Source organism: Mesocricetus auratus, unplaced genomic scaffold (assembly GCF_017639785.1).
Source record: "Mesocricetus auratus isolate SY011 unplaced genomic scaffold, BCM_Maur_2.0 Super-Scaffold_100021, whole genome shotgun sequence".
NCBI lineage: Eukaryota > Metazoa > Chordata > Mammalia > Rodentia > Cricetidae > Mesocricetus > Mesocricetus auratus.
This window is the reverse complement of record NW_024429202.1, coordinates 7,359,541-7,501,299: the sequence shown is the minus strand read 5'-3', so window position 1 is coordinate 7,501,299 and position 141,759 is coordinate 7,359,541. Positions and strand designations below refer to the sequence as shown.

General features: G+C 49.3%; 4 protein-coding genes and 1 non-coding gene across 16 annotated transcripts; 3 read left to right on the top strand and 2 right to left on the bottom strand.

The window, feature by feature from the left end:
• Nucleotides 1–4,380: 4,380 nt before the first annotated feature.
• On the top strand, nt 4,381–4,487 carry LOC121133395. The gene has a single exon (XR_005870223.1). It is a non-coding gene; the product is annotated as a U6 spliceosomal RNA (small nuclear RNA).
• A 23,315-nt stretch (nt 4,488–27,802) lies between these two features.
• Znf318 (zinc finger protein 318) lies at nt 27,803–87,283 on the top strand. 10 transcript variants are annotated; one of them, XM_040729248.1, is made up of 14 exons: nt 27,803–28,349; nt 30,444–30,595; nt 41,450–42,092; nt 43,305–44,729; nt 47,595–47,694; nt 50,108–50,412; nt 52,760–52,960; nt 53,418–53,517; nt 53,993–54,111; nt 54,388–54,484; nt 63,896–64,052; nt 73,727–73,798; nt 73,951–74,020; nt 74,336–74,400. In XM_040729248.1, coding segments are annotated over exons 1-13 (3,861 nt in total). In that variant the 5' UTR covers nt 27,803–27,860; the 3' UTR covers nt 73,952–74,020; nt 74,336–74,400. The 10 variants fall into 10 exon arrangements, with proteins under 10 accessions (XP_040585182.1, XP_040585180.1, XP_040585181.1 ...); XM_040729246.1 differs by having other exon boundaries at nt 73,926–74,020; nt 74,336–74,382; XM_040729247.1 differs by lacking the exon at nt 74,336–74,400 and adding an exon at nt 74,112–74,168.
• Crip3 (cysteine rich protein 3) lies at nt 71,330–73,000 on the top strand. 3 transcript variants are annotated; one of them, XR_005870078.1, is made up of 4 exons: nt 71,335–71,908; nt 72,240–72,334; nt 72,645–72,813; nt 72,909–73,000. XR_005870078.1 is itself a non-coding variant. In XM_040729254.1 (3 exons), exons 1-3 carry the CDS (start codon nt 71,835–71,837, stop codon nt 72,864–72,866), a joined length of 249 nt encoding a protein of 82 aa, XP_040585188.1. In that variant the 5' UTR covers nt 71,330–71,834; the 3' UTR covers nt 72,867–72,902. The 3 variants fall into 3 exon arrangements, 1 of the variants encoding a protein (XP_040585188.1); XM_040729254.1 differs by lacking the exon at nt 72,909–73,000 and having other exon boundaries at nt 71,330–71,877; nt 72,756–72,902; XR_005870079.1 differs by lacking the exon at nt 72,909–73,000 and having other exon boundaries at nt 71,832–71,877; nt 72,645–72,895.
• Nucleotides 75,248–86,589, bottom strand: Slc22a7 (solute carrier family 22 member 7). The gene is given in 16 exon segments (XM_021228575.2): nt 75,248–75,281; nt 75,861–75,887; nt 75,889–76,027; nt 76,030–76,058; nt 76,539–76,653; nt 76,761–76,819; nt 76,821–76,872; nt 76,875–76,965; nt 77,380–77,487; nt 77,774–77,897; nt 79,762–79,930; nt 80,025–80,276; nt 80,693–80,908; nt 80,911–81,057; nt 85,851–85,916; nt 86,499–86,589. Coding segments are annotated over 16 exon segments (1,719 nt in total).
• Nucleotides 87,284–95,384: 8,101 nt separating the features above from the next.
• Nucleotides 95,385–139,430, bottom strand: Ttbk1 (tau tubulin kinase 1). Its single transcript, XM_013115060.3, is given in 17 exon segments — nt 95,385–99,745; nt 99,747–99,999; nt 100,477–102,032; nt 120,411–120,972; nt 123,010–123,125; nt 123,127–123,189; nt 123,330–123,561; nt 126,027–126,181; nt 128,511–128,636; nt 128,716–128,808; nt 129,199–129,264; nt 129,482–129,586; nt 130,245–130,385; nt 130,738–130,811; nt 131,549–131,696; nt 135,814–135,975; nt 139,160–139,430. Coding segments are annotated over 16 exon segments (4,119 nt in total). The 5' UTR covers nt 135,922–135,975; nt 139,160–139,430; the 3' UTR covers nt 95,385–99,424.
• Nucleotides 139,431–141,759: the final 2,329 nt, after the last annotated feature.

The window sequence follows — 141,759 nt, the reverse complement described above, 5'->3', positions numbered from 1 at the left end:
GTCGCTGAGAGCTTGAACGAGAGAGGAAGCAAGAGAATCAACAGTGGAGGAGTATTTGGGAGCAAAAGGTCGAGGAAGATCAGGGAGCTAGGAAGGATCATAGGCAGAAGGTCTCGTGGCCAGAGAGACCTCGCGCCCGAAGGTAGGTGGCAGCCTCTTCCTCTAGCTCCTGGGCGTCCCCAGGATCGAGAGGTTCCTCGGGAGGAGCAGAAGCGACAGCCTGTAGGGAGGGGTAGATACCGGTGGCTAGAGAGCGAACTTTAGGGGCAAAAGAGGTAGGTTGATCAGAAGGAGAAGGAGGAAGCTTATCAAAGTCAGAGTTAGCAGAGGAAGAGGAACAATCTTTAGAAAGATCAGCGACAGAACTTGCCCTGGAGCTGGCACGAGAGCACCCTTGGGAAGCTACCTCTAGGTGTTGTTGGGCATCTTTAAGAATTTGTTCATTTCGGGGGCTTTCCTTTGCGTTAACAATGATACCTTTTAAGAGATCCCAATACTGCTGCATAATCTTTTTATCGCTTTCAGAGCCTTTGGTTTCAAAATAATTAGTTAATTCGGCCCTGACTTGTTCCCAAGTACTGCAAACTATTTTTGGACAAGTAATGACAAACCAGGCACAGACTTCATGGACAAAAAGCAGAAACTTAAGCAAATCTTTTTTCTTAACACCAATGTTTCTATCTCTTAATTCTTTCTGAATTCCTTTAATAAATCTGGCTTCCTTGCTCATATTAGTCCCCATTTTCGCGGGACGAATGGGACGGCGGTGTTAACCTAGGTTATTAGACTGACCCTACTCTGCACCACCCGGATGGGGCTTACCTGATGCCTTATGAGTGGGCTCCGGACTCGTTGCACCTCTGCCGTCCGATCGGTGGTCTGTAACTCGTGCCCCATGTCGGACGCCAGTTGTGACCCCGGAGGGGATCCCCGACCCGCAGGGATGAGGTGATGAGGGTCGCTACTAATTTGGTGGGTCTTCATGAGCAGATCCGATCTTAAAAGTAAACTTCAAGAGGTTAAAGGAAACAGGCTCAAGACAACGTTCGCTGATCAAGAGCGTTTATTTTTGGGGTGAGATGATTCTTATAGGAAAAGAATCTCAGGGGGCAGTACAAGCATGCCAATCAAGTCTCAACTCAAATATACACCAAATAAGGTAAAGACAAAGCTATAATTTTCCATCAGTTGCATTCCACAAATGCTTGTCAGCGTAAGTCAGGTGCAGGAATTAGGGAGGGGTAGGAAGTATTCAAAGGAACACTTTAACCTTTTGTTAACAAAGACAATTGCTCTATAAGGGTTACTTCCCCTTGGCTAGGCGGGTGGGCTGCCCTGTGTAAATTTAACTTTTATGGTTAACCTTTTCCTTTGTCTCAAGGGCATGTGTGCTCGAAGTCATGTAGGCAGAAGGCCAAGAAATGGCTGACAGACTCCATTTTGTTCAAGGTTCTAGCAGTCCCCAACAAGTGCCTGCTCCAAAAGCTTATCTTGTTCAGAAAAATAGTTAAGGCGGGGAACTAATTTAACTATAATGCAAAACATAGAGGTGGAATTTAGGAGGGGCGAGTAGATGCAGGTGGTAAGGCCGTCCTGACAGGCCACCAGGTATCTTGTCAGGGATTAGGTATAGAGAAGGGTTATCAGGAGACAGGGTGAGATTGCAGAGATGGAAGTGTGTTGAAGGAATTTGGAGACTGGGGGTGCTATGCAGAGTCCAGAGCCTATGATTTGGAGATTCGATGACATCAAGGGTCAGGAACACTGGTTAAGCGTGTTTCACTGGAACTGGCTTGGGCAGGCTTCAGGTCAAGTTTTTCTTTGCTCCATGAATCTCACCAAATCATGCATTAACTCTCATTTTCTAGATTTTCTTTTTTTAACCATAAATATTTAGGATGCTCTCTGTATCCTTTCCTCTTCTAAACTCTATAGAATCATCCATACAGATTCTCTTGGCTCCTAGGTCAAACTGTAGGCTTCTGCTATTTTTTCACCAACTGGCTCTAAGGGCTCAAATTGCCAACATTTCCTGTTAAGACACTGACTGACTGGTTGGATGCTCCTTTTGGCTATATCCAAAGCAATTTAGGTAGTTTTTAACTATATCTGAAGTAATTTAAGTATCCTTTTACTCATACCCAAGGCAATTCGAGCAGTTCCTTTTGTCAACATTCACGCATTCACAATCATATTCCATACATACTGGTGTGGCCACAACATCACATAACATGCAGACGTCTCCTTTTAGGTTATGATTAGTTAGTTGAAATGAAACTTCTTTAATTGAAGTCTCTTGTGAACACAGTAGCTGTAGCCAGTCCTTGAATTATGAGCATCCAAAATCTGAACAAATCCAAATGTATCCATGTTATCTTTCTTTCTCTATAAGGTCTTCTTCTTCTTCTTCTTCTTCTTCTTCTTCTTCTTCTTCTTCTTCTTCTTCTTCTTCTTCTTCTTCCTCTTCTTTTTTGTTTTTTTGAGACAGGGTTTCTCTGTATTGTTCTTTCTTTCTCTATAAGGTCTTAAAACAGCTTCTGACTGGCTGTATTAATAGCACTTTCTATCTGCAGCCGTTCTCAAGGCTGTGAGCTTCCTAGGTTTAGGTGCGGAGGTCTCTATCACACTGCTAACTGGTTCAGGGGCAGATAGTTTCTGCTGTCCTTTGCATATGCAAGGTTGAACCTTCATTTCCCCAAGCCCAGGAGCAACTCTGATACAGCTGCAGCGGTGGCTTCTGCAAGAAAGAAAGATCTCTTCAAAACTTATAAACTCTAAAATTTTCTGTACTTAGTTTAGCTTTATTTCAGCTCTCCTGGCTATTAAAATATACACAAGTAAATCATCCGACCAATAATTCTCTGTCTCTTATCTAATCGTATACATTAAGATCCTTGATTTTAACCCTTACTCCTCGAGTCTTGAGAGACTCGAGTCCCTTAATGGACAAATTTTGCTTACTAAATGCTTGTCCCCTGGCGTAAGCTTACCTTGCGCTGCTGAGTTACTCCTCCGATCTGACTCATAGCCTGGTAAAGCTGTGGCAACCTCTGCAGATCCCTCTCACAGTGAGGTGGAGCCATGGTGACCTCTGCGACCTGGTACATTCCCCCCTCAGGCACGGTGGCTCAGTGAAGGTGGGCAGGCCTGCCCCTCTGGGTGCAGCAGCGTTCCTGGAGTCCTTAGGGTCTTTGAGCTAGATCTTGGGTGCCAATTTGCCCTGGCCAGCTGGGCACAATGAAGATCTAGCCCGCGGGAACTGGAATGATGGGACAAGAGACACAAGAAACGGACAGCAAGACAACATGGCTGATCAAGATTCGAGATTTTATTTTTCTCAGGCCTGTTATATAGTGGTTAGGGTAGGAAACTAGGTAGGATGGAGTAGTCAAAGGAGAGGGGTCGTTGCCTAGTAACCAGGCCACAGATGGTGAGCTGATAGCAGGTGCTGGCAAGGAGAAAGGGTCGCAGAAGGAGGGGTTAAGTGATCTAGTTGTGGATGTTTCCTGTGAGCGCAAGTTCTATTCATTAGGAAGCTGGGGAGGGGATGGACTAGTCTTTAAAAAAGGCTGGCAATATTTACAAGAGGGGCCGGGCGTTGGTGGCACACGCCTTTAATCCCAGCACTCGGGAGGCAGAGGCAGGTGGATCTCTGTGAGTTCGAGGCCAGCCTGGTCTACAAAGTGAGTTCCAGGACAGCCTCCAAAGCCACAGAGAAACCCTGTCTCGAAAAACCAAAAAAAAAAAAAAATTACAAGAGGTCCTAAATAATCATTATCACTCCCAATATTAATTTTTATTTTTTATTTTATGTATGTGTATGAGTGTTTTCCCTGCATACATACATCACTTACATCCTGGTACCTGCAGAGGCCAGAAGAGGACATTGGATCCCTTGGAACTGGCTTTACAGAAAGTCTATAGGCTGCCAGTGTGTCCCAGGGTGATGGGAAATAACCCGGATCTTCTGGAAGAGCAGCCAGTGCTCCTAACTCCTGAGCAATCTCTCCAGCCCCATGCGGTAATTTTTGTTTTGCTTTGCATTTTTAAGATAGGGTCTCACTTTGTAGCCTTGGCTAGCCTGGAAGTTACAATCTGTAACTCACAGATTTGTCTGTGGCGTGCCAGAATTGATTAATTACCAGCCATGCAGGTAATTTTTTGAGAGAAAGTTTCTGTGTATTTCAGAACAGGGAAAAAGGAATCAATACTGAGGAGAGGCTTGATCTGGAAAATTCCTCCTATGTATTACATGTCAGATAAATACTGACTTTTTTTCAAATCTAAAGGCCTAAATTCCCTATTAAATATGAACCAATAAAACTTCACATCCTGGCCTTAACAGTCAAGTATCAAAAATTAATTTTAAAAGCATTGTGCGTGCTCGCTTCGGCAGCACAAATACTAAAATTGGAACGATACAGAGAAGATTAACACGGCCCCTGCGCAATGATGACACGCAAATTCGTGAAGCGTTCCATAGTTTTGACGATGACCAGTGGTTAGACCTCTCACTAGACCAGCTGGACCAGAAGCTGCAAGACACTGCAGGCAGAAAAGAGTCACAGCCCGTTTCCCAGAAGAAGGAGGAGAACTATGACGTAGTACAGGTCTCAGACAGCATGAAGGCCTTCATCTCCAAAGTCTCAACCCACAAGGGGGCGGAGCTGCCAAGAGACGCTTCTGAAGCTCCAATCACTTTTTTTTAATTTTACGAGACAGGGTTTCTCTGTATTGTTTTGGAGGCTATCGGTCCAGCCCGGCCTCGAACTCACAGAGATTCGCCTGCCTCTGCCTCCCGAGTGCTGTGATTAAAGGCGTGCGCCACTACCGCCCGGCTCCAATCACTTTTGATGCAGATTCTTTCCTTAATTATTTTCATAAGATTTTAGGCACAAAATCTCAAGAGTCAGACTCTGATGATCTAGATGACGATGACTTCGAATGTTTAGACAGTGATGATGACTTGGACTTTGAAACTCAGGACTCTGAATCTCTGAAGGGAGCTCTTGGCAGTCTCAAGTCCTACATGGCCCAGATGGACCAAGAACTGGCGCACACCGGCATGGGTAAAAGCTTCAGTACCTGGAAGCAGGTGAAGAAAGGCCCTCCATCCCAGACTGCAAATGACAATTCAGATGAGGAAGACTCAGGTGCAGGAGATTGTGCTGTGGAAACAGTGGATGTAGTCCTAAACCTGGTCTCCAATATCCTGGAACCCTACAGCTCCCAAGCTGGGCTGGCAGGGCCTGCTTCCAACCTGTTACACAGCGTGGGTGTGTGACTCCCTGACAATGCTGACCACGTCCCCAAGGAAGCCAGTGATGGGTCAGCCTGCACATCAACCGAGTAAACCCCGAATAAACAATAAAGAAATTCTCACTCGTAGACTAAAAAAAAAAAGCATTGTGGCACGTCTTTAATCCCAGAACTTGAGTTCCAGGCCAGTCAGGTCTACAAAGTAGGATGCTGTCTCAAAACAAACAAACAAAAAAAAATCAACAAATAGATATCTCTAAAAGCAAATGATGCCCCTTTCATTGAAGTCACATAAAGAAAAGTGTCATTCTGCATTATATAGCTAGTTCAGAGCTGATGGCACACCTCTGTTATCAAAGCCCTTACCCTAGAACATTCAGCACTGAATTTGACTCCAGCACGTGTGTGTGTGTGTGTGTGTGCGTGGTATCAAAGAGTCAGATTTGACCGAAGATGTAGCTCTATTGTTACAGTGCTAGCCCAGCTTCCAGGAAGCCCTGAGCTTGCTCCCCAGTGCTGCATAATAACCCAGGTGTGCCAGTGCAATTCTGCCATCCCAGCACTCAGGAGGTGGAACAGAGGGATCAGAAACCCAAGGTTATCCTCAGGTAATATCACAAGGTTTTGGTCATCTAAAATTCACAAGAACCTGCCTTAAAAGAAAAAAATCAAGACTAGAGAGATGTCTCAGCAGTTAGGAACACTGGCTGTTCTTGCAGAGGACCCAGGTTCAGTTACCAACATGGGGGCTCACAGCCACCTGTAATTCCAGTCCTAAGGGATCCAGTGCCCTGTTCTGACCTCTGCAGGCACCAGGCATGCACATGGCACACATGCATACCTGCAGGCAAAACACTCATACACATAAAATAAGATATATAGACCTTCAAAAAAAAAAAAAAAAACTCCAGGGAGTGCAAACAATTATGGAAGCAGCTCCCCCTAGAGGTAAGAAAACATGACAGCTATTTCCACCATGAACTTAACATCTGGAATCACAGTATAATTACAAGTTTTTGCACACACGAGTGCCAAGAATAGCATTTGTCATCTTTAGCTACCTCACTGTCTCCATTTCTTGTTTCAAACAGACTGTTCGGGAGAAAACAACTGCGTGACTACCCTCTGGTCAGTAGACAGCCTTCCCGTCTCCTTGCCTCTCTCTAATTTGTTTCCTGGGAGTTTAACTAGGTTACAGAGGGTTTCGCCGTATAGGCCTGGCCAGACTGGAACTCCATAAGTAGACTAGGCTGCCCTTGAACTCTTCTTTACTCATTTATTTTTAAAAATAGCTTTACTCAGCCGGGCGTTGGTGGCGCATGCCTTTAATCCCAGCACTCGGGAGGCAGAGGCAGGCGGATCTCTGTGAGTTCGAGACCAGCCTGGTCTACAAAGTGAGTTCCAGGACAGCCTCCAAAGCCACAGAGAAACCCTGTCTCAAAAAACCAAAAAAAAAAAAAAATAGCTTTACTCTTTGGCACTTTCACACAAGGATACACTTACCTTGCTAACTTACCTCACTGTATTCGTGACTCCCCCTCCCCCACTTTGCCTGGATGCCCACTAATGCATCCCCTTCTTACCTTCATGCCTTCTTTTGTGTGTGTTTGTTTTTGTTGCTGTTATTTTTAGAAACCCTCGAGTTGAAGCGGAATCACCTACAGGAAGGTTCGCCAGTCTTGATCGTGTGTGGCGACCACGGCTGCCGCATGAGTGCCGCGCCCGAGGCGTGTGAAGACAGACTTCTTCCAGCCCTCCAGTTCTGACACCCTTTCCGCTCTTCTAGATGTTCCCGAGCCTCTGGCAGTGTGTGTGACGCAGATGCTACACTTAAGGCTGAGCAAGCACTCAGCTGCCACTCCGTCTCAGCAGTTATGAGTCCCTCTGTCTTCACCGCGGCCCACCACAGAAGGACTCAACCCTGACCAAGGGAGAGAGCAGCACTGACCTATGTGCAGAAACAGATGCTCAGCGGGCCCTTGGACAACACGCCCGTTGACTGGGCAAAGTAACAGGTTTCTCCCTAGAGCTTTGGACAGGCCTACAGTTTATCAAGGAACGAGGGGAAAGCATGGGCCACAGCCTTTATTGTGGTTTCTGCAGAAAATGCAATGCAGGACAGAAAGTACTTTGAATAATGTGGACTTCTCTGGAACACAGGAATAGTTTGTAGCGTTGGGTGCCTGGTCCTGAGGGATTCTGGGCAGAGACATTAGCTTGGAATGTGGGAATTAGATAAGGAAAGAGTTAGTGCTAGGGGCTCAGGATTAATCTGGGAATTTGTCATATATTTGCTGCCTGCAAAAGCTTGGTCCAAGAATGAGTTATACGTCGGTTTGGCTCTGTGATTAAAGAATGCCAGACAGACAAACTCAGAGTGTGAGACGACATAGAATAACACTTCTGGGAAGACTAGATAAGGAGAAAAGTGACTGACAGCATGTGCCTGGGCCATGGAGCAGCTGTGATTCCTGACACTGCAGACAAATGACAGCCAAGAGAAGGAAAAACAAGTAAGGATTTCGGAGCCAAGTGTGGTGGCATAGGCCTGCAATCCCAATGCTTGGAAGTAAGAGGCAGGAGAATCACAACGAGTCCCAGGTCATCTTGGTCTACACAATGAGTTACTGGCCAGCCAGGGCTGCATAATGAGAGCCTGTTTAATTCAAGTTGTCAGATTTGGTGGCTGACATCCTAAGTCATCCCACTTGCCCCTTGTTTAAAACAAAATTCCTTTTGGGGGGTATTAAAAGTTTTCACCGTGGAGGTCTCTCCTGTCCTTGGTTAAGTCTATTCCAAGTTTTTGTTTGCTTTGCATTCTGGAAAGTTAGGCAGTCTTGTCAGCTTGATCTTATGTGGTGGCCAAGCTGCGTGGGTCCAGGAGTGCCGTGTCTGAGGCGTGTGAAGACAGCGCTGCACAGTATGTCTTCCCTGTCTCTCTGTTTTGTCTGCATGTATGTCTGTGTGAGGGTGTCAGATTCCCTGGAACTGGAGTTACAGACAGTTGTGAACTGTATGTGGGTGCTGGGAATTGAACTCGGGTCTTCTGGAAGAGCAGCCAGTGCTCTTAACCCCTGACCCATTTTTCCAGCTCTCTCCAGGCTTTTCTTTCTTTCTTTTTGATTTTTCATACAATATATTCTGATCATGGTTTCCCCTCCCCCAACTCCTCCTAGCTCTTTTCCATCTCCCTGATCCACCCAACTTCACACACTTTCTTTCACTCCTTAAAAAGCAAACAAATGGGCTGGAGAGACAGCTCAGAGGTTAAGAGCACTGTCTGCTCTTCCAGAGGTCCTGAGTTCAATTCCCAGCAACCACATGGTGTCTCACAGCCATCTGTAATGCAGCCTGGTGCCCTCTTCTAGCCTGGGCAGAACACTGTAAAAATAATAAATAAATAATTATTTAAAAAAGCAAACAGATGAAACAAAACAAATTAAAAGTAAAATAAAACAAAACCCAAACTGGAATTAAAAAAAAAAGAAAATAAAAACAGAACAACAAAAAGAAAAAAAGAAATGCAAACACAAGAAACACATACAAAATCCATAAAAACACAAAACCAGAAAACATAATATACAAGCAAAAGACCAGCAAGACGGCCTGGCTGGACCGACAGCCTCCAAAACGATACAGAGAAACCCTGTCCCATAAAACCAAAAAAAAAAAAAAAAAAAAAAAAAGACCAGCAAGACAAAAAAAAAAAAAAGTCCAAGGAAAGCAGTGTGAGAGGGAAAGTCAACAGAAATACCATTGTGTTTGTGTCAACCATCTACTGCTGGGCATGGGCCTGTGTGTGACTGGTTAATATACTCAGTGAGACTCCACTGGAAAAAACTAATATTTCCTTTGCAAGCAGGAGTCAATGGCAGACAGCTTCTTGTTTAGGAGTGAAAGCTGGTGTCCACTTCAGCCTCTCAGTGCTGGGACCCTCTCTGGCTGGACCTGTGCACACTGCCACAGGTCTCTGGGAGTTCATGCTTTCATCAGTCCTTTTGTTTCTGGAAGACACTGATTTCTAGGGCGGGGAGGGTAATTCATCCCCTTTGGCTTTTGTTTGTTTGTTTTGTTTTCTAAGACAGGGTCTTTCTGTGTAGCTCTGGCTGTCCTGGAACTCACTACGTAGACCCGTCTGGCCTTGAATTTAGAGATCTGAGTGTTGGAATGGAAAGCTGCTCTGTAGCTCTTAAAATCTTTCTGCCTAGCTCCCTGGATCCCGCAGGGAGGGTGTGAAGGAGACTTCCCACTGAGGACGGGTGTTCCAAGGCCTCTCACTTCTGCACGTTGTGCAGTTGTGGGTTTCTGTGCTAGCTCCCATCTCCCAGACACTGATCTGAGTCTCCTCCCTTTGCGGCCACTGGGGGTCTCAGGTAGAAAGTGTTTCTAGGCTGACACAAAGGAATGGAGATGGGCAAGAAGGGAAGACGGGGAGGGTCCACCAGAAGAGCTGAGCTGGCTCCCCATGAAGAGGCGGTCTCTAAGGGATGGAGGTGGGGTGGGAGGAGCCAAGAGGCGGTCTCTAGGGGATGGAGGTGGGGTGGGAGGAGCGCCACCTCCAAGCAGGTTGCTACGGGGGTGGGGTGGGGGTGAGGGTGAGCCTGGAGAAATCAGCTTGGGGGACAGAAAAGATAGTGGAAATCACCTGGCAGAGTCCCAGCTCAGTGTGGGCACTGGGCTTCTAGGTAGAAAGTGTTTTTTTGTATTGGAGGCTGACATGAAGGAAGGGAGATGGACTAGAAGGGAAGGCCAGGAGGTGCTGGCTGCAGGACGGAGCAGAGTAGAGTTTGCCAGAGAGCATGTTGAATCTCCAGGGAGTAGAAGTAGGCTGGGAATTATGATGTGTTTTTAAAAAAATTGTTATCATGGGCTGCTACAGCAAACAGAATTAACAAAACAAAATTGTGATGGCTGATCTTGGCTATCAACTTTGACACACCTGGAAAGAGGAAGACTCAGTTGAAGGATTGTCTCCATCAGATTGACTTATGGGGATTTTCTTGGTTGGTCGGTATCTTCCCTAGGCAGGTGAACTGAGCTGCGTGGGAAAGCAAGCTAAGCAGGCCAAGCAGCTCTAAGGAGCAGGCTGGACAGCAGCGTTTACTCCGCAGCTTCTGCTTCCAAGCCCCTGCCCCGGCTCTCATCGATAATGGCCTGTAACCTGTAAGACATAATAAACACTCATTCCTTTCTAAGTTACGGTTGGTCATGGTGTCCATCACAGCAACAGAAGATAAAGCATCTCAAAGATACAGAACATGCTGTGTCCATCTTTATAGGCAAGAACCAGGAATAATCCTTAATAGCTACTGATAGGGAGTTTTGTTTCGTTTTTCAGGGAAGGATTTTCCTCTCTGTAGCCCTGGTTGTCCTGGAACTCATTCTGTAAACCAGGCTAGCCTCAAGAGATCTACCTGCCTCTAACCCTGAATGCTGTAGTAAAGGTGTGTGTCACATGCCTTTAATTCCAACACTTGGGAGGCAGAGGCAGGGGGATCTCTGTGAGTTCCAGGACAGCCAAGGCTATTCAGAGAAACCTTGTCTTGAAAAACAACAGCAAAAGAGTTTTAACCAATTCAGAGATGGGCTGGGGAGATGGAGAAATTGTTCAGTGCTCTTGCAGGGGACCTGGGCTCAGCATCCATATGGCAGCAACCATCAGTAATTCCTGTACCCAAGGATTCAACACCCTCAGGCTTCAGTGCCCAGATACACGTGTAGACAAAGCATCCATGCACATGAGCTAAAAATAAATCTTTTAAAAACAAAATAGAGCTCAGGTTCTTTTGTTAGGGATTGTACTTCTGTACAATGTCAACAGTGATTGTTTTAAATTTTATAAGGGCAAAATAAAACACAAACAAGTGCAGGCATTGAAAGAAAACCCATGAGGGAAATAAATACTTGCTGGAGTCATTTTTCCATAGTTGGTTATCAATTTTTGAGAAATGAGCCAAAACTGTGACTACCAAAGGACATAGAAGAGCTAGGATCACTCTGGGTGGCAGTGGTGCTCACCTTTAATCCCAGCACTCAGGAGGCAGAGGCAGGTGGACCTCTGTGAGTCTGAGGATAGCTTGGACTACAGAGTGAGTTCCAGGACAGACAAAGCTACAAAAAGAATCCCTGTCTTGAAAAACAAAAACAAACAAACAACAAAAAGGAATAGCTGTAATTACAGTTTTGCAGGAAGTTTAGCAATCTATAATGCGGGTTAACCATCTTCAGTTAGAGAGTCATCTTGAGCTGTTTATAAAGTGACCATTTGAAAGATATTGACATAGGCAGAAGAAGCCTTGACTTTGTTAAGGCTAGGTTTCTTTGTTGGTTAAAAATGGAAAACGTACCAGGAAATGCAAAAAATTATCCTGGTTAAATAGAAACTTTTTTTTTCATTTTAAAAATTCATGGAAGCCGGGTGTTGGTGGCACACGCCTTTAATCCCAGCACTCGGGAGGCAGAGGCAGGCGGATCTCTGTGAGTTCGAGACCAGCCTGGACTACCAAGCGAATTCCAGGACAGCCTCCAAAGCCACAGAGAAACCCTGTCTCGAAAAACCAAAAAAAAAAAATCATGGAATTGTGTGCGTGCATATATGTATGTGTGTATTAGTGTGGACCTTCACGTGGCGCAGCATAGAGGTCCTAGGAGAATTTTCTGGGCTTATTCTCACCTTCTACTTTGTTGAGAAAGGGTCTCTGTTGCTGTTTCTGCCACTTTGTCACGTACTGTAGGCTAGCAGGCCCGAGAGCTCTTGGCCAATTCTTCTGTCTCTACCTTCCATATCCTTAGGACTGCTGGGCTCATACATGTATGCCACAGCATGTGTCTTTTCATGTGAGGTCCATGGCTGGAGCACCAGTGCTTAGGCTTGCACACGTGCTTTTAACTGCTGAGCCCCTCTCTAGCCCGCTTTGTTTTAAGTCTGTTTGTTCCAAAAGCATATCACTATTTTAAGAGCACCTCTATTTTAAACAGGGGACTGAATTAGTGTATGCGTGTACACGAGTGTACCCCACAAGTGTGCATGCTGCCCATGGAGGCCAGAAGAGGGTGTTGGCTCCTCTGGAGCTATAGGTGGTTGTGAGCTGTCTCATGAAGGATCAGGAGACCAAACTGAGGTCTTGGGACCCACAGGAGGAGCTCTTAGTGACTGGGTCATCTCTGCATCCCCCAGTGAGTTAAATTTTGACTTTGGGAATTTTTTTCAATACTGGAGATTAGACCCAGAGCCTTCCACACTCCAGACAGATACTCTCCCACTGAGATGCATCCCAGCTCCACCTTAGGAATTTTAACAATCTTCCTCCCTCACCCCTCACCCCCCACCCCCCACCCGCCTCCAGACCGGGTTCCCTGCATAGCTCTGTAGACCAGGCTGGTCTTGAACTCACAGAGATCTGCCTGCCTGCCTCTGCCTCCGGAGTGCTGGGATTAAAGGCGTGCACCACCAACACCTGGCACGGCTTAGGTTTTGTAAAAAAACTCTTTTACGATGGCTCAGAGGTTAAGAGCACCGACTGCTCTTCCAGAGGTCCTGAGTTCAATTCCCAGCAACCACATGGTGGCTCACAACCATCCATAATGAGATCTGATGCCCTCTTCTGGGGTGCAGGCAAACATGGAGGCAGGGTGTTGTATTCATAATAAATAAATAAATAAATCTTAAAAAAAAACTCTTTTACTTGTTTTTTTTTCTCTTGTTCCCACATGAATCTGAGGGTTACAGAGTGATACATTTTGTATCAGTTGGCCACTATTAACAAAGTTTCCAATGGCCTTAGATGGTAAACCCTCTGGTATAAATAAGAAGGCAGAAAGAATAGAATAACAGAGAGCCATGAATCTGTACATATATAACTGTGCAGGTTCGTTTAGTGTAAAGAGGCATCTGTCTCCCCCATGAACCATGGTAAATAATAAATGGCTACTTTCCCCAAAGAGCGAAAGAGAAGAAAGCGCAAGGAGAGGTTATCCCATTATGCAGACTGGGCAGAGACTTGCTGTGGAGTTCAGTGTTATCAGGCTGGATCCATAGAGTTTGTACATTCATTTAAACACATATATAACATTGAGGCCTTAAGTCTAATATAGATGCAGGGTTGGTACTCAGGGATTTTAGGAGCAGATTAAGTTTTCTCCCATTCTATTTTGGACAAAAATGTCATAAAATCTATCACAGTAATTCTGAATGTAGTTTGAAAGAGAAACAAGATTTACCACCTTTTTTTTTCTATTTAGCAGATATATTTATTTAGATGAATGCTCTGTCTGCATACACACCTGAATGCCAGTAGAGGGCATCATTTCCCATTGCAGATGTGAGCCACCATTTGGAACTGAACTCAGGACCTCTGCAAGAGCAGCCAGTGCTCTTGACCGCTGAGCAGTCTCTCCCAGGTTTACCGCTCTTAGACCTTATTTCCTTAAATTAAAACAAAAGCTCAGTGCTTGTCATATAGACTGATGGTGGCCTTTTCTATTTCCATTCCTTGGCAAACAATTTCAACTGTAAAAGTGTCAATTTTATTTACTTATTTTTTGCTTGGTTTGTTGTTGGTTTTCAAGACAGAGTTTCTCTGTGTAGCCCTGGTTGTCCTGGAACTCACTTTTATAGACCAGGCTGGCTTTGAACTCACAGAGCTCCACCTGCCTCTGCCTCCCTAGTGCTGGGATTAAAGTCTTGTGCCACCAAGCCTAGAAAAATTTTTTAATTAAAATATTTATTTTATTTTATGTGTGTGAATATTTTGTTTGCATGTATCTGTGTGCTTGGTGTCCATGGGTGTCAGAAGAGGACATCGGGTCCCCTGAACCTGGAACCGCAGATGATTGTGAGCCACCATGTGGTGCTGGAAACTGAATCCAGGTCCTCCACAAGAGCAGCAAAGACTCTTAACTGATGAGCCATCTCTCTAGCTCATAGTGGAATAGCTTAGCGATCCATTTAATGTCTGCCCCAGCCCCGGCCCCAGAACTCAATGCACAGATAGAGTGGCTGAGCTGGATTACAGTCATATACCATTCCCCCATTTTCAGAGTGTTATAAGCGTAATCAGACCAATCTTTCAGGATGCTCCAACCAAGCCTACAAAATTAATAATTCTAACAGGGTTTTGTCAGATATCAGGCAAAGCATAGAGTATTCTTAAGCCAAGGAGGAAACCAGAAAGCACAATGCTTCAACTTGTCGAGGCAAACTGGTGAGGAGCTGAGGCCCAGGAAAGAAGTCCTCAATGGAATCATTTGGCAACCACCACAAAGTCCCTGTGCAGGCTGATTTTATGTCAGCCTGGAGCAAGGCTTCATTTGGGAAGAGGAACTGCAATGAAAACGTGTGCCCCATCAGACTGGCCTTTGGGAAGCCTGTAGGTGTGGTCTTGACTGCTGATTGGTGGGGTAGGGCCAGCTCACTGTGGGAAGCACCACTCCCTATCCAGGTGGTGGTTCTGGGTGCTATAAGAAAGCAGGCTGCGAGCCGGGCGTTGGTGGTGCACGCCTTTAATCCCAGCACTCCGGAGGCAGAGGCAGGCAGGCAGGCAGACCTCTGAGTTCGAGGCCAGCCTGGTCTATAAGAGCAAGTTCCAGGACAGCCTCCAAAGCTACACAGAGAAACACGCCTCCTGGGTTGACAAGCGTGGACAAAGACAAGAAGCCAGTCTTTAAGTACGCTTTGCTAGGAGACCCAGTGCTCGGAGAAGACAGTGGGTTAGCCCTCCCAGAACCAACTGCTTTCCGCCTCGTTTCCAGAAAACAGGCTCTACAGGAAAGGAGCAATTATTCCGGAGCTCTGACTGGTCCCCTTGGTCAGGAGTCCGTCACATTTCTGAGATGAATCATTTTATAAAGGTTGTTTCTATAGAATCCTGCGGTGCTTTTGGTAGTTTTGTTCTTTGTTTGTTTTGACATGCTCTCATTTTGTATCTCTACGTAACCTGTAACTCACTGTGTGAACTATGCTGACCACAAACTCACAGAAATTCACCTGCCTCTACCTCTTAAGTGCTGGGATTGAAGTCAGGTACCACCACGCTGGGCACTGATGTAGGTGATTTTTTTCTGTGTAGCATTATTGTGAGGGGCTGTCTTCCAAGCCAAGCAACAGCCATCTCGAGAAGTTCAGCTATCTCCCTGGCAAACTGATTGTCTCAACTGGGCTTCTTGACTGCTTACATGCCCACACAAATGGGTAGGGTGGGGGTGGGGTCAAGATGTCCTCAACTGAGTAGTCAGGGACTCCTTACCACCTGTTGTATGCAACTCTGCCTGAAATGCAGTTGACCTGAGGAGGCACTGGAGTATATAGGTATATAAAATATGTAGGTATATAGAGTATGTGTTTATATAGATATATAGAGTATATAGGTATACAGTTATATAGAGTATAGAGAATATATAGTTATATAGAGTATATAGAACATAGTTATATAGAATATATAGATATATAGAGCATATATCTATATATATAGATATATAGAGCATATTTATAGTGTATATAGGTATCTAGAGTATATAGATATATAGAGTATATAGGTATATAGGAGCACAGAGTATGTGGGTATATAGAGTATATAGATATATAGCATATAGGTATATAGGTGTACAGAGGATATAGGTATCTAGAGTATATAGGCATATAAAATATGTATATAGAGTATATGGGTATGTCGGTATATAGAGTATATAGGTATATCAAATATATAGAGTATATAGAATATATAGGTATAGTTATATAGAGTACATGGGTGTATAGAGTATATGGGCGTGTAGAGTATATGGGTGTATAGAGTATATGGGTGTATAGAGTATATGGGTATATAGAGTATATGGTGTATAGAGTATATGGTGTATAGAGTATATGGTGTATAGAGTATATGGTGTGTAGAGTATATGGGTGTGTAGAGTATATGGGTGTATAGAGTATATGGTGTATAGAGTATATGGTGTATAGAGTATATGGTGTGTAGAGTATATGGGTGTGTAGAGTATATGGGTGTATAGAGTATATGGTGTATAGAGTATATGGTGTATAGAGTATATGGTGTGTAGAGTATATGGGCGTGTAGAGTATATGGGCATGTAGAGTATATGGTGTATAGAGTATATGGTGTATAGAGTATATGGGTGTGTAGAGTATATGGGTGTATAGAGAATATGGGTATATAGAGAATATAGGTAGAAAGGTCAGGGGAGGAGGTCCTACCTATAGTGCTATGAGGAAAGCCTCACCCCTGCTTTCCTCATAGCAGGAGTGCTGCCTGTTTCAGGTGGGGAGCACCCACACCCCTCTAAGTAACCCTTACCTATGCTTTGGAAAGGAAGCACCAATAAACTCATTGGTTCCCCAGAGTGAACTTTAACAGAATAGTGCCTTCCTTTGTCACTGGGACCTGGATGGGGGTAGCCATTGCTTCTGTCTTCCCCTGGGAAGCAAGTTTAGCAACAAGCATATACTTTCTTTCTCTACATTTTTTCTATTGTATTTACAGGGTCTCACCCTGTCGGCCACCTGTTCTGAAACTTGAGATCCTTCTGCCTTTGCCTCCTGAGTGTTGGAATTACAAGTATGACCCACCATGCCCTGCTCCATCTCCTTCTCTCTCTCCCCGAATCTCTCTTCCTTTCTTAGTTTTTCCATAACTTTTTCATTAGATCTGGAACTCACAAATTTTTCTAGGCTGGATAGTTAGTCCCAGTGATCTTGTCTCTAACTCCCAAGCACTGGGATTACAGACACACTGCATTGCTCAGTGTGTGTGTGTGTGTGTGTGTGTGTGGTGCTGGAGATTGCAGGTGTACACGTTTTCATAGAATAACTTTACAAACTAAGATATCTTCCCAGTCCCTGCTCAATTTTCTTAATGTTTTCTGATAAGCAGAAGTTAATTTTAATCAAATGAAATATACGAATATTATTAGTAAGCTACCCTAGATTCCCCAGAAACCAGAACCTGGCTCAGGGATGCCAAGGCACAGTTATGAAGGACAAAAAGAATCAGCAAAAGAGTAAGGTTCAACATGACAATGCTTCTTTTTTGTTTTGTTTTGTTTTTTCAAGACAGGGTTTCTCTGACTTTGGAGGCTGTCGTAGAACTCACTCTGTAGACCAAGCTGGTCTCAAAATCACAGAGGTCCGCCTCCCTGGAGCTGGGATAAAGGCATGCGCCACCACTGCCCGGCTATGACAATGGTTCTTTGACATGGGCACAAGTCAAACTACTTGCTTAATTAGAGGATTATGTCCTCACTAAAGAAGTTATATCTTTTTTCTATCTATATGCATTCACATATATAGGTATGTAGATATAAACTTGGGTTGGAGACATTGCTCAGTGGTTATGAGCACTTACTGCTCTTCCAGAGTGTAAGTGTTGCAGCTCAGACGGAAAGGTATCCTGGCAGATGGGAGCTAAAGAGTCCCACAAAGTCACTGTAAGCCTTGCAGCTCTGCCCTAGTGGAAGTGTTACAGCTCTGCTCCCATCCCCCAGGGTAACCACTCTGCTCCCCCAGGGGAGCGTTTCCCCAGGGAAAGTGTTACTGTTCTGCTTCAGTCCATCGAAAAAGTCGTCACAGCTGGGCTCTGCTCCCATGACATTGTCACAGCTGGGCTCTGCTCCCATGACAGTGTCGCAGCTGGGCTCTGCTCCCATGACATTGTCACAGCTGGGCTCTGCTCCCATGACAGTGTCGCAGCTGGGCTCTGCTCAGGTGAGAGTGTCACACTGCACAAATAACCTCACTCAAGAGGTTTATTGGGAAGGGGAAATCCAGGCAGATGGCTGCCTCTGCTGGGGTGAGAAGGTACAGCATCCTGAGCAGTGAACAGGACACAGAGCTTACATAGGGTTTCATGGTGGCTTGAGGTTGGTTTTTGTGGCCTGATTCTGGGACAAGCTCAGGGATTGCTGGGATTCTATGGTCTGTGGGACAAACTCAGGGATTGGTAGGATTTCAAGTCTTTGGCCCCGGTCTGGGGTCAAGTCAGAGTCAAGGTGTTTTTCCCCTGGCCTTTTACCCTACGTTTTCTCCTTGGTTCCTGAGTTCAGTTTCCAGTACCCATGATGTCAGGAAACTCACAACCGACTGTAACTCCAGCCCCAGAAGATCTGACACCATCTTCTTGTCCCCCCCCCAGGCACCACCGAAGACAGGCAGTCAACTGCCAGGGACTGTGGCAGCCACTGCGGCCTTTGGTCCAGGTCCCTCACTCCCCAAGCCCAACAAGGCAGAAAGGAGGCCGGGTTAGTCTTGTTCTGCCATGGTGGCCATGGCAAATGCTTCAGGAGCATCACCTGAAGTCCACACAGAGGAAGTCACCTGAAGACCCAAGGTGACCCGCTCAGGTCCTTCTGAGACCAAAGAGTTGTATTTTCCAGTAAAATGATCTTAAGAACCTCAGAAGTGGTGGTGGCGCCCCCTTCAACAAATTCTATCTTAAGACAATCTTGGGTACATAAGATAGGGGAGGAAATGGAGGGTACCCGTCACTAACGAATGCTCTGTTGTTGATCAAAATTCCATCCTGTGAGTGTTATCACCCTCACACTTTCCAGTCGGTCAGACATACTCATTTATACTTTTTTGTTTTGAGAAAGTTTTCTCTGTGTAGCCCTGATGTCCTGGAACTTGCTCTGTAAAACAGACTGACCTTGAATTCACAGAGCTCCTCCTGCCTCTGCCTCTTGAGAGCAGGGATTAAAGGCGTGCGCCACCTCTGCCAGGCGGCAACTGAGTTCTTAATACTGAGCCTTTTGGGGGCCACTTCTTATCTGAACTGTAACACAGGAGTGTGCCTAGTCTCCATTCTCTAAAGACTGTCAATGTTTTATCTTCCCACTCACTTGGCACATTGCTCTCGGTAAAGACATAGCCCCGAGCAGAAGTTTGGCAACTGCCGTGTTCATCTTGCGTGTAGAGGCGAGGGCGCCCTCGGCGGAAGGCTGGAAATCTGGCTCAAGTTCTCCTAGCCCCAGGAGGCATTTACATCTCTGTTTCCTCACAGGGAGGCACACGCTGACAGCAACCCTTATTTATTGATTCGTTCCAGAGCCCGGGCGGGCAGCAGCTTCAGAATTTTCACTGTGAGGGGAAGAAGGAGTTTCAGAAGGTATCCTGTTCCGGCTCTGTATTCGTTTGGCGTAAACAACTCAAGAGAGTGAAGTATTTAGGCTCACGGTGTCGGTGTCCCCAGCTTCACTGACTGTAGCGGGCTTTCTTTTGGGTCACCGACCAGTTCCCAAATCATGTCACAGAGACTTAATATTAGTTATGAATGTCCGTTCTTATGCTTGTCCCACCGGCTCTCATAACTTAACCTGTTTCTCTTCGTCTACATTTTGCCTCAGGGCTTTTTAACTTTTTCATTCTGTATGTCCTACTTCATGTCTGTCTGTCTGGTGGCTGCCTGGCTGGACCCAGATCTCTCTCTCTCTCTCTCTCTCTCTCTCTCTCTCTCTCTCTCTCTCTCTCTCTCTCTCTCTGGCTGACCCAGATCTCTCTCTCTCTCTCTCTCTCTCTCTCTCTCTCTCTCTCTCTCTCTCTCTCTCTCTCTCTCTCTCTCTCTCTCTCTCTCTCTCCTGCCCTTGTTATCTTCTTTTTTCTGTTCTCTCCCTGAGCCTAGATTCCTTCTCCTTGTTCTCTCTGCCTGGCAGCCCCTCCTGCCCTCTACTGCCTGGCTATTGACCATTCAACTTTTTATGAGACCAATCAGATGGTGCCTTAGGCAGGCAAAGCAATGCATCTTCGCATCATTAAACGAACGCCGCATAAACAAATGTAACACATCTTTGCCTGGTTAAAGTGGTTTTCTACAATTGATTCTGTGCCAGTAGTGATAAGGAACATAATAGCTTTGGGAACACGAGGCTGAGGCTGCTCACCTCATGGCAGGCAGGAAGCAGAGAGGGGAACACTGGAGGCTAGGTGTAATCTTCAAAATCCATTGTTCAACATTATCCAATGGAAACTTCAAGGGCAGATGCTAATGACCTATTTCCCCTAACATTTCCATCATTTCTCAGAATAGCATCACCACCTGGGACCAAGCCTTCACCACATAAGCCTATGGGACATTTCATATTGGAATTGTGACATTCAATCTCTAATCACTGAAGGTTCATGGAGGTTTTTTTTTCTATAATACAAGCCATATTTAGTCCCATTCCCAAAGTCCCTCAAATCTTAACAGTTCCAACATTGTTCAAGATGCTGAGGAGACTGTTCAGTGGTTAAGACCACTGGCTGCTCTTTCAGAATGCCCATGTTTGATTCCCAGCACCCACATGGTTGCTCACACTCATCCGTAACTCCAGCCCCAGGGATCTGATGCACTCTTCTAGCCTCCATGGACACCAGGTACATACTTGGTGCTCAGATACACATGCAGGCAAAACACTCAACATTGTTCAATAGTCCATATTTAAAGTCAATTCTTAGCTGTGAGCCCCTGAAAAATAAAAAATAAAATGTAAACATCCATTAAAATGGAATAGAGTAAATCTTCTCATTCCAGGAGGGAGGACTAGCAAGGAAAGACTGGATCAAACCCAGCAGGCCCTGTAGCTTTGTGTCCAGCGACAGGGCACGTGAGTAGGAGCTCCTCTGGGCTTGGGCAGCCCTGCTTGAATGGCATTGACATTTGTAGCCCACATGGCATGTTTCTTGGGCTGGCTCCGTTTATTGTTGCTGACCACTTTCCTTCCCAAAATACCCATGTTCCCGGAATCTCTAATATCCTGGGGCCACCAATGAAGATGAGACTTTACTCTCACAGCTTTGAGCATTGATTTCTCAGGAGCTTCCTGAAAGGACTTAGACCTTTCAGATATTGCTTGGTTTCTCACATTTCCTCTAAAACTTGAGTGAAAAATCTCTACCACCATGTAAACTATTTTGTCTGCAAATCAGCAATGTGTGGATGGTTCCAAGATCTGCTGTTGACTCAGGCACAAGCCAGGCCCCTTGAACCATGACAACATTATCCCTGAGCATTTGAGCATGGTGAACTATGTTCCAGGAAAACTATGTCTCAGGTGTCTCCGTGTGAGCAAGGTGCCCTGGAGGTACTTTTTCCCCCAAGGAAAAGTCTTTCATATGACTCTTCTCTTTCTTTCTCTTGAGTTGGTAATGGGTGAAGTCTGGACAGTTATTTAGATTCCTTGGGCATGTTTTCTATCTTCTGATGCAAAATACTTTGTTTCCTTTTAAAAAATATTTATTTTTATGTGTGTGAGTATTTTGCCTGCATGTATGTGTGTGTACCATGTGTGTGCCTAATGCCCATGGAGACCAGAAAAAGGACTGGAGCTGTAGGCAGTTTTGAGCTACCATATAGATTCTGGGAATTGAACTTGGATCCTCTACAACAGTAGTTAGTGCTCTTAAACACTAAGTCACTTTTCCTCCTCCCCCTTTTTTTGAGACAATCTTTCTACATAGCCCTGGTTGTCCTTGAACTCAATATGTAGATCATGCTGGTCTTGAACTCACAAAGATTTGCCTGCCTCTGCCTTCCAAGTGCTGGGATTAAAGGCATGAGCCATCACATTCAGTCCTTTTTTAAATGATGGTTTCTTTAGAAACTATGTCTTCCTTCCTTCTTCTGGCTTTGTAACTGAACTACAAGTTTCTCCTGTCTTTTTTTAAAATTTGCTTTCTGATGCTGATTCTCATCATAAGTCTGACTAAAAGCAGAGAGAAACAACCATGTCACATTCTGAATGCATAAACTGCTTTGAAATTTCTTCCACCAGATGAATTTGTCGCATTTAAATTTGGTCTCCTACAAAGTCTCAGGACATGGACAAAATTTAGACATGTTTCTTAGCATGAGTGAATTCTAGTCTGGTCCACAACAGTTCCACATGGAGCTTCATGAACAAAGCATTTCTGTTTACATTTACACTAGCATTCTAAGTAAAACAGTATAGGATTTATCTAGTCTGACTTTCCAAACTCTTCCAAATTCCTCCAGAAAATCAGTTTGGATGGTTTAAGAACAAAATTATCAGATTAACTGATCCCATAATTGACTCCCTTGCTCTGGTAACAGATTTCTGTATTGGCCAGCCTCTTCTAGCCATGTTTTCTGTACCGAGATAATGGGTTTCTCTGCCAGCACAGTAAGCCAGATCAAGCTGAATTGGAAAAGCAAAAAGAACAGGTTTATTTGAGCAAAGCAACTCTTGGGTGAGCCCTCCAGTCTCATAGACTGGGTCCAGAGAAGTCACATGCCCAAACTTAAGCAGGGAGCTTAAATACCTTGCAGGCTAGGGGTGATGATGTGTCTGTCACAAGCTGGGTTTGTGTCCAAGTATGGTCAAAAGCTGAAATGCTTGGCTGAGGACTTGGACTACCAGCAACTTTAGGGGAGGAGCTACCATAGCTGCCAAGAATGAGGAACCAGGCTTTTTGCCTTCCCTTTGCTTAGAGATTCTCTGAGAGGGTGCATTTTGGAGAGAGAGGGAGGGAGAGCAGGAAAGTTCCTGTTGTGAGCTGGAGGTTCCAACTGAACAATGACAAATCCTGAGAGAAGAAAACGTAAGCCAGGAATTATTCATTTTGGCTCAGTTTTTACAAACTTCAGTCTATCATGGCAGAGCAAAGAGACTGATATCATGGTGGCCAGGAGGCAGGAGACTAGAATACAGGAAGGGCCAAGACAAGTGCTAGTCTTCAAGGAAATTCTGTAGGGGCAGTTCATACTAGGTGTGGGATGTGAATATGTTTTATTACCACTGGTTAATAAAGAAGCTGGTTTGGTCAATATCCCGGCAAAATAGAGCCAGGCAGGAGATCCAAGCAGAGACATAGGAGATGAAGTGGGGAGTCAGGAAGATGCCAGCAGTTGCCGAGAAAGCAAGACATATACACAATGAGGTAATGCTATGACCATGTAGTGATACACAGATTAATAGAAATGGGTTACTTTAAATTAGAGCTAGCCACTAATAAGCCTGAGCCATAGGCTAAGCAATTATAATAAACCTCTGAGTGGTTATTCGGCGAATTGGCGGGCAGGAGAGAAACATCCTTTTATACTTATTCACACCATAACAGAATACTATGACAAAGTACCCTAGACTGAGTGGCCTTTGATGAACTTGGGCTATACAATAAGGTCCAGGCATGCCTAGGCTACAGAGTAATATTGTCTCAAAAACAAAAGCAGAGCCTTGTGTGGCTGCACATGCCTATACCCTAAGCACTTGGAAGACTGGAAGATCAGGAGTCCTAGGGCATCTTCAGCAACATGGTAGGTTTGAAACCAAGCAAAGTGATGTGAGACCCTGTCTCAAATAACAACAATGGGGAGCTGGAGAGATGGCTCAGAGATTAAGAGCACTGCTGCTCTTCCAGAAGACCCAGGTTCAATTCCCAGGACACACACGGCAGATAAAAACTGTCTGTAACTCGTTCCAGGGGATCTGATACCCTCACAGGCAAACCAATGTACATGAAATAAAAATAAATCATTTTAAAAATAACAATAATGGACAGTTATTTCTCCAAGTTCTAGATTCTGAGAAGTCTGACATGAAGGTGTCAGCAACTTAACTCCTTAGAAATTTGTAGACGGTCATCTTTTTTCTGTGACCTCACATGGCAGAGGAAAAAAGCTGGAGAGAGCACTGCCCCGCCACCTCCTCTAACCCTAGACCATCTCAAAATCATATTAGGGATAGGAGTTTCAACAGATGAACTGAGGGGTGGCGCACACATTTCAGCCCACAGCATGTGAAGGCTTTTAACCATTTTCATCAAAAGGCCAGTAAGAATTATTGAACTGATGACAAACAACAGTAGGAGAGATTTTTAATTAGATTCTTCTTGTCTTGTCTGTGGCCTTTCAGCAAAGGCCTCAAAGGCAGAAAGCAACCCAGTAGACGCCAGTGTGCTCCGTTCTTCCATCTCAAAGGGGCGTGGTGAGAAATTGTGGATTGGTCCGTCAGCATTCCTAATTCAGTCTTCATAAGACAGTGAGGATCATGTGGGATGATTACCTGTGAACTCCGTGTTCCTCTCCCACCACTCTGCTCAGGGATGGGAGAGGGTTTTTGCCCTTTGCCTAAAGCCAAGTTAGACAGAGGCTTCAGAGGTTCAAGGGGATGTGCAAGGATGGCAAGCCATGGTGTGGTGTAGGGAGACAGTTGCAAGGCTGTTGCCATCAGTGCAGGGACCTGAGGTTTCCGAGACAGGGTTTCTCTTTGGCTTTGGAGGCTGGCCTGGAACTTGCTCTGTAGACCATGCTGGCCTTGAACTCACAGAGATCCACCTGCCTCTGCTTCCTGAGGTTAAAGGTGTGCGCCACCAATGTCCGGCTGGGACCTGAGCTTTAATGCGGGAGCATCCAGAAGGCGAAGAATGGGGGCGGGGGAAGAGTCATAGGTGAACAACCGGGGAAGGACCATTGCCTGTGTTTTTTTTTTTTAAGATAGCATTTCATTATATATTCCTGACTGACCTGGGACTTCAAATGCATGTCAGACTGGCCTCAAACTCAGACATCTGCCTGCCTCTACCTCCGGAGTGCTGGGATTAAAGGTAAGCATTGCTTTCTTAAAAAGCCCACCAAGAAAAAAAAGAAAACAAAAAGCCCACCAAGGTGACAGCCGAGGAAAGAGCCATCATTTGTAAGCTGACCTTGTGCACTTTGGGAAATGATTTTGGAAGACAGAATCATCCTGTACCACCCAGGAAAGACCTTGTTCTTTTGATCTCTCTCTGTACCAAATCTTGTCAGACATGGTTGCCAGTCAGAGAGGATCCTCTCCTGGGAGAAAAGGCATGTCTGTGGAGAAGCCCAGCCCACTCCCTGAACTACCAGGCTTCAAAGGTGGCGCTGAGAGCTGTCACCCGAACGGAAGGTTTGTTTAGTTTAGTTTAGAGTTTTTTGAGACTGGAACTTTGAAAGGCCACGAGGACGGTCTTGCATGTCTGGTCTTCCTGCTGCTGTCTCCCAAGGGTGTGCCTCCTGCCTGCTGAAGGCTTTGTGATCCTGCTGCAGTAGCGCTACTCACGATACTGAAAGGTGTCTGAGAAGTAAAGGATTCTGCAAACAACTTCATTCAGGACACAGAAACAGTTCTGCATGGGCAGGCATAAAGGGCAAGACGGAGAGTTTCTCTGATTCTATACTCTAGAGACTTGCCCCTTTGATGAAAAGTATTGTTGGAGAAAGATGGAGGAGGCAATGTTAATACTAGTATGGCAAACCCCGATTTAGAATGTAGTAATTCTGATTGCAAATAGGAATAGTCCATATGTATGCTCCCAGCACCTGGGAGGCAGATGAGGGGGATCAGGAATTCAAGGCCATCCTCTGATACATAGCAAGTTTAAGACAGGCCTCTAGTAACTGAGACCCCAGTGTAGGCATTGCAGTGGATCAGATCGGATGGGGATTCTGGCACTTGGGAGCTACAGAACACTGCGTGTTACAGCTCGGGTGGAAAGGTATTCTGGCACTCGGGAGCCAAGGAATACCAGAGGTCACAGTAAGCATAGCAGCTTACAGCCCTGCTTCAGGGATAGGCTTCTCCAGTGTAACAGCTCTGCTCCAGTGAAGCTACAGTTCGACTCCAGAGTGTAGTATAACACTTCACTAGGGGAAGGTTTCAGGCAAAAGTGTTACAGCCCTGCTCTGCTCTGCTGGGGCTCCGCCCGGTGAAGGAAGGTCTCACCCAAACCTCATTCGAGAGATTTATTGGGAGGGAGGAATCCAGGAGAGTGGCTGCCTCTGCCAGAGTGGCAGAGGACAGCTGGGTAGCCAGACAGACACAAGCTGGACAGGAACGGGGTTTACATAGGGCTTCTTAAGGGGTGGAGTTTTTTCCAGGGAGATTTCCAGGGTGGGGATTGGTCAGATTTCAGTCCCTGAGCTCAGGCTGACTAGGACTCCTGCTCAGGGATTGGCTAGTTTTCTGCACAGGTTTAGGGTCAGATTTGGCTCTGGTTTCAGGGTCAAAGTGTGTTTCTTTCACTGGTCCTTTTTAGCCTTTTGGCTTTAACTTTAGGGCCAGGGTGCATTTCTTTCACAGGCTCTGATTCCAGGGACAAAGTGTGTTCCTTTGGCACTGGTTTCAGGGTCAGGGTACGTTTTTTTTTTATTCTGGTTGCAGGGCCAAAGTGTGTTTCTTTGGCTCCGCTCAGGGTGTGTTTCTTTGGCTGGCCCCTTTTCCCTACACTTAGTACACACAATAAGCATTGACTTCAAGAAACTATACATTGTGATTTAACTTTTCTTACCGTTAAATTCCATGGGAGTGTAGATAACTAAATACAGAGGTAGTATGATGGAGATGGGGCACACACCTCTGGCAGATTAACTTTTTCATTAAAATACATCTTATATTTAAAAATTAAATCAGTTATACAGGGTAAAATAAGCTGAGTGTAAGGGAATCCAGTTGGTAAAATTTTTATACTGAGGCCAGGTGGGAGGCAGAGGTAGGCAGATCTCTCTGAGCTCAAGGCCAGCCTGGTCTACAGAACAAATTCCAGACCAGCCAAGGCTGCATAGTGAGACCCTATCTCAAAAAAAAAAAAAAGCCAAAAAATAAACAAGCCAAATCTTATATTGAAATATGAAGCATATTCACTGTGTACCGTTTTAAAAGGGCCCTGCCCACCTCCCTCCCTCCCTCTCTGTGTCTCTGTTTCTCTCTGTCTCTGTCTCTGTGTCTCTGTTTCTCTCTGTCTCTCTCTTCTCTCCCCCAGCTCCTGTCCCCAGAGGCCTGTCTCCCCCTCTGTCCCCTTGCCATCCTTTTCCTCTGACAAAAAAACCTCCTCGCTTGAACTCTCTCCAGTCGCTTTTGAAAAACAACGGCGGGCGTCATCTCCGTTTCACCGCAGCGCTTGGTCAAATCGTACTGACTTGTGTTCCTCTTCGGCTTTTCACCTCGCTGCACCTCCTCACGCTCACTTTCAACCCCGGTGACTTGCGGGGCTGGAGTCAAGCTTCCTCTGTGGGCGGGAGGACTTCGGCGGCGGGGGTGCGCTGGCTGGGGCTCACAGCCTCCGGGAGGGCTGAGGCGGGGCTGTCACCTCCAGTCTCACTTCTGTGATCACGTGCCGCACGTGGGCCGGGTGGACGCGGACGGACGAGCTCCCGCAGCCCGAGCACCCACTCGCAGGTGCACAGACCCCGGCGGCCGCCGCGCGCGCCCCTCCCACCCGCCAGGCCTCTCCGCGTCACGTGGTCGCCGGGGGAGGGGCCGGGGGAGGCGAAGAGGGCGGCTCGCAGGCCGCCATCTTGCGGGCCGAGAGGCGGGGCCTGCGGCTCCCAGGGCGCGCGTCCTCGGCGCCCGCGCTCCTCCTCCTCCTCCTCCCCGCTTTCCGCCGCTCGCGCGGCCGCTCTCTGCGTCCAGCCGCGGGCTGCCTGGGAGGGCGGAGGGGGGGGTGTGTCGGCGCGTGCCCGTGCCCTCCAACCGCTGGTCTCCGGGGCGCGCTCGGCCGGGCCTCGGGGGCGGGGCGGGGCCGGGCGGCGGGGAGGGGGCTGCTTCCTCCGCGAGGGCGGCGCGCTGCGGTCCCGGCGGCGGCGGCGGCGGCTGCAGCGGTGGCGGCGCGCTAGGGGCCCGTGTCCGCGGCGCTCCCGGTAGCCATGTACCGCAGTGGCTCCCGCTCCTCTGTCTCTTCGCACCGGCCGAAAGACGGCGGCGTGAGCGGCACGCGACCCGGCCGCCCCGGGGGCGCCTCGTCAGGCTCGGCGCGCCGCCCCTCCTCGCCGCCGCCCTCTAGCTCGTCGTCGCTGCGGCTCCCCGCTCGCCGACACCGCTCGCCCTCAGGCCACCGCGGCCGCCGGGCCTCGCCGTCCCCGCCTCGGGGTCGTCGCGGCTCCCCGTCCCCGCCCCGTGGCCGCCGGGCCTCGCCATCTCCGCCCCGTGGCCGCCGGGCCTCGCCGTCCCCTCCTCGGGGTCGTCGCGGCTCCCCGTCCCCGCCGCGCGCCCGTCGCGGCTCCCCGTCGCCACCGCGGAGCCGGCGACTCTACCCGCCGGGCCTGGCTGGCTTCCGAGGCAGCATTCGAGGCGAGTCCCGCGCCGACTTCGCTCGGGACGGCCGCGGAGACCATCCAGGCGACGGCGGCAGTCGGGTAATCCCACCCTTCGCCTGGGTCGCCCCTCGATCCCAAGCCCCGGGGCCTCCACGCCGATGTCCAAATGTCCAAGTCTATCCCGCTCCCTGACAGCCCTGGGCACCTCGTTTGCACAATACGGACTCGGTCACCGGGTCGGAACTGAACCCCCGGTTTCTTGGGAAGAGGCTTTCGCTCTCGCTATGTGGAAAAGTTAATCAAAGCGAGGGGAATTTCATCCATACTTATTGGCGCCTTCCTGGGGTTTGGGGAGATGCATTCCCCTTAAGGCCTGATGGCTTGAACCAAAGCAGGCTAGGTGCTTTAGCTGTCATGGGGTGTCAATTGGAGCTGTTGCTCCGAAGCGAGGTGTGCACAATCGATGATTGTGATTGCTGCCCACCAGCTAGCGATGTGACAGCAACTGCCAGCGTTCTTTTAGAGCTCACAGCCCCTTGAGGTAAAGCAGCGTTACTCCTTATCGCGCAGCTGAGGAGTCAGCTCAGAAAGGTTTAAGTAACTTGATCACGGTGACACAGCTACAAGTGATGGGGCTGTGGTTCAGTTCACGTGTTTGGCTCTCACAGCCCGCGATTTTAAATGTTAAAATGTGCAGCTCGAAGAACGCAGCGTGAGGTTGATTTATGGCGGTGGTGGGTGGAGGTCAGAAGCAGAGGGCTTTCGAGAGTATGAAACCCGACTTGGATCCTCAGCACCCCATTAAAAAAAGAAAGTGTAGATGTGATCCATTGACATCTCAGGCAGCCCTACAATTCTAGCAGAGTCTGCGCATGGCCTGGTGTTTTGTTGTTGTTTTTAGTTTTCCTTGAATAGCCCTATGTATAATATGTATCCCAGGACTCTGGTCATAGATAAACTGGTTGCTCACTACAGAGGAATCAAGAATACATGCTGTCCCACCGCCTTCCTCCTCTTCCGGATGCTTGTCTGTGGTGTAGGGAATTGTTATCTCTTTCCTCTTCTCATCCAGCCTGCTAGGTGTACCTTCAGGGTAAATCCCCAGGCTATTCTGTCACCATCCAGCACTCTGATGACCCTGTTACCTCTTCCTTGGATTGTTACATTTGCCTTTACAATTTAGCCTTCTTTTTGGTTGTGAGCCTAGCCTTTAACGGCTTGCCTTTACAATTTAGCCTTCTTACTCACCAATTTTTTTTCTGTGCTCAGTAATCAAACTGATTTTTAAAAATATTTTTAATTAATTGTATTCATGTGTACCTGTGTGTGGGTATGTACATAGGAGTGCAGATTCTAGTGGAGACTTTGGATCCCTTGGAGCTAGTAGTTGGCTGCCTGATGTGGGGGTTGTGAACCAAACTCTGGTCCTTTGCAAAAACAATATGCACTCTCAACTGGAGACCCCAAACTGATTTTAAGCCTTCCCTTTATACATTTTGTAAGCATATACTGAGCATCGTGGTCTTGGCAATGGTCTGAGGTGTGTTAAATGTGAAATTAATCAGTGAGTTACAACTTTTGGTAGGATTTCAAGGGAAAGAACTTCCTGAGATGAGAGCTTTAAGACCTCAGAGTAGTCCAAGCACCTGGAGGAAGAGGGTAGTTGGGTCACATAACTTTGATATTTAACACCCTCCTATGACTCTTAACACACAAAGAGTTAAATCCAAATTTCCTAATTAGTTTTGTTTCTCTTGTGTGTGTCACATTGGTGCAGCTGTACTGTTACCCAGAGTATGACATTCATTCCTGAGTTGTTGCTCCTCTTGACCTGAAACATCTGTTTTCTTTGAAAGACCTGTAAGCTTCCCATTAAGTCAAATGCTGCCCTATCTGGAGTGAGTCCTCCTTTTCCTTAGTCTGTTGCAGTTCATTTTTTAGTGATTGAAGGTAGTACTTAAAATTGGTCTTGACTTTCCTCCTAACCTGCCAGAGGGCAGGCATTTGGTTGACTTGGCTGCTCCCATCTTGTACAAGAATAAGAAGTCATGTTTTAAGAGCAATGGAGAATATAAGCTTTTATCTCTAAGGATACTTCTAAAATCCTTTTTTATTATGGGATGAGTAGGGGGCATAGAGGTGTCTTCATGTTGACTATCGTATGGTTATTCTTTTTTTTTTTTAACTTTGTAGAGACATTCTCCTGGTCCGCGTTCTGATTCTTCTTTGGAGCAGAGTTTAAGAATCACTGTTGGCAATGACCACTTCTGTGTTAACACACCAGAACGGCGTCGACTTAGTGACCGCTTGGGATCACCAGTTGATAATCTGGAGGATATGGACAGGTAGGCTTCAACAATGGCAGGGTGCACCATACTAGCTTTGGAAGGCAGAAATATAGCTGTTTTCTGAGTGATGTGTTTGAAGTATGGTGCCAGCACAAGGTTATGTCTATGTCTGCATCCAGTAGAAGATAGAACACTGGGAAAGGCTGAGTAGGAAGAGTGTGTTGACATAGACCTCTGATTCTGAATGAAATATGTGCCAGGAAAAGAACATGGTTGTACAACTAGAAAGAGAAGGCTGGATTAAAATAAAATCTAAGTAGAGTCCTTTATACAATGAAGGTTTTAAACAAAATTCCAAGTCTTTTTTGTTTGTTTGTTTGCTTGCTTGCTTTTGTTTGCTTTCTTTCTTTTTTTCCAAGACAGGGTTTCTCTGGTATGCTTCTGTGTCTTGAAACTCACTTTGTAGAGGAGGCTGGCCTCAAACTCAGAGATCTGCCTGCCTCTCCCTCTTTAGTGCTGGAATTAAAGGCATGCACCACCATACCTGGCATTTGTTTGTTTTATTGATGGAGACTTTATTTATTTGAGATAGAGTTTCACTATGAAGCCCTGGATGGCTTTGAACTCACAGAAATTGACCTGCCTCTGTCTCTTAGTGCTAAAATTAAAGGCCTGTGGTAATACGCTTGGCTTTTTGCAGGACATGGAGCAGTCTGTGTAGTCCTGGCTAGTCTGGAACTCACAGAAATCTTCCCTCTGCTTCCTAAGTGCTGAGATTACAAGCATAAGCCCAAGACCCTGCTTGAAAATTTTTTTTTTTTTTTTGGTTTTTCGAGACAGGGTTTCTCTGTGGCTTTAGAGGCTGTCCTGGAACTAGCTCTTGTAGACCAGGCTGGCCTCGAACTCACAGAGATCCGCCTGCCTCTGCCTCCCAAGTGCTGGGATTAAAGGCGTGCGCCACCACCGCCCGGCTTGAAAATTATTTTTTAATGATTCATTTTTAGGTTGTCCGGGCTAGAATAAAGATACTGAAAGCATTTAATAAACTAGTAGATAATGCATATATGTATATTACATGTATGAAGCAATAATAGAAAGTTAGAGATCTTTAAAAATGTTTAAGTGTGGTTATTGCATAAAATTGTTGAGTGCTGCCAGGCAGTGATGGCACACACTTTTAATTACAGCACTTGGGAGGCAGAGGCAGCGGATCTCTGAGCTCAAGACCAGCCTGGTCTACAGAGAGAGTTCTAGGACAGCCAGAGCTACACAGAGAAACCCTGCCTTGAAAACAAGCAAAATAAATTGTTAAGTACTAAGGAAGGACAAATAAGCTACACAGTGTTGAATATAGACCCCAATTACTAAAAGTTATGTATGGGGCTTAAATAATTTTATTACCTCCCAAAAGTATAAAGGTAAGGATAGGAGTATAGGACATCATTTTCTTCATCTTAGGGCATATCTATTATAGTTTCTAGCACATTGGGGTTTTCATAAATGTTTCATTCGTGATTAATCAAGGAAATATTGTTGAGTACTGTGTAGAGTATAGGCAGGCAGATGGAGACAGCTGGGCAGGAAGTCTGAGGACAGTGTTACTACTGGTGCTCATTACTTCAAGGTCCCAAAGGCTATGGATGCAGTGAAGCAAGGCAGGACAGTCTTATGTAACATTGAGGCTTCTGAAGATAGGGCTTAAAGGTATGTGACTGGATCACTAATTGAGTCAACAGCTCTTGCCCTTCAGTCTGCTTCTATTTTGGGAGGTGGTTGTGTAGGTGGACCAGCGTGGTGGTGGCACAGGGTGTGACTCCCTTCCTTCCTTGCTGGGCTTTAGGTAACTTCAGCGTTTCCTTTTGTGGACCAAGACTGACATTTTCTCTTTGTTATGCACATATGCTCATGATCGCCAGCTATCTTTCTTTCTTTTTTTTTTTTTTTTTTTTTTTTTGGTTTTTTGAGACAGGGTTTCTCTGTAGCTTTGGAGGCTGTCCTGGAACTCACTTTGTAGACCAGGCTGGCCTCGAACTCACAGAGATCTGCCTGCCTCTGCCTCCCGAGTGCTGGGATTAAAGGCCAACTTTCTTTCTAAGTTATAAAAATTTAATTTCCTTCATAAGGTGTCTACAACTGTAGTATTTCCAGAATCATGTGTTGTAAAGAAATCTTTACAGAAGGTGAGAATAAGGGTCTAAATGGGAGCTGTGGGTCTGATTTATATACTGTGTGTGTGTGTGTGTGTGTGTGTGTGTGTGTGTAATTTTCCTTCTTTTTCTTTTTTTTTTTCCCTTTCTTGTTTTTGGAGAGAGTATCTCTCTGTGTAGCCCTGGCTGTCCTGGAATTCACTATGTAGACCAGGCTGGCCTCGAACTCAGAGATCCACCTGCCTCTGTCTCCCTAGTACTATGATTAAGGTATGTACCACCAGCACCTGGCTTTTTTAAGTTACTTATTTTTATTTTGTGTGCATTGGTATTTTGCTGTGGGTGTTATAGATAGTTGTGAGCTGCCATGTAGGTGCTGGAATGGAACCTGTGTCCTCTGGAAGAGCAATCAGTGCTCTTAACCACAGAGTCATCTCTCCAGCCTGTGATTACTTTTATATGGATAATTACCATCCAGTAAAATGAGGTTGTATATTCAGTATGTTTCCTGATGGTGGGTCTGATCTTTTTTTTTTAATTTTTTAAAAGATTTTTATTTATTATGTATACAGTTTCCTGTATGCATGTGTGCCTGCAGGCCAGAAGAGGGCACCAGATCTCATTACAGATGGTTGTCAGCCACCATGTGGTTGCTGGGAACTGAACTCAGGACCTCTGGAAGAGCAGTCAGTGCTCTTAACCTCTGAGCCATCTCTCTAGCCCCGGTGGGTCTGATCTTTAGCTAATTAAATAGACCATTTCCAGGGCTGAGAGATGGCTTAGTGGTTAAGAACACTTGCTGTTCTTGCAGAGGACCTGAGTTCAGTTTCTAAAACCTGTGTCCAACAACACACAACCAACTGGAAACCTGTAACTCTAGTTCCAAGGGATCACAGACAGAGAAACATACGTGTGCGAACGCACACACACACACACACACACACTTACTTTTTTGTTAGTCACTTTATTTAATTTTAATTTTTTTAAAAGATTTTATTTATTTATTACATATACACCAGATTGAATTGTAGATGGTTGTCAGCCACCATGTGGTTGCTGGGAATTGAACTCAAGACCTCTGGAAGAGCAGTCAGTGCTCTTAACCTCTGAGCCATCTCTCCAGCCCCTAATTTTAATTTTTTTATTAATTTATTTTTTACATTCCAATTCCAGTTCCCTCTCCCTCCTCTCCTCCCCCTCCAATCTCTTCCTTGGAGAGGGTAAGGCCTCCCCTAGGAAGTCTACTAAGTCTGTCCCATTATCTCATTGAGGTAAAACCAAGGCAACTCTTTACCCCCCCAAACCCCTGTGTCTAGGCTGAGCAAGGTACTTTTCCATATAGAATGGGCTCCATTAAGTCAGTTTGTATATTAGTGTTAGATCCCGGACCCACTTCCAGTGACCTCATATATTGTCCCAGTCACACCATTGTCACCTATATTAAGGGAGTTTAGTTTGGTCTTATGCAGGTTCCCCATTTGTCAGGCCTTAGTCAGTGATCTCTCACTATCTCAGGTCAGCTGATTCTGTGAGTTTCCCCATCATTGTCTTGACTCCTTTGTTTATATTATCGCTCCTCCCTCACTTCAATTGTACTCTAGGAGCTCGGCCCATTGGTTAGTCGTGGATTTCTGCATCTGCTTCCATCTGTTTCTGGAAGAGGGTTCTAGCTTCTCTGGGGTTGTGAATTATAGACTGGGTATCTTTTGCTTTATGTCTGGTGTCCACTTATGAATGAGTGCATACTATATTTGTCTTTCTGGTTTTGGGTTATCTCAGGATGGTTTTTCTAGTTCTGTCCATTTGCCTGTGAATTTTAGGATATCATTTTTTTTTCTTTTTTGGTTTTTCAAGACAGGGTTTCTCTATGACTTTGGAGGCTATTGTCCTGGAACTAGCTCTTGTAGACCAGGCTGGTCTCGAACTCATAGAGATCTGCCTGCCTCAGCCTCCCGAGTGCTGGGATTAAAGGCTTGCGCCACCACTGCCCAGCAGATGTCATTGTTTCTTACCACTGAGTAGTACTCCATTGTGTAAATATACCACATTTTCTATATCCATTCTTCAGTTGAAGGGCATCTAGGTTGCTTCCAAGAGGTGACTATTAGAAATAATGTTGCTATGAACATAGTTGAGCAAATGTCCTTGTGGTGTGAGTGTGCCTCCTTTGGGTATATGCTCAACAGTGGTATTGCAGGGGCTTGAGGTAGGTTGACCTCTAGCTTTCTGAGAAATCACCACACTGATTTCCAAAGCAGCTATACAAATTTGCACTCCTAACCAGCAATGGAGGAGTGTTCCCTGTTCTCCACATCCTCTCCAGCATAAGTTGTTATTGGTGTAAGATGGAATCTCAGATGTTTTGATTTGCATTTCCCTGATGACTAAGCATGTTGAGCATTTCCTTAAGTGTCTTTCTGCAATTTGAGATTGTTCTATTGAGAATTCTCTGTTTAGCTCTGTACCCCTTTTTTTTTTTTTTTTTTTTTTTTTCGAGACAGGGTTTCTCTGTATTGTTTTGGAGGCTATCCTGGAACTAGCTCTGTAGACCAGGCTGGCCTCGAACTCACAGAGATCCACCTGTCTCTGCCTCCCGAGTGCTGGGATTAAAGGCGTGCACCACCAACACCCGGCTCTGTACCCCATTTTTAAATTGGATTAATTTGGTAGTTTGATGTCTAGTTTCTTGAGTTCTTTGTATATTTTGGAGATCAGCCCTCTGTCAGATGTGGGGTTGGTGAAGATCTTTTCCCATTCTGTAGGGAGCTGTTTTGTCTTGTTGACCATGTTCTTTACTTTACAGAAGCTTCTCAGTTTCTGGAGGTCCCATTTATTAATTGTTGATCTCAGTGTCTGTGCTACTGGTATTATATTTAGGAAGAGGTCTCCTGTGCCTATGTGTTTAAGTGTATTTCCCACTTTCTCTTCTAAGATTTTCAGTGAGACTGGATTTGTGTTGAGGTCTTTGATCCATCTGGATTTGAGTTTTGTGCATGGTGATAGACATGTAACTATCTGCAACCTTCTACATGTCAGCCTCCATTTGTTGAATATGTTTTCTTTTTGTTCATTTTACATTTTTTAGCTTCTTTGTCAAAAATTAGGTGTTCATAGGTGCGTGGGTTGGCATTAGGGTCTTCGATTCGATTCCATTGGTCCACCTGTCTGTTTTTATGCCAATACCAAGCTGTTCTCGTTACTATAGCTCTATAGCTTGAAGTCAGGAATGGTGATGCCCTCAGATGATCCTTTATTGTACAGGATTGTTTTGGCTATCCTGGGTTTTTTGTTTTTCCATATGAAGTTAAGTATTGTTCTTTTAAGGTCTATGAAGAATTATTCTGGGGTTTACACACTTTTTAAAATAAAATCTTTAGGCCATTTCCAAAATGCCATGCTGATGAAGATACCAAACAAGTAACCCAGATGAGCCCAGTAGTTTTCCACTGCCGAACTGGAAGCCGAAAGCCGGAAAAAGAGAGGAAGACGTCCGTTGTTCAGTCTTTTATGCCTTCCCCCGGTAACGCCCACTTTTGGGCATGGCTAGTGACATAGTTCACGGCCTACGTATGTATACGTCTTTAGTCATGCCTAAAGTGGGTGTGGTAAACCACTCTTTTATTACCTCATCTGTATGCGCCTCTAGTAAGTCACATGGTTAATGGCGGCATTGTTTTCCTCCTACACCATGCTAATTCTTTTTTTTTTCTCTTAAGAACACTGCCCCCAGTATTTCCCCTTTTATTGAATCTGTCAAGTCTTGTTATTAGGTTTTTTAATAATAGCTATGTGCCTTAGTGTTTCTGTTGCTATGATGAAACATCATGATCAAAAGTAAGTTGGGGAGGAGTGGGTTTATTTGGCTTACGTTTCCATATCATAGTTCATCACTGAAGGAAGGCAAGGAACACGAAGACAGGAGCTGATGCAGGGGCCATGAAGGGTGCTGCTTATGGCTCGCTCAGGTTGCTCAGCCTAGAGTGGTGGTCAGTCACTAATCACTAATTAAGACAATGCTCCACAGGCTCACCTACAGCCCAGTCATGGAGGCATTTTCTCAACTGAGGCTCCCTCCTCTCAGATGACTCTAGACTGTGTCAAGTTGACATGAAACTATCTAGGACACCAAGTTATCAAGAATACGGTCTTATACTGGACTATAACTTAATTCTGAAAAGGGAGTATGAACAATGAACAAGTTGTGTGAAAAATTCTAAGACACTTGAACAATAAGATATATAATCACAGAGTTGTATATCCACCACTACAATAAATTTTATAACATTTTTATTATGCCTGGAGAAATCTTGATATCATTTACTCTGCTTATCCTTATCTCAGTTCCAGGCAATCTTTGGTTTCTTTCTTTTTTTTTTTAATTTTTTTGAAATAGAGTTTCTTTGTGTAACCCTAGCTGTACTAGAACTCTTTCTATAGACCAGGCTGGCCTTAAACTCACAGAGATCCACCTGCCTCTGCCTTCCCAGTGCTGGGATTAAAGGTGTGTGCCACCACTGCCCAGCTGTACATCCTACTTTTATGAGCTTGCCTATTCATATAATAGCTTTCACATATTTAAGGGTCATCTATGTTTATAGTATTTCTTTTTATCACCAGTTCTATTTCATTATATGAATATACCAAATACTTTTTTTTCATTATTAGTAAATGGATGAATACCATTGGGTTGTATTTTCTTTTAGCTTTATAAATCTGCAATGAATGTTGTTGTGCAAGCTTCTTTATGGATTTATATATCTATAGACTAATGTTTCTCAACCTTCCTGATGCTGTGCTTCCTCATGATGTGGTGACTGATGCCCATCCATAAAATTATTTTCATTGCTACTTCATAACTATAATTTTGCAACTGTTACGAATTGTAATGTAAATATCTAATGTGCAGAATATCTGATATTCAACCCCTGTGGAAGGGTTGTTTAATGGCAACTGAGTCATGACCCATACGTTGAGAACCACTGCTATAGACAGATATTTTATTGTTCATTTTACTTTTCTGGTATCAGGAACTAACCTCAAGGCCTGTGTATGCTAGGCAAATACCCTGTCATTGAGCCATCCTCTTGCCTTATATTTTTAATTTATTTAATGGACATTTGTAAACACATAAACGATAGATGGTGTTGGCCAGTGGTGGTGCACACTTTTAATACTAGCATTCAGGAGGCAGAGGCAGACTGATCTTGCGAGTTTAGGCCAGCCTGGTCTACAGAGTTCTAGAATAGCCAGGACAAAATAGTGAAACCCTGCCTTGAAAAACAAAACAAAACAAACAAAAAAAGGATGGATACTATTTGGTATTAGAAAAGGATCAGCGAGAAGGATGTAAAGGATAAGAAAAGAGCAATCCAAGTAATTATGCATATTGAAAAATGTCATAGTGTGTTATTTTGTACAACTAATGTATGCTAGTAAAAATAATTTTTTATAATTTATTTAAATTCATTTTGTGTGCATTGGTGTGAGGGTGTCAGATCCCCTGGAACTGGAGTTACAGACAGGTGTGAGCTTCCATGTGGGTGCAGAGAAGTGAACCCAGGCCCTCTGGAAGAGCAGCCAGTGCTTTTTAAAAATAGAAAATACATCATAATGAGCCCTGGTCGTTCCCCCTCCCTTTTTTTAGAGATCTAGTTTTAAAAAAACACTTGGTCAGCCAGGTGTTGGTGGCATATGCCTGCAATCCCAGAACTCTCCATCCAGAGCTACACAGAGAAACCATGTTCAAAAAAAAAAAAAAGCAACCAAATAAAAACTAATAATTGCTCTCAGCAAGGCTGTTTTGAAATAGAGTCTGGGATTAAAGGGATGTACTGCCATGTCCAGCTTGACCAAGGCTTTTAGAGTGTCTATCACTGGACTACTGTAGGTTACGGGCAATCCTGGTTCTTTTAGGATTTACTTCTTCTTCTTCTTTTTTTGGTTTTTCCAGACAGGACTGGCTGTCCTGGAAGTTGCTTAGTAGACTAGGCTAGCCTTGAACTCTCAGAGATCCACCTGTCTCTACCTCCCAAGTATTGGGATTAAAGGTGTGTGCTAGCACCACCAGACTAGGACTCACTTTAACTAATTTAAAATTTTGTTTGTCTGAGTGTCTACCTGTATGCATGCATGTACATATATGTGTGTGATACACACACACACACACACACACACACACACACACACACACACACACACAATCAGTTGCATGACTAGTGCCCAGTTTGGACGGATATCCTAGAACTGGAGTTATAGATGGTTGTAAGCTGCTGTATAGGTGCTGGGGACTAAACACAGATCCTCTGGGAAAATAGCAAGTGCTCCTAACCACTAAGCTGTCTTGTTAGCTTCAGGGCTGTCTCTATGACAGCCAGTTTTCTTTTAACCCCTGTGAGTCCTCATGGTGATTATCTGCCTCAGCCTCCTTAGTCCTAAGATTACTGGTTTCATAATTATTATTATTTATTCATTGTTATTATTGTTTTTATTATTATTTTCATTCATTATTATTTATTTAGATGAAATTAGATTTCTAAAATTCTAGAAGATCTACTGGCATAGAGGGTGTCTGGGCCAGCGAGATGGCTCAGCAGGTAAAAGCACTTGCTACTAAGCCTGAAGACTTGAGTTTGGTATCTAGGACACACATAGCAGAAGGAGAGAACCAATTCCCACAAGTTCTCCTCTGACCTCTATAAATGTGCTACAGAACACATGTGCCCACATGCATATAGACATATACACACAAAAATTTTTTTAAAATGCGGTTTTTGAAAAATCCTAGAGGATCTTTATTTCCATCTGTGATTTAAATAAAAACTCTTGTCTTTTGGGTCATAGAAGCTCTGTGGCCATAGTGCCCCAAAGTAGCTAGGTTTATTATCTGTCTCTGAGCTAGAAGGAAAACCATCTCATCCTGATTTTTTACCTTTATGCCACAAAGATCTGAGACTTTTGTATTTCTGAAAAACAAAAACACACAATGAGCCAAAACATTTATTTCTGGATCCTATGGTAGGAAACTGCTTGTGGATATCCAGGCAAGGCCGGAAAGAGCATGACCTAACAATTTTAGGGTCTTAGTTATCCTTATAATCAAACTTTTTCCCCAAAAGAACTATGTCAGACTCGAGTATGTAGATGTGGAGTTGGATTGGTATGTACAACTTACATGCGGTGGGAAGTCCAGAGCTTCCCTGGTTGTTCTGCCAGCATCTTTCTTAGGCAACTCCTAAGTGCTGTGCTTTGTGAAATCTCTGTGGGCTCGAGATGCATATGCTCAGTGATAGGCGTTTGTCTGTTAGAAGTGGAAGCCCAGGATCTATCCCCTGCACAGCTAAGGAAGACAAAAGAGATTAAGAAACAACCCTTGGAAGTCATTGTTCTCAAACTTTAAAGCATATACAAATCACCTGGAAATCTCATTAAAAAGTCAAACTCTAGTCTAATAGGCCTGGGATAGAGCCTAAGAATCTGTATTTCTTTTTGTTTGTTTTTCTGTTTTGTTTTTGAGATAGGGTACTATAGCCAATCTGTCCTTAAAGTTGCTGTAGTCCAGGTTAATTCTGAACTCAGTATCCTCCCTACAGATATGTACCATCATGTCTGCTTAGAATATTTTTTTTCTTCTTCTTTTTCGAGAGAGGGTTTCTCTGTGGCTTTGGAGGCTGTCCTGGAACTAGCTCTTGTAGACCAGGCTGGTCTCGAACTCACAGAGATCCGCCTGCCTCTGCCTCCCGAGTGCTGGGATTAAAGGTGGGTGCCACCAAAGCCTGGCAGAATCATTATTTTTTTTTTAATGAATTCTCAGTTAATGCTAGGGATGCTGGTCCTGATAAAGAGCTTAAATTTAGCTTTGCTGTTGTTTTGTTTTTAAGATTTATTTATTTATTTTTATAAGTCTGGGTGTTTTTCCTGCATGTGTGTCTGCACTGTGTGGTGCACTGTGTTCCTGCATGGTGCCTGAGGAAGAGGCCTAGAGAGGGCATTGGATTTCCTTGGATTGGAGTAACAGATAGATGGCTGTGAAGCCATCATGTGGTGCTGGGATTAAACCTAGGTCCTCTAGAAGAGCATGCAGTCTCTTAACAGGTGAATCATCTCTCCAGCCTGTTGTGTTTTTTGTTTTTCCATGAAAGTGTTTCATTATGTAACCCGGGAACTCAGAGCTACCTGCCTCCCTGGTGCTGGGATTAAAAGCTATATCTGGTCTAGCTAGACCAGTTGTATCAATTAGGACTCTAATTTTTTAAAGATTGTTTTAATTTTTCAATTTTCAATTTGTTTCTGTGTATGTACATGTGAATGCAGGTGCTCTTGTAATCCAGAAGAGGGTGTCTGATTCCATGAAATTGGAGTAAGCCATTGAAAAATGGGTACTGGGAGCTGAACTTGGGTCCTCTAGAAGATGGAGTGCAATCTTAACTGCTGAATCATTTCTCTAGTTCTGTAGCCTCTTTGGGATGTTTTGTGTCTCCTGAGCATCAGTGTGATACACTGCATTTTCAGACTAATTAAAAAATAATTAGCTTACGATTTCTGTTGATATATTACTAACAGCGTCTCTTGATTAGAACCTAAAGCTTCTGGTGACAATGGGAAAAGAAGAAATGTTCCATGTGTAATCTGTCTTTGGATTTCATGATTATTTACTTTTGCTTTAAGCATTTTTTTTGTTTCCTTCCTAAATAATATTATCTTAGCATTGTCTGGCCTTTTTCTCTCCAAGTCCAGTGTATTCAGTGATGTTTGTCTCTTTTCTCAGGGAAGATCTGACGGATGATTCTGTCTTCACTCGAAGCTCCAAGTGCTCTCGGGGTCTTGAACGATACATTTCTCGGGAGGAGGGGCCACTCAGTCCTTTCTTGGGACAACTTGATGAGGACTACCGAGCAAGAGAAACTTTCCTGCATAGAACTGAGTATAGTCCCCATGTCAGTTGTCATGATGAATTGTTGAGGGGAGCAGAACGGAACAGAGAGAAACTCAAAAGCTCTTCCTACTCCATACGATCTGAGGAAAGAAGCCGGGAGACCAAAAGGCCCCGTTACGATGACACAGAAAAGGTGCATGGCACAGGAGGGGATCACTCAAGCTTTACATCTGGGACTCGCAACTATAGACAGCGAAGAAGAAGCCCAAGCCCAAGGTTTCTAGACCCCGAGTTTCGAGAACTGGACCTTGCCAGGCGAAAGCGAGAGGAAGAGGAGGAACAAAATAGGAGCTTGAGTCAGGAGGTTGTGGGAGTTGATGACAGTCAAACCAGCTGTCCCATCCCTGGGTTGTCAAATGTCCTAACAACATCAGAGCCAGGATATTCTTTGCATCGGCCTGAGGAAGTTCCTGTGATGCCCAAGAAGTCCATTCTGAAGAAGCGAATGGAAGTGGACATGAAGCCTTCCTCGCAGGTCTGTGTGGTGTTTCTCTTGAGAGTCCCTTTAATATCCTAAGTCCTGATACCTGCCTGGGACTGTGTTCTCTAAGTGTGTGTATAGCGTGTGCTGTGCTGGTACTCCGTGTAGCTGTGAGTGACCCCTTCTAGGACCCTCCAGATTAAACTGTAGGCTCATAATGCAGCAGCAAGGGTTTCTGTCACTACATTTCTTTTTAAGAGTTAGGAGACTATTTCCCTCTTAAATTGAGTAGCTCTAGAAGAATCTTTGAATGTACATTCTTGGAAATGAATCTTACGGGCAAAAGGAGAAGCTAATCCTGATTTCATCTTTTTAGAAGACAGTGTATGAGTTGTAGGACATTAGACTAGAAATCAAGTGATTCTGATTTAGGAGCCGTCAACTTCCTGTGTAATTACAACTTTTGTGAATTACAACTTTTCTGGTCTTGGCATTGCTTTCTCTTCCTATAAAAAGATGGTCAGGCAAGACTACTAGTGTGACTAGAGGTGTCTGAGCAAGTTACTAAAGTTAGAGAAACAAGGGGAGGCTGATCAGTTAGAGTTCCAGAGTTTCCTGACTCCAGAACAGTCCTATTTCTGTGTTTTTCTGTTGGTCATCAATAGATATGAGATGGTTCACACCTATCTTCCCAGCAGCTGAGAGGCCAGTGCAGGAGGATTCCAATTCAAGTCTATTAGGGCGCATTGATAGTTAAGGCCAGCTTCAACTACATAGTTAGACCCCCAGCAACATGGCTCGGGGCAAGCCTGATGACTGAATTTCATTTCCAGGTCCTAACTCCTGAATATATGTGCCCCCCACACACACTACACTGTGCTCATGTGTACCCATATATTAACATACCTTCCCTCTCCCCACCACACAACACACAGTGCTCATGCATGTCTATATATTCACAACCTCCTACCTCCCTCCTCTCTGTCTCTCTCTCTGTCTCCCTCTCTCCTTCTCTCCCTCTCTCTCTGTCTCTCTCACACACACAGTATTCATGTATGTTCATATATCACATACCTCCCCCATCTCTCACACACAACACACCATGCTCATGTATGTCTTATATATCACATACCTCCCACCCCCCATGCCATGCTCTTGTGTGCCCATATATTCACATACTCACATCTCCCCTCTTCAAGAAGTATCTCAGTTACTAGTGTTCTGTGATTCCTCATAGATGCTAAATCAGTGTGCTTGTGTTTGCAGCTTGAGAGTTTTTCCGGCAGTACCAGCTCCAGTCAGGATCATTCTCTCTATTCTGAACATTCACCTCTCCCATTAAGTGGTGCTATTGCTGCTTTTGCTTCAGAGATTGAAAATAAGGGAACTACAGCGGAGGCTGACCTGAAGGAACCTGAGAGTAACCTGTACCAGTGGGGTTCCCTCTGTGAGATATCTAAAGACAACAATCCTCTCGCTGAAAAATTTGACAGTTTTCTGTGCTATAAGGAAAAATTGAATTTGAAGGCTGAAGGACTTGAGCGGCATACAGACTTCTTACTGCCCCATGAGACAGCTAGCCAGGATGGCAGTGGCTTTTCCCGAATTCTGAGCATATTGGCTGATCCTACCAGTACACAGGAAAAAAGAAGACGTAGTTTCCCTGATATTGAAGATGAGGAGAAGTTTCTCTATGGGGATGAAGAGGAGGATGTAAAAGCAGAGTCTCCACCTAAGTCCTTTGGGGACTCTGAGAGTAAAGGTTCAAGACAGAAAGCAAGCTCTGTGCCCTCAACCCCAGCCACAAAGCTAGAGTCACCAGAAGAGAGCAGTCCCGAATATGCCAAGATTCACGACTTGCTGAAGACCATAGGGCTGGATATTGGAGTAGCAGAGATTAGTAAATTGGCTGCACGCACCCAGGAGCGACTTCATGGCAAGAAGCCACCATCACGCTCCCTAGCTGACCGACGTCCATCTGCTGACCGCCACTTCTCAGCTGACCACAGTTTCATAACTGATAGACGCTCATCAGATTCTCACAGACTGGAGAGCAGGGAGGCACATCACAGCAAAACTCAGTCCCCAGAAGTATCCCATCCCCTCACAGCCTCACCAGTAGATCCTTACCTGCTCACAAAAAGTAGCCCTCCATTCCTAAAGTCTGACCATCCACTGGGTCATGTTCCAGGACCAGAGGTAGTTGGCAGTGGATTTCAGTCACCTGTTGCTGTTAGATGCATGATGCCATCAGCCCCACCTACCCCAATTAGACTTCCACACTCTACTCCTTTACCCCAATTCTATGTACCCAGGGCCTCTCAGTTTACCACACCTCGGATACCTCCAAACTACCAGGGATCTGTCATTCCCTCTGCTCCCTTTGATGCCTATAGGCACTACATGGCATACACAGCCTCAAGGTGGCCCATGTATCCTGCCTCTCAACCATCAAGCCACCCTTTACCGGAGCCACACAGACTAATACCAACAGCCAAACAAACTACTCATAGTAGTCGTCCCAATCTCCGTGTGATCCCCACTGTGACTCCTGAGAAGTCCAAACAAGAGGTATCAGTGCTAGGCTCAGTTTCTGTTAAGCAAGTTCCTATTCAGGTGTCTCCATCACTCATAAGATACAATCCTGAGAAGATCTCTGATGAAAAGAACCGTGCCTCCCAGAAGCAGAAGGTGAGTATTAGCTGTGTGCATCTCATGCCTGAGTTTTCTATTTTCTGTCTCTTTTTAACAAGAAACAGGTGATTTGTACTTGTTTTCTAGAGGTATGTGAAAATTTGTAAGGCCTTTAAGTGTTTTGGAGGTTTATATCATTACCCAAGTAATGTATGTAATAGCCCTTTTGAGCTTCTAATGTTTTGTTATTATAGGTTCCACTGTGATGGCTAGCCTTTTTAAATTTATTTCTCTGTCATATGAATAGTTTGAAGATACTGAAAGTAGAAGCTGGGAACCTTGAAGTATCATATAGTCTCATCTTTTTCTGTTTAAAGGCATTTAATCCTTGGAAGACAAAAATATTTTAATTTTCTATGATATTCAAATACTTTGAACTTTAGCCTTAGGTTTCATTGACAGTCTTAAATTTTCAGTAAAGAAAAAAACAAACTTGAAGAAAGCGTTTGGAGAAAAACTCAGGTGTGGTGGCGCACACCTGGAATCCCAGCACTCAGGAGGCAGAGGCAGGGGGATCTTGGTGAGGTGTCACCATGTCCAATCTGTATCTGTATTTTGAATTTACTTTGACTTGTGTGACCTTGGGGATTTTTGTTGTGTTCTGGGTTTTTGTTTGTTTGATTTGTGTGTGTTTGTGTGTGTGTGTTTGTTTTTTTGAGACAGTTTCTCTGTGTAGCCCTTGCTGTCCTGCAACTCGCTCTGTAGACCAGGCTGGCCTTGAACTCACAGAGATCCATTTGCCTCTGACTTCTGAGTGCTGGGATTAAAGGTGTGTGCTGCCACCACCTGGTGAGTTGTTTTTCTTTCTTAAAATTCTTTTTAATTTAAGAATTTATTTAGTTTATGTGTATGAGTGTTTTGTCTGCATCTGTGTTTGTGCACTGTATACAGGCCTGGTATTCTAGAGACCAGAAGAGAGTTTCAGATCTCCTGAGATTGCCGAATTACAGGCAGTTGTCAGCTACTGTGGAGATGCAGGGACTATAAAGGACCCAGGTTTTCTAGAAGAGCAATCAATGTTCTTAACCACTGAGTTTTTTTTTCTCCAGCTCCAAGATCTACTTTTAATTAATTATATATATATATAAAACACACACACACACACATATATATATATATATATATATATACACATACACATATACATATTTATGTATATGGGCTCGTGCACATGTGAGTGCAGTGCCCAAGAACGTTAGAAGAGGATGTAGGATGACCTGGAACTAGAGTTGTGGGCAGTTGTGAGCCACCTGATGTGCTGATGTGGGTATTGGGAACTGAACTCAGGTCCTCTACAAGATCAATACATGCTCTTAGCTGCTGAGCATTCTAGCCCTGAGATACTATATGAGCTCACTTTTCCTAATTTAAGATAGAGAAAATGTTGTGATGCTTAAATAACATGAAATATATAATGCAGCTAATATAATGAGTCATAAGCACATCTCATTCCTTTTCTTCATGTTTACCCCTGGGTTCAGAGTCACTATGCAGTGGTGGGGTCAGTGGCTTTGAAAACTCTCTTGGTAGTAGATTTAGATGGTATGAAATCCTGGTTTTGAGTTTGGGTCTGAATAAGTGTCACTCTGACGACAAAGCCAGAGCTTCTGTATCCAGGCATTTAAACTCTGGGTGAAGGGTTGCTTTGAGACTGGGTCTTGCTCTGTGGCCCTGGCTTTCCTGGAGCTTACTATGTAGACCAGGCTGACCTTGAATTTACAGCAATCATTTTGCAAAAGCCTCTGAAGTGCTAGGATTTAGAGGCTATTGGGAGCCAAGGGACTCCTGAAAACACAAAAACAGTTACCAAAGGGAATAAATTCATTCTAGCCGGGCAGTGGTGGCTTCGAATGTCTTTAATCCCAGGGTTTAGGAGGCAGAGGCAGGCAGATCTCTGAGTTTCAGGACAGTCTGACTTACAGAGTGAGTTCCAGGACAGCCAGGGCTACACAGGGAAACTCTGCCTTGAAAAACAAAAACAAACAAACAAATGTGAGTGCCCATGGCCTAGGAACACAAATACTGTGTTTCATTGTGGATATAGTTATGTGAGGTTTATTGTTTTTTTGTTTTTCTTGTTAGGTTTTTTGTTTTGTTTTGTTTTTGAAACAGAGTTTCTCTCTCTAGTCCTGGCTGTCCTAAAACTCACTCTGTAGACCAGGCTGGCTTTGAGCTCTCAGAGATGGGCCTTCCTCAGCCTCCCTAGTGCTGGGATTAAAGGTGTGCACCACCACCGACAGGCTAAATTATGTGAGATTTTTATTAGTTACAGAACAAAATAAATTATAAAAATATTTACAGAATACATTGGTAGGAGGCACAAGTAAGACAGGTTATAACAAAGAAGGAAAACTCTGCTGTGCTTTCAGATTGTATTCAATGCTGTTCCTAGCTTTTAAATTGATATAAGCTTGTAGTCTACTAAGAATACATTGTATGGCCCAGTGATGATGGTGCATGACTTTAATCCCAGAACTTGAGAGGTAGAGGCAAGCGCATCTCTGAGAGTTCCAGGACAGCCTGCTCTACAGAGTGGGTTCCAAGACAGGCTCTGAAGCTACACAGAGAAACCCTGTCTCGAAAAATGGAAGGAAGGAAGGAAAATACATTGTATGATTTTGATAGTTACAGGATGTTAGTCAGATAGTCAACAGGTGTGGGTTATGGATGATTTTAAAGAGAGTAAAAATAGCTCAAAATAGTTTGGCTCTGGTCTTCAACATTTTAACTCTTCATAATCTTGAAGTTCAGCCATATCACCATACAGAATCATCAACCCTGGTTCAACTCCCCCACACAACACCCTCTTGATCTTTTCTGGAAACTTCAGATCATACTCTCTTACAATTTTGTACTCTGTAGGTTATTGAAGAGAGGGAAAAACTGAAGACTGACCAGGAAGCCCGACAGAAGAAAATGTTTTATCTCAGAACTGAACTGGAGCGGCTTCATAAACAACAAGGTATCAGTCAACTCCTTGTCTGACTGCCTTGTCGTATAGATAGTAACTGAATAGGAGACTCCAGGGTTGCTGGTACTCAGATGGGGTCATCAAGAACAGGGTGGGCATAAGCCTAGGGAAAAATTGTGGTAGCCATGCAAAGAATCTTCAGGTAGTCTTCATCACTCAAATTATTAACACTTCTGTTCTCCTTTACTCTGTCTTCCTATCTCCTCTCTCTTTCTCTCTTTGTATTTGAGTGTGTAATTTGTTGTTTTTTAAGACAGGGTTTCTCTGTGTAGCTCTGGCTGTCCTGGAACTCACATTGTAGACCAGGCTGGCCTTGAACTCAGAGATTCACCTGCTTCTGCCTTCTGAGTGCTGGGGTTAAAAATGTGGGTCACTATGCCTGGCACTGAGTTTATACTTTTTTCCTGAACTCTTATAGAGTAAATTGTAGATATGATACCCTTGAGAACTTAAGTATGTATTTCCTAACAGGAATTCAAGTACATAATACACTAATTAAAATTAGAGAATTAGGAGTAGGGTGATGGCTTAGGGGTAAAGGACTTGCTATACAAGCATGAGGATCTGAACTTAGATTCTCAGGACCCACAGAAAGTTAGATACAATAGCATACATCTACATCCCCAGCTTTTCTATGGCAAGATGAGAGGCAAAAACAAGAGAATCCCCAGAAGCCTGGTGTATGCAACAAACGATGAAATCCTATCTCAAGCAAGATGGAAGGGGAAGACAGAGACTTGCCCTTGACCTCCAGAAGGATGTGTATGCCTGTACTCATACATATGAACATGTACTCACAAAGAGAGACACACATGCACGTAAAAAGCTTTTCAAAATTAGGAAATTAATTGTAATATCTAGCATACCAATCTTATTTATAGTTTACCAGTTATTTTATAATCATCCTTTATAGAAAAGAAATACAAAGGTTATCACATTCAGTTGTTAGTCTTTCAGTCTTTTAATAATAGTTCCTGAGCTTTTCTATTCATAATTTGGTATTTTAGAAAGGGTCATGTATTTTATAGACTATTTCTTAATTTATCAGATGTTTCCTTATAATTAAGTTGGGGTTATACATTTTGGCAAGACTATGACAGAAGCAATGTCAGGTTTACATCAGGAGTGTCTTTCAGGGGAAATCTTTAAGACCATAGTAAAAATCATTCTTGAAGCTTCTTCCCTCCAGTTTTAATTAATGTTTCTACCCTGAGAAACTTGTTTTGATAGTTGCTAAATAGTGATTTTTCTAATTTTATATGTAGTATGCTTTCTGTTTTACCCTAATTTGTTTAGTCATTTTGTATGAATGCATATTCATTCAGTAATAGTAGGTTATCATCTGTCATTGTCATTATTTCCATGCTCAAATTTTTCCAAATTTAGATAGTGGGAACCACTTTGAGTTGCTTGTAGTGTCCTTTTGCTATCCTCTTATCACTTTAAGATCTTTCATTTTAGCCCAAAAATGTTCCGGTTTTTTTTGTTTGTTTGTTTGTTTTGTTTTGTTTTTTGGTTTTTCGACAGGGTTTCTCTGTGGCTTTGGAGGCTGTCCTGGAACTCGCTCTGTAGACCAGGCTAGTCTCGAACTCACAGAGATCCGCCTGCCTCTGCCTCCCAAGTGCTGGGATTAAAGGCCTGCGCCACCAACGCCCGGCTCCAAAAATGTTCTGTGATGTTCTATTTCTTGTTCTGTTTCCCTCTCCTCCTCTTTTTTTTTTTTTTTTTTTTTTTTTTGTATTTTTTGTAGCCCACACTAGCCTTGAATTCACTGTGTGGCTTAGGAGGATCTTGAACTCCTGATCCTCCTGTGGTGGGATTCCAGATATACACTGCCTTGCCTTCCATTTCTTCATCTGTGCTTTTAAGAATTCATTTGCAAGAGGGAAAAAATAACAATACTTCTAAACCACTGCACTGGATAATATATGAAAGAGAAGAGAACAGAGAATGATATTTGTTTCTGTCTGATTTTGTAATGTTTAAGATGAAAAACTTAAGTTATTTTGTCCTGTATGGATCGACCCATTAAGACCTACAGTTTGGAACAAGAGAAAACATTAGGCATAAACCAATGTAGAAGTTGGAAACTGTTCTTAAATCAGGTAAAACCACATAATCTTTTTAGGAGATAGATACATACAAACTTGCATGTATCACTTGGAGAGTTTATGGAGCTCCTGAAGCCCTATCCATAGGACTTTTAACTCAATATTCTTACAGAAAACAGAATATTATCCTTGCCTTTCAACTCAATATGAAAACAGAATCTTACTTGCTTTATTTTTGTGGAAAATGATTTTGTAATGATGTAGCTCTATAGGTTACTACTTGTAAATTAAAAAAAATGAATTCTCTTAGTTTATCTCCCTTGGATTTCTTTTGGTAAACATTGGCCATTCAGGGGAGATGTTGCGGAAGAAGCGGAGGGAGAAGGATGGTCACAAAGATCCACTTCTGATGGAGGTGAGTCGTCTTCAGGATAGCATTATGAAGGACATTGCAGAGCTACATAAAGAGACAGAAGAAGCAGAAAAGAAGCAATCTGAACTGGACAAAGTGGCACAGATCTTGGGAATTGACATCTTTGATAAATCCCTGAAATCTTCAAATGACAGTAGAGAGTCTACAGAGAAGCCTGGGAAAGGAGAAAAATCTAAGAGTCCAGAAAAAGAATTATCACCCTCAAACACTTCCTCTAACAACCAGGTACTGATATAACTTTTCGGTTAGTTTTTTCCCCTAGGGACTGCTGTAGGAGCTTTCAAATATGTTTCTGAAACGGGGTTTTATTGTGTAGTCTTGACTGGCCTGAAACTCACTATGTAGACCAAGCTGTCCCTGAACTCACAGGTAGCCCCTTGGCTGCAGAGTGCTGGGACTAAAGACATGCACCACTGCACTCAGTGCTACTGCAGTCTTGATCCTCTCGCCTCGTGATGCTCCCTTATCTGTCTCTTGTCTCACTGTAAGTCTCTCATCCCTCTTGTTCACTGTCATTCATCCAACCAAAGTCCTCATTTCCTAATATAATGACTAAGTCATATAAATAAAAGCATTTATTATTGCTACCCATAGTATTGGGTAGTTATATCTTAAAAGAATTCAGACTGGGTAGCTAGCTCAGCAGGCAGAAGCACTTAACTATACAAGCTGGATAACTTGAGTTTAATTCTCAGAACTTGTAAAAAGTGGGATTCAGTGTCATTTTTGTCTATAAATCTAGCAGTTCTAAAATGAGATGACCAGTAGAAACAGCAGAATGAGCCAGAAGCTCAGGGGCCACTGTCTTAGGGTTTCTGTTGCCGTGAAGGGACACCATGACCACAGCAACTCTTATAAAGGAAAACATTTAATTGAGGCTGGCTTACAGTTTCAGAGGTTTAGTCCATTGTAGTCATGGCAGAAAGCATAGTGGCACACAGGCAGTTGTGGTGCTGGAGAGGAGCTGAGAGCTCTACATTCAGATCAGAATGGCAAGCTGCTGGAAATGAATGTCACACTATACCTAGCTTGAGCTTTGCAAACCTCATACTCACCCCCTAGTGACACATTTCCCCCAACAAATGACACTTGCTCCAACAAGGCCTTATTTCCTAATAGTGCCACTCCCTATGGTCATTTGGGGGCCATTTTTATTCAAACCACCACAGCCACCTAGCTTAGAATATGCATCATAGCAACAGAAACAAAAGATACTTCCCTCGATAAGGGAGAAGGCAAGAACTGATTCCACAAGTTGTTCTCTGATCTCCAAACACATGCCGTAGCACACATGAACCTGCACGCACGCACACACACACACACACACACACACACACACACACACACACACACACACAGAAGTATTAATTGTTAACTCAAGTTGATGACTTAAGCAGTTTAGGAATATTTGATCTGATTCCTTTAGGTCATTCCATAGAAATTACTGTCTGCTTTGTGTGCAGCATTGGCTTTCTACACGTACCAAGACACATAAGAACAGTGATTTGACTTGTTACTTATTTACTTTACTATTTGCTAGCTACCTTTTACTATTTGTTTCTCTTTCTAGTTACTTTGATTTTAACTTAACATTTGTTCCCATAGGTAATACATTCAGTATCTATTAAAGGGTTTAGTGAAGTGACTGCTTTCCTGTTATTCTCTAGTTCCTTCATCAGAGGGAGTCAAATCTTCACAATCTTGACTAGTCTCTTAAATATATGTATACATATATATGTATATGCATACATATATACACACACATACATACATACACATTACATTTAATTTAGGGGTGTGTGTTTGCATGTGATAGCACATGTGAGAAGGTAAGAGGACAACTTACTTCTTCCACTTTGTTTTTGAGACTGGGTCTCTCTTGATGTCTTTGCTGTGCTTCAAATTACCGGCTAGCTGACCCATGAGCTTCCAGGCATTTCTCCTGTCTCTACCTCTTATCTCTCCTTAGGAGGGCAAGGATTTCAAATGAATGACACCAAATCTAGTATTTTACATGAATTCTGCAACTCAAACTTGGATCATCTGGCTTTTACCTGCTGAGCCATCACACTTGTCCCATATGATCTTGGTATTCTTTTGAGAAACTTTAGAATATATAAGTATATGGGTTTTTTTTTAAGATTCTATTTTTATGTGTGTGAGTAATTTGCCCAAATGTATGTATGTATACTGCATGCATGCAGTGCCTCAGAGGCCAGAAGAGGGTGTCAGATCCCCCTGGAACTGGAGTTACAGGCTGTTGTGAACCATCATATGTGTACTTGGAACTGATTCCTGGTCCTCTATAAGAGCAACCAGTGCTCTTAAAAGCCATCTCTCCAGGTCCAGTAGTTTTGTTCTTGATATGAAAGAACTGTAGGACCTAATTCATTTTATTAACTTTGAATACAGTTTCTATTAAGATTCTCCCCATCTTACATGACTTTTTATTTTTAGACACTAGACATATGGTCATACTCCTATGGTTATAACCTTCTGCTTCTTTGAGAGTAATATAAATATAAATCTAGTTTACCTTGAATTCTTTATAAGTGTAAGTTTTTCTCTCTAGGAATCAAAAGTAAACGAAAAGTCCTGCATTAAGAGCCCCAATTCTGCTGAAAGCCTCCAGCCAACCTCTAAGCAATCTGACCAGCCTGTTGCTGTGTATGAGTATTATGACGCTGGTAACCACTGGTGCAAAGACTGCAACACCATATGTGGGACCATGTTTGACTTCTTCACCCATATGCACAATAAGAAGCACACACAGGTAGGTGTCCTGACCACTGTTGTTTTCTACTATCACCCTCATCCCCTCCAACTTGTGTGCACCCATCTGCATTACAAAGCTGGAAAAGGAAACATTCTCAAATGGGCAGGAGCCCCAATCTGAAGAGTCAAGAGATAAGAACAAAGGAGATACCATCCCCAGGGCTCAGTTCAGGGGACCTACTATAACTAAACACCGTACAAGTGTAAGTGAGGCTTCACTGTCTTGATTCCTTGAGTACCTGAATTTTTATTTCTCTGTTTCTAGCACTTGAGCTAACATGTTTTTACCTTTTCCACAGGTGATTCCGTTTAAACAGTTGGCAGAGTTGGTGGGTAGGGGTGGGTAGCTAAGGACTGCTGGTTCCATGGTCTGATATTTAGGGGAAGAAAAAGAAAAAAGTGGGTCGTTGAGATTTTAGTGCTGTTGTGTGAGCGCCTCTGCCTCTTGCAAATAGACACTGGATCCCTACCACAGACCTTGGGCTTCAAAGACCCAGAGTGAGGCTAAGCAAGACACTGTAAAGCGAGCTGACAAGATAACTGTCCCTGCGAAAGGTGGGTTCCTCCTTCTGCCTTCTCAACCAAACCCGTAAAATAGCTGACGTGGTTTATTAAGGGGTTCGAGACATCTTTAAAAGTTTGGTTCTTGTCTTTACAAGTAGTCAGTGTGCTTACTGCATCTGTTTAGAGATGATCCCTGGGGATTTAGTGTCTACATAAGAGCCCCTCATATAAATGAATGAATTAACTATTTGGGAACATGGTTTTTAAATCTCTTCTAAGATGCTTAGTCCATGTTAGAGCTTAAGGATTGGATCTGGTATAGGGAGCTACTGATCTGACCAGGCTGGGCAATGTACCCAAGAGGTAGAAAGAATCAATAGAGAGTTCAGACCTTAAGCCAGACAGAGCATGCCCTTGGGATTCATCTAAATGCCACTTCTCACTGGAAACAGAGTGATGAGATTTGCCTTTGGTTGTTGTCATCCTTGATGGAACAGGCCTACTTCCTCTTTTCTACTTCTTTTAGGCTCTGAGTTTCTGATTCCTATCACTGGATTTTACTGCCAACTGTGTGAGGAATTTTTGGGGGATCCAATTTCTGGAGAACAACATGTGAAGGGTCACCAGCACAATGAGAAATACAAGGTTGGTCTTTGTAGTCCTTGTGGAGCTCACCACTTTTCTGTACTAATTCCTTTGACTTTGTCAAGTATCAGAGTTAGAAAGTCGCTGACATTTCACACCCTATCTAACCACTAGGAAGTCCTCAGTCCTGGTGAGAGATGCTAACTTAATTGAATTATCTATAGTTCTTTATCTTTCCAGTGATTTATACTTAAATGAGTTGTAGCAGTGGCAAGGGCCAAGACTTTCTTAAAGCAGCTTGGTAATTGATTGAGCATTTATCTTTTCTCTTTCCAGAAATATGTGGAAGAAAACCCATTGTATGAAGAACGAAGAAATCTGGACCGCCAGGCTGGCTTGGCTGTGGTCCTAGAGACAGAGAGACGACGGCAAAGTGAGCTAAAGCGCAAACTTAGTGAGAAACCTAAGGAGGAGAAGGTAGAAAAAAAGGCAAAAATTGTGAAAGATGCAAAGGAAGATGACAAAACCTCCATAGAATTAGAGGATCAGCTGTGTGAGGGTGGGAGTTCCCCTGAAAAGGGTGAAGTTAAAAGGAATGCTAGCCTCAAACTCTCAGCAAGAGAAGAGGTAAAAAAGGAATCGTTAGTAGCATCTTCTTTCGGAAAGTTCAGTTGGAAGAAGTCAGAGAAAGATGAAGAAAAAAGTTCAGTGGTGCCCCCAAGTACCCCTAAGGAAGACACTACGGAAAACAGTAAGGACAAAGATGATGGAAAAGTCGAAACCGGAAAGACAAAGCCCATCAAAATCAAGCTTTCTGGGAAAACTGTTGTGGCACATACCAGCCCCTGGACACCTGTTGTTACAACTTCAACACAGACTAAGATCCGACCCAACCTGCCTATCCCATCCATGGTACTCCGCAAGTCAGGTTCAGCCACAGTGAGCAAGCCCGCCCCTCTTAACACCTTTCTGTCCATCAAATCCTCTGGGACCTCTGCCAGACCTCTGCCAGTGGTTAAAGAGTCTTCCTCTGATCTACTCTTACCTCCAGACATCATCTCCAAAGCGTTCGGAGGGGAAGAGGTGATTCTAAAAGGATCTCCGGAGGAAAAAGTGGAACTGGCTGAAAACATTGAGCCATCCCAAGTACCTGAGCAAATGCTGGCTCTGCCTCCACCACCACCGCCGCCACCACCTCCACCTCCACCTCCACCACCCCTGGTTATGCCTCATCTGTCTTCCCCATCTCCTGCTCAAGCAAATGTCTTAGCTCCAGTGAAATCCAATCCAGTTGTATCTCAGACTCTCGGTCTTGACTTCCAAGGCCCTAAGATTTTGAACACAGAGTTGCCTGTAGCCTTCACGGCCTCAGAACAACCAGCTGCCATCCCTTCTGATGAGACAGCTCCTGGGGTGAGTGAGAGTGACAGGGACCAGACCCTAATCTCTATGTTAGTGCGGCCTCCACCACCCCTCTCAAGTGTATTCAGTGAGCAGGCCAAAAAATTAGAAAAGCGAAATTTGTGCTTAGCAACAGCCAATGCTAAGGACCTATATGACATATTCTACAGCAGTGGTGGGAAGGGGGCCCATGAGACTAAGCTGAGTGGTAGTCCATTGGCCAATGGGGAAAACAGCAGTGTCTCTAGAACTGAAAATTCAGATACCTCTTCCACTTCTACTTTGAATAGTAGTGTATCCTCAGAGGATCTGCCTCAAGATAGTGGTTTGGTCACTGCTCCTGTAAACAGCAAACTTGAAGATCCCATTCCAAAAGGTCTGGTGTCCACAGGGAAATGGTCAGTTGTAGATCATATAGATCCCAAAAGTAGAGACAGCTGCTATAGCTTCCTACAGCCCCTGACAAGGTTGTACCAAAAGAGGCCTTATGAAATGGTTATCCCAAAGACAGACACTTCGGCCGTGTTGACTGCTTCCTTCCAGAGTGATACTGATAAGGATAGACCTCCAGAAGGGAAAATCAAGTCTGACCTGAGAGAGCCAGGGCCACCTGGTACAGATTCAGCCTCTCATCTATCAGATATACATTGTCATACCAAGGGGTCTCAGAAGTTTGTAGAAATTAACTTCATAGATAACCAAAACAAGAACCAAGAGTTGGGCCACTCTGAGGATTATAGAGAAAGAGAAATGAAGAGAAATACTGAACTAAAAGAAAAGGTAGCAGTTGAAAAAGGAGCAGGTACCAGCATTGGATTCCACAGCATAGAAGATTCGAGTTTGAACCAAGGCAGCAGAAACACATGGGAAGGAGAAATAGGACAACCCACATTATCAACTGACAAAGAGGTGGAACAGTCTAGGAAACTGATGACAGGACATGAAAATCCAAGTAAAGTAGTAATTGAATCGAATCAGTCTCTCTCTTCCAAAAGGACAAAAATAGACTCATTTCCATCATTGCTCCAGAATCCAAAAGATGTGCCTGAATTACTTCTGCTGTCCCCACCTAGATCAGATATGTGTTTAAAGAAACCAGAGACTTGGGAAAGCCCAAAGAAACCAGAAGGGAGCCCAGAGAAACCAGGGGTAGAAACTGTGGAGCTACAAGATACCCACCCAGAACTAACAGTGACAAAAGAAAGCAAAGCCTTAGAAAGCTTTGGAGCTGTGCACTTAAAAGTAGAGGGGCTTGCCACCCTGAGGAATCTGGGGCATGTGCGTTCTGATTTCTGCAATGTTCAGATAGAAAGATCACGTAGATCACCAACTGCCCTGTCACAGAAAGTGTGTGAAGAAAATTCTGTACTATCTGTAGTGTGTAATCCTTCCAGTCCCAGTGACTTTGAACCAATACCATCTTTTTCTGCGTTTCCGTTAGAATCTCCCAAAACTTTGGTGCTTAATTTTGAAACAGAGGGTGAACATAGTTCATCTAATTCCAGAAATGGGAGAATCACTTCTAACTGTCTAGAAACAGGATGCCCTGTAGAAAACGTTGACCATGACTTGGGAGGAGAGAGAACACACCAGGCTCTTGACCTGTTGGCTGGAGGAATGTTGTCCGAGGAAGTAAAAGAAACTTCACAGTTACCGAAAGATTTGCTCAGAATGGGTTCCACAACAGTTGGTCCTTCAGGTCTTGGACCATCTCCTTGCCTTCCAGACCTTGTTGATTTTGTCACACGGACATCTGGAGTTCCAAAAGAGAAACTGTGTTCTCCACTCTGTGAGCCAGATGACTTTCTTAAGTGTAATTCCTTGGACATGGGATCACCACCGCTAGAAATTCTGAATGTATCTGTCTCAGAGGTAGTTTCTCAAGCAAGTGAAGACAATGACAGTGCTTTGAATTTGGTGAAAACTCCAACCTCAGGGTCCCCCTCAAGGGATCAGGTGGTTGGAGGCAATGTGGACCCTCAGGAAATGCCTGAACAAGAAGCTGCAGTTGATGTCATCCCAGACCACATAAGATCCAGTGTTCATGACTACAGCAGCCAGGACTACCTGAATGGATGAATCATATTGGGTTTTAGAAACTGGACCCCAGCTGACCCAGGACTAGTTGGCAATCTCATCTGGAGCCTTCACAGTAAATGTTCATGGGAGCTAAAAATATTTGCCTATCCCCCCTTCCCTCTAAAATATTAGACAAATCGTTCTTAACTTCTCTACATATCTGTTAAAATATTTTCTGTTAATTTTTTAAAAAATTTTTGGCCAAATTATTTTCTCTTTGTCATTAAAGTCAAATGTCTATCTGGCTCACCACAAAGTGTGCTTTGATTTTGGCTTTGAGGCTGACATTTCTGGAATGTGAGGTGGGAGGGAACAGCTGACTTCAGTTACTATGTTGTATTCCTACCTACTCTTCTGGGCAATTGATGGCTCTCTGGGAGAAACACCAGAAAGCTTGCTGAAATGGAAAACTTCTGAAGAAAGAATTGTTCCTCCCCTAGGTTTCCATTTATTCTGATGACTGCCTTAACATTGTTAGAAATGCAACGTGAGTAGCCTTTTTGCTTGCTGTTTAATTTCCCTTATTGGCATGTTAGCTCCATCCTTCCTTTCTTTGTTGCCTTGGCTTCAAATGGTCCTGGTCACTTTCAGACTTATTTGGAAATGGCCTCAGTAAAGGAAAGAAAAACTGGCACACTCAGGTTTGGAAGACGACAAACCGGTAAGACTTATTCCTGGCTCACTACCAGGAATGTTTGTGTTTCTGAGGTCACTTTTAGTTTTGAAATGACCTTTGTTCATTATATTGTGGTCCAGTAACATTTTATGTTAAATTATCAGCCACTTGTGTTGTGAACTCTAGAAGATCTGAAATTGGGATTGGATACATTCTCTGTTCCACAAGCATAGATGTAACCCTCTACCTCTCCCTTACCCAAGTTATTACCACATAGTGTGATGTTTTGGGTTGTACATTTTGTTTAATAAAAGATAAAAGAATTTATGAAGTTGGCTTGGGCAAGTTTAACTATTTTTAATGTGTTAATTTTTTGGAATAAATGTATTCATTTCACACTTCTTTCTGGATGTTTGTCTTGACACCATACACATTGGAGCTTCAAAAGAAACTAGAGTAGTGAACTGCCGCCCTGCTGCTGCTCACCCAGCCTGCAGCTGTCCTCTCCAGCAGAGTAGGAGATGGTACAGTGTGTGCCCTGCGCTGCCTGAGTGTGGAGAAGACAGTGCTAGTCTGGCATTGGAGTCTCCTGTTGTGGAGCTCTTCTGTGCCCTTGTGTTGGCTCTCCCTGGGTGCTTGTGGAAATGGAGCTCCAGCAGGAATTACATGCAGGTGCTTGGTCAGGATTCACTTGGAATCGGGGCTCAGGCCTCGGGTCTTTTACACTCTGTCCCAGTCTCCTTCTGCCATTCCTTTGTCAGCAGTTCATAACCAGGCTCAACAGAGACTTGAGCAGAATCAGCCTTACCAGTTTCTTTCTTTAAGATTCCTTCCCGATCTCCTTATATACAGGCTCCCTAGATTACATTTGGTGAGGATACTTAGTTATTTCCAACTTATAAGCTTGGCCTCTGTTGTGAAAAGGCATGGATGTGAGAGACCTAGATCCTTAAATATGATCTGCCTTTTTGCTTTGCTATGATTTTGGATACGTTGCTTTATATCACTAGAGTTGGCATGTTGTGTTTGTTCCTTTAAGGGTGAGGGTTATTTCCTCATCTCAGAATCAAATGTTGACCTAAATAACCTTTAATCTACCTTTTGAAAGTATGTGAGTGTGAGTGTGTGTGTGAGTGTGTGTGTGTGTGTATGTGTGCGCGATGTGTGAGAAGGGATGTCAGAAGACAACTTTGTGGAGTTGGTTCTGGGGATTGAACTTAGGTCATCAGGCCTATGTGGCAAGCACTTTTACACACCTGCCACACCGGCCCTCCAGTTCTTTCTGAATTGAAGTTTGACTTGAATGTGCTCTTGGCCTAGAAACTGTAGAGTGACTCCCAAAAGTGCTCTTTAGCAAAGCTGAAACTCCAGTGGGTTTCAGAAGAGGTCTTCTTGAGACTATATCCCCTCTCCTGTTGGAAGAGGTCATTTACAGAAGTTTAGGGAAAGACAAAGTAAAATGCCAGTTTTGCTGTCTTTTTAGGCCTCAGTCCTACTTTTCTTTTGGGAGGAGGAATTAATCATACCTAGATTTAACTTGACTCCCTTTCAGAGTGAGAATCTTTCTCTAGAGTTTAGTAGGGGGTAGAGAAGGCTAGAGTGGGAAGAGACAGTATGTAAGGGCAGACCTAGTTTAGGCTGCTGGACCTACCTTAACTTCATAGAGAACTTTGAGCCTTACCTTTAAAAAAATTCAGAATTCTTTTAGGGTGTATTCCAAAGTTGCCTATAAATCTAGGGTTTCTTGTAGAATATTTCCTTCTAAGAGTAGAAGGAATGCCATTCTTCTTATCTTCCCTAAGCCAGCAGAGGGAAACAGAGCTTTTAGGATAATATAGTTTGCAGGAAGTGCTGCTGCCTTCACCCTTTGATCAATGACATCTAGCTTTGGAGCCCATCCAGGGAAGCCATCCAGGGAAGCCATGTGAAAGTTAGTGCATAACATTAACCCAGTGGCTGGTACTTAGAGTTAGACATTTTAGTTTGTTATCATGGAACTGAAAGTTTGATCTTGGAGATTAGGGATGGGCTCAGACCTTTTACATGAGCTTGTGTTGTAATAGAATTATGTTTAAGTCAGGAACAATTATTTTTTTAATTTATTTTTACTTTATGTTCATTGGTGTTTTGCCTGCATGTATGTATGTCTGTGAGGGCATCAGAAGCCCTGAGACAGGAGTTACAGACAGACGTGAGCTGCCATGGGGGTGCTGGTGATTGAACTGGGGTCCTCTGGAAGAGTGTCTTAACTGCTGAGCTATGTCTCCAGCCTGGCAAGAACAATTCTTACTAGGTGACTTAAGCAGTGAGAAATTACAGGTTATATTTAGGCATACATACATATACAATATATGCATGTAATAACAAACAGTGAAAAAGAGGCTATGTTTTTGAGAGAGACCAAGGAGGGTATATGGGAGTAAAGTTGGCAGTAATGATTAAATATGGACAAATGCCTACTTGGACTCCGTTTGCTTACATTACTCCCTAACAGTCCCTTCTACTTTGTGGATGCTTTTTCCACCTTCTATGCCATCTTTCTCCTCATAATGTCTCATAGAGCATGGAACCCTTGAGTGATCTTTGTGCTAACACTGCTGAGCAATGCAGTAAACTTCTCATACCTCTTCACCTCTAAAAAATGAAAATGTGACATAAAACATGCAAAAAATATATGTCTTACCAGATCTGCAGTTTCTGGGACTGAAGAAAATGGAGAGTGGACATAGGCCATATAAGAACAGTGTGTGTGGCAAGGAGGGGGCACTAAGTGGAGGTGGCCTCAGAGAGGAGAGAGCCTGCAGCAGAATTAAGTGAGGTGGTTTCTTTCATATACTTCAAACAATTGCATCTCCTTACTAAAGTTTACCTAAGACTTCATTCATTGATAATTTACTTGAAAACAATAGAAATGTGGAGTTTGGGGTACAAGCACATTTACCTCTATTTAGAGTTTAAGTTTTTATGTATTTGTATTCATTAACAGTATAATTAATATCTGTCTAGTCCTTTCACAGAATTTTTTTCAAGATTATAATCACAACAATTCTCCCTTTCCTTTTTCCCTCCAAACAATCCCATATACCCTCCTTGTTCTCTTTCAAATTCATGGCCTCCATTTTCATTATTTGTTATTACAAACACATATATGCCTAAATATAGCCTGTTCAGTCTGTGTAATGTTGTGACTTGTATGTATGTTTTCAGGGCTGGCAATTTGTATTAGATAATCGACTGTTGTGTTCCTCCCTGGAGAAGACTGTTAGCTTTCCTCAGTGTCCTGTAGGTGTAGGTTGAGGTCTTGTGGGCATGTCTATTGTGCCATCCTTAGTCAGGTCCTGTGTAGGCAGTCATTTTGGTGAGACTTCATGGGTATAACTTCTCGTGTTGCTAGGAGACAGACTCACAGCAGACTCCCTGCCCCTCTTTCACAGTGTTCCTAGATGTATCTATTGGGACTGGTTAGAGGTTAATTTTGCAGTTATGTTTATTTAATTCATTTTGGTTTTGTGGGGTATTTTCTTTAAGACAGCTTCTCACACTAGCCCAGACTGGCCTAAAATTAACTGTAGGATAGACCTAAATTTGCAAGTCTTCCTGCCTCAGCCTCCCAAGGGCCAGGATTACAGGCATGCACCAACATGTCTGCCTTGCTTATATAATTTTAATTATGTATATAAGTAATACTTTCAGTGATAGTGCATTTTTTTGTTTATAATCTTAAAAAATCTCCAGTGTCTAAATATGCTGACCCGTATACATTTGGAAGAAAACATCCATAAAAGTGTATGTTATGTAGAAGCATTCAACATGGTTATAATTTTATTCCTATGTGTCTGTTTGACTAATATATGCCCACTAACTGCACTCTTAAGAGAAGTAATTTCTGCTGACTGTGCTTTCCCCTCATTGTATTTATAGTGAACAATTGCCTAGTACATAGAGAATACTCAATAAAATATTGTTGGGAAAAAATCATTGTGGTAATAGCTGTTTTCCTTAACCATTTGTTACTACTTAACAATTTGTACATGGATTAAAAATTCTCAATTGCTGCCTGTGTTTGCTGAGTGCTTAGCACTCTAGAAGCCAACTGTCTTTTTATTCTTCTGTTCTGGTTCTTTGCATACAAAGCTCAGTGGCAGTTAACACATACCAAGGCTGCTGGTGGTCCCCTCTTCAATAGCAATCTGGAGTAGTGGTACCCAGTTAGGAGGGGAGCACTTCCCTAACAGTTCCTAGAAAAGAAGCTGAGATGGGAAGGAGATAAACAGCGAAGCCAAGAGTTAGCAAGAAAAGGCTGGAGCATTTTGAGAACTCTGATTTTCAGTTGGCCTCTTTTTTCCTTCCAACCAAATAAGTATGTTGATGTCATCCTTTCAAACTCCAAAAATTCTATGGTTTGGCTAAAGGAAAGGAATAATTCAGTGTTTCGTGTCCTTATATTTTCTTGATATTTCATCACAATTAAAACTATTTCATTTCTGGATAAAACAAACATAAAATGTACAAGGTTATCTTGTAGGAGGATCATTTTTAATTTTTATTTCTATTGTCTGTTGTATTGCAACCTTCTGACAATGAAAATGCATTTCTATATTTTATATAATATATACAATGTATGTATTCACACACACAAGACAACATTATGTTGGAGTTTTCTAATATTAAAAAATTATAGGTCAGGTTTTTTTCTGTATATGTCTATGTATTAAAAAACAATTTTTTCCAGGCTGTGTCTTCCTGTTGAGTACACCCTGACTTCAGCTTCTGTCATTTGTTTTTCTTTCCATCAGTACAAATAGGTCCTGATATTTTCCTCCTCAAGACTTAGTAAATTACTGCCACTGCTACCAGGGCAACATGCCTTCTTCAAGAATCTCCATTTTTTTATTCTACTTGGTTACTAAAGGTTATCAAGACATTGGTCTCCACAAAGCTAACTTTAATGCAAGTCAATGGCTGTCAAAGTTGTTACTACAGACAATAGATTAGAAGACAATACTTATGTCGATATAGTGACTTAAAGCTTTACAGACTTGTGTCACTTCCATTCATGAATGGTCCAGGTCAACAAATAAATAAGTAAACAAGCAAATAAATGTTTCTGTTAGTGGAATGGCTCAGCAGGTAAAGATACTGGCTGCTAAGCCTAATGACCTGAGTTCAATCCCACCCATTGAGTAGAAGAAAAGAACTGACTCCTGTAAGTTGTCCTCTGACTTCCACACGCATGTGCCTACACACACACACATACACACACACACACACACACACACACACACACACACACAAATGTAAACAAAATTAAGGAATTTTGCAGAAAATAAGTATGCTTAAAATAAGTGAATAAGTGGGAAGAAATAGAAACAACTATATGATGAAAGAACAAAAGATAGAGCTCTGAGGATAAGAGCAAGTACTATTAGAAAGAATTGTTCGGTTCCCAGATCTCACATCAGATAGCTCACAACTACTAGCATCCTCTTCTGGCTTCTGTGAGCGCCTTCACAAATGTGCACACACGCCCACCACCACTGCAAGCACAAAATAAATAAGAATGTTTAAAAGACGTTAAACACGAATGTGGAGAAAGCAAAGACTTAAAAAGCAACCTATTGAAGCATTATTGCATCTTTCCTCTGATACTCTTAGGATTGCATTCCGCTTTCCCATGCCCTCATGCATTACAGTGGTTATGATCACACTGTCATTGACTCTTACCCTTCTGTCTTGTTTTCTCTCCAGGGGGAGTCCCAGAAGACTCCAGATTTTCAAAAGAAAGGAAGGACCAACGTGGGCATTTCTGCTCCAGGAATGCAGGGATGGAAAAGACAGAGATCATGGAGCTCATGAGCGTCCTTTTGGCCAGTAGACACTCACCCTTGGGCCTAACTTACAGAAGGTGAGTATGGCTATTTGCAGCTATATGGAGAAAGCACTTTTGATTTTAGCTACCAGGAAACAGTTGGTGAGTAAATATGTATATTTGTGTCATTATATCTAGAGAAAGAACAAGCTAAGAACAGACATAATGGGTGTATATTTTAGACTTATCATTGTACATCTTATCTAGCATTGAATAATTTACTAAACTCCACCTATCATGTTTAAATTGTGGGAATTGGTAAGATGTTTCAGTCAGTACAAGTACTTGTTGCCAAGCCCGTTGACCTGACTTTAGTCCCTGTGACCCACAGTAGAAGGACAGACCCAACTCCTACAAGTTGTCTTCTGATTTCCACACACATGCATGGCATGAGAATAAATAAATAAATAGATAGATAAAATAAATAAATTCAGTTTTGAGAAAACTGGACTTCAAGCTTTCTTATTCTTTCTGGCTGTGTGTCCCGGTTTCTTCAGGAGGTGGGCTCCATCTTGGTTATAGCCTCACTTTCTAGTTCATGTAAGAATAAAGATAAACTTGGATATGGTCTTAGAGAGTGGGATATACAAATGTGCAGAGAAGATCAGGAAAGAGGGCCCATCACTAGAAGATGCTGAAGAAGCACGCGGCTGAGTGCGATATTGCATGCCTTTAGTCCCAGCATGGAGGCAAAGAGAAAGGCAGGACTCTGTGATGTCAGTGCCAGACAGGTCTACATATTGAGTTGCAGGCCAGCAGGGGACACATGGTGAGACAGACATACAGACCGTCAGACTGGCTGGCTGACCTTATGCACGAAGGCCTATGGAGACCAGAAGAAGGTGTGAGATCCCCTGGAAGTAGAGTTAGAGACAACTGTGAGGTACTATGTAGGCGCTGGGTATTGAACCCAGGCCCAATGGAAGAGCAGCCAATGCAGCCTGTTCAGTCTTACTGCCTCTGTACACACTGAAACATGTGGCTGGCATCCTTACCAATTACCACAGAAACTCTTTATTCTGCTTATCTAAAATACTTGTCAGGTGGTACTTTTATGAGCCTCTGTGACTTAGATATTGCGGACTTAGTACTGTAGTGGAAAGGAGAATCAGCACCCAAAAAAATTTAGCCTTAACTTAGCCTTTTAAATGCCTGTGATCATTTAAATACCATCTACCACAGTTTCAGAGCTATCCAGAAAACTGTTAGCCCAACTTTTCTCCTGATTTGTAAATTTAGGCACTTTAGAGTAATGGACATGTAGTTTACTATCCAAAACTATGGTTTTGGTGACTTTCAAGAATACTCATTCCCACCGGGCGTTGGTGGCGCACGCCTTTAATCCCAGCACTCGGGAGGCAGAGGTAGGAGGATCTTTGTGAGTTCGAGGCCAGCCTGGTCTACAGAGCGAGTTCCAGGACAGCCTCCAAAGCCACAGAGAAACCCTGTCTCGAAAAACCAAAAAAAAAAAAAAAGAATACTCATTCCCGCCGGGCGTTGGTGGCGCACGCCTTTAATCCCAGTACTCGGGAGGCAGAGGCAGGTGGATCTCTGTGAGTTCGAGGCCAGCCTGGTCTACAGAGCGAGTTCCAGGACAGCCTCCAAAGCCATAGAGAAACCCTGTCTCGAAAAACAAAAAAAAAAAAAAAAAAAAAAAAAGAATTCCCAGCACTCGGGAGGCAGAGGCAGGCGGATCTCTGTGAGTTCAAGGCCCGGCTGGACTGACAACCTCCAAAACAATACAGAGAAACCCTGTCTCGTAAAACCAAAAAAAAAAAAAAAAAAGGATTCTCATAACACTATGAATACTAATCTAAAAAATGTACTACTGAAGCTGCTGAGAAGTGTTTCTGGGCCTCTTGCTACCAAGAGGCTTCTAGAGTAGGATCCTGCAGATGAGCCTGTCTGTGTTCTGTATTGCCGTGGGGTGTCAGTTGAAGAAAGAGGGCCACTCCCAGGCTTATTAGCAACAGCAGCAGGGGATTTGACTTCTCATGTACTGACTGTGGCAAAAGCCTCCTTTATTGTTACACAAATTACACCTCTTAGTAAGTCAGTTTTCAAATACCAAAACCAAAGCCTTATCTGGTGTGGTTTGAAGGAACCCTTTGCCTAAGCAATGCTCAGCCATGAGACCTGGTTTGCCAGGCACTCTCTAGACTAAGTTATGCAAAGACTCTAATTCCTTCAAAAGAGCAACTCAAATAGTAATCACTGAGTTCAAACAAAACCTCAGAGCTTAGGTGCTGTCACTTGGGCACTCAAGCCAGGTGCAGTGGCTCCGTGGAATCTCTTATGAACCAGTAGACAACCACCTGGAGCCAAGACAGCCAAGTCACCACGAGCTCCAAGTCTGCTTCATTGCCTGTCACTTTTCCTCTTTCCAGGGACAGTCAGGTTTTAGTCATGAGCTGGGATCGCAGAAAGTGTGACTGCTGTCATGTGCCAGCTCATTGGTGTCTGGAGCCTGTGGCTGAAGTGTACTGCAGTAGTCCGAGAGGAAGAGAACATTGCTAAATAATGTCTTCCATCGGGTTTTACCTCTTTTTCTGGAACCCACATATATTAAAATGATAAACTGCTGGCTGAGCAGTGGTGTGCACGCCTTTAATCCCAGCACTCAGGAGACAGGCAGGCAGAAGCCAACCTGGCCACAGGTGAGCTCTAGAACTGCAAGGGCTACACAGAGAAACCCTGTCTCAAAAAAGAAAGAAACCCTAAACTTTTTAATTAAAATATAAGTAATATAGCATTTAATTTTTATTGTAAAACTTATAATTTACAGTGTACAGTTTTCTAGGTTTTGATATCTTCAAAGTTGTACAACTACCACCACTAATTCCAGAGCCTTTCTATGCCTCTCCCCTCTAAACACATGCATCATCCTGTTCTCTTTTTTCTTCTTTTTTAAATTAATTTATATTTTACATTCCAATCCCAGTTCCCCCTCCCTCCTCTCCTCCCGCTCTCCCCATTCTCCCCTCCTACTTCCTGCTCCATGGAGAGGGTAAGGCCTCCCCTAGAAAGTCTAGTCTGTCCCATCATCTAGCTGAGGCAGGACCAAGGCACCTCTCCACCCCCATACCCTTGTCTAGGCTCTCCATATAGATGGACTCCACTAAGTCAGTTTGTACATCAGTGTTAGATCTTGGACCCACTGCCAGTGGCCTCATATATTGTCCCAGTCACACCATTGTCTTCTATATAAAGGGAGGCTAGTTGTATCTTAATCACCCTATTCTTTTTAGGGGGAGTGGGGGTTTGAGACAGGGTTTCTCTGTGGCTTTGGAGGCTGCCCTGGAACTAACTCTTGTAGACCAGGCTGGTCTCGAACTCACAGAGATCCGCCTGCCTCTGCCTCCCGTAGTGCTGGGATTAAAGGTGTGCGCCACCACCGCCCGGCAAGTCAACCTATTTTAATCATCCTATTCTCAGACCATTCCTACCATTGGCAATCAACAATGTTTTCTGTCTTTATGCATTTACCTCTCTGAACATTTCATGCAATGTGTGGTCCTCTGTGTCTGGTTTCTCCCACTTAGCATAATGTTCAGGTATCACATATCATTACATCTCTATGGAAGACTATTCCATAGAGACATACAATATTTTTATACTATTAGTTGATAGATACTTGAATTATTTTCACTTTAGGACTACAATAATACTATATCCACATACAAGTTTTTTGTGTAGGTGTGTTTTCAGTTCTTTTGGTTGTTCACCCAGGAATAGGCAACACAGTGACTTTAAAAAAAATAAGCTTATATTAAAGTGTAGTACGCATATTTTTAAAAGCAAACAAATCATGATTGTTAAACTCAATAATTTCCATAAGGTGAACATAACTCATTAGTCAACACCAAGTTTAACTGGCTGTGGTGGCACACACCTTTAATCCCAGCACCCAGGAGGCAGAGGTTGGCAAGTCTCTGTGAGTTCCGGGTTAGCCTGGGCTACGTTGTGAGACCTCTTATGTTCTCCTCCAGCCACTGCTTTCCCAAAATGGGACTACCATTCTAACTTTCTCAAGTGTTTCTTTTAATTGAGGGGAAAAGATCACATAGGTGACAGTTTCTCCTCGTGTCATTGTTCATGTTTGTAATCCCTACACTAAGAATATTTTTGAGACAGTATTACTATGTAGCACAGGTTAGCATGGAAGCTCACCGTTTAACCAGGTAGGATGGTTCTCTTGCCTTAGTTAGCCTCCAAGTGCTGGAGGGGAGTGAGGTTAGGTGGCGATCGATAAGGTGGCACAGAAATAGAGCCATGCTTCTTTGTTCATGGCTTTACGGCTCACCTGTGCTGCAGCATGCATCAGCACCGCGCTCCTTCTCTCCAGAGTAGTTCTGTAATCTGATGCCGTTCTGCTTGTCTCCTTCTCTCCAGAGTAGTTCTGTAATCTGATGCCGTTCTGCTTGTCTCCTTCTCTCCAGAGTAGTTCTGTAATCTGATGCCGTTCCGTTTCTCTCCTCCTCTCCAGAGTAGTTCTGTAATCTGATGCCGTTCCGTTTCTCTCCTCCTCTCCAGAGTAGTTCTGTAATCTGATGCCGTTCCGCTTGTCTCCTTCTCTCCAGAGTAGTTCTGTAATCTGGGTGCCATTCCGCTTGTTTTCTACCATGATGAACACCGTGACCAAAAGCAGTGTGAGGAGTGAAGGGTCCCTTTTATCCTATAACTTACAGTCCTCACGGAGGGAGGTCAGGGTGGGAACTCAAGGCAGGGATGGAAGCAGAACCACGGAAAGATGCTATGTACTGGCTTGCTCAGTCTCACTTCTTACCCCCAAAGTGGGCTGGGCTCTCCTACGTCAGTCAGTAGTGAAGAAAAGCTCCTATTGGCATGCCTACAATCTAGTCTGATGGAGGGATTCTTCAGTTGAGGTTTCATCTCCCCACATGACCCTAGTTTTGTGTCATGTTAACACAAAAAACTAACCAGCACATATAAGTACCAGATATTGTTCATCCACGTACCAACTGATGAGCTTGAGATTTTTTTCCACCTTCACCTATTGCAACTAGTTGTGGTATGAACATTCAAATGCAAGCTTTTATGTGGACATACTTCTTTTAGAATATTTAAATTTTTATTTATTTGTTTATTTTATGTATATGAATGCTTTGTTTTCACCCACACCAGAAGACGGCACCAGATCTTATTACAGATGGTTGTGAGCCACCATGTGGTTGCTGGGAATTGAACTCAGGACCTCTGGAAGAGCAGCCAGTCAATGCTATTAACCGCTGAGCCATCTCTCCAGCCCCTAAATGTTATTATTTTATTTTTATTTTTTATTTTTTTTGTTTTTTCGAGACAGGGTTTCTCTGGGATTAAAGTCATGTGCCACTAATGCCCGGCTTATTTGCAGCTTTTAAAATAATAACATTTCTGTGAGTTCGAGGCCAGCCTGGTCTACAGAGCAAGTGCCAGGACAGCCTCCAAAACAATACAGAGAAACCCTGTCTCAAAAAAACCAAAAGAAAGTAATAATAATAATAATAAAAGTTGCAAATAGGGGCTGGAAAGATGGCTCAGTGGTTAAGAGTACTTGACTGTTCTTCCAGAGGTCCTGAGTTCAATTCCCAGCAACCACATGGTGGTTTACAACCATCTGTAATGGGATCAGATTTCTTCTGGTGTGCATGAAGACAGAGCACTTATATACATAAAATACATGAATAAATCAATAAATCTTTAAAAGTTGCAAATAGCTGGGCAGTGGTGGTGCACACCTTCAATCCCAGCACTCGGGAGGCAGAGGCAGGTAGATCTTTGAGTTCAAGGCCAGCCTGGTCTACAGAGCTAGTTCCAGGACAGCTAGAGCTACACAGAGAAACCTTGACTGACTCAAAAAACAAAAAAAAAAAGATGGGAGGGAAGGAGAGAGGAGAGAGAGGAGAGAGAGAGAGAGAGAGAGAGAGAGAGAGAGAGAGAGAGAGAGAGAGAGAGAGAGAGAGAGAGAGAGAGAGAGAGAGAGAGAGAGAGAGATCACTCACTAAACCCAGGGCTAACTGGGTGGCCAGCAAGCCTCAGGGATCTTCTTGCTTCTGCCTCTGTATGGGAATTACAGGTATATTCCATAGTGCCTGGGTTCTAGAGACCCAAATTCAGGTTCTCAAGATTGCATAGTAGGTACTTTACTGAGTGAGACCACTCCCCAGCAATTTTTGACACATTTTAAAATCTTTTTTACATCTGTGTTTTTGTTTATACTACTTTGTTAAGTGTCATTTTTAAAAGAATTCCATCTGAATGGGGCTAGAGAGAGGGCTCAGCAATTAAAAACCCTTGCTGCCCAGAATCCACAGGGTAGAGCACAGCCATCTGTAACTCCAGTTCTAGGGATCTCACCCTCTCTCCTGGGCTCTGTGGGCCCTGCATGCACATCAGTATACACACAGGCAAAACACCTGTGCACATAGAGTGAAAGTCTAAGGAAGACTATCTGAGTAACTGTATACTGATAACAAATTTGATACTTATAGTAAAACCTGGTGTAAAAGTAGGGTGCATTCTACAACTAAATTCATTCTATCTAACTTTTGGGGCAGTGGTTGATAAGGGGTTTTTCATTTTTAAATTGATTTAGTTATCTGTCAATTTCATGTATATGCGCAGTATATTCTGATTACTGCCATCCGACCCACTTCATCATCTCTCTCTTTTCACTCCTGCCCCCAGCCCCTACTAGTCCCTTCCCAGGTTCATGGTTTTCAGGCCTGGGTTTTGTGTGTGACCCATTTAGTTTAACCAGGGCCAGCTGTGTGGCCATTGGTTTGAATTATCCATTGCACCCCTGTATGATCATCAGTGACTACACAACATTTTAAAGTCTCTATAAGTTAGAGATACGTAGCTGGTGTTTAACTTAAACTTACAAATTTAACAAGTATGATAATCTTTTTTTTTTTTTTTTTTTTTGGTTTTTCGAGACAGGGTTTCTCTGTGGCTTTGGAGGCTGTCCTGGAACTCGCTTGGTAGTCCAGGCTGGTCTCGAACTCACAGAGATCCGCCTGCCTCTGCCTCCCGAGTGCAGGGATTAAAGGTGTGCACCACCAACGCCCGGCAAGTATGATAATCTTATGAGCAAACCATAGATTATAAGCAGGACCACATTGTGGGACTTACAGACTGGGTTATGAATTCCTTTAAGGGACTTTTTTTGTTTGTTTGTTTTTGTTTTTGTTTTTTGAGACAGGGTTTCTCTGTGGCTTTGGAGGCTGTCCTGGAAATAGCTCTTGTAGACCAGGCTGGCCTCGAACTCACAGAGATTCGCCTGCCTCTGCCTCCGGAGTGCTGGGATTAAAGGTGTGCGCCACCACCGCCCAGCTTAAGGGACTTCTCATATTGCTTGCATAGCAGTTACGTGCCAGGCACTGTTGAGATTAATTTGCCCAATTCCCATTACAACCCTGTGCCCTGGAGACTGTTGCCATGTTACTGTTCTTTGTACAAACAAGAAGCCGGAGGGGTGATTTACTTGGTGGGCTTCACATCCTTGTCTAAGCCCTGCTCACTAAGGGGGAACTAACCCTGCTGGCCTGCCCCTTGCTTGCTTTCACTGACCTAGAAATGAACAATTGAACTCAGGACTTCTTCCCTCCTAAGTCTGGATCCCACTCGTTCTTTGAAGTTCTTAAAAGTAAATTGATAATTGCCTCGGTCCCTCAGCTCTTAAGTTTTTGGTATCCAATGATCGGCCACAACTCCCAAGAGATCAAAGTCGGACAGTGGGCGGTGCTGGTGAAGGGGCGTGACTTAGCTGCGGGTGCCTGTAGTTGCTGTTTGGACTGGGCAGTCCTGTGAGGAACCATGAGCTGGACTTGTCCGCGTTGCCAGCAACCAGTTTACTTCGGTGAGGCTGGGACCGAGGAGTAAAGATAACCGTGAGCCTCCGGGGTCCCTGTATCACCCAAGAGTGAGTGAGTGAGTGAGTGAGTGAGTGAGTGAGTGAGTGAGTGAGTGAGTGACTTGAGTGACTGAGTGAAGAGTCAGTGAGGAGCCTGTGAGCCAGCTGCCTGCCTGCCTGCCACACCTCCAAGCCCCGAAGACCAGAGGCACTGGGTGGGCTGAAGCTCTCTCCTGGAGATACTATTCATTGTCTCCAGAGAGCTAGACTGGCTGGGCTGGTTCCCCCAGAAAGCCGAAAGGGCCAAAGCAGGGCGTCTGGCTCTGGGCTGGACTCCTTGCAGCCTGGATCCACCTTGTTCCCCACAGCTGAGAAAGTCAGCTCCGTAGGCAAGAACTGGCACCGTTTCTGCCTGAAATGTGAGCACTGCCACAGCATCTTGTCCCCTGGCGGGCATGCAGAGGTGAGGCCTGACCAGGGTGACAACCCTGTTACTACACCCCTCCACCCAGATAGACCCCAATTTCAGCCTTGGGAACCTGCCAAAGGCAACCTCAGGGGCTACCCACCTGATGGGCCTCATACCAGTCAAAATTTGGGCATCTCAGTGGTGCTGCTGGTCCATGGCTTTGAGGGGGGATAAGCGGCCGCTCTGTCTCCCACTCATAGCCTCAGCCTGTGGACCACAGTGGCAGTTCTGACCTGCTAGCCTAGTGATCACCCACCCTATCAGTAGACCACAGTGGCAATTGTAGCCTATCACCCACCATCAGACCCACCAGACTGGAGTGCACTTTGCACCTGACAGCCAGTACTGAGACGGCCTGCGAGGCATAACCCTTGGCCCTGAATGACCCCTTCCCTCTGCCTGTGCTTGTGCCCAGCACAACGGGAGGCCATACTGCCACAAGCCTTGCTATGGGGCTCTCTTTGGACCTAGAGGTAAGTTCCAGCCTAGAAGGGGCCAGGGGCCACAGGACTCTCCCTGTGGCTAGGAGCTAGAGCCTGACCTCCGTTATTGGGTCTTCTCTCTGCAGGGGTCAACATTGGTGGTGTGGGTTGCTATCCCTACAATCCCCCTGCTCCCTCCCCTGCCAGCAGCGTTTCCCTCAGCCCCGGCAACTTTAGCCCCCCAAGGCCAAGGGCTGGCCTCCCCCAGGCCAAGAAAAGTAAGTGAAGGTGGGCTTCAGCTGTCCTGCTCCCCTGACTCTTCAGGCTGCAGCAGACACTGTGTCTCAGGAGCAGTCGCCTCCCCTGCCCTCTGCACCACAGGCCTGGGACGGCTCTCAGTCCTGTCGGGGCCCTGGTCTTTCTCTGTTCTCTCATGTGAGTTGAGTTTAAAAGGTAAACTGGACAGGTAGCATGATCACCCTCATTTTGCAACCCAGAGAAGACAGAGGACTGCTAATTAGAAATAAGGCTGGCCTGGAGCTGGGCCTGCTCCCCAGCCAGGGCAGTAGAGGGAAGGACCTAAAGTGAGGGCTTGTTAGGGTGGGCAGCTCCTCAGATTCTTCTCTAGTCCTCAGTGGGCAGCGCACCATGCTCCCCAACACCCGACACCACTGCCCTGGCCAGCTCCTGTATCAGCTCAGGTTTCCTGATGATTGAGTTACTACAGCGCTGAAACATGGGACCCGTGGGCTTGTGAGGCCCTGGGAGGGTGACATGAAAATGATCAATAGGGTGGGATGAGTCTTGAACTCACGGAAGGCAGACTCATGGTTGCCTGGGGTGTGATGTGGTCGGATGAATGGGTTTGGGGAGAAGATAGTGCCATATACAGGCAGGGGCTGGAGGACTCTGCTTAGGGACTGGCCCCCACCACAGCCTTAGCTGGGGCCTCTTCCCATTAAAGGCCTTTCCTACACGAAGACATTCACCGGGGAGACCTCACTGTGCCCTGGATGTGGAGACCCTGTCTACTTTGGTAAGTGACAACAGAAAGCTTGGAGAGGAGCACTGGTTAGGCAGCAGAGGGCAGGGTGGTGACAAGGCAGGAGCTGGCCTTGCCCCGCCCCCAGGATGGAAGAGCTATCCCTTCTCTCTACCACCAGCTGAGAAGGTGATGTCTTTGGGCAGAAATTGGCACCGCCCCTGCCTGAGGTGCCAGCGCTGCAGGAAGACCTTGACTGCTGGGAGTCACGCGGAGGTGAGCAGGGCTGAATGGGAGTTATGTTGGAGGAAGGAGTCTGGAAACGGGAAGAGAGACAGGCTGAGGAGACTCTTTTTGTGTGTTCCAGCATAACGGCACACCCTACTGTCACATCCCCTGCTATGGATACCTGTTTGGCCCCAGAGGTGGGCAACATGACCCCAGACACTGGGCCTAAAGTATCAGGGCCTGTGGGGATGTGTGGACAACTTCCCTTCTGGTCAGACATCCCAGGCCCCTCCCCTCTCCCTTCAGCCCTCAACCCAACACCCATTTCACCGAAGTCCTTGGTGACAGGGCTTTCTCCTTCAGGTGTGAACATTGGCCATGTGGGTTGCTACATCTATGAGCCAGTGGAGACAAGATCCAAATGAGCCATTCCCAGGAGTGATCATCCTAACTCAGGCTTCACACCCTCTCTCCCATAGTCCAGTGGAGGCTCTGGAATTCCCTAGTCCTTTCGGAGGAAGGCGGTGAAATCCCAGGGCCTTGGCCTGGGCTCTATGGTAGACCTGAATCTAGATTTCTCTGCCGGTTCTTTGCTTCCTCATTCCTATCTGAATGGGCTACCCCACTTAGAATTGTGATCTTGTTTTGCAGTCCCTTCTCCCAGCAACACTGCAGTTTTGAGGTATACTCACCGAGGTCATTTATTGAGTCTCAGCATTCTGGCTTCTCTAATAAAATGTTGACTCTCATGCTTTCAGCTCTTTAGGTATGAAGCCTAGACAGTAATGGGGGAGCAGGGGCACCAGTAGCCCTGGCAACAAGAAGCTCTATCTGTTGGTCCTGGCCATGGAATTGGGCAGATCCTATCCCTGCATCATAGGCAGTATACCCATCAGCCTCATGTGTACTAGAGATAACCATAGGACTGTCCTTTAGCAACATTTCTAGAGTCACCTTGTTTAGTTTGAGCATGGAAATGAATCCTCCCTACTTCCTAGTTTGATTAGCCACTTGGGAGATGAAGAGCTGGAGTCAGAGCTGAGGGTCAAGTCAATGGCTTCCCATCTTGGGGTCTCCTGAGATCTCAATGCTGCCCCAACCCATGAGGCATCTTAAGTTAAGAATCCCCAGGCATGAGAGGTGCCCAGAATCTCCAGCAGCCAGGGCCTTCCAGGTGGCTGTCCTGTTGCCAGTGGCATCTCCATCCTCAGACATAGGGATGCCTGCCCTCTGTTCCCAGCTCCTGTAGAGCCCCTGTGGAGGGCGTCTCTAGTCTCAGTTCTGGACCTGCATATCTTCTTCCTGAGTACTGGACAGGACAAGGAAGAAGGAAGGGTCAGGAACATGGTGGGTTTTAGTCCTGAAGCCTACGAGGGCTGGCTCAGGGCTTGTCCCAGCTCCTTGCATACAAGCACACGTACTCACACAAGGGAGTCACACATGTCTAGACATATTGGTGTATAGGCATAGCTGAATGTGCACATGTGTAACTCTTCTTGGACATTTGCATATACATAAAGGTTTGGACTTGATGTATGTTTTGTTTTTGTTTTTTTTGGAGACAGGGTTTCTCTATGTAACAGCCCTGGCTGTCCTGGAACTAGCTCTGTAGACCAGTCTGGCCTTGAACTCACAGAGATCCACCTGCCACTGATTAAAGGCATGCGCCGCCACTGATTAAAGGCATGCGCCGCCACCGCCGCCACCACCACCACCACCGATGTATGCTTTTTTGAACACAATTTAAACACACCAGGGCATACACCTTGGAACACGTGTACATATATCCAGGTGTCAAGTGTAGTCAAGCAGCTGTCTTCCCCTTTGCATGGGAAGTATCAGGGCTTGGGCATGTGAACCCACGAGCACCACACACACGCACACATACCTGTTTCTTCCCACACCCTGGATGGTCTGGCAGCTGCGCCACCTCTGTCTCAGGCAGCAGGAGTACCGTGCAGGCAGCCAGCAGGGCAATTCCCCTATACACAAGTTTGGGCAGCGTCGGCCATATTCCATCCAGCAGGGTTGCCAGTGGGGCCAAAGAGGCCCCTAGCGGCCGATGAGAGCGGTGAGCCCCAATCCTCTCTGTCTGTTCAAGAGAGGTTAAGGGGCCATGTATTGCAACCCCCCACCTGGGCTGGCAGCCCCTGATACAGGCTTCTCACCCCCTCCCCAGACCAGGAACTCTTAATCCAGTATCCACCAGAGGATGGGACCCCCATTCTGACAGAGTGCTACTCAGGGACCCCTCCAAGAGCTACAAGATGCTAGTGTGTAAGGGAGATCTGTAGCTTACAGAGGCACTGCCATCTGAAGGGAAGCCCCGGCCTTGTGCCCAGAGACAATCCCCAAGGGTTCTGCAACACTGTGGGCAGCATGGGTATTCTTGGAAATGTTTCTTCAGAGAATCCCCACAAGGCTGACTTGGCCCAAGGTTACACAGTACAGAAGATAAAATTCCCTGTGCTCTCCAAGACTTGAACAAACAACCACAATGTATCTGGCTGTAGCTAATGGATGCAGATGCCTTCACAAAGGTAGGTCAGTTGCCTGGGACCCCAACCCACCTGAGCACACAGTAGGGTACAACTCTGAGGTGAACAGGTAGGCCGTAGTGAAGGCAGCTTCAGAAAACCCTTTGCCCAACACCACCAGAGTAGTGACCCAGGACTTGGTCTCTGGAGAGAAAGGGATTCCTGCAGTGAAGGGATGATTCCTGGAACTCCCTGGGTGTGATGCAGAGTCTTGGCCCAGGGCAGAACCAAACTGACAGACCTCAGCTCACCTAAAGATACCAGCATGCCGATGCCAAAGGTCAGAGCAGCACCCAGCAGCATTCCAGCCTCCCACGTGACGCACAAGGAAGTAGACTGTGATGTTGGAGGGCAGCTCCATAACCCTAGCAGCAGCTGTGCCTGGTAGATGTTCAGCCCCAGTCCAGACACATCCAGAATCAGGCCATAGTAGGAAAAGTTCACTCCAAACCTAAACTTACAGAATGACAATGCTCCTCAAGAGACCTCCCCTGCCAGGCCTCTCCTGCCGAGCCTGCAGCCTAGGGTCCCCCTCACCCCAGCCACCCACAATCCCCAAGTAGGTTACCAGTGGCCAAAATGCCTTTACCCCAATCTTAGTAGCAACCCTGTGACGCGGGACCTAACAGCTACCCATTCATTTGACACAAAAGGATGTTGAGGATCAGAACGGTCAAACAGAGCCTAAATGTGAGCCTACACGTCTCTGCTGCCTGCTCCACTGAAGCTGTGGCGGCAGTCAGAGCCCTCCCTGCCCCCAAGGTCACCGACGGTCCTCTTCCCTCCCCAGTTACCCTTGGCCCTCAGCTTTCTGGCTCCCAGACCCTCCCATTACCCTCACTCCATCAGACCCGACTCCGCCCCTCTTACCAACACCATGCAGCACAGTGACGCTTGTCTGAGCTGCGGTGTTGGGAACAGGCTGAGGTATGAAGGTCTTTGCAGCACCCGTGCCATGACGACTGCTTTGTTCAGGGCCTGGTGAGAGAGGAAGCAAGGCTGTGACATCAGAGCTTGTCTCGGAAGCCAGTGTGCTGTCTGCGTCAATCTCCTCAGCAGTCCTGGGGGTAGGAGTACACAGGGAGGACCCAGAGTGGAGTTGATGACTCCACCCCTCGAGCCAGGCAGCCTATTCTGAAACCAGGCCCTCTCCACTGAAGAGCAAAGGCTTTTCTGGTCATCTGTGGTAGGCCGAGGAGAAGGCACACTTAGACACACCCCCCACCCCCCACCCCTGTGCACGCCCATACACTGTCATCCTTACCTCCTTGTCCAGGCTGCCCTCACCCACAGACCACCCATTCAGCTCGGCACAGCGGATCAAGTATGTTTGGGCCTCCTGCACATGGCCCTGGGTTAGAAGCCATCGTGCAGACTCAGGTACCCACCTAGGGGAAAGCCAGAGGACCGTCAGCCAGAAGCCGGCCTTGCAAGCCACCCCCACATCCTGAACTTCAGGCTGTACACGGGCAGTCAGTCCCCTTTGTCCGAAAAGACATTGCCCACCCAGGTCTCCTACTGCTCAGCCTCATCAACTCTTGGTTCAGGCCCAATTTAAAAGCTACCTTGTAGCCAGGTGGGAGCCAGCACTCGGGAGGCAGAGGCAGGTGAATCTGTCTGAGTTCAAGACCAGCCTGGTCTACCAAGTGAGTCCCAGGGCTACACAGAGAACCCTGTCTTGAAAAACGAAACAAAGTACCTCTTCCCTTATTTGCTATTCAGGCCTAGACACCCCAGTCCTCCATAGCATCCTTTCCTTACTCAACTGAATTGTTCTTACCTCACAACCTCAGTCCCTAGCATGAGCCAACACTTCTGGCAGATGGATGCAGGAGGAAGGCCAGATAGACATAATGATACACAGTTCACCATTAGGAGGCCATAAAGTGCCCACCCTGCCAGACCCTCCATTCTCCTGCCTTAGTTCCCAACACCATGCTGGCCATGTCCCATCCTGTCCCTTGAAGGCAAACCCCAGCCTCCACTTGGCAGGATCTGACTCTCCACCATTGTCTCTCCTGTCTGTTCCTCACTGCCTGTCCCTGTGTGTCTCCACAGGACCATTTGAATTCCCCTTTCGGTTCTGCTCTGTGATTCACCACCCCTCTCTGGCTCAGCCTCTGGCTCTCCATGCTCCTGTATCTGCTGCTGTCCTCTTTCTATTGGTTTCTCTTTTTCTGACTTCTCTTGATATCTTTTTTGTCTCCTGGTACCTGACTGTGGAGGGGGCCGGCATATGCATGTGTACATGTTTGTATGTGTGCACATGTGTAGACAGAGGTTCAGGTGATACCGTGTGTCTTTCTGAATTGCTTTCCACCTTAGATTTTGATACGGGTCTCTCACTGAACCAGGAACTTGACGATTCAGGTAGACAGGCTAGCCAGCGAGCCCATATCTTCCTATCTCTACCTCCCTACCTCCCAAGGGATTATGAGTGCACATCTCTGTGCCATGATTTTTAACCTGAGAGCTGGGGAGCTGAACTCAGGTCCTTGTGTTTGCATGGCAAGTATTTTACCAACTGAGATATTTTCCCAGACACCCAATTTTCTTTTACTTTGTTCCTCCTGGACAGTATCTTCTGTAACCCAGGCTGCCCTTAAACTCCCGATGTAGTTGAGGATAACCTTGATGCTCATGCCTCTCTAAGTATTGTGAATAGAGACATATGCTATCACAACTGGTTTATTCAGTGCTGAGGGTAAACCCAGGGTTTTGTGCTTCCTAGACAAGCAAGCTCTCTACCACTGAGCTAACCCTCAGCCCCTCCCTCAATCTCCCTTTTCTTTTGTTTGTTATTTTTAGTTGAGAGTATGCACGTGTGTGTATGTGTATGCCTGTGTGTTGTGTGTGAGTATGCAGGTGTGTGTGCGTGAGTGTGTGTCTGAGTGTGTGTGTCTGAGAGTGTGAATGTTTGTGTGTGTGTATGTGTGAATATGCAGGTGTGTGTCTGTGTGTGTCTATGTATGTATGTGTCTGTGTGTGTGTCTGAGAGTGTGTTTGTGTGTGTATGTGTGTGTGCGTGTGTGTGTTGTGTGTGTGCGTGCTCGTAGGTGCCCATAGAGGCCAGAGGTGTTTGATCCCCTAGAAATGGACTTGCTTGATGATGGGTGTCCTGGGAATTGAACTTGGATCCTCCTGTGAATGCTGCTACCAGGTAAGCCTCCTCTCCAGCCCCTGTTTTAGAACCTCAGTCTCTGGCTAATTGGTTGTATGTATCTCTCCCTCCCAGCTATTTGACATTCTCACCAGATGCTGATGACGCCTGGGACACATGGCAGGGTGGCAGCTAGCAGAAGCCACCGCCAGTCCCGTATCAGGTACCCAACTAGTGCCAGCAGCAGCACACCTCCCGTCCAGAAGATGGTACTGATGACCCCAGCCACGGTGCGGTGTTCCACACCCAGCCACTCCAGCTCTAGACCCAGAGCCACCGAGACAGGAAGACAGTTAGCAAGGCTGGATGGGCCCGCCTCACTCTGACAGCCTCCCGCCAGGCCTGCAGGCCTCGCCCAGTGGCAACACAGTGATGGTGAAACCAGCCAGGGCTGAGCCAGTGAGAGCTCAGGTGACAGCAAACATGAGCGCAGGGAGCGCACATAGGCCACCAGCAGACGCCGGCACCAGCCATGCCAGGTCAGGTCCCATGGGCTTGTGCCGTCTCGCCTGTCAGACAAGTGTCTACACCACAGCCCCCAGAATCATGCCGATGGAGAAGCAGGTGGACGTGATTGTGTCCAGTCCTCTCCGCTCGCACACAGATCCTGCTGCAGACAGGCAAGGGAGGGGCCTTCTGTGTGTGAGAGCCCCTCTCCAGGCCCCAGGACAACTCTGACGTTCCAGAACATACCCCATCCCTGGATAGCAGCCTCAGCATCAGAAAGGGAAGACTGCCTCTCCGTGGCTCATCACCAGGGCCCAGGAATCCCCTCGTCTCCCTCTCCCCAGGGAGAACCACCCCACCCGCCCTTCCTCTCTGGCTGATTCATGTAAATCTCAGCTTCTTTCTTCACCACCTCCCAGTGAATCACAGCAGACGATTCTCTCAGTTCAAGCCCAGATCTCAACTGGGGACTGTATATGCACAGATTCTCTACACACAGGCAGACAAAAGCTCAGAGCACAGGAAGTTATCTCATATGCACACACAACCTCCAAGGTAGTGACAGGCCCAGCCCACCCGCACCCCCCTCACCCCCCGGCTCAGGCACCTCAGTTACAAGGGTGGAAGAGAATTCTGAGTGGTCGTACTCCCAGCCCTGAGAGCAGGGCACTGTGGATGGTTCCCCCTCGGGGTCCCCAGAGCTGTGTGTCTCTGTCCCCAAGGTGGTATTGGGGACAGCCTGGGGATGGGCAAAGCGGAGGAGGCAGGGACTAAAGCTGCCATCAGTCTCCGCGGTAGATGGGCCTCTAGCCACAAGTCCTGGTGAGTGAGGCTGGCGGGGGCACCAGGCAGGGCACAGTGGTGGGCAGGCACGGCGGCCATGAAGACAGGCAGCAGGAGCTGCATGGGCAGCAGACCTTGGGGCCTTGGACCCTCGGACTCTGGAGGTGGGAATGGTTGTACTGTCTAGTGGAGAGTCTGCAGCCAGAATCCAGCCGTCAGGGGCTGGCCCAGGCCTGTGCCCTCCCCCACTGTGCCCTCCCCCATCATCCACACTTCTGGAGATTGTACCTCGCTAGCCTAGTGCCTGAGGGGAAGGGCTACCATCCATCAGTGGTCATGGTGTGCATGGATGTGGCCTTTCCACCCTGGACCTCAGAAACCAGGCAAGAGAGCCAAGGGTCAGCACAGGAGGGCGGCTGGGAGTAGAGGAGGCAGTGGGACCCCAGCTACTTGTTCGCGCTTCAGGCTGTGAAAGCGGAGGCGGTCTCTGGACACAGTACCTGTTGCCTAGATGGCCTTTGTCCTGGGAAGTTTTAGGTCAGCCTTGTCTATTGCAGTCATAGCACAGTTTGGCCCAGAGCCCAGGATTCAGGACGAGGGCTGAACTTTAATTATGTAACCCCAAGATTTCCTTACACCCCTCGCCAGTGTCTGGAGTGGATGCCCTGACCGAAGTCACCCCAGGGCTGTGCTGGCCCCTCCTGGGATCTCAGGAACACTCCCTGCATCCCAGACATCCCCTTGGAGCAGTGTTTTCCCATGTTGCCAAGAGTCCATGTAGCACCTCTGATGCTCCAGCGACTGAGTTCACTGTGCCAGTTTGATGCCAGCTCAACACACACGTTAGCATTCACCGAGAAAGCGGCTCATAATATTTAACAGCTGGAAGGCATTTTCTTAATTGTTGATTGGCGGGGAAGGACCCAGCCCATGGTGGGTGGTGCTGTCCCCGTGCAGATGGTCCTGGGTTCTATAAGAAGCAGGCTGAGCAAGCCAGTAAGCAGCCCCCTCCATGGCCTCTGCATCAGCTCCTGCCTTCAGGGTCCTGTCCTGTTTGAGTTCCTGTCCTGACTCCTTGCATGAGGGACAGCGATACGGAAGTGTGAGTGAAATATGCCCCTTCCTCCCCAAGTTGCTTTTGGTCATGGTGTTTCAAAGAAATAATAAACCCACTCTGTAGCAAAAGCAAGGCAGAAGCCAGCAGTATCAAACATACCCTAAGCTGGTCCCCAAATGCCAAAGCTCCTTTATGTGTCCTTTGAGAAAAGGCCTACTACAATTTTTTTATGTTACAAAGCACTGATTTAATCTATCTCCTACTTTGGACAGATAAAGAATGTCCCAGTCAGCTCCAGGCTGGCCCAAACACTCACAGAGATAGCCCAGAGGCCCTCTGCAGTGGACTCGATCTGCAGTGTTCAGTGTGTGCCGATGGACAGACGCACAGTGACGGTCGGGTTGCTCTGTGTGTGCTGACGGGCACACAGTGGGGTTTGGTGTGCTGACGGGCACACAGTGGGGTTTGGTGTGTGCGGATGGGCACACAGTGGGGTTTGGTGTGTGCGGATGGGCACACAGTGGGGTTTGGTGTGTGTTGATGGGCACACAGTGGGGTTTGGTGTGCTGACGGGCACACAGTGGGGTTTGGTGTGTGCTGACGGGCACACAGTGGGGTTTGGTGTGTGCTGACGGGCACACAGTGGGGTTTGGTGTGTTGATGGGCGCACAGTGGGGTTTGGTGTGTTGATGGGCACACAGTGGGGTTTGGTGTGCTGACGGGCACACAGTGGGGGTCTGGCCGTTCACTATGTGCGGATGGGCACACAGTGGGGTTTGGTGTGCTGACGGGCACACAGTGGGGGTCTGGCCGTTCACTATGTGCGGATGGGCACATGATAAGGATTGTCGCTGGGAGGCAGGAAAGGGGCTGGTACAGGATGATAAAAGTTTGAATGTTTGCTTAGTCTAATGCAACCCAGGCATTCCTGCCCTCAGGGAGTCTCCAGGAAGGTTCAAACAGGTTGTGCAAACATGGAGGAAAATGTGTGTCTGCGTGTGTTGAAGGAGATCACAAGTGGGCTGGGGAGAGGAGCTAGTTTTGGGGGTCAAACAGCTCAGCTAAAGACCTGGGCTTTCTGTCTGTCTTAGTTAGGGTTTCTATGGCTGTAAAGAGGCATGGCCACTGCAACTCTCACAAAGAAAACATTTAATTGGGACTCACAATTTCAGAGTTTCTGTCCGTTATCATCATGGTGGGGAGCATGGAGGTGTGCAGGCAGACTGGTGCTGCAGCTGAGAGTGCTCCATCTTGCAGGCAACAAGACTGACACACTGGATGACTGACACACCGGCTGACACAAGACTGACTGACACACACACCAGCTGACAAAAGACCGACTGACACAAGACTGACTGACACACACACCGGCTGACACAAGACTGACTGACACAAGATTGACTGACACACACACCAGCTGACACAATACTGACTGACACACCGGCTGACACAAGACTGACTGACACAAGACTGACTGACACACACACCAGCTGACACAATACTGACTGACACACATACCAGCTGACACAAGACTGACTGACACACACACCAGCTGACACAAGACTGACTGACACAAGACTGACTGACACACACACCAGCTGACACAATACTGACTGACACACATACCAGCTGACACAAGACTGACTGACACACACACCAGCTGACACAAGACTGACTGACACAAGACTGACTGACACACACACCGGCTGACACAAGACTAACACACTGGGCCTCAAAGCCGCCAGGAGGTGGTGGTGCACATCTTTAATCCCAGCACTCGGGAGGCAGAGGCAGGTGGATTTCTATGAGTTTGAAGCCAGCCTGGTTTGCAGAGCGATTTCTAGGACAGCCAGGGCTGTTGTATGGAGAAACCCTCTCTTGAAAACAAACAAGCAAACAAATAGAATCCTCAAGCCCGCCCCCACAGTGACACACCTCCTCCAACAAGGCCACACCTCCCTGTTGGGGAAGTCTTATGTCAATAAAGCACTGTTGAGCCAATAGAGAACTAAGATAGGAGGGACTAGAAGTCCAGGAGGACTCTGGGAAGGAGAAACATAGGAGTCGAGATGTAACGCCATGGGGTAGGAAGTCCGGAAACTTCTCTGGTAAGAGAAATACTTAGATTAACAATTATGGGGTAATTACTTAAGTCAGAGCTAGCCAGTAAGAAACAAGCAAGGCCAACAGCTTCATAATTAATACAGCGTCTTGTGTGTTATTTGGGGACTACAACACAGCAGAGCCCAGGCGACTGGCAGGTGATAAACCAAAGCGGCTACCAAGGAAAAAGCTTCTCTTTACACCTCCCAATAGGGCCACTCCCTTTTGGGTGTTTTCTTTCAAACCTCCACACCACCTCTAGCAATGGGAGCTAGTGAAGGTTTTAGCCGGGTCTTGATCCTATTGTTGTGTTTAGTTATTTTTTTTTCTTGTTCTGTTTCGTTGTTTTGTGTGTGTGTGTGTGACAGGGTCTCATGTAGTTGGCCTTGAACTCACTATGTTGCTGGGAATGACCTTGAATTCATGATCTTCTTTTCTCTACATCCCAAGTGTTGCGATTCATGGCAAGAACTACAATGCCTAGCTCGGCATTTTATTTGGTTGATTTGCTGTTATTATTATTGAGAAATAATAACAGTGGCCATCTCTCCCTCTTTAACTTGGCTCTAGATGAATCTAGACCTGCAATCCTTCTTTTCAGGGAGAGAGTTGGTACTAATCTGTAGCCTGGCCTCATCTTCCTTGACCCCACCCAACATGGCAGCACTCTTCTCTCATGTCATTGAGAATGGCGGTGTCGACGACCAGGGAAGAAGACCACGTGGGTGACACGCATGAATACCGAGTCTGACAGGAGTGCAGGTCAGCTCTAACAAGCAGTGAAAAACTGGCTGTAGCTGGCGTGGGGGGCGAGGGGAGTGTGTATGTGGGGCTTATGTGTGTATTGAGTATGTGTGGAGTATGTATGTATTGAGTGTGTGTAGGTACGTGTTTGTGTGGGGAGTTATGTGTGTTTGTGAATAAATGTGTGTAGGTGTGCACGTATGTGGGGCTTATGTGTGTCTTGAGTGTGTGTAAGTGTGCATAGGTGTGTATGTGTGTCTTGAGTGCATGTGTATAAGTGTATATGTATATGTTATATGTGTAAGTATGTAACTGTGTGTGCTTTGTGTGGGGTTATGTGTATATTGTATTGTGTAGGTGTGTGTATGGGTGTAAGTGTGAATTGTGTGTGTATTTGTGTAGGTTTATGTGTCTATTCAGTGTGTATATGTGTGTATTTGTGTGGGTTTATGTGTGTGTAGGTGTATGGGGCTATGTGTCTATTGAGTGTGTGTATTGTGTAAATGTGTGTATGTGTGGGTAGGTGTATGTGTGTATTGAGTGTGTGTATTGAGTGTGTGTAGGTGTGAGTGTGTAGGTGTGTGTATTGAGTGTGTGTAGGTGTGTGAGTGTGTAGGTGTGTGTGAGTGTAAGTGTGTGTGAGTGTGTGTAGGTGTGTGGGTGTGAGTGTGTAGGTGTGTGTGAGTGTGTAGGGGTGTGTGTGTGTGTGTATGTGCTGGGCTTGTATGCCATCTCCCCTGTACGCTATGGCCTTGCATTCTCTTCTTGCCTTGTGCAATGTATGGCCTCAGCTCTGCTGAGAACCAAAGAGGGTGACCTGACCCTCTTTTAGCCATGGCGTGGTTGGCCTCAGCTTGCTCCCCCCCCCCTTATTTTGTGGTAGGGTCTCACTCTGAAGTCCAGACTGTCCTTGAATCCAGGTGACTCTCCTCCCTCCGCTGTGCAGTACTGGAGGTACAGGTGTGAACATCCCTGGCTTCAATCCCAGCTCTCGTTCTGGCCTTGACCATGAGAAGTCAATGGGGAAAAACTCGGCAGACCCTGTACCCAGTGACTGGTCCCTCAGTCTCTTCCCTAGGGTGTCCTCGCACTTGGCAGGAGCTCCTCCGGGGGCTGGAGGGATGGCTCAGTGGTCAAAGCATTGGCTGCTCTTGCAGAGGACCTGGGTTCAGCTCCAGCACCCACACCGTGGCTCCCACCCGTATGCAGCTCCAGTCCCTGGGGAATCTCATGCCTCTTCTGGTTTCCACAGAAACTGTATGCACATCTTGCACATGTGGATGCAGGCATTAATATTCACACATATAAAATCAATTGTTTTTCAAGACAGGTTTCTCTGTGTAGCACTGACTGTACTGAAACTCACTCTGTAGATCAGGCTGGCTTTGAACTTAGTGATCCACCGGCCTTTGCCTCCCGACTATTGGGATTAAAGGTGTGCGCCGCCACCACCCAGCACGATGAACAGATGGCTGTCTGTGGATGTCAGAGAGTTCCTACAACTGAGCTGGACTTTGGCAAGTGACTTTTGCGTATCTTGGGATCCTAGGGAAGGGTTTGAGCAGAGGTCTCTGGAGTCCCCTTAGTTTCTTATATGGCATAGCCTAACCCTTCCAGGGCTGGGGCCTGCGCTGCCTCTACTCCTGTTAGAGCCGCCAGGTTCTTGCCTGTGAGCAGTGAGCTGCGATCACTCACACCTGTCACATTTCTCCTGCTGCTGCTGGGAATGCCCTGTCCTCTTCAGCTGCCCATCCTCGCTGTCCAGAATGTGGCTGAAGAGGCACATTCAGACGCAGATGCTGCTTCAGCGAGGCGAGGGTGTGCAGTGCAGCCCAGTCAGCCCTTCCTGAGAAACGAAGCTGTGATTCCTTTGTTTCAGATAAGCGGAGGGATCCAGAGCGGAAGAAAGACACCCAGGCACCGCATGCTGGCAGGACGAGGAGCGAGCAGGGGATCTGGGAGCTCATAGAAGGATCCAGTGGAGCCAGCACGCCTCGGGAAAGGTGTCCTCCAGCTGGCAGCTAACATCCCTGAGAGGCATGCATTTGAGCCTCCACAGATGTGATTTCTGACTCTAGTCATCCGACAATTGGTTCTGGCAGGATTTATCTAAATGACAGTCTCATCTCCCCAACAACCGGCATGCGTCCCTCGCCCTGAGATCTTACTGGCCCCCATATGGAGGCTTCCTTCACCCCAGTCAGCTACTCCTGTCAGAAGCCAGCCCTGGTGGCCGCTGATGGCTGACATTCGCTCACTATTTAAGTATGATAAGCCAATCTTCTAATGACTGCTGGACAGTGGGCAAAGACACATGCAAGACAGACAGAAGCCGATGAAGAGGAGACGCCGGGCAGCCTGGAAGCACGGGCATATCCACCTGGGGTCGTCTCGTCTGGCTTCATTAATGGGGTCTTTGACACAGTAGTCTCAGCTGTTTGCTTTTCTTTGTATTTGATATTACAATGTATTACATTATATACATACGTTTTGCTACACAGTTATTGCAAGCATTATGGCTTGGGTGGAAAGGTATTCTGGCACTCAGGAGCCAAGGACTACCATAGGCTACAATAAGTGAAGCAGCTTACAGCCCTCCCTGCTCCAGGGAAAGGCTTCCCCAGTGTGACAGCTCTGCTCCTGCAGGAGAGGGCTTCCCCAGTGAAGTTGTTACAGTTCAGCTCTGGTTCTCAGAGGGAAACAACTCGGCTTCGCTAGGTGTCCGTGTCCGTGTCCGCGTCCGTGTGTGTGTGTGTGTGTGTGTGTGTGTGTGTGTGTCCGTGTGTGTCCCAGGAAGTGTTACAGCTCTGCTCTACCAAGGTTCTGTCTCTGCTCCTGGGAAAGAAGGTCACCTAGACCTCATTCAAGAGATTTATTGGGAGCTGGGCTTTGGTGGCACACGCCTTTTTTAATTCCAGCACTCGGGAGGCAGAGGCAGGCAGATCTCTGTGAGTTCGAGACCAAGCCTGGTCTACCGAGCGAGTCCCAGGACAGGCTCCAAAACAATACAGAGAAACCCTGTCTCGAAAACCAAAAAAAAGAGAGAAGAGAGAGAGAGAGATTTATTGGGAGGGACAAATCTAAGAGAGTGGCTGCCTTAGCCAGGGTAGCAGAGGACAGTCAGGCAGCCAGACAGACAAAAGCTGAACAGGCACAGGGTTTGCACAGGGCTTCTTGGGGGTGGGGTAGAGTTTTTCCAGGGAGATATACAGGGTGGGGATGGATCAGATTTCAGTCCCTGAGCTCAGATTGGCTAGATCTCCTGCTCAGGGATTGGCTAGTTTTCTGCACAGGTTTAGGGTCAGATTGGCTCTGGTTTCAGGGTCAAAGTGTGTTTCTTTCACTGGACCTTTTTAGCCTTTTGGCTCTAATTTTAGGACCAGGGTGTATTTCTTTCACTGACTCTGATTCCAGGGACAAAGTGTGTTCCTTTGGTTCCGCTCAGGGTATATTTCTTTGGCTGGTCCATTTTTCCTAGAGTTATTCCCTAAAATATAGTTTATTCATTCATTCATTTGTTTTGTTTTTTGAGACAGGGTCTCACTATATTGCCCTGACTGGGCTGGAACTCACTATGTAGACCAGGCTAGCCTTGAATTCACTGAGATCTGCCTGTCTCTGCCTCCTGAGATTTAAGGCCTGTGCCATTACACCTGGCTAGTTTGTTTTATCTCATACATACATATTTTGAAAGGTAATTTTAAATCTTTGTATGTATGTCTGTGCATGCTGTGTGTGTGTGTGTGTGTGAGAGAGAGAGAGAGAGAGAGAAAGAGAGAAAAAGAAGGAGAGAAAGAGGGAGAGAGAGAGAGAGAGAGAGAGAGAGAGAGAGAGAGAGAGCAGGCACACATTCAGAAGTCAGAGGACAATTCTGACGTTAGCCCTCACCTTCCATCTCTTGTCACCATTGTGTATGCCGTGCTAGCAGCAGGGGTGAAGACGGTGCTCACCGCGTGTCTGTCTGGGTGAAGACGGTGCTCACCGCGTGTCTGGGTGAAGACGGTGCTCACCGCGTGTCTGTCTGGGTGAAGACGGTGCTCACCGCGTGTCTGTCTGGGTGAAGACGGTGCTCACCGCGTGTCTGTCTGGGTGAAGACTGTGCTCACCGTGTGTCTGGGTGAAGACTGTGCTCACCGCGTGTCTGTCTGGGTGAAGACGGTGCTCACCGCGTGTCTGGGTGAAGACGGTGCTCACCGTGTGTCTGGGTGAAGACGGTGCTCACCGTGTGTCTGTCTGGGTGAAGACGGTGCTCACCGCGTGTCTGTCTGGGTGAAGACGGTGCTCACCGCGTGTCTGGGTGAAGACGGTGCTCACCGCGTGTCTGGGTGAAGACGGTGCTCACCGCGTGTCTGTCTGGGTGAAGACGGTGCTCACCGCGTGTATGTCTGGGTGAAGACTGTGCTCACCGCGTGTCTGTCTGGGTGAAGACGGTGCTCACCGCGTGTATGTCTGGGTGAAGACGGTGCTCACCGTGTGTCTGTCTGGGTGAAGACGGTGCTCACCGTGTGTCTGGGTGAAGACGGTGCTCACCGCGTGTCTGTCTAGGTGAAGACGGTGCTCACCGCGTGTCTGTCTGGGTGAAGACGGTGCTCACCGCGTGTCTGTCTGGGTGAAGACGGTGCTCACCGCGTGTCTGTCTGGGTGAAGACGGTGCTCACCGCGTGTCTGTCTGGGTGAAGACGGTGCTCACCGCGTGTCTGTCTGGGTGAAGACGGTGCTCACCGCGTGTCTGTCTGGGTGAAGACGGTGCTCACCGCGTGTCTGTCTGGGTGAAGACGGTGCTCACCGCGTGTCTGTCTGGGTGAAGACCGTGCTCACCGTGTGTCTGTCTGGGTGAAGACGGTGCTCACCGCGTGTCTGTCTGGGTGAAGACGGTGCTCACCGTGTGTCTGGATGAAGACGGTGCTCACCGCGTGTCTGGGTGAAGACGGTGCTCACCGCGTGTCTGTCTGGGTGAAGACGGTGCTCACCGCGTGTCTGTCTGGGTGAAGACAGTGCTCACCGTGTGTCTGTCTGGGTGAAGACGGTGCTCACTGTGTGTCTGGGTGAAGACGGTGCTCACCGCGTGTCTGTCTGGGTGAAGACGGTGCTCACCGTGTATCTGTCTGGGTGAAGACGGTGCTCACCGCGTGTCTGTCTGGGTGAAGACGGTGCTCACCGTGTGTCTGGATGAAGACGGTGCTCACCGCGTGTCTGGGTGAAGACGGTGCTCACCGCGTGTCTGTCTGGGTGAAGACGGTGCTCACCGCGTGTCTGTCTAGGTGAAGACGGTGCTCACCGCGTGTCTGTCTGGGTGAAGACGGTGCTCACCGCGTGTCTGTCTGGGTGAAGACGGTGCTCACCGCGTGTCTGTCTGGGTGAAGACGGTGCTCACCGCGTGTCTGTCTGGGTGAAGACGGTGCTCACCGTGTGTCTGGATGAAGACGGTGCTCACCGCGTGTCTGGGTGAAGACGGTGCTCACCGCGTGTCTGTCTGGGTGAAGACGGTGCTCACCGCGTGTCTGTCTGGGTGAAGACGGTGCTCACCGCGTGTCTGTCTGGGTGAAGACTGTGCTCACCGTGTGTCTGGGTGAAGACTGTGCTCACCGCGTGTCTGTCTGGGTGAAGACGGTGCTCACCGCGTGTCTGGGTGAAGACGGTGCTCACCGTGTGTCTGGGTGAAGACGGTGCTCACCGCGTGTCTGTCTGGGTGAAGACGGTGCTCACCGCGTGTCTGGGTGAAGACGGTGCTCACCGCGTGTCTGGGTGAAGACGGTGCTCACCGCGTGTCTGTCTGGGTGAAGACGGTGCTCACCGCGTGTATGTCTGGGTGAAGACTGTGCTCACCGCGTGTATGTCTGGGTGAAGACGGTGCTCACCGCGTGTATGTCTGGGTGAAGACGGTGCTCACCGTGTGTCTGTCTGGGTGAAGACGGTGCTCACCGTGTGTCTGGGTGAAGACGGTGCTCACCGCGTGTCTGTCTAGGTGAAGACGGTGCTCACCGCGTGTCTGTCTGGGTGAAGACGGTGCTCACCGCGTGTCTGTCTGGGTGAAGACGGTGCTCACCGCGTGTCTGTCTGGGTGAAGACGGTGCTCACCGCGTGTCTGTCTGGGTGAAGACGGTGCTCACCGCGTGTCTGTCTGGGTGAAGACGGTGCTCACCGCGTGTCTGTCTGGGTGAAGACGGTGCTCACCGCGTGTCTGTCTGGGTGAAGACGGTGCTCACCGCGTGTCTGTCTGGGTGAAGACCGTGCTCACCGTGTGTCTGTCTGGGTGAAGACGGTGCTCACCGCGTGTCTGTCTGGGTGAAGACGGTGCTCACCGTGTGTCTGGATGAAGACGGTGCTCACCGCGTGTCTGGGTGAAGACGGTGCTCACCGCGTGTCTGTCTGGGTGAAGACGGTGCTCACCGCGTGTCTGTCTGGGTGAAGACAGTGCTCACCGTGTGTCTGTCTGGGTGAAGACGGTGCTCACTGTGTGTCTGGGTGAAGACGGTGCTCACCGCGTGTCTGTCTGGGTGAAGACGGTGCTCACCGTGTATCTGTCTGGGTGAAGACGGTGCTCACCGCGTGTCTGTCTGGGTGAAGACAGTGCTCACCGTGTGTCTGGATGAAGACGGTGCTCACCGCGTGTCTGGGTGAAGACGGTGCTCACCGCGTGTCTGTCTGGGTGAAGACGGTGCTCACCGCGTGTCTGTCTGGGTGAAGACGGTGCTCACCGTGTATCTGTCTGGGTGAAGACGGTGCTCACCGCGTGTCTGTCTGGGTGAAGACGGTGCTCACCGTGTGTCTGTCTGGGTGAAGACGGTGCTCACCGCGTGTCTGGGTGAAGACGGTGCTCACCGCGTGTCTGTCTGGGTGAAGACGGTGCTCACCGCGTGTCTGTCTAGGTGAAGACGGTGCTCACCGCGTGTCTGTCTGGGTGAAGACGGTGCTCACCGCGTGTCTGTCTGGGTGAAGACGGTGCTCACCGCGTGTCTGTCTGGGTGAAGACGGTGCTCACCGCGTGTCTGTCTGGGTGAAGACTGTGCTCACCGCGTGTCTGTCTGGGTGAAGACGGTGCTCACCGCGTGTCTGGGTGAAGACGGTGCTCACCGTGTGTCTGGGTGAAGACGGTGCTCACCGCGTGTCTGTCTGGGTGAAGACGGTGCTCACCGCGTGTCTGGGTGAAGACGGTGCTCACCGCGTGTCTGGGTGAAGACGGTGCTCACCGCGTGTCTGTCTGGGTGAAGACGGTGCTCACCGCGTGTATGTCTGGGTGAAGACTGTGCTCACCGCGTGTATGTCTGGGTGAAGACGGTGCTCACCGCGTGTATGTCTGGGTGAAGACGGTGCTCACCGTGTGTCTGTCTGGGTGAAGACGGTGCTCACTGTGTGTCTGGGTGAAGACGGTGCTCACCGCGTGTCTGTCTGGGTGAAGACGGTGCTCACCGTGTATCTGTCTGGGTGAAGACGGTGCTCACCGCGTGTCTGTCTGGGTGAAGACGGTGCTCACCGTGTGTCTGGATGAAGACGGTGCTCACCGCGTGTCTGGGTGAAGACGGTGCTCACCGCGTGTCTGTCTGGGTGAAGACGGTGCTCACCGCGTGTCTGTCTGGGTGAAGACGGTGCTCACCGCGTGTCTGTCTGGGTGAAGACCGTGCTCACCGTGTGTCTGTCTGGGTGAAGACGGTGCTCACCGCGTGTCTGTCTGGGTGAAGACGGTGCTCACCGTGTGTCTGGATGAAGACGGTGCTCACCGCGTGTCTGGGTGAAGACGGTGCTCACCGCGTGTCTGTCTGGGTGAAGACGGTGCTCACCGCGTGTCTGTCTGGGTGAAGACAGTGCTCACCGTGTGTCTGTCTGGGTGAAGACGGTGCTCACTGTGTGTCTGGGTGAAGACGGTGCTCACCGCGTGTCTGTCTGGGTGAAGACGGTGCTCACCGTGTATCTGTCTGGGTGAAGACGGTGCTCACCGTGTATCTGTCTGGGTGAAGACGGTGCTCACCGCGTGTCTTGGTGAAGAGGGTGCTCACCGCGTGTCTGGGTGAAGACGGTGCTCACCGTGTATCTGTCTGGGTGAAGACGGTGCTCACTGTGTGTCTGGCTTTATGTGGGCTCTGAGGACTCGGTCCTCATGCTTCAGCAGCTGCCACCTCACCCAACCTGTCACCACCTTGAAAGCTTTTTATTTATAAAGTTCTTTTATGGACATATGTGTTTTGCCTGCATGTGTCTTTGCATCTTGTGAGTGCCTAGTACCTGCAGAACTCACAGAGATCCACCTGCCTCTGCCTCCCTAGGATTAGAGGCCTGCGCCACCTCCGCCCAGCTCCCTTGAAAACTTTCAAACATGAAAAACAGTCACTTGATTTTTTACGGAGAGGCACATCCAGCAAAGGGGTATTCTGGAACAGACATTCAAAAGTCACCTGCCGTGCCTGCTGCGCAGCCTGTATCCCAGAATGTGCGGAGGGTGTCGGAGATTGACAACACCGAAGGCTCCTCAAGAAGGCTCTCCTTTATTCCTACTCTGGCTCGTTATTATATACCCTGACACCAGAGGTGGAGGTGGGTGGGTCTGAAGAGGTGGTTAGTCTTTGGGAAAGGTCAAGGGCAGGGCGGTTCCCGTGGGCAAGCCCTTTCCAGGAACTTATTGCCCCAGACATTGTATTGTTTTTAGTAAACATTGTCTTACAGCTGCCTACTCTCAGGCTGATGGGGAAGTGAGTCTCTGCTCGAGGTCTGGTATCCCCACAGTCGCCCTGAGCTACATAGAGTTTGAGGATACCCTAGGCTGCACAAAACCTGTCTCAGAAAAGAAATGGGCTGAGCGAATGGCATATGGATACCAACATAAGTAACATGTAATCTGAGGCATTCTTCATTCAGTCAGTCAATAATAAACAATTGAAAAATAGAAGAAAACACTGCTTTTCGCCCATTTGTTTATTCTGGGAATTCCTAAGTAAGCATTTACAGGAATAGGGGGCTTCAGAACCATGGAGCTCACTTGGGCATGGGTGCACACAGTGTGATGAGAAGCCTGTGGGGACCTGGGTAAATTAGATACAAAACACTCGTGTGGTGTGACAGTATCATGTAGTTGTTAAAAAAGAGCACAGGTCATATCACTGTTGTTATGAATAGGAAAATTGGTGATTCCTCAAAATGTTAAATGTGGTATTATCACATGACCTAGCAATTCAACGTACATACTCACACACATGCACACACACACTCACACACACACAAATACACAAGCACACAAAGTAATGAAAATCTCAAAAACTTGCACGTAGTAGCATTATTGTAGTAATCAAAATAGTTCACCAGCTTATGAGTGGAAAAGTAAAATGCCATGTGTCCATACAGTAGAATATTATTTGTTATAAAGAGAAAGAAATTATGATCCTATATGATTTTATGTATATAAATGTCTAAAATCAGCCATTGGGGCTTCGTTGTTATTGTTTTGAGATAAAGTTTCCTGTACTCAGTCTGGCCTCAAAGTGACTACCCGTCTGAGGACGACCTTGAGTTTCTAACGCTCCTGCCTCGCCCTCTAAGGACAGGGACTGCAGCATGTGTCAACACACCCAGTTTACGCAGTGTCAGGGTTCAAACCCATGGCCTCTGTATGACAGACAAGCACCCCACCAAAATGAGTTACATTCTCAGTCCCCAGGTAGGCGTATCTATAGATGGCAAGTAGAGTAGTGATTGCCTAAGGCTATGAGGCCAAGTAGAAATGAGAATGGATGATAATCAATGGGCGGGGAGCTTCCCTGTGGATGATGGGATGTTCTACAGTTGACTGTGGTGACACTTACACAACTGTGAATACACTGGATTGTGTAATTGAAGTTAGAAAGATGTACGTAAATTATATAACAACAAAATACTTTTTTTTTTCCTGAGACAGGGTTTCTCTGTGTATCCCTGACAGTCCTAGAACTCTCTCTGTAGATCAGGCTGACCTCGAACTCAGAGATCCGCCTGCCTCTGCCTCCTGGGTGCTGGGTTTAGAGGTGTGCGTCACCACGGCCTGGCTTCAAAATAACTTTTAAAGATGGAGGAGGGTGGGAGAGATGGTTCAGATGGCAAAGGCACGCGCTGCATCAGCCACCTGAGCTTCAATGTGGTAGGACAGCATGGACCCCTGAAAGTTGTACAAGTTCACTTTGGCACACATGTGCGCGCACACACACACACACACACACACACACACACACACACGCGTGCGCACTTATATACTGTATAATTTAATATATACAAATATGTATGTTTACATGTTTTGGTTTTGGTTTTTCATGACTCTGTTTCTCTGTGTAGCCCTGGCTGTCCTGGAACTCACTCTGCAGACCAGGCTGGCCCTGAACTCAGAGATTCCCCTGCTCTATCTCTGGAGTGCTAGGGTAAAAGGCGCTCAACATCGCCGCCCAGCATATTTTATAAATTAATAATAACAATTTTGAAACAGTGAAGTTAGACACTGCTCAGTAGGAGAGCACTTGCCTAGCATTCACAAGACTCTGGATTTGATCCTGGCGTCACAGGATGAGGAGGAAATCTATTCTAGTGCATGCTGTTGGTAATAAAAGTCACATTCCTGGACAGTAGTTATAATACGCTCCTCTTTTATTTATAAGAAATATATATGGACAGAGAGAGATAGGCATTATTATAAACATAAAAAAGGTCCGTGATGGTACACACAAGTCTCTCAGTGGTCAGGGTCATGCACAGGGGTTGTCTGTATTTGATATGCTTTTAGCATTTACTACAAGTATGTCCTGCTCTGGACATGTTAAACGAGAAGGAAAGAGAAAGAGCCCACTGGCATTCAAGTTAGAGGCCGAGGTTCTGGAGAGCCGGGAGCAGCCCCCCAGGATGGGAGAGTGGACTTTCTGGATGGTCTCACTTCCCAGGTGTGACCCAGAGCCAGGCCTGGGAGAGAAACTGTCGTCCACTAAATGAAAAGACTCGCTTATGATGAATTAGGATTCAGTCTACAAAGAGTACTTCCTGTCTCGCCCCATGGAAACTTCCCCTCACCCAGACTGCCCCCTGTAGGGCCACAGATGCCTTGCTGTTCCAAGAGCCTCATGGTCTCACAAACTGCGACCAGTAGAAACATGAGCCCCTCCCTCATCTTGAGTCTGGGGGGGGCGCAGCAGAGTCCTTGTATGTGCCTGCACCTTGCTTTGCTGACCACCCCGACCAATGGCCATTAAGATTGTCCTTGTGTCCGTTATTTTCCTGGTCCACAGTCTCTTACTCAAACCATTGCCATCACAAGATAGATGAAATACTTTTTTTAAGGAAGGAAAGTAATTCCATGCATAGTCCATATATTATAAATAGGGTCAAGAGCAGTGTCTCTTAATCAAAGACATTAATATCGCCATGTAACTAAGCATCATGGAACACACCTGTGATCCCAGCACTTGGGAGGCTGAAGCAGGAGGACGGCACATTTGAGGCCAGCCTGTGCCACCTGGCAAAACCTTGTCTCAAAAAACGTTTTCATTCCACTGAAAACATGTATAAGTGAAATTAATGAATATAAACAGCTTGCCATGGCTTTTTTTTCTTTTTTGAGACAGTCTTACATTTAGCCTAGGTTAGCCTTGAATTTACTGGGTAGTCCAGGCTGGCCTTGAACTTTCAAAAAAAAATCCCCCTGCTTTACGTCCTGTGGTTACTAGGACTACAGGCCTGAGGCCCCCACGCCTGGCTTTTCTGTTGGGCTTTGGTAGCAAATGAACCTGTACCATCCAAGGCAAACGCTCACTGTTTTCACAACTTCTTGGGCTTCAGATTTGCAGGCAGGCCTCTGCGGTGCTACAGGGTAAACTTGCAGATGTGCAGAGGGCCGGTCAGAGGCAGGGCCGGGTGGGCTGCCGCGCCGTCTGCCTCCCACACTCACTGCTGGCTGCTTCCTTTAGGGCAACGATGGTTTTGCTTCTTTCCTCTCTGGGCCAGGCGAATGGAGAGTCTACAGCCTTCAGCAAAAACAACCAAGGAGCCACGTCCAGTTTTGCCTTTCTTCTGTTAGGACCCTGAACATATCACCTGTACCAGACCTGAGCCTCCTTTTCCTCCTCGGTGGGGATGACATCTCAGCCCGCTTGGCACCGTCCTGTATCTTCCTTCCTGTCCAGCCCTCAGGGGCCAGGCTTTGCCCTGCCCTCCCTAAGGGGAAAAAGAGTCCAGGCCAACAGAAAGGTCCACAGGCTTTTTAATGGTGTAATGGCTACTTCCCTTGTGAGACCCCCATCTGGTTGTGACAGCAACTTCCGAGGTGTTGGTGTCAGGGGCATGGGCAGGCACAGGGCGGGCAGAGGCCATGCAGTGACTGGCAGGGTGGCCAAGGGCTGTTACATTCTGTTTGGCATGTAAACATTCTTCTGTTGCTTCCCAGGGACGGGGGAGGGCAGCTCGCTGTCCCCCAACACCTACCCAAGGGGCTGAGAAGACTGAGCCAGCCAGGCCCCTCAGGAGGCACTGGGACAGCTGGGGGGGGGGGAAGGCGCATTAAGGTGAACACACCTCACATCTGACTGGTGACAGAAGCAGGCGGATGGGGACATGAGGGATGGTGGTGGTAGTGTGACACTCCCAAAGAGGGGGGGTGGGGCCTAAGGGCCCAGGGCAGGGCTGGCTGATTCTCCTGGAAAGGGCTGCAGCTGGGTGGGGCAGCGGGAAGGTGCTTCCTCTGCCCCGGTTCCTTCCTGGAGAGAGGAACCCCTTCGTCCCCTCCTGGTCCTCTGTCCCTCCTCCCTCCTAGCATGATGACACTGTTGACTTGGAGGCCTGAGGTCAGTTGGAGCCCTGTGGAGTCTGGAATCCCAAGGGCAGGCTGGGTTTTGCATCTGTACCAGCTCAAGTGCTGGGTGAAGCTGCGTGGGTGAGCCTGGGGCTTCCTCAGGCCCCCATCTCCAAACCAGGGCGCCGTTGGTCCTACAGCAGAAGAGAGACTGAGGGGGCCTACATTCACGGTTCGGTTGGTGGCAAGGAGCAGGCCCAGGGCCTGGGCACTAGGGGTCATGCCCTGGTCCCCACCTGGCATGAGCTGATTGTCGTTCATAAAAGCTCTGGGTGGGAGGAAGGGAACCCTCTACCCCTCTGCTAGACTAGAGGGCAATGAGAGGGGGCCTCGGGGTGACAAAGATAACTGAATCCAGAGAGGTTTCCTGAGTGTTCTGGGAGCTTCTGCATTAGTGTGGGATAGACCTCAAAGACAATCCACCCTGGTGTCCTCCCAGGGCTGGTCTATAGAGCTGCCTTCTTGGCATGGAAGCAACTGCCCAGACCCTCTGACTCTCCGTGAGGAGTTAGCTGGCACCAAGCCGCTCCCAGTCAGTCAGCAGTCAGTCAGTCAGTCAGTCAGTCATCCTGGGGGCAGCTGTGGCCAGACGGCTGGTGTGCTGAGGCCTTTCCTCCTCCTTGTGGCCTGAATGTCTTGGTTCGCTCTCTGTGGCTCAGGGAAGGATACAAGGGCCAGAGCAGGGGATGGAGGCTGAGTGCTTTATAGGAGGCCTGCAGGGAGTCCCTGTCCCAGATAAGAGGGCTGTCTGTCCCATCTGCAGCCAGGGCACTGCTTGCCCCAGATGTTAGCAGCTGAGGCTCCTGATGAGGTGGGCGAGCTTTGCAGAAGCCGAAATGCAGAAGGAGGCCTCACTTCAGGCTCAGAGCAGCTCAGCTGTGTGGGCGGGCTCAGAGGAAGAGAGCCCGGGTGAACTGGGGAGGGGGAGGGTGGACACCAGCTGGCATCACACAGAATCTAAAGTGAGAAGGGCCTTCTGCCTCATCCTGCCTCCTCTGCCCGCTTAGGGGGATGACGCCTGAGCCAGCCCATTGCCCACAGCAGAGATGGCACCATGACCAGAACAGAGTTCCCGAACCTTCAAATGAACAACACCGAGAAGGTGATAACCAGTCACTCCACCTGTGTGGGATGCTGAGAGAGGAGAGTTGACTGAACAGTATGCAGAACTGAGGTTAGATTTCAGGAAGGACTTCCTGATGGTAAGGGGTCCTGAGTGCTAGACTGTAGGACCAGGGAAGTGACTAACCTTTTTAAAGCCCCTTTCCAAATTCCCACTGGGACACCCTTGCCCAGGGAGGCAGCTGCGCCTCCTGAGGCCCCATTCGACCCTATTCAGGAAAGGTATTTCTGTTCCCCAGAGACAAGGGGAGCAACTCAAGGCCCTCTGAAGAATCGTAAGTCCTGTACCTCTCATAGAGCTGACTTTAGCCAGATTAGAGATGTCCCTTAAGCCTAATAAGCCATTCACCCCTGGGTCCCACTTCCCCAATTCTAGCTTGGCTTTCCACGGCCACCACAGCTTCTAGGAGTCTGGGCAGGCCCGAGCTTGCACACTTCTGGAATTTGAGGCTGTTTCTCCAGTTGGGTAGGGTTGGAGGCTGAAGAAGATGAGGATGAGGACAAGGTGAGCCGCAGGAGGTGTAAGCAGATGGAAGCCCCTTGGATGTGGGACGCAGAGATCAGCCAAGACCTAGTGGGTGAAGGGGCCGGGCCCTACACGTCTGACTGAGCCTTCCCGGGGCGGAGGATCTGCTGTGAGCTTGTCCCTGCAGAAGGGCAGTGGGAGGGAGGGAGGACGCAGAGAGAAGAGCCGAGGGTACCCTCGGGGTCAGTGGGCTGGCTGGGCTGCAGGGCGCAACATGTGCTCACGTGCGTCCTGGCGGGTGCAGGCAGGAAGCTGGGGCCGCGGTGGCGCGCGGGCGCGTAAGGCTGTGCTGGAAGCTGCTCCAGTGTGGCCGGCTGCGGGTGGGGACCGGGGTGAGGGTAGGGGGCGCCGCAGAGAGCCGCGGGCGGGTGTCATTATCTGGTCCCGGGCCGGCCCTCCGAGACCGCCCCCCCGGCCTTTGGTTGCTGCGCGTTGAGTCTGCTGTTGTTTCCCCCTGGGTCCTTTCTTGGGGGCCCCTGGGGAGGCCTCGGGCTGAGATCTGGCCTGGAGGACCCCCCCGAGGTGGAGGGACGCCGGATCGGGCTTGATGCGATGGGGAGGAGCTCTCTTTGCGGGACAGGGACTGGCTCCGCGGGGACCCGCTGGGGTGGCGCGCGGTGGAGGCGGGGAGGCCGGGACTGCGGGGCGCTGCAGACCTGGAGACTTGGGCACGACCTGGGCCAGGACCCCGGCTCGCGGAGTGTTTGGGACGGAGGTCAGCAGTAGTTGTCGACCCTGAGGGCTTCTGCAGCTGGAGCCTGCTGAGGGGCAGAGGGCAAGAGAAAAGGGCAGGGGTGGGGGACAAGGGGACATTTTCAGAATGTCTTTGAGCATTGAGCCGTAGAGATGTGTGCCATCAAAGATGGGTAAGATGGAAGAGGCCAGACAGATGGATAAACAGGCCTGAGGTTCCATCCTGCAGTGCGGGGCCTTTTGGGCTATGACTGGAGGGTTTTGCGTTCTAATCTAGAATGTGCTTATGTTAATATCAATACAAAAACTAGTTCATGCCGGGTACTGGACACCCAAGGTTTTACCCTTTGGTTTCAGATGTCCCATGGCATACCAGGGACCGTGTGGTACTGCTGGTTCCCAGCAGCTTCCCCGACACCAGCCTCACCATATCCCCTCCAAGCATGCTGTTCTTGTTCCCTTGAGCCCGGTGACAAAGCAGACACAAGTAATACAGTACCCAGAAGGGAGATGGGAGAGGGTGTCCTGGTAGAGTTTCTCACCTGCTGGTGATGGCCAGGTCAGATGCGGAGGCCGCACCATGGGGCCTGCCAGGAAGTTGCTGTCCTTCTGCAGATGCGGACACACCGATGGGGCGGGGAATCCGGCTCCGGGTGGTCGCTGCCCGCCCCACCTTCCTAGGCAAGGCTGCTGTGGGCTCTGAGGCAGGTGTGTCCTCCTCAGAGCCGGTGCCAGAGAGTGTCTCAGAGGCACGGCGCTGCTCCTCACTAGAGGAGGACGAGGCTCCCGAGGCCAGCCTCAGCAACAAGCGACCCTGCCTCTTCTCCATCACCAGCCGCGCCAGGTCCTGCTGTGGCCTAGCCCTCTTGCTCCACCGTTCTTTGGCCGACAGTGAGCCCGAAGGCTCTGAGCCTGTGTCCTCTTCGGACAACAAGACAGGAATACGGCTCCTGGGGCGAGAACCTGGCATAGCATGGCGGCTGGGGGAGATAGCGGTCCCTTTCTTGGTGACTGGCTCCAGTGGGGTTGCTGGAGCCGGCCCGTCGGCAAGGGCTGGGCCATTGGGCAATGAGTCTGTGACCACTTCTGAGGGTGTTTCCCCAGGAGGGCCAGACAGGGCACAACTCTCCGTCTCAGTTCCATCCAGCCCTGACAAAGCCATGCCATTCTCCAGAGGCACTGGGCCCCTCTCCTCTGCAGCGCCCCCCTCAGAGAGCATCTCCAGGCCCAGCTCGCCCCCGGTGCCAGACCCCTCCGGTCTGGAGGCCTGCCCCCCAGAAGACATGACATTGAGGTGGGTTTTCTCTGCAATGTGAACAAAGGTCCTCTCGACTTTGGTGAAGGGTGAGGAGGTGACTGCCCCGGCTCCACCAGCAGCCACCAGCCCAGCCCCTAGCCCTGTTCCAGGTCCTGAGGGCTTGGGTTCGGACTTCAGGACAGAGGACAGAGTGCCTGGCTCTGACACATCCAGCTGGCTTCCTGTAGGCTGCGGCTGCTCATGCTGAGGGGTGAGCGCAGCCAGGGTGCCCAGGTCAGGGTCAGGGGCCAGTTCGGCAGTGACTGGCGACTTCTTCACGTCGCCAGGGGAGACGAGCACCAGCGTTTTGGAGCCTTCCTCGGGCTCCAGGTCCCCATCAGCCATGGAGGCCCGGCCCCTGGTGTCTCTCTGGTCATCAGCCAGCAGTGTGGACGGGGCGCCCTCCTGGCTCCGCTCAGTGCTCCGCTCACTCCCCTCACTGCTAGAGAGGCTTCGGGGCCCCAGCACCTCCCCAAGGGCCCCTGCCTCGCCCTCCTCCTCTTCTTCCTCCTCCTCTTCCTCCTCCTCCTCTTCCTCCTCCTCCTCCTCCTCTTCTTCTTCATCTTCCTCCTCCTCCTCCTCCTCTCCCTCCTTCCCATTGGCCTGAGGCTGGAAGGGAGTCAGTGGGACCTGTGCGGTGGTGAGCAGCATGTGTGAGAAGCCCACCCTCCGGACTCTGGTGAGCAGCCGTGCCCGTTCTCCGTAATCAGAGGCGTCTCTCTTGAAGTCCTGGTAGGGCAAGCCCAGAGGCACTGCTCGTGGAAGGCCATTCACCTCAAACGGGGGCGCCACCGAGAACACCTGTAAGGGACACACAGGGACCCACTGAGGTCACCCACCCTCCTGGACCCCAAGAGGCCTCACCTGTACCCTAAGCTGGGAGACCCCACCACCAGGTCGGTAGATAACGGGTCTGTTTTGTTATTGCCGTGTCCTCTGGTCCTAGAATGATCCCTGGCCCCTAGTACGGCTCAGGGCATCCTGAGGGTCAGATCCCAGTGGCTCCACTCTCTCCCTGCCCTCTCCTCCCCTCACCAACTTTAGGGTATGACTGGTAGCATCTCAGAAAACCCTTCTGTAGGCGACCAGACAGGAGGGCTGAGGCACTTTCTGGGGCTCACTGTCCTCACAGATGTGAGTCTTATCCCCTCCAGCCAGGCAGAGCCTCTGTAACTGCTATCCAGGACCACGAGGCCCCGTGAGGGAAGTCCTCCCACGCTGGAGTGCAAACAGGTCGCTGGAGCACCACCTTCTTCCTGTCCTTGCCCGGCGTCAGTGAGAACTTTACTCAGTCTGCTCTCCCAGGAGCTCAGTTAATTTGTCTTTGAAGGTGTGTGTGGAGCCCTTGGCATCACAATCCCATCATGGCTGAACACCTTTCTGCTGTAAGACTCCCCCTGGGTCCTTTCTGTCGCCTCCCTTGTAGCCTAGAGAGGCCCAGTCTCCTCGGCAGAACTGACTGACAGTCTCCTGCACTTCTTGGTTCCTTCTGTCAGCACCCCAGACAGCACTACATTGGGCCTATCCGGTTGACATGGCTTTGCTCCAGTGTGTAGGGGGTGCTCAGTGCTCAGCACTTTATTTTTTTAACACACTGGGCCTCTGTCTTCCTAAACCAACAGGACACAGTCTATCCAAACCAGAAGCCTGAAAGGGGAAATAATTCTGTCACCTCCCACATCACCGTCCTACATAATCATCTCAGTGTCTGCTCCCTGAGGGCTTCAGGAACTTTTTCCTGCCTGCCTAGTATTCCACAGCCGCTACCCTGTTGTCTCAGGCCCTAAGTGCCAGTCATCTTTCCTACAACTGCCCGACTGAACTTCCTAAAACTCAGATCCCATTTGTGTCTCTCTGCCGCTCATCACGGGGCTCACGTGACAGTCCCCATCCTCGGCTTGGCGCAGGAGCCATCTCTCACCCCCACCTTGTCTCCTCCCTTCTCCCTCCCTACCTCAGCCTCAAGTGCTCAAGCACCCATGGCCCTGCCCCACCTATGTCCTAGCCATTCAGTGTTATCAGCGTTTCCCTGGGAGAGCCGTGCGCCTCACACTTGGGCGCCTCCACTCACAGGACAATCCTTGTAGTCTTTCAACATCTCTTCTCTAGAGCCTTCTGCCCATCAGCTTTCCTTTCTACCTGTTTGCCAGACCCCTCTATGCGTTCACCTCTCTCTCTGTCTCTCTCTCTCTCTGTCTCTGTTTCTGTGTCTCTCTGTCTCTCTCTGTCTGTCTCTGTCTCTCTGTCTCTGTCTGTCTCTCTGTGTCTCTGTCTCTGTCTCTCTGTCTCTGTCTGTCTCTCTGTGTCTCTGTCTCTGTCTCTCTCTGTGTCTCTCTCTGTCTGTCTCTGTCTCTCTGTCTCTCTGCCTCTGTCTCTCTCTCTCTGTGTCTCTGTCTCTGTCTCTGTCTCTGTCTCTGTCTCTGTCTCTGTCTCTGTCTCTCTGTCTCTCTCTCTCTCTCTCTCTCTCTCTCTCGGTCCTTAACCACCTGCTGTGACACACACTTGCACACACTTGGAAAGAAGAGTTATAAAGAGTGAATTCGAGGCCAACCTGGGCTATCTGAGAATGTTTTTAAAATGAGAGCGCGTCATGGCGGTCCACCCCTAAACACAGGATTGTAGACAACTAAGGACAGGGAGAGAGGAGAATTGCTCTTTCCCAGGGATCAGCTCCCTCACTCACCTGTCTAATGCAAGGCAGTCAGCCCTGAACTCACACACACAGGCAATGCAAAATGAACTCAGCTTGTATTTATATATTCGTGTGTGCACGTGTGTGTGTGTGTGTGTGAATAATAATCAAAGAAACTAGGCCATCAATTTAAGAGAGTAAGGTGAGATATGGGAGGAACTGGAGGAAGGAAAGGGAAGGGGGAAATAATGTAATTATATTTTAATTAATTGTTTTTAAAAGGGGGGGCTAGGGGCTGAGGGCAGATGGTTCAGTTGGTAAAGTGTTTGCCACCTATGTTTGAACCAGGTGTGTGCTATGTGCTTGTAATCCCGGTGCCAGGGTAGCAAAGACAGGTAGGTTTCTGGAGCTCACTAGTCAGCCAGCCTAGCCTAATCTGTAAATCCCAGACCCTAGTGAAAGACCCTGTCTCAGAAAACAAAGTGGACTGCTCAGGAATGATGCCTAAGGTGGATCTCCAACACACACACACACACACACACACACACACACACACACACACACACACACAAAGTGCCCTGGTTGCTAGACTATACACTAAAAGCTCATGGGTCAGGTACATGCAATTATTTGAGTGGAACAAGGGATCTCTATGCAGGAGAAGAACCGGGCATAATGCACACTGCACAAAAGCCCCAGACATAAACAACAGGCCTGCAGACAGCTCAGAGTATTTGCCCCGCCCCTTGCTCTGCTCACCCTGGCTGGCTGGCAGATCTATCCCTTCCCTGACTTCTGGAGTAGGCAAAGGACATGCCCGCCCGCCAGCTTCAGCGCACCTAGCTCTGAGGCTGGCAGAGAATAGGACAGGCATCTCAAGGCTGAGCACCCTTTGAACTGGTGATGTCCCCTCCTCAGCATCCACAACCTTTCCCCCATGCACTGTCTGAGAGGACTCAGCGTAGGCGTGGGAGGAAGAGCACCGGACAGTCTGCAGCTGGTGTGGCTGCACATTCCTGTAACCCTAACACGGAAGACACTGAGGCAGGAGATTGCTGTGAGCCTTCCGTCAGCCTGGACTACACAGTGAATTCAAGGACAGCCGGTGAGACTGTCTCAAAAACACCAAAAAGGGCAGTGGTGGTGGGGGGGATATGACCTAGTGGTCATGTGCTTCCCGCACAAACATGGGGACCTGAGTTCATTCAGCTCGCCAGTGCCCAAGTAAAAAGCCAGCTTGCAGAGGCACTTGCCTGGGGGAGGAGATAGGGAAATTTCCCTAGCTAGCTGAGCAATCAGTCTAACCAACTGATGAGTTCTAGATTCAGAGAGAGACCCTGTCTCAAAAAATAAGGTGGAGGGTCTGGAGAGACGGCTCGGGAGTTAAGAGAACTTGTTGCTCTTGCAGAGGACCTGGGTTGGTGCATAGCTCTCTCGTGGTGGCTCACAGCCATCCACAGTTCCAGTTCCGGGCGATCTGACCGGGTCTTCTGACCTCCATGGGCCTCAGGCACACACGATGCACAGGCATACATGCAGGCAAACACTCCTGCACATAAGAAACAAATCTGGGGTTTTTTTATTTGAAAAATAAAGTGGAAAGTGGTAGCGAAAGATACCTGACCTTGACCTTGACCTCCACACCCGTATGCACTCTGTTGTGCAAACACGTGTGCAGAGACAGGGCAGCCTGGGCCCCCAAAGGGACCTCTGATGGTCTAGAAGTTACTTTAGAACTTTGTCCTCTTTACATCTCTGTCGAAGTCCCCGGGAGTTGTTTTCTTTTTCTTTTTCCACGCTATATTTTCATTCTTCCTGCAAACATTAAGGTACCTACTGTGTGCTGTGCCACTGCTGATGTGCCTTGCCAGTGTTACAGCTACGGAAAACGACTGGCGGAGCGGACAAGGCAGCTTTAAGTGGTGATGGGGATCGTGGGCTGGGCGAATGCAGGGACAGCCAAGGACAGGAAGACACTTGGGAGCGTCACTCATGCCCTCCCACCCAGCCACAGCCCCACCTGCTCAGCATAGACAGCCCTGAAAGCTAGCCCCCAGTATCGCTCTACTGAACAGCGGCTGACTTGTATCCCATTTCTCAGGCCTTGGACATTTCTGTTAGAACCAGCTTTTCTCCCACACCTGGCCAAGTCCTGAACCTCTACACAACACCCAGTAGCCTGGGTACACTGGGTTTGGTTTAAATCCACCTACTGTCCTGCTAGAAGTAGCCCCCTCTTCAGATAGGAGCACAGTACTCTCCATGCCTCTCCTGGGATGCCCAGTGAGCTATTTGCTCTCTTAATCTCCAGTCTGCTACGTCCCTCTGGACACTTGTGTGCTTGGCCATGGTAGCCTGAGGAAACTGTGGGAGGGACTGCACAGTGAGCAGACTGCATCCCAGCTGTGTATGTGTCTGTGTGTGTATGTCTGTGTGAGCATGTGTGAATGTCTGTGTGTGAGTGTGTGTGTGTGTGTGAACATGTGTGAATGTCTGTGTGTATGTCTGTGTGTGAGTATGCTTGTGTATGAGTGTGTGTATGTGTGTGTGAGCGTGTGTGAATGTCTGTGTGTGTGAACATGTGTGAATGTCTGTGTGAGTATGTTTGTGTATGTGAGTGTGTGTATGTCTGTGTGAGCGTGTGTGAATGTCTGTGTGTGAGTGTGTGTGTGAACGTGTGTGTCTGTGTGTATGTCTGTGTGAGCATGTGTGTGAATGTCTGTGTGTGTATGAGATGTCTGTGTATGAAATGTCTGTGTGTGAATGTGTGTGTGTATGTCTGTGTCAGCGTGTGTGAATGTCTGTGTGTGTGAGTATGTGTGTGTATGTCTCTGTGTGAGAGTGTGTGTAGGACCTGCAAGGGGTAGCTGGCCTGGAGGAGAACACACCTCTCCCAGGACAGTAACCTTTATGATTCTCACTTGTTTGTTTAGGCTCCCAGGCTCATCTGTTGATTTGAAGTACCCTGGTGGTGCACAGCTTCAATCCCAGCACTCAGGAGGCAGAGGCTGGGGTCTCTGTGAGTGCAAGATCAGCCTGGTCTATATCATGAGTTCCAGATCAGACAAGACCCCATAGTGAGACTGCTTCTAAAGCCCCAGGTCCCGGATGATCAGCATGCAGCAGAAAGTGGAATGGCTGTCTCATGACTGGAGGGGAAGCAGGCCCTTCCAGCTGAGACCCTGCTCAGAACAAAGGCCCCAGGCCTCTGCTCCCAGCACCTTTCCCTGAAGCCTGAAGCTGAAGAGCCGGCTGAACTGAAATCCATTCCCTCAACACCACATGCAAGGAAGGGAAATAGCCAGGCCTGGTCCCCCTTTGCTACTGATTGCCTTGGTCTCTCATTAGCCCCGGGAGAACTTGTGACATGACTGAGACCTTACACGCCTCATCCCAGTGCCCACACAGTGTGCATGAGGTGACTGTCTTGCCTGGACCCCGGCCAAGCATTTTCTGAAACCACACTCCAGCTCAAAGTCCCAAGGTTGTGGGTATGGACAGACTCAGCGACAAAAGTAAATGGATTACACAATGTCTGTTTGTTTGCCAGGGATAAACACTGATCCACGCCCAGGGCCCCATAGGTTGCCCAGGCTCCTCACTGACTCTCACATTCAGGGGGTCTGGATCAGTCCCATGCTGGCCTTCCAGCTGTCGGTCTGGGGTCCAAGAGCTCTCCCCTGTTCAGATCAGCTGCCTCTGCTGTTTTTGCCAGCCCACTCGTGTTTCCATAACACAAAGAGGGATGCTCTCTCAGTCTGGACTCTTAGGGGGAGTGCCTGGACCCTACCCTGAGTGAAATGACAGACTCTAGATATCCCCTATGTGGAAGGAATAGGCAATAGGGTGGGAGGCTGGGGGGGAGGGAGGGGGTGCGGGAGAGGGAACTGGGATTGACATGTAAAACAAGCTATTTAAAATTAAAATAAAAAAGTAAATGGGTTAGCTGGCACCCCCACCCCCATTAAGCAGGAGAGGGGTTTGTGCCTTTCAGGACTGCCTAATGTCCAGGTCCCTTCCCCTGCTCTGGAAGGCGAAGCCCTGAGAGAACTTGTTCCTCCACCCTGACCCAGCCACGCAGTGCAGCGATGCCAGGCCGTGCAGACCAAGTGGCCACCCGCAGCCCTTCCCTCACATCTGCCTCACTCACCTGCCTCAGTCTACCCTCTCTCCCTCAGAGTGTTTCTGTCCAGCCAAGAGCCCTCCCTGCACTCCGCCACTGCCACCCAAGAGAGAAGCCCCGGCCCCCAACAAGCCTGGCTGCTCTGACTAGGGAAGAGGAAGGTGGGAGCATGGCTGCCAGCTCCACTCAGACCTCACCCAAGCGACTAGAGCTCAGAGTCTCCCTCACCGAGCTCCCCGCATCTGCTCTAGTGCCCAGAGCAGACAAGTGGGGGGAGGGGCTTCTGAACCTCCTGGGGAGTAGAAACTGCGGCTGTCACTGGCCCGGGGGAAAGGTTTGAGATCACCCACTAGCCAGAATCTGTCCCGGTCGACGCCAGAGTCGCCAGTATACTAGCTCCTGCCCCCTGCCCAGCCAGAGTAAGGGACACGAGGGTCAGGACACAGAGGGGGAGAGTTTCCGGTCTGCTCAGCCTGCTTCTTAGGGTCCGAGCCCCTTCACTGCCTCCATGAGCTGAGCTGAGTCTGCACGGGAGCCGTCCCTTCACCCGTCCTGTCCTGTCACAGCAGGGGACAGGAAGAGTAGCAGTGTCTGTTTGGCGCTGTGTCTCTGGCATTCTGGCCCCCACTCTCTCGGCGGGACCTAACCTCCGACGTGCAATCACATTCCCCTCTGTTCAGTTGGCCACCGGAGCTGGATCCCAGAGACCTGAGTCCACCCATCACTCCTGGGCATAACAAAAGGAGGCGCGGAGGGCAGGGAGGGGGTGCGGCAATTCCCGCCCGCCCGGCGGCTCCGCACTCCCAGTCCCTCGGGCGGGGTCGGCCGCCCCAGCCCCTTACCCTGCGGCTCGTCCCCGGAGCCGAGGTCCTCCCGGACCTGAGTGGGGCGGTGAAAGAAAGCAGGCCAAGGCAAAGGTTCCTGGAAGGCGTCTTTAATCGGGATTTGGTAGTACACAAGCTCTCCGGATTGTCTGCATGAACATACAGGGACTTTAAAAGGCACAAGATCCCTCGCACAGCGGCGCCTGACGGCGGGGCGCCCCCACCCCCGCCCGTGCGCCGCCGAGTGCGCGTGGGTGCGTGTCCGTGTCCCACCCCCGTGGCGGCGCCGCGCGTGTGCGTGCCGGTTTCAAGTGTTGGATTTGTACAGTACTCGCAGTCTGGGGTGGGGGTGGGGGGCTCAGTGCATGCTTTTCTACCCGGGTCCGGGGCCCCTGACGCCGCTATATACACTAAGGAGGACGCACCCCGGAGAGGAAGAGGGAGAAAAAGGAGAGAAAAAAGAAAGAAAGAAAAAAGAGACGAGAAAAGAAAAAGCGTCCCATCTTCGAGTGTGTGGTTTTGAGTTTCTCGTGCATGCTTAGGCTGGCCGGGGTAAGGGAATAGTGCAAGCGTATAATACAGTATTATTGCGATACAAAAGGGGTTGGGGAAAGACTTGGGATGAGAGGGAGGGGCGCTCAGGAATAAACCGGCTGGGACTGGAGACCTCCGAGAGGGTCTTCTTGCCAACCACCCTCCCATCCCTGGCTTCACCCCATCCCCAGAAAGGGGTGAGGGGTCTTTGTAGGGAGAGAGCTCTGTTAGGTCCCGCCTTTCCCGGGGCAGGGGCCAGCTCTTCTCTGCGTCAATACTGTCAACTCTAGGGGCCCTGGAACCCGCCCCTTCCCCCCCGGAAGCTCCTCCACCTGGGGGAGGGGACGACGGAGCAAGTGCAAAGGAAGCAGATGTTGGTCCCTGAGTTTTATTTTCGGGGGTGGGGGCGGGGGAAGAGTTGGAAGTGGGGGCGAGTTTGGGGAGCCCCCCAGGGCCCTTAGTGGTGGGCGGGATGGGTGGGACAAGGGACGCGGACTGGAATGTGGGCAAAAGGGAGTGGGGTTGGGTGGCTCTGAGAGACCTAGGCTCAAAGTTTGGCTCCCCCTTCAACTCTGGGCTCTTTGGCATCCAATTGCAAGGCCAAGGGTGGGGACAGCCCTATGGGCGGTGAGGTAACCGGAATCGGGTTGGGGGGGTCGGGCTCCTGGAGCCAGCTCCTCCCCCACACACACACCCCCGCCCCTGGTCTGCACCCTAACCTGGAAGCACTCAGGGCGAGTCCCGCACTCGTCCCCAGCCCGCCTCCAGGTCAGGGACCCAGCGGCCGCGAGCTGGCAGGAAGGAGAAGCGAACAAAACTGAGAGCGAAGGCGGACGGCGAGGGGCGCTAACCCAAGAGAAGAATTTTAGCAGCAGGCAGCTTGGCGGGGCGGGGGCCGGAGCTGGGGTCCCGGGCAGGCCGGGCGCGGGGCGGGGCGGGGCGGGGCGGGGCCTCCGAGGCGGCGGTACCCGGGGCACGCCAAGTAGCAGCTGGTTAAAAAGACCGAACGTACATTCGAGGTGCGACGGATACGGCGGTGGGGGTGGAGGGGACAACGGAGCCCGGGGCCGGGTCAGAGCTGGAGGGGGCAACAGACGACCCTTACAGTTAGAAACCTGTGGCGGGGGCTCGGGTGCGCTCTGGGTCGGGGCTGCTAAGTTTGCTGTCCGGAGAGTGGGTGAAGTGTGGGCGAGGCTGCGCAGTGTGAGCGTGCGTGTGCGTGGGTGGTCATTCTCCCCACCGACAGCCTGTGCAGGATCCGAGGGGCGAGTGGTGGAGTGACCGGAAAACTCGGGGAGAGGAGGGGGTTAAGCAAGGTTCCCCAATTCCTTCCCCACCTCTTCTTGGGTGGGCTCAGGGGCCCCCCAGGTTGGGAAGTCCCCTGAGTATGTGTGGGGTTATCTGAGGGAGGTCGTCCTCAGCCTTGGGGCCTCTCTCCCTTAGGGAGAAGGATACCTTAAATGTCAGACGTATGGGGTGGGCATGGCTCCTGCCCTCCTGCTAGGCGTGTCCCATATCTAAGTGGAGACTGAGGTACAGCAGAAATTAGCCTACGCTTGTCTACACTTGCAGCCCAGTTGCCACATCAACTCGGGGACAGCAGAGAACACATCATCTGTGTCCCCAGCCCCATCAGCGCACCCCGACCTCCAATGGGAGCCACATCCTCGCCAAGCATGGTTTCTCCCCAAACCACCCACTAACACTGACACAACTCCTAATCCTCCTCAGGGGCCCAGGCCCCCCTACCCCTGCCTGAACAGACAGACAGCACCGCCCTGTCCCAGAAAAAGACACCAAGGCAGGGCAGAGGACAGAGGTAGGAAGGGGGTGCTGGGACCAGCCTGGCTCCGAGGTGCCACTTGGGATCCACTGGGAAGTGCTGGGCTTGTTTTCCTGCTAACTAGAAATTCAGAGATTAGAGAGATTACTGGGCTCGGGGTTAGTGGTTGGGATGAATGCTCAGTGGTTATTGCTGTGACCCAAGCTGCCTTGAGTGTATGGGTGTGTATTGATTATAAAGAATTTAATACATCATCTTTCACTGACCTACAGTCCTCAGGACACACTCGCCCTCACTGAGAAAATACTGGCCCTATCAGGAGGGCCTGCCCTACTCACAATGAAGAAATCCAATGGCCCCACACACTGAGCTCACCGCAGCAACACACACACACACACACACACACACACACACACACACACGCACGCACGCACACACACACACATGCATGCGTATACAATCACCCACACCATCTCCACCACCATGCCCCACCAGCTGCTGACTTTCTAAACTGCTGCCTGGCTTGAGGAAGGCCTTGCTTTGAGAACTGCAGGCCAGGCCAGAGGATTCTCAGGGTCACACAAGTTAGGTCACCGGCTCTTCCCAGAAACTGGTGTGTGTGTGTGTGTGTGTGTGTGTGTGTGTGTGTGTGTGTGTGTGTGTGAGATCAATAATTAAAAATTTGGAGAGGCCATATAAAAATCGGAAGACAGTGGCAACACTGGTTGAGCTCAGGAGAGTGACTGGAGTGGGGGTTTCCTTTACAGTAAATTTACTATCACGGTTTGGCCTCCTCTAGGAGTTGGTGACACCCTCTCAAAGTCCCCTGTCAGTGCTCCGCAAGTGATGCCAATTTCCGCTGAGCCTGACCTGAGGAACTAAAGTGAGGGATCCAAGTGCTGCCTTCTTACAGTGCCTTCGTCTCTGCCCACCTAACCCTCAGTGAGGCTACACAGTATTTGGGGCGATGTGAGACCAAGGGGGTAGTCACAGGATCGAGACAGAGTCCAGGCGATTCAACTGACCCCAGTACTCTGGGTGCCTCGTATCTGGATGTAATTGCATGACAAGGTGGGACAACTCTCCTCTTCCAAGAGGGAACCAACTGCAAACAACACCCAGACCAAAACACCTAAAGATTCCTATGGAGCAAGACCTCTGTTGCTCAGCAGTGGTGGCTTTCCTGTTAATTCACGCTCTTGTAAGGGAAGCATCTGATCAATCCATTAAATGCAGTAGCACTGGGTTCCATCTCATAGGTTGGTCTGAGGTTCAAGTGAGTTAATTTGTCAAGTACTCAGATCATGGCCTGGCACATAGGAAGCTCTATGTGCTGGTGACTAGATAAAATACCGGAAGACACCACTATATGCAGGGCGTGAGTACCAAGTGAACACACCATGCCTTAGGCATGGCTGAGGGTGCCGCCCACGGGCAAAGCTGGCATTGGAGAAGCTGGGCTTGCCCCCGGCAGACATTCACTTCTCCAAACACTCTGGTCTGTTCTCTGGGAAATTCTACAGAGGAAAAGGGTCTGACACCACTACAGATGCTCGGCTAGCCCTCGGCTAGCCCCACCACACACTGGAGCCAGAGACCAGCCCCTAACCACAAAGAGCTCCGCCCAGCTGCACGTGACCATGGTCTAACACAGGTGGCTTAGAGGAGACTTGTGCAGTTTGCAAAAGTCTGAGCAGCCCCATGCCAAAGACACACTTCTGTCAAAGTCACCTTCGGTGGACCTACAGATTCCTCCACCACAGAGGCCAGTGCAGAAGGATGCCTTCTGGAGGGCCAGACATTTCGAATGGTGGCCTTGCTTTAGAGGATGCCTGCCTTCCCACGGGTGCTGCCTTTTGTGACTGACAGACTTCCCCATCCCTAAGAGCTTGGGAAACAGTAATGTGCATATAATGCTAACACTGAGGCTCAAGCCAGTGCCACCATCTTTGATAAGCCTTAAGGCACTTGGGGATCTCAGAACACCTCAGAGACAATCTGGTCACTGAGGTGGAACTCTGCTCAGGCCTGGTGGTGGAACACTCAGGAGAGGAATGCCAGATGGCCAACTACTTGGTGCTTCTGACTTAGGAAGCAGATGAACAAAGAACCTGGATCGTCACAGGGGAGTGCAGAGCAAAGGGTAGGGGGAGGGGCAGTGCCGGAAGCAGGGAGGGGCTTCTGTGTAGCCCCTCACCTCACCTTTGTGCTTTGTGTTTCTGTCTGATCTTTAGGAGTCTCCCTGAGCCCCCTCCCCCAAGTCCTGCCGGGGCAGAAGGCCAAGCGACCTGGGCATAAAGAGCCCTGGGGCTGAGGACGTTCTAGAGCGAGCAGCCTGGCTTGAGAAGGGCTCAGGGTTAGGACTGGGGTCTGGTATGGTTGCTACTCGGAAACGGAAAAGATGCTCTTGGCCCAAGCATTAGTATGTTTTTAAAGTAAAGTTTTGGAGAAGTAAGTGGAGACCGTGGAAACTGACTGCTGAGCTGCTGTACTCGTCATGTGCATGTGTGGATAGCTTGGCTCCTGGCCACTGACTGCTAGATATAAGCATCCCCATACTGGTCCAGTGGCCCCGCCCTCTGCTAAATTCAGGAAGTTGATGGCCACAGAGTTGAGAGGAAACAGAGGTCAGAGGGAAGATGCACAAAGAGGAGTAGAGCAAGAATAGGGACCTAGGAAGCTACAAGGACAACATGCACACGCGCACACACATACGTGAACACATGCATATACACACATACACACATGCACACACACGCACACACACATACATGAACACACGCATAAACACACACATGCATACACACATACACGCACACACGTGCGCACACACATACATGAACACACGCATATACACACATAAACACACACACATGCATAGCTGCAGCACCATGAAACTTCAGTAGGTGCTGGTCATACCACGGTCTATGTAAATAGCATTCTCTGGAATTGTGCATGACACAGACTGAGCGTTCATCCCTGACAGCCGTGCTGTGGGTACAGTCATGGATTAGCACACTCACACTCATATGGGTACATGTATTCCCACAAGCTCACCAAAACACGTGTTCTGCAAACTCTCTAGCCTCCTCCCCTCCTGAGTCAGGCACTGCCCTTTCTGGTAGCATCCTCACCACCACCACCTCCCTAAGCCTTGCGGGCTGGCATGGGCAGAAAAAAGTGGGGTCCCTGCAGTGACAGGATGGGGAACTGAGGAGTGGACAGAACCGGAGGGGCAATCGGCACACACCCGGAAGTGTCTAGGTCCTCTTCTGGCCTGCCTACCTGTGGCCTACCTGCACCACGCTCCGGGTACCTCCAGGAGGAGTCCGGAAGAGTGGACCACCTGAGCTATCTGTCTGGGACCTGTTCTGAGACAAGATGTCCCTGTGCCCAGGATCTGGTGGGTCCTTTATCACATTCTGCACATCGCCTGCAGACTGGTCCTCGGGAATCCTCTCCATCCCCAGCTCCTGGAGGCAGGCCAGTCAAGCCTCTCAGAGAGTGACTCACAGGGTCTTAGGGATGGTGGGGTAACATGTGGAAGGAGAGGGACTCTGACCTTGGTGGTGGTGGCATGGGAAATGTTTGCTAGGTCACAGGGCTGCCCACTCCCCATCACTGAGTAGAGACATTCTCCCACCACACTCCAAGCTGGGTTTGACCAGTCTCCATCACATTCCTACTCCGGGTCAACTAGACAGACACAGTCGCTGTGGTTCCAACCCCTCGGGTGGCTCCAACCCAGACTCGCCAAGACATTACAGAGTAAACAGAACCTGACCCCACAGCCAGACTGCCCCAAAACACCTCAGCTCCCTGCACCTTGGTTTCCCCTGGACTCTGGAGACACTGGTCGCGCCATCTCAGGCCCCCCCCCCCCCCCGTCCTGTCCAACGAACTGTGCCCGCGCACCGCCCCTCCCTGCACCATTTTGGCTGGCCCCTAGCAAAGAAGCCCACCCGGGACAGAGCCTCTGTTGGGGTGGCAGTTTTACAGTATCTCGGGCCAACCTTCTAGGGGGCATATTGCACGTGGGTGGGATGGGCTGTGTGGCCTGTGATTATTGCGTCCTGGGAGGGAACCGTGGTCTCTGTCTGCTCCCCAGCCCCCCCCACCTGCCCCCTCCAGGAGGGGGGGGGGGGCCCAGCCTAGGACTTGTGGGTGAACCGTGCCCACACCTGCTGCAGCTGGGACCGCGAGATGCGGAGCACCGAGGGTACGAGTCTGTGGTTGCCGGCCGCCAGGGGCGCGTGGCGCCGGTGGGGAGCACGCACGGGGCTGCTCTCAGCCGAGCGGCTGCGCTGAATGAGGGAACCGGAGGAGCCCGAGGAGCCGCCGCCGCCGGGGTGAGGGTAGTGCTCCGTCTCCAGCGTGGAGGAGGAGAACACGGAGGACGCCAGTCGTCGCAGGGGGCTGTACCGCGGGAGGGAGTGCCCCGAGAGTCTGTCCTCCTCCAACTGAAAGAGACCAAGAGAGTGGAGGAAAAAGAGGCATCAGGCACAGACTGGACAGCTCTTCTCGGGGGCCACCCACCGCTCACAGCCCCTGCGGCACCGGCGTCCCTGGCAGGGGGCGCATGGCGCTCGAGGAGGGGGCTGCAGGCTGCCCACCCAAGGCCAGCCTCGGAACTGCCAGCGCCCTGCCCACCTCCTCTCACACTGCGGTCTCTGGGTGGGAGACCTTGATCACTCACCTCCTCCTCCGGGAAGCCTTCTGGGCTTAGCCCCATCTAGCACAGGCTCTCTCTGGGCTGGGACCTTCCTGTTAGGAAGGTCCCTTTTGTCGCATCTCTTAGCCAAGTGCCTCCCCTCCCCACCCCCGACCCAGCCACACTCCACACTCCTCCAGATCATTTTTCAATACATTTGCGGTGCTGGAGCTCGAACCCCGGGGCTTTGTCAATGAGCTATGGCCCCCAACCCCCCCCCAGAGATCTAAAACAGCGTCGGGCTCCTTCACACCCTCAGCCTCCTTTCGGGAGGTCCCAGGGACAGTGGCGGGAGAAGTCAAGACTTTGCCTCCCCTTGTCCCTAGCTCTCCCAGGATGGAAGCCATTCAGTTCACCTGCAGTGCTGTGGACTAACTGTCTGGGCCAGCTCCGGGGCATGGAGGAGGAAAGGGGGCAGGGACTGGAGCCGCCCAGCTCCAGGATGCCTTGCTGGTGTCAGATGGGGAGGGGGCCCAGGGGACACCCTAACTTCATCATCTGCTCCACCCCTCAGTTTGCTTCCTCTGTCAGCTTCTGTGAGGGCCAAGTTTGACTCCTTATTTTCTAGTTGGTTCTGTTTGCAGCGAGAGGGGACCAAGATGCCCCAAGACCGATCTCGTAGCCATGCGGGTAGCCATGCGGGTGCCTTGAGTTCAATGCCCTATCAGAGTTTGTGCTCCACCCAAGAGGCCATAGAAGCTGAAACTGGATCCCAGCATGTCCGCCCCCCCCCCAGGCATCACTTGTCCTCAATACCCAGTATGAAGTCACCTTTGTGAGGACATCCCAGCGTCCCCACAAGTCCCTAGAGCAGATAAAAGTCCTCCATTCTCCTGATGGCCCATCTTCCAACCGCCCTCCCAGTCTACTCCTGATTGCAAGCTCTGATCTGAGCACTGAGACCTAACAAAAACACAAACAGCTAACCCCAAATCCTGCCCCATGCATTCGCTCTGCCCAAGCTGAGCTGTCTCTTTGGCTCCTGCCAATTTGCAACTGACCCATCCCCCGAGGAGGGAGCCAGGGAATCACATATCACACTATGCACACCAACCAACAACCCAATGCCTAGCTCCACAGCTGTTGGTCACAGGTTACTGAGTTCATGTGGTAATGACTTCTGCAGGGACAGCTCACACATCCGACTCAGAGCTCACAACACCAGGTCTAGGAGGGATTCCTGAAAAAAGGTGGTGGAGGATGGGGTGGGTATTCTTTCTAGTCATCCAGAAATGGAGAAGAATCTCACAGTTTTATTGCAATCTGTAACAAAGCATGCAGCCTTGGCCTAGCCCAAAGCAATGAAGTGAACACAGGCCAGTCCAGCTTGCTCCCTCTGCCTTGGAGAACAAGGGTCTCCCCTCACTCTGATGCCCTGGAATACGCGTAGAACATGTCGTGTCCTATCTGTTTCACCCACAGGCACCCACAGGCACTGTTCACATTGACATGCCTGCCGGCACATCTGCCAATAAGGCCAGCCAGCTCGTGCCAGCAAGTCCATGCACACATGCACATTCGAATGCTCGGGCACTCTGACCGTGTGCAGACTGTGGTCTGCTTCTCTGACCTGCATTTGCTACTCTGTGTGTTGGACACACAAGCCTTAGCTCGGGGTCCCAGCAGCCCCAGCCGCCTGGTGTCGGGTCCCAGCATTTGGCCCAGCCCAGGCTTGCTCATTTACTTTAGGTGACTGTTTTAGGCAGTTGCCCCTCCTTGTACGTCAAGGTTGCCAGTGTATGTGCAGTGTTGCTATGAGGACCATTCAACATTAGTTTGCAAGAGAGCATCTTCCAGCGTCCCATGCTGGCTGCCGTCATCGTCATTTCTCTCATTACCCTGCCTGCTCCGGTTCCCCTAGAAGCCCCAGATGAATGATTTGTGTGCATATGTCCACATCCACATATCAATGCCCACTCAAGATCAGCGGGCTCAAAAACGCTCACACGTAATTGCAGAATGTTAAGCCACCTCAGTTCTGCACAGTGTGGGGAAACTGAGGCTGGCAAATACTCCCCTCACCCCACAGACACAACCTACTTCCCTGTTCATGCTATTACACCAAGGCTGCCCCTGGTCCTGAAAGAGCTCCCCAGTGTTAGCGTGACACCTAGGATGCCTACAGTATCTGCAGGAGAGAGCAACCTGAGGGAGTTTGGCTCTCTTGTGCTGAGACCTGGAAGGAGACAGTGGCTGGCCCACAGTGGCCATGAAGGAACAACAGGACAGACTTTCACCTGTATTTCCCACCGCTGCCCATGCCCTCACAGCAACGACCCTGCGTTTCCTGGGGGCCACCCAGGTCCCTTTGGTATCTCTGCCACCTGGCAGATAACAAATGCTCTGGGGCGTTAATGAGTGAGAACAGAGTGTGAGAAGTCCTGAGAACGTCTTCTTTGCCCCCACCTTCCCCAGAGCCGTTTGTGGGAACAGTGACCATGGCCTACTCTTACCAGCCCACCGCCAGTGTGAAGCCTCCACATGAGGCAGCAAGGGCTTCTCTGGGTGAGAACTCACAGTCTCCAGTTTTTCACTACTATTTACAGGTACAAGGCAAGACCAGATAAATATCCTCCAGGGTTGTGGATCAGAGCACCGCTTCTAGGAAGGGCCTTCCGACAGGAACAGGGCCCAGTGCACCCCTCCCAAGAGCTGCCCTCTCCATGCCATCCCAGGCTCCCAACCTGAGTGCCTTACAAAGCTAGCTCCAGCCTGTGCCTAGGCACCGCACAAAGCTCCAACATAGGATTACCAAGTGGAACAAGCCACAAGCAGACACTGCAAGGGGCGATGTTCACTTCTCCGTCAGAGGTCAGCTGGCATCCCACATAGAGAAGCTTGGGCAGAACAGTGGCTCGCTGTTCTGACAGGGCTGTCCTTAACGGGAAACACACACACACACACACACAATCTCTCTCTTACACACACACACTCATACACACACTCTTACATACACACTCTCTTAAACACAGTATCTCACACACACACTCATGCACACACACTATCTCTCACACACACTCTCACACAACTCACAACTCTCTCTCACACACTCCTCTTCTCACACACTCATACACACTCTCACACACACTAGCTCTCACACACACTCACACACTCTCTCATGCACACACTCTCACAGACACACACACAATCTCTCATATACACACACTCACACACATTATCCTCTCTCTCTCTCTCTCACACACACACACACCACCACCACCACCACCACCACCATTTCCCCCATGAGATAAGCTTCAGTTCCTCAGATCAGCATTTCCAAGTCGTTTACCACCCCGCCCCTGCCCCTTCTTCAGTCTGGCCGTCTTGTGCAGGCCTGTAACCTCACATGCACTGAAGGCTGTCAAAAAGGACTGGACCCAGCCTGGGCTACCCAGTGGAGCCCCGCCTCAAAACACCAAGAGGACGAAGGGGAGGAGGAGGCGACACCACTGAACCAGACAGGGCTCCTACTCTTGTGAACTCCCTGACCTTCCAACCTTCCAACCCACCCGCCAAATACCAGAGTTACAGGAGTGTGCACCAACACACTAGTTTCATGCGGCACTGGGAATCGAACCCAGGGTTCTGCCCGTGCTTTCCTCCCCAGAGCCGTTCCTGACTGGGATGGTGGGCAGCATCCGTGCTGTCCCGTCTTGATCGTGCTCACCTCTCTCCCCAGGGCTTCTCCCACGTTCTCATCCCTCCTGGGTCACGATTAAGGACTGCCTTCTCTCCCCCCTCTATGTGAGCATTCTGGGTCACGATTAAGGACTGCCTTCTCTCCCCCCTCTATGTGAGCATTTCCTATTTTCTACCCCACTCTTGGACCCCCCACCCTGCACGGTTCTCTAGGTGACAGCAGCCACCCCCACGGTCCCTGTGAGTTCAGGTGAGATCTGTCTCCTGAACAATGGCTAACGCGCCATGGTCACCCCTCAGATACCAAGAGGTCATTGTGTCCAGTCTGAGTCCACACACATACCCTCGAAGGCACTCAGCGACGGCTGGCTGCCATCAGAGTCCCAGGCATCTACCGTCACCCACAACCTTCCCTTCGTCATAGCCTTTCTGTCCTCCAGCCATTTGCAGGGTGCTCCTGCTACTGAAAACGTGTGGCCTGCCTGCTCCTTAATGTTTACCCCTTCAGTTCATTTTCTACAAAGCAGCTCAAGTCTAAACCTACCACACCCCTATTTAAAAGCCTTTCAGGGGTTACCAAGCCTTCAGGATCGAGTCCCATCCCTTCAGTGTGGTGCCAAGGCCTCTGTGACAACCCCAGGACGGCTTCTTCACACCCTCATCAGCACCGTGCTGAAGACCGACACCACAAGCCTGTGTATGCTGCCCCTGGGGCCCAGGAGGCCGGTCACCTAGCTGTGCTACTCACAATGCAAAACTCATCCCACAACCTCAGCCCCGTCTGTCCCCACGTTAGGTGTGGGGCCTTGTCTCCACCATGGTCCTGTCCCTGCTGGGTTCCCAGGCCAGAGGGGCCACAACAGAACACGCCAGGCCTGCCTGTGGGACTCTGGGATCTCAGGATAGGGAAGTCACATCCAAGCCCAGTCTTACCTGTCTCTGAGGGCCTGTGGGGTCCGACTCTCTCCGTCGAGGGCGGGGTCCCGAGTGCAGGGGCGAGTGGGAAAGGCTGCCGGGTGTGGGTGGCTGCGATGTCTCTGACCGGCCGTCAGCCTGGCTCAGCAGAGGTGGTGCAGGCTGGGGCAGGCCCTGCCGCAGGTCCTCCTCTGCCAGCGTCTGCATACCACGTCCTCGGGGCCTGACACTGGGCTCTGTCCCCAGACGTCTCCTTTCTTCGCCCTCCTCAGGCAGAGGCCGGAGCTCCTCAGGCTCTTCATCTGTGGTGCCCGAAGTGCTGGGCTCAGCCCCGGGAGGGAAGTCCTTGAGCTCTGTCTCCTTGTCAATGATGACCCATTCCTTGCTGTCAAAGTCTTCCTCCTCAGCCAGCGGCACCGAGCGGAAGGCATTGCTCAGGGCCTCCTGTTCCACAGAGGCTGACACGTCCATGCGACCACTGGCCTGTCTGTCAGCGTGGCCTGTGTCCACCGACAGCATCTGAGCCGGCTGCGAGGAGCAGGCCTGTCGTGAGGGCGAGCCAGGCAAATCCATCCGTGACCTGCAAGAGCCACCGAATGGAGCTCAGCGCTGGCCTCTGAAGCCCCAAGGGCATCGGCCGGCGACAGGGTAGAGTACGACTCCTTCAACACCACCTTCTAGAAACACGTAACTATCCGACCCTCATGTGCTCATTCAGCAGATATCCCATAATGCTCACTGTATCCCAGGAACACGAGCATGCAGAAACCGAACCCATCCCTCTCCTCCAGGCTACTCCGGGGATCCGGTCTCTCCAACACCCATCAGGTGCTTAGACTCCATCTGTGGCTCCCTCCTGCCGCATCCAGGGCAAATGTACCGGCTGGCTCTGGAGTTTACAGATGGCTTCTAGCTCCACTCCTGACACCCTCCGGTCCTGCCCAGCTGGCACTTGACAACCCCAGGCAGGCCGGGCCTTGCTGTCCCCAGCTGCAGACCGGAGTCGCCTGTGTTCCTTAGCCTGTACCCAGGGCCTCTCGGCCTAACTGCTTTGCTTTTTCCCTAGCCTCGTCTGTCTCAGAGCCTCGCACGTCTCTTGAACTGTCCACCCCACAGCCAGTGCCTCCGTCCTCTGCCCCACTCTGAAACACTTCCTGTCGCGAGCCCTCCCCTTTCCGCATGGACAGTGACTTGCCCCCACAAGGCTCCCTGAGCACCCACCACACCGTGGACCTCGGATCTCACAGTGTGTGTGAGATAGATAGACTGTGACCTCTGCCTGGCAGGGCCTGGGTTCCTCTAACCTTTGACCTCAGGGCACGGATCCTGCCTGGGGACATCTGCCTTTGACTCTCACTCAACACCCAGAATGTCTGTTTGGCATGGCACCAGCTCCAAAGGAAGGATGCTTCTTTTTTTTTTTTTTTTTTTTTTTTTGGTTTTTCGAGACAGGGTTTCTCTGTGGCTTTGGAGGCTGTCCTGGAACTCCCTCTGTAGACCAGGCTGGCCTTGAACTCACAGAGATCTGCCTGCCTCTGCCTCCCGAGTGCTGGGATTAAAGGTGTGTGCCACCACTGCCCTGTGGAAGGATGCTTCTTACACAGCATGGTTGTGTGTGTGGTAAAGGAAGAGGAAATGTTGGCCCCTGACCCCAGAACCCCAGGAAAACCAGCAAGCCTAACTCATCTGGGCTCTGGGCTCCAGGCAGGGCCTCATTAGCCCCGAGTGACTCAGCTGCAGAGGGAAGTCTTGCTAGGGACACCTGCCTCTCTCTTCTCCACTCAAATCCCTCCCTTACTTCTCCGTGTCCAGAACCCTCTGTTCCAAGGGGCTCCATGCTGCCACGGGTGAGGGCGCGGTCTCCGGTGCTTGGCAGGACAGCCCGGGTGAGTGAGTGCTGTCACACCCTCGGGGACCCGGGCATGTCTTGGGTTTTCTGCACCCACCCCCTCCCCGTGTTTGATCTGGAAGATTAGGACAGTTTAGGGCCAGGGCCAGGGCCACGGCTGACGGAGGTCTTTAGAAAAGAAACTGAGTGGGTATCAAAAAGGACGCCCTCTTCCTGCCTGGCCAAGGAAAGAGCCTCGCTTGTCTTTCCTAGTGTAGAGAGGCCCTGGAGGAGAGGTCCTCGGTGGCCAAGGAAAACCAGTGACATGTTATCCTGCAGGTGCCCCCCACCTGGTGTCTCAGTTACACCCCACCCACAGGAAGCTTACCCTCCTCCCACCTCCCCAAGGCCGGCTCCCTCTCTAACCCTTCCTCTCATCAGCCAGGCTCCTGCTGGGTCTCCCCTGTTCTCAATTCATGCCCCTTAGGTCCCCAAAACTTGTCCCATCCTGCACCAGCAGGCCAAAGGAAGCCCACCTCTCCAGGCACGTGAATTGTTACCCAGGAACAAGTCATCTAGAACCCAGTCCTGGGTCCAGACACTGGCCTGTCCCATTCTTTCCCCCTCTGGATGCCTCACGACAGGCCACCAACGGACCCCAATCCTGTTGAGCCTGACTCCAGGCCAAGCATAGCCCTCACCATGCTTTCTAGAATTCCGTATGACCAGCCACACTGATGAAGGCACATGGGACCAGAGGCCTGTGTCACCCCGAGCCCGTCCACAAACCTCCTCTCATGAAGCTCTATCCGCCCATCAGCTGCTGTAGACAGCCTCTCCGACTCGGGGCTGTTGACCCTCCGGTAGCGTAGAGACCGTACTGGGGTTGTTGGGGAGTCTGGGGGGGGCACGCACTGGGGAACTGGGGACCCCGACTCCTCGACTCTGCTCTTCCTCCACACAGGGGGTCTGTAAGAGAGGGGATGCTGTGAGCTGGTGTTGACAAGCTGGATTTGGGTGAGAGCCTTTCTCAGGGTAAAAGAGACATGGGGGGGCGGGGGCGGGGGCTGGGACGCCCCACCCACACCGGTCTGCCTGGATGCAATTACTTTGCCGATGTTGATACGCAGCTTGTTGCGGTTGACATCCGTCTCCTCCCACACTTCAGCCTCAGGACCCCCAGGGTGGGGGACAAGGTGGGGACTGGGGCCCAGGCCCTCTGGAGGCCTGCCAGGCAGGATCGGGGGTGCGTTCTCCTGGTCACTCAGGTGCTCGCCCTGCAGCACATCCTCGGTGTTCTCGCGAAGCAGGTCCCCGGGCACTGGCGTCACATTGACCACTCTGGGGAGACCAGGGAGAGGCACGGGCTAGTCTAGCAGGGATTTCCTCCCTTTCCTCCATCCCCAGCCCTCCAGGCCTCTGAGACGAGACCACCCTCGAGTTAGCAGGGGCTGCCATGAGATACGTCCCCACGGAGCTCCACCTTTTCAGGAGACCTGTGGGTTCCCGAGCCCTGGCTGCAGTCACTGTCAGTGCCTGGCTCCCTTTAGGGACACCTTAAAAAGACCCTTTATGCTCCTTATCCAGAGACCTTTCAAAAGAGACGTGTTTACTTTTATGTGTACGAGTGTTTTGCCTTCATGTATGATGCGCACCTTGTGTGTGCGGTGCCTGGGAAAGCCAGAAGACAGCAGTGGGTCCCCTGGTCTGGAGTTGCAGACAACCGTGAGCCACCATGTGGGTGCTGGGACCCTAACCCAGGTCCGCTGCAAAAGCAGCCAGTGTTCCTAACTGCCGAGCCGTCTCTCCAGCTCCACATGTGAGCTCCTTAGTAAACGTCATTTCTGTCTCTGTGAGTGTGCGTACACAGAGTGCGTGTGGAGATGGGATGACAATCTTAGCTTCCATCTCGACGCATAGCTGTGGGTTGTGTGTGTGTGTGCACGTGTGTGTGCACGTGTGTGTGTGTGTGTGTGTGTGTGTGTGTGTGTGTCCTCACCCGTGTGCACGCATGTGGAGGCCAGAGGTTGGTGTGGGGTGTCTTCCTCTATGGTTCTTCATCTTGGTTTTCATTTTGTTCATTTTTGTTTTTGTTCTTGTTTTTGAGGTAGGATCTTACTATGTAGTCCTGGCTGGCTGGTCTGGAACTTGCTATGTAGATCAGGCTGACCTCAAATTCCAAGAAAGTTGCCTGCCTCTGCCTCCTGAGTACTAGGATAAAAGGTGTGCCACCACGACAACCCTCACCACGTCTTTTGAGACATGGTCCCTCAGTGAACCTGGAACTTTCCATTTCAGCTAGAATGACTGGCCAGCTAGCCCCCAGGATCCACTAAGGCAAGGGTCTCTTCTGCATCAGGCCGGCTGAGCTGCAAGCTTCCAGAAGTTTCTGTCCCTGCCTTCCATCTTAACAGAGACACAGAGATTACAGGGATGCACTACTGTGTCTCCTTTACGTGGGCTCTGGGGACCTTAACTCGGGTCCTCATGCTTGGTCTGCAAGGGCTTTATCTGCTGAGCCAGGGTCCCAGGCTCGCTCTTCTGTTTTTAAAACAGACTCTCTGTGTAGCCGAGGCTGGTCTCAAACTCGGGATCCCCTTTCTAAAATGCTGGAATTAGGTATGTGCCATCATGCCCGCTTCCCCAAGCAACCTCAGCACAAAACTGTGCTGTGCCAGGAATTTCTGTGGCATCTTCCTCCCAAAGGTGGCTCTGGACTAGGTGATGGGATTGCCATGCCTGGCTACCGACTTGACTACGCCTGCAGTTAACTAAAACACAGATGGCTGTGAACCTATGGGGGATTTTTTAAATTAAATCATTAGAAGTGGTAAGAGCCATTTCTAATCTGGATCTTTAAGGTGAGAAGCTCCACCTTTAACCCAGATGTTTTGGAGTCAGGAGATCCACCTTTAATCTGGGCCATGCTTCTGCTGGCAGGATGCTTGCTCCTGCTCTCACGGGCAAGTCCGTTCCTTCACCGGCTTTAGAACGTACTTCTTCAAGATTCTGGTGTATACTGAGGACCAGCTGAGACATCAGCCTCATGGACTGAACAACTGCTAATTCTTGGTCCTTCCACTGATAGGCAGTCATTGTTGGATGAGCTGGGTCACAGCCTGTAAGCCGTTCTATTACATATGTTCATTCTAAAAGTTCTGTTCCCCTAGAGAGCCCTGACGAATAGAGGCGGGAACCCCTCTTAATCAGGCTCCTCCTCTCCAGGTATCCTTCTGTGTGCCTCACATGGTTCTGAAATTACTGGCCACATGGAGGCAAACATCTCAGCGTTGGCTGAGGCCCTGTGAAGACAAGAATCAATGTCTTCCTGAGACCCCGTGGCATTGGATGATGTAAGAAATACATGTCCATTATTTACAACGAGAAAGGCAGACTGTGGGCCTCAAGTCATTTCACCCAGGATTTCTTCCGTAGTCAAAAACTCTAAATAGCCCTGAAGTAGTGGTGCACGCCTTTAATCCCAGCACTCGGGAGGCAGAGGCAGGTGGATCTCTGTGAGTTCCAGACCAGGTCTACAGAGCGAGTTCCAGGACAGGCTCTAAAACCACAGAGAAACCCTGTCTCGAAAAACAAACAAACAAACAGAAAGCTCTAAATGAAGAAGATACCCACTCCATGCCCAGATTCAGGGTGGATTGTAATAGACTAGCTCAAGAATCTGGCATGAAGACACAGCTAGGTGTGTCCGAGGATGATGGGGGCTGACTTCTTGGGTGACTTCTTGTCCAGGTAAGGGTCACTGGTCACTGACCACCCAGCCACCGCGGTGTCCCACTCAGACTCACCCAAACATGGCTGCTGTCTGCCGGGTGTTCTGCTGGGGTGGGGTGGAGGTGCTTGTGGACAGGAGGGTGTCGGTTCCAGCCTTCTCCCAGTCAAAGGCCTCATTCTCAGCGATACCCCGCTCCTTCATGCTGTTCTCAAACACCGACATGATCAACTGCAGGGGATGGGGATGGCAGGAGGACAGAGAGGTGACCCCTAGCCAGGTGGAAGGGGCAGTAGCTGGGATTGTGGTGAGGGGAGATGGGGCTTCTGGGTCCGGGATGGGCCTGGAGGGGGCATTGGGAGGAAAGTGCACATTGGTTTTAGATGAAAGCACTCCACAAAGCAGTATGCAAATTGTCATCTTGGATTAAGTCCCACCAGATGGACACCAGTCCTCTGAGCCTGTTCTGCCATTCCTGTCATCTCAGCGGGCACATCAGTGTCCCTGAGCCACTGGGTTCCATCTTGGTCTCATGGCTCTCTGCAGGCTGCTGCCGCTGATGGGGCGCCCCTCCCCGTCACTCTCCCGCACAGCATCCCTCAACTCACTGGGCACAGAGTGTCCATCTTGCATCACTTTCAAGCTTTTCTGCCAATCCTACAGCCACCAAGGGCTCAGACATAGGTGTTTATAACTGTGTGGATCGAGAGGCTCAACGAGGCTCAGCCAGGACAAGGAGTGGGGTGTCAGCTCTACTGGCAATTGGGGTGCCCTTGTTCAAGAGGTAGTGGGTGGTTACAAAAGTTCAGAGCCCAGGGAGGGCACTCTGCGGACAGGGCGCACTTGCTTTGATGTCCGCCGTGCGGTTGGCACTGTCTGATTCCCTACGGTGCCCAGCAGTGTGCCTCGCCCAGAGCGGCCTCGGGGCAAACACTGCCGGTGTGTCTCTACACTCTCCAAACATTGTGATAGGTCCCGTGCGGTGGGTGATGGAGCCACGGGGAGAGCATCAGAGACAGCTGAGCGTCCTTCACCACAGTGGTGCATGTGAGGGTGGTGCCATGAGGTAACTGAGAAGCTCGAAAATCCCTACCGACTGGTCATGTCACAGCCATTGAGACACTGTGGTACATTACTCCAGTGTGTGGTGATGTGTCATCAGTCACATACAGAAGGTGACACACACAGTTATGTGAAGTATATAATACTATGTGTTTGATTTTGGGTTTTGTGTTTATTTTATTTTTTTAATTATGTGTATAGGTGTGCGGGTGGGGTGTGGGGGCTACATACATGAATGCAGGTGCCCGTGGGTGCCAGAAGATGGTGTCAGGTTCCCTGGAGCTGATATTACATGTGGTTGTGAAACTCCTGGCATGGTGCTGGGAATTGAACTTGGGTCCTCTGCAAGATCATCATGTTCTGTCAACCAACGAAGCACTTCCCTAGCCCTGGTTTTCTTGTTGCTGAGACAGGGTCTCCGTGTGCAGCCCAGACTGACCTCAAATTCATGATCCCCCTGCCCCTGCCACATGAGTTCTGGGACTACGGCTGTGTATCACCACACCTGGCGATACTGTTGTTAAAATCACACATCCTCAGCTTACAAAACACAAAGCTGACTGAGGTTGCGTACGTGGTTGTGTCAGTAGAAGGCCTGCTTACTTAGCATGCAGGAAGCTCTGAGTCCAACCTCAGGTACACGCAACACGGCACGGTGGCACATGTCTAAAATCCCAGCACGTGGGAGGTAGAGACGGGAGGGTTTTCTTCAGCTACGTATTGAGGTTGAGGACAGCTGATCTACATGAGATCCTGTCTCAGAAACAACAGAAACTGTATCTGTCACAGCATGCTGTGTTAGGCCAGGAGAAGCTTACGGGTCTCATGTTACTGCATCTTTTGTTTGAGTGTCTGCCACGCTGGAGGACAGGGTGTATGAAAGGGAAGTCCTGTCCAGGTTTGGGAAGTGAACTCTACAATGGTCATACAGTGACATAGTAAGGACAGTCTGTACCCTGTCACTAAGCAATGTATAACTGTCCCCGAGTCCAGCCCTGCTCTCAACCATGGTGTCTAATCTCAGTTTCCCATCTATGAACAATCACCCCAGTTAGCTTCCTGCAGAGTTCTGCTGTCAAATATATCATGGTCCTCCCGCCCCACAGGGTCTCATTATGTAGCCCCAGCGGACCTGGAACTCTCCATATAGAGAAGAGACCAGGCTGTCCTCAAACTCAGAGACATTTGCCCCACCCCACCCCACCCCACCCCGCCCTAAGTGCTAGAATTAAAGGTGTGTGTGATCACGCCCCCTGCCGCAGATCCCCATTTTGAAGCTTGAATGTGATACCACGAGAACAGACTTATACTGGGGAAGGTCAGCTCTTGAGAAACCTTAGCAGTGACTGCCGTTTGCAAGGGCAAGGGCAGCTTGACACAGCTAGAAGACCAAAGGACAGCTGCAGGGGCAAACTTGAGGCACGCCAGGCTGTGGGGGGAGGACAGTCGCTGCTGGGGGCCAGCAGCCGTCAGCGGTCCCCCAGGCTGGAGGTCGCACCTGGTAATCAGGCTTGGTGAAGTAGTCGAGGCTGGCGATGTGGTCCAGGAAGAGATGAAACTCCGAGGGCATGTGCTTGAGCAGCATCCGGTGCTCGTACTTCTCCTTGATCATCCCCACCTGCTCCTGAGGGGGCAGACACAGGAGGTGAGGCCCGGCCGCTCCGCCGCCCGCTGGCTTCCTCCGCCCAGCTGTGGGGCCTCACCTTGTCCTTGATCTTCCTCCAGGGCAGCTGGCCCACGGCAAACTCCACCAGCATGTAGAAGAGGGACCACAGGTCATCATGGCGGCCCATCTCCTGAGAGGTAAGGGGAGAGTCACCCGCAGTTCCCACATCCTCCTCTGGGAAGGGATGGCGAACCCTTTTCTGGGGACGTCTGACACGGGAACCCAGATAGGCAACGTTGGGGTCTCTCCGTGGCTGTGGCTCGTCTTATACCTCAGCACACTTATACCACAGTAAAAAGTCCTGAGTATGTTCTGTCCCTTCACCGGGGATTTTCAAGGGAAGAGCGATGATGGAGGCCCAGAAGACAGCCGACAGTGACACATTTCTCCAACTCCAAGCTTCAGTGCCTGTAGCCCACACTCCATCCTTTTCTCCCCACCTTGACATCCACAGCCCACTCCATACCCAACTTTGCCTTTCAGCCCTCAGCCCTTACCTCAGGCTATGCCACTCACTCACCCTGTTCTTGTGGGCATTGACCGAGGCATAGCGAACAGTCCCCCGGAACCCGGCCACATTCCGAGGCTGCAAGGAAGACCACACCTCAGCAACATTGTCAGCCCGGCCACCACCAAGACTAACTGCCCGCCTCGTCCTGATACCCAGGAGCCCAGGCTGTCATCTCAGGGTTGGATGTGAAAAGAACACCAAGCCTGCTTAGGCAGCTACAGGGAAAACAGTGAAGTATCCCTACAAGAGAGTCCGTAGAGCCCCCACCACCCCGATGCCCGATGGTACTCACGGGCCGGACATCCCCTGTAGTGTTAGTGTACTGCCGGGCCAGCCCGAAGTCCAGCATGTAGCACTTCCTGTAGGTGGAGGGCAGCCGGCCCATGGCGAAGTTGGACTGTGGGAAGACAGCAGCTGTGAGCTGTGCCCAGCGGCCCCAGACCCACCAAGATATTGCCCTGTCAGCGCTGAAGGGCCCCCAGCCCGTGGACTCTGCATTCACCCACATCCACGTGAGTATGACTGTTGCGTCTCAGCACAGAGCGGGTATAAATGACTGCCCTCGACTTACAGACTCAGAAAGGGAGGGTCGAAGGCCGAGGGGCATCTCCGAATCACAGAACTGGTGAAGACAGGCTCTGAGCACTGGTCTGTCCTGCTCTAAATCCTCAGCTCCCTACAGGGCAGTGGGCCTTGGTATGGCTGCCTGGCTCAAAGTCAGCTGGCCGGCACCTTCCTTGCTGCGTGCCCTTCGGTCATTCAGTCAGCCTTCCAGGCTTTTCTTTTGACCCTTTCCAATGAGAGGGTTTTGCTTTATTTTTCTATCACCAAGAGCCAAGGCCTGCCTCGGAAAGTTAGATGACCTCCCCTGACCTCCTGACTCTAGACTGAAGGCCGACACAGGGTCGTGGGTGAGGGATGAAAAGGAATGGAGAACAGAGATGACAGCTGGGCACGCAAGAGGTGAGAGAGAGGAGATGGGACCTGGTGAGGGTTGAGGGCTGTTCCAGTGGAGGAGGCTCCCGAGACACAGGAGAGCTCAGGTGCGTGCTCACCGGCTTGATATCGCGGTGCAGGAAGCCCACAGAGTGAATGGCTTCAATGGACTCCAGGATCTGCTTGCCCAGCCGCAGAGTGGTGCTCAGCGTGAAAGTGCCCCTGGGCTGGCTGCGGCGCAGGTCAGCCAGGTTCCGGCCCTGGGTGGGGTGAGGGACCGGTTAGATGCAGGATGGGGAAGGGGAGGCCCATCTCCCAGCAACCACCCTGTGATGGCCACACCCTAGGTGGGGTGAGACGGGTTAGATGCAGGATGGGGAAGGGGACGCCTGTCTCCCAGCAACCACCCTGTGATGCCCGTCTCCCAGCAACCACCCTGTGATGCCCGTCTTCCAGCAACCACCCTGTGATGGCCACCCAGCCTTGCCCCAAAAGGGTGGTGTCTACTGTCTACCCATCCCGTCAGGCACCGGTGCCTCCCGTCCCCATGCCCCACCCAAGTCACACCCCAGCTCTTGGGGAAAGAGGCAGGTGGACAGGTCCAGGACACACCTGCAGCTGCATCACCACATAGTTAAACTTCTCATTCCTGCCGCAGCCAATGAACCTGCACACATGGTCCTTCCCTGAAGGGCACAAAAACAGGGCCTCCCAAGTCCCGTTCTTCCTCCTTACCAGCCAAAGACAGGCTCTGGTGTGCGCCACAGCCCCTTCCCACCTCCCTCCTTCCCCTCTCTCTGTCTCTGTCTGTCTCTGTCTCTGTCTCTGTCTCTCTCTCTCTCTCTCTCTCTGTCTCTGTCTCTGTCTCTGTCTCTGTCTCTCTCTCTCTCTCTGTCTCTCTCTCTGTCTCTGTCTCTGTCTCTCTCTCTCTCTCTCTGTCTCTGTCTCTCTGTCTCTGTCTCTGTCTCTGTCTCTCTCTCTCTCTCTCTGTCTCTGTCTCTCTGTCTCTGTCTCTGTCTGTCTCTGTCTCTGTCTCTGTCTCTCTCTCTCTCTCTCTCACACACACACACACTTTGTTGTGTGTGGTGTGTATGCCATGCCCACCTAGCTCTTACGTGGGTTCTGAGAATCTGAAGTTGCTTTAACCCTGGACCCATTTAGGCATCTCTGGTCCAGGAAGGCTCTGAAATAGCCCTGCAACTCCCACCTCTGGTCCTGCTTCCTTCTAACACTGGCCGCACCCCCGTCGTAGGCCTTGCACCACCTCGCTTGGCCATGGCCAGCAGTCTCCTGTCACTCTCCATCGCTGCCTTGGACCCTGGCCCCTTCTGACTTAGACCTGACTCCATCAAATCCTCCTCACATTACACCTCATCATTTCCCAGCTGCATCCCCCCCTTCCCGTGCCCCAGCCCGGGGGTACCTTGAAGCTTTTTGAGCACAGCCACCTCCATCTTGAGGACCTGTTTCGGCTGCTGGGCTGACTCCACCTTGAGGGCCACATTCTCCCTGGTCAGCAGGTCCATGGCCTCGTAGATCTCACCGAAGCCCCCGCCCCCGATCTTTTTTAGCTGTGGACGAGGGGAGGGATTTGTGCTCAGGGATCAAGCTGGACAGCTCCTCAGCCCACTTGTGATTATGTCCCCACTGATGGGCGGGCCATGTTCTTGAAGGGGAGGGCCCATTTGCCCCACCCAGTCAGTGCCCACACCTCCTCTCCTGTGAGACAGACAGTTCTGCTCATGGGTACAGATCCCTTCCAACACACACACACACACACACACACACACACACTCACCACACACATACACAGAGACACCACCCACACACACAAGCACACATATCACACATACATAAACTCACACACACACAAGCACACACATCACACATACATAAACTCACACACACACGCACACACTCAGAGACATACACACACTCACACTCTCACAAACACACTCATACACAGACACCACACACACTCACACACACACACTCACACACAGACACACCCCACCAGACAGGTGTCTGAATAAGATAGAGACTTGTGGCTTCGGGCAGACATGGAGACAGCCCTGCTGAGGTTGTGGGTCACCCTGCATCTTTTCTTCTCTAAAAGGGGAGCGGGGCCAGGGATGTAGCTCAGTCAGTAGAGTGCTTTCTTAGTACCACATCCTCTGGGCATGGAGGTGCACACTGGGGAAGGAGGTAAGGGCTCAATACCAGCCTGCACTACAAAGCAGGGCTAGCCTGGGGTGTTTGAGATCCAAGAAGGGGAGTGAGGGAAGGAGACAGGGAGGGACACATGGGTAGGAGCAAGGAAAGGTGTCTGATCCCCAAGACCCACGTGGAAGGAGTGACACAACTGTCTCAGGCTATCCTGTGACTTCTACACACACACACACACACACACACACACACACACACACACACACACGACACACAAAGCCACACCACACATCAATAATGCAAAATAAAAGAGCAATGGAGGACGGAAGGGAAGCCAGAGCTATGAGGGAAGGCGAGGCTTCCTGAGCCAGGGGAGGAAACAGGGAAAGAGAAAGGGCAAAGAGCAGAAAGAAACAGGCTCGTCCTACTCTGATGGAGGCTAGTCGACAACAGAGACCTAACAACCAGCTGGGACCAGACCCAGACTCTGGGGACAGCGGCCTATCTCCCGGGGGCGCTCCAACCTTGGGAGACAGTGACCTGCTCCACACCCTCTCACAGCTTGCTGTGTGACCTCGGATGACAAGGTAGGCAAGTGAAGAGCTCACAGACATCGCCACGGTCAGCCCCAGGCTCCATGGCACAGGTGAAGATCACCTGATCCCCGTGGCACTCACAGGGCCTGCAATGCCTCGGCTAGGCCCCAGGACTAGTAAGTAACTGGATTGCACTTCCTCTAAACTCCATCAACCGGAGACAGAAGCTGCCAGCGCAGAAGCCAGCTGGGTCAGTCAGCTCTGCAAATGTGGGTGCTGACACTGGAGCCATGGACGCTCTGCTGGCGGGAGTATATCTAACACCCACCCCCAACTTCCCAGGGCCCCGACTGCTTCATTGGCTCTTTCCCCAACTGAGCCTACTTCTCTACCCGGAACCGGAGTCTGGCCGCTGGCCTTCTGCCTGTGATGAGGGCATACTCATCCATTGGCCACAGGGACTGGGCACCTCACATTTTGGGGGATCCCCAAAAATGTTTTTCCTTCAAATCAGAAGATAAAGTAGGGCTGAAGAGATTCTCACAACCAAGAGACACAGCGATGAACTTTTAGGCCAGAGAGGAAAACTCAGTCTGGAATATGAATCTATGGCAATGCAGCCGTACAATGCAGTCTTCAGTGCCCTATTCTAGAAGGAGGTGTCAGGAGGCAAAAGGGCCCAGGGCCCATGAATGTCACAAGGCAGCCTGACTCAAAGTCCCTCAGGAGAACTCCCTTTGGCCCTTTGCAGGCCCTGTTTCTCCTCCTCTTCTGTATGTTTTAACCATGCCAACCCCTGTCGAAGGACCTCCCTAAACCACAGAAGAAACACAGCACCATAGAGCCTCAGTTTATCTGCGATGGACACTCTTTTCTTGGCCCCACTCTGGGCCACCTAGAATTATCTAGGTCTCGTAAACTGTTGGAGCCTCTGCTATAAGAGAGAGTCAGATCGAAACAAAGACTTCCCAGCCCTAAGCCCCCAACTCTCTCAGGGGCTGGTTTTTGCTGATCACACTGACCGGCAGACAGACCTCAGCCTGTCTTCTGATGGTGAAACTTGGCAAGTTAGCTAATCATACCTATGAGACGAGCGTGCTGGTGTCTACTCCATCAGTTCCTGAGATAACCCCCAGGGGACACCTTCACAGCCTCTGAGAACAAGAAAGGCACAATAGGGCTGGAGAGACTGCCCAGCAGTTCAGAGCACCGGCTGCTCTTCCAGAGGACCCAAGTTCAAGCCCCAGCACCCACATGGCAGCTCACAGCCATCTGTAACTCCGAGATCTGGCACCCTCACACAGACATACATGCAGGCAAAACACCAAAGCACATAAAAGAATTTTAAAAGGCACAAAACAAACACTAAGAGTTTTATTACTGCTGTTTGTTATGCTGCTTGCAAAGATCACCCCTCAAGAACAACTACTCTTTTATTCTTTTTTTAGGGCAAACTTTTTTATTTACAACTTACTATTTTAAATATTCTTCCTAGATTGATGACCCCCATTTCTCCTGTCAGCCCATCTCTGGTCCAGGACTCCCACATCCGTCCCATCCCTCCCCGAACATGGCTGCATCTGGCATCTAGTCTCTCTAGCTCTCCAGGGGAAGGAACAGGAGACAGCCATAAGGAGAGTCCAGGTCTGGCACACTCGCCCCTCCCCCAGCCTCCCTGCATCTCCCTCTGCCATTTCCCTCCCCGCACACTCTCATCCCTCCTTCCCGGAGCACAGCAAGGTCTTTAGTCTAAACTCAGTGTGTGTGAACAGTCTTTTTCAGTACAAATGTCATTCAGTCTCCCATCTGCCAGACACCAAGTTCATGTGCCAGGGACCCGGGGGGTCTTGAAGGAGGCTTCTCATTTTGCCAAACGCCCCTTGCTGCTCCTCCTGCATCTCTGCCCAGTTACTCTCCCTTCGGGGCCCTAAGAGTCTCCTCCCTAACACCCCACTCCCAATTCCTGAAAATGCTACTTGGCATCTCTCCTTGGACCTCTAGCGGACCTGCGCGGCCGGGTGACTGTTGCCATGGAGATCCGCCAGCACCCAGACCCCACCCTCTTCTCCACCCCAGCACCCCTAGTGAGCTGAGCCTCACCACACCAAAGCACAGGGACACGCGCGCACGCCAACACCACAACTGCACACAGTGAAAAAAAATCTGACCTCTATGGTTCTTTCTTCCCCTCCGGATCCCCATTTCCATACAGACCCCACGGCCGCACAGTTTTCCCTCACTATACCGTCCTACATCATCCCACCCCTACAATAAAGAGGACACCAGGGTGCTTCAAAGCGATGGAGAAAAAAGGGTTTGGACGAGGCTGACTGACAGGATCCCTGGATACAGCCACTGCCCCAACCCTTACGTGGCCCCCTTCCACCCAGGATACCATCCTCCCCCGACGAAGAAACTTGGACTACAACTCCCAGCAGGCCAAGGAGCCTGAAGTCCAGGGTTAGAGGAGTAGGGCACGCTGGGAGATGGAGTCTCGGCGTGTTGCACCTGCCGCAGGAACCCGGGAAGGGAGGAGGGTGGATGGCGAAGATGGAGTGCGGATGCGGTGGGAGCAGCCTGCGCCGCCTCTTTCCCCAGACCCAAGCCTTTCCGTCCTCTGCGGCAGCGGAGGAACACATGCTCACACAATGTCCTTCCCCAAGGTGCGGCGGAGAAGGAGCCCCCTCCCCCACCACCCTCCTCCGCACCCCGGGCTCTGCAGCTCGCACCTAGACATCCAACCAGGAGTTGTTCGGGCTGGGCTGGACCAGCACGACCTAGCCCGGGAAGGGGTGAGAGGAGCCGGGTCGGAGAGAGGGTCCTGGGAGAACGTGTGCGCAAAAATGACACTTGAGCAGAATTCCAAGGAGCTCGAGGACACCTCCCACTTAGGGTAAGGGTTCCAAGGGCACCAGTCTAGGGCAGCCTCCAGATCTCTTCTCCTTCCCCAGACCCTTCCCTCTGCCCAGCTAGGTCACTCACTCACCACCTTCCAGCGATCTTTGACCACGTAGTTGGCCGGCAGGATGTCGGCCTGCTCCCCTCCCCCACTCATGTTGGTTTCGTCCTTAAGAGCAGCCGCTAGGCACTGCATCCGCCAGCCGGAGGGAGGGGTGTCCGCAGGGCCTGCCCTTGGGGGGCCATCTACCTGGGAGAGTGAGGAAGGGCAGTGAACAGCCTGACCACCACCCTAGCCATCCTGACAGCTGCGGAAAGGAACCCCATTCTGGGGGCAGGCATCCTTCCCAAGCCGGGGGTGGGGGTGGGGTGGAAGGGCTGCCGCTCCAGAGTTTCTGAATACTCCTGGTGACAGAGGTCAGTGGAAGGCAGGTATAAAACCCACAAACGGGAGGTGTGAAATCCGCAACAGGATACACACGGGGAGAACAGGAGAGGGCAGTGGTGTGGGAACCAGGCACGGAGGAAACGTTTACCATAGAGACATTGCAAACTCATGAGGGGAAGGAGTACCAGCCAGGGGGCATCCCAGGCTGAGACCCAAGAACGACAAGCCTGAGTCACTCCCGCTACCTGTGGTCCCAGGCATCCACACCTAGCCTGTGTCACAAAACTCCCTCGGAGCCCTGCTGTGCTGGCTGGCTGAAAGGGAAGACCTTCTGAGCATGGGTAAGCGGTGGGATACCCTCATCACAGCGGCCGGTCAGCCAACCCGACAGATGTGACCATCAAGAAAAATGAGGACATGCACGACAGCCCCTTGAGGGTGACGCGAAGGCAGATGGAGAGAAGTGCATGCCATCCTAAGTGGAGGCTGACCTCGCTGGCAGCTACAAGACCGGGAAGCCAGGATGTGTGCCGACTGTGGATTTCAGAGCGGTGGGACCCGCGGGGTCTACTCCACAGGGACCAAGGCAGACTGAACTGGGGGAGAGTAGAGCCGTGGGTGCTGTCTGAGGGGGGCCAGCGTGATAGAGAGAGGGGAGCCACAGGTCTGGGGAGGCAGGGGTGAGCAATGCCCTTTCTAGTATCTGCTGTTCTTAGGTGGATAAAAGTCGAGCATTGGAGACAGTATCCCAGGTCTCAGAGGTGCTAAGACACAGGTATCATAAGAAACGTGTGTGTGTGCGTGTGTGTGTGTGCGCGCGCGTGCCTGTGTTCATGCACCCCTCTGCATGAGTGTATGTCTTGCTTCGTGTGTATGTGTGTAGAGAAGGGGCCAGTAAAGGACTTCTGGTATTTCTGCCAAGCCAGCACAGGATTCGGAACCTGGAAGCATCTTTTCTCCTCGTCTTTCATCTACAGATATTTTGTGAGCTCCCTGCCACGCTCTAACCATGGTCCTGGGAGCCACGCTCTAACCATGGTCCTGGGAGCCACGTACAGCTGTGAAGGAAGTCAGGCTGGGGCTAAGTTTTCTGTAAGCGGGTGGGACACTCAGTTGCTAATTGTAGCTAAGTTCTTTGTAAATGCAGGAGGGGACATTGCGATTACTCCATGAGCCTGACACTCCTTGAGATGGCTAACTCCTTGTGAAGGACCTCCAGGTCACAGTGTTCCACTTGAAGAGAAAGCATCTCCATGGGGAAAAACATTGTCACTCTTTTTTAGTTTTTGTGTTTTAAACGACTGAGCTGAATTGTGTCCCCCAATGCACACAATGCCAGGGCGATGGGCTTTATGAGTTTGGAAGGCAGGGAGGACGATGGCACGGTGAAGGGAAATGGGGAGAGGTTCTAAACATAGGTTGAGGAAAAAGACTGAGGCACCTGTGATCCTAGCTCTCTGGAGGGTGATTTGAGACCAGTCTTGGCTATACAGCTAGTTCAAGGCCAGCCTGGGCTACAAGACACCCTGGCTGAAAACAAGAAAACAAACCAAAAGCAAAACTAAACAAAGAAGATTGGAGAAACAATCGATCTTGTGTGGAGGAGGTCTCTGCTGGACCCAGGCTGTAGCTGATCCTAGTGTGTAGGAAGCCAGGGGCCGGGCCCCAGCCCCAGCACCGGGGAAAGGGGGAAAAAGCTCAGCTCAGACTGAGGAAGCACGGGGGTTGAGCACGTGTCCGGCATGGTCAAGGACCCAGCACCTAACACCAAAACGTATTTTTAATAAAAAGGGGGCTGGGGGCTGGCGAGCCAGTTCTGTGGGGAAAACCCCTCACCATCAAGTCTGACAGTTCCATTCCTGAGACCCATGTGACAAAAACGGAGTCAGGGCCCTGAAACTTGTCCTCCGACCTGCACAGGCTCACCGTGTCGTGGCGTGGCATGCACATACCCTCCACACACAAAATAAATAAAATGTAATCCAAAGCGGGGGTTGAGATGCCTCGCCATATCTCAACCCTGAGCACAAGGCCCTACGTTCAGTCCCCAGTACTGAAAGTCATTTAAAAAGCTGCACAACTAGAGGTGCCTCAGTCCTGTGTGGCGGGCTCTGCAGGTTGATGAGGGAGACCTGTGAGCTGCTCAGTCTCTACACCTGGGGGGGACGGCGACAAGATCTGGCCATCCTGTCCACCACCCATCCCAGAGGATGCCTCCGTGGACCCCAGCTATCCCAGACTGGGTTGACGAGAATGGCTGCTTGGTTCCTGTCCTCTGAGGTCCCTTTGTGTGTGTGTGTGTGTGTGTGTGTGTGTGTGAGAGAGAGAGAGAGAGAGAGAGAGAGAGAGAGAGAGAGAGAGAGAGAGAGAGAGAGAGAGAGAGAGAGAGAGAGAGAGTGGGGTAAGTGGACAGAGCACTAAGTGCTTGGGAGCAGACGTGTTGCTGTGTGGCTATGCGAGGTGTGAGGCGGGCGGCGTGTGTGGACTCTCAGAGGCCGGGTAAGGAGAGGCAAATGGGAACAGGAGAAAAGAGGGGAGGAACAGAGTGCAGGGGACAGGGCCTGTCAGAGAGGCAGGGCGAGGGGAGGAGGGTTGGCAAGACAAGAGACAGGAGGAGATCGTGGTGGCAGGGACAGAGTGACGGGACCACGGGAGGGGCTTCTGGGCGCAGCTGGGGAGTAAAAAGGGAGGTTGGTGGAGGGAGGGAGGGGCTGGGGATGGGAGAGAGGGTCTGGAGACAGCTGAATGACCTGTAAGATGTGACGGGGGGGGGGGACAGAGGAGGGGAATCGCGGGGACGAGGGCTGGGGGTGGGGGCGGGGGGCCAAGAATGATGGGCTGGGGAGGGTGGGTCTGTGCGGGGGCAGGGAGAGGCTCCAGGCCTCAGGCTGCGGCCCAGGCAGTGTAGGCCAGCGTCCCAGCGCCTGATGGCCACGATTAAGACCGCTGCAGGATGGGCGCCGAGCCCTGGAAGTGAGCCCGGCGGGACGCCCGATGAACCCCAGAAGGGACCCTGGACCGCACGCCCGGCCCCGCCCCACCTCACCTGCTCGGTGTCCGCTGCGGCTGCGGCTGCGGCGGTGAAGGCAGCGGCACGGGGCGGCGCATCCCCCGGGGCCGGGGCGGGGCGGGGGCGCCTCAGTGCGGCGCTGGGCGGCCCGCTCTCTCCCGCAGCGGCGGCGGCCTCCCGACCGCGACCATCCCGGCCCGGCCCGGCCCGGCCCCGATCCTCCTCGGGCGACGGCGGTGGCAGCGGCAGCAGCAGCAGCAGCAGCAGCAGCAGCAGCAGCGGAGTGGGGAGCTGCCCACAATGCACTGCGCCGCCAGCATCAGCACCAGCCCTGACATCACCGCCTCACCGCCCCAGCCCTTACATCACTGCCGTTTTTCTGACATCACGTTCCACTCTGCCCATGATCCCGTCACAGCTGCCGGCTCTTGTGAACTGATTTATGCCATTCATTGGACCACAGGCTACTCCTTTAGCCTCACCTGAGCGCGATTCCATCCTCCACATAGCCAGCGTACCTCCCTGTGAGCCCTTTCCTCTATCTGAGCCCATCCTTCGCGCATCTCTATCGTGGCTCTTCTAATACCATTCCACACTGGGACGCACCACCCCTCACCTGGAACCCTCTCCTCACCACCCCTCACCTGGAACCCTCTCCTCACCACCCCTCACCTGGAACCCTCTCCTCACCACCCCTCACCTGGAACCCTATCCTCACCACCCCTCACCTGGAACCCTATCCTCACCACCCCTCACCTGGAACCCTATCCTCACCATCGACTTGCCTTCTCTCCTGGTTCTTACCTTCTCGGTTTTTTTTTTTTTTTCCGGGGAGGGAGGCCCTTTCTTCCAACTGCTAACATACTCTGTCATTGTTTCTTGTTGCTTACCAAATAAGATACACACTCTTTATTGTGACATTAAAAACTCTTTCTAACATGTGCCCATAAGGCTATTACTCTCCCAACAGATGGGATTACTCAATATTCTCTGAATATACTCTGCACCCTGCCTCTCTCGGCTCCTTCTTCCATTGCTTACATCCTCAGCAATGTGGAGGGAGCCTCTTCCACAACAGCAATAGCAGTGCTAACCCTGCCAGGCACATTAGCTCATTTAGTCTCTGTGAGCGGCCTAAGAAGTAAGAGCACTTACCGTGCAAGCACGAAGACCCGAGTTTGGGTCCTGGAAGCCAGGAGCTGTAAAAAGCCAGGAGCTGTGGTGTACATCTCCAGCCCCAGCACTGGGGAAGCAGACTCAAAGCTCGTTGGCCAGTCTAGCTCCAGGTTTGGTGAAAGAAGATGTCCTATCATTTAGCAATTACAGAGGAGAATCCCCTGGCCTCCACATATGTGAGTGCGCACACACGAGCTCGCACACCGCGTGCATGGGCACATACACATGCACACACACTTGCACACGTGTGCACGAGCACACACACACACACACAGAGCTGGGAAATGGTTCAGTGGGTAAAAAAGTTCTGACCCAAGGACACATGGTGGAAGGAGAGAAACCACTCCCAAAAGTTGTCTTCTGATTACCACACATGCATTAAAGCATGTATGCAACCTGGCACCTACAGCCCCACACTCATGCATACATCACACACACAATAATAATAATATAACAATAATAACAAATTTAAAAGGAAAAATGAAGTCATGATGTTTTCAGGAAAGTGGGCGCCACTGGAGATCATCGTGTTAAGTGAATAAGCAGCCTGAGAAAGACAAACACTTCATGTTTCCGTCAGTGGAAGGGGCTTGTGGCCAAACCTGATGGCTTGTATTCAATCCCCAGAACCCACATGGTGGGAGAAAAGAAGCAACTATCAAAGGTTGTCCTGTGACCTCCACACATGTTCTGTGGCATGTAGGCACACACACGCATACACACACACACACACACACACACACGCACGCACGCACGCGCGCACACACACGCACACATCACGATTTCTAAAAGTGTGTGTGTTGTAAAGCTAGGAAGCAGCCCATGGAATAAGTGGGAAGACCCTAGGGGAGGTGCTAAATAGAGAGGGTAATGGCGTAAGGCATGCGGTAAGAAAGCAGAGAGAGGAACCGGAGCACAGAGGACCCCAAGGGGAGGGGCATGAGAAGGGGCCAGCCCAGGGGGCACATTGACAAGGGCAAAATATAGTCATACCTATGTACAAAGACAGTTTCATGAAAACTCTTTTTGTTTTTGTTTTTGTTGTTGTTTTCTGAGACAGGGTTTTTCTGTATTGTTTTGGAGGCTGTCCTGGAACTCACTCTGTAGACCAGGCTGGCCTCGAACTCACAGAGATCCGCCTGTCTCTGTCTCCCGAGTGCTGGGGTTAAAGGCGCCACCTCTGCCCGGCTTCATGAAAACTCTTACTTTGTATGCTAACCTTTAATAAGAAAGGGGAGGGACAATGACAGTTGCTAAAATGCTTGCTGCTTAAGCGGGAGAACCGGAGGAAATTCACCACATTCAACGCCCATGTGATAGAGCCGGGTCTACAGTGTGTGCCTCTAACCCCAGAGCTGTGCATGGTGACAGGAAGATCCCCGGGGGCTACCTGCCAGCCAGTTTAGCCAAACTGGGGAGCTCCCGGTTTGCTGGGGTCTGGCCCGTATCCGTCCTATGCT

Bases quoted from the DNA above. Each gene is read 5' to 3' on its own strand.
- Crip3 (XM_040729254.1), top strand. From the start codon at position 71,835: ATGAGCTGGACTTGTCCGCGTTGCCAGCAACCAGTTTACTTCG. The intron at 71,878-72,239 runs GTGAGGCTGGGA...TGTTCCCCACAG, and splicing joins CCAGCAACCAGTTTACTTCG to CTGAGAAAGTCAGCTCCGTA. The intron at 72,335-72,755 runs GTGAGGCCTGAC...GCTTGTGCCCAG, and splicing joins CCCCTGGCGGGCATGCAGAG to CACAACGGGAGGCCATACTG.
- Znf318 (XM_021228574.2), top strand. From the start codon at position 27,861: ATGTACCGCAGTGGCTCCCGCTCCTCTGTCTCTTCGCACCGGCCGAAA. The intron at 30,596-41,449 runs GTAGGCTTCAAC...CTCTTTTCTCAG, and splicing joins AATCTGGAGGATATGGACAG to GGAAGATCTGACGGATGATT. The intron at 54,112-54,387 runs GTTGGTCTTTGT...TTCTCTTTCCAG, and splicing joins AGCACAATGAGAAATACAAG to AAATATGTGGAAGAAAACCC.